This window comes from Genypterus blacodes, unplaced genomic scaffold (assembly GCF_046128005.1).
Source record: "Genypterus blacodes isolate CSIRO-AG114 ecotype Tasmania unplaced genomic scaffold, CSIRO-AGI_Gbla_v1 ptg000029l_1, whole genome shotgun sequence".
NCBI classification, from domain to species: Eukaryota; Metazoa; Chordata; class Actinopteri; order Ophidiiformes; family Ophidiidae; genus Genypterus; species Genypterus blacodes.
In genome coordinates, this window is record NW_027466842.1 from 7,391,765 (window position 1) to 7,535,943 (window position 144,179).

The 144,179-nt window shown below is 42.0% G+C and overlaps 5 protein-coding genes across 9 annotated transcripts; 2 read left to right on the forward strand and 3 right to left on the reverse strand.

Annotated features, from left to right (window-relative positions):
- The first annotated feature begins 13,207 nt into the window (after window positions 1–13,207).
- Window positions 13,208–57,538, forward strand: dnah9l (dynein, axonemal, heavy polypeptide 9 like). Of its 3 annotated transcripts, XM_076144605.1 has the most exons (89): window positions 13,208–13,371; window positions 13,631–13,730; window positions 14,155–14,366; window positions 14,441–14,674; window positions 14,846–15,013; window positions 15,417–15,533; window positions 15,733–15,870; window positions 16,115–16,239; window positions 16,922–17,117; window positions 17,577–17,681; window positions 17,894–18,085; window positions 18,431–18,631; window positions 18,739–19,074; window positions 19,167–19,244; window positions 19,316–19,371; window positions 19,551–19,671; window positions 25,975–26,144; window positions 26,236–26,458; window positions 26,544–26,660; window positions 26,892–26,978; window positions 27,266–27,424; window positions 27,562–27,645; window positions 27,782–27,940; window positions 28,171–28,293; window positions 28,535–28,657; window positions 28,824–29,048; window positions 29,285–29,503; window positions 29,738–29,905; window positions 30,352–30,477; window positions 30,557–30,664; window positions 30,788–30,919; window positions 31,015–31,175; window positions 31,249–31,405; window positions 31,530–31,675; window positions 31,789–31,905; window positions 31,996–32,134; window positions 33,167–33,259; window positions 33,378–33,572; window positions 33,847–33,924; window positions 34,097–34,229; window positions 34,431–34,558; window positions 34,852–35,000; window positions 35,124–35,274; window positions 35,683–35,814; window positions 35,950–36,123; window positions 36,252–36,456; window positions 36,592–36,757; window positions 36,866–36,968; window positions 37,384–37,521; window positions 37,705–37,806; window positions 37,989–38,150; window positions 38,267–38,350; window positions 38,715–38,824; window positions 38,952–39,114; window positions 39,277–39,400; window positions 39,876–40,018; window positions 40,166–40,327; window positions 40,604–40,663; window positions 40,756–40,929; window positions 41,265–41,411; window positions 41,519–41,632; window positions 41,771–41,914; window positions 42,215–42,397; window positions 42,552–42,557; window positions 42,749–42,850; window positions 43,027–43,161; window positions 43,333–43,506; window positions 43,727–43,859; window positions 43,940–44,042; window positions 45,136–45,258; window positions 45,379–45,583; window positions 45,754–45,918; window positions 46,011–46,151; window positions 46,322–46,492; window positions 46,567–46,689; window positions 46,837–47,030; window positions 48,441–48,589; window positions 48,702–48,829; window positions 49,009–49,146; window positions 49,332–49,421; window positions 49,541–49,732; window positions 49,841–49,960; window positions 50,073–50,132; window positions 52,174–52,356; window positions 52,507–52,689; window positions 55,853–55,968; window positions 56,125–56,237; window positions 56,335–56,475; window positions 56,929–57,538. In XM_076144605.1, exons 1-89 carry the CDS (start codon window positions 13,267–13,269, stop codon window positions 57,174–57,176), a joined length of 12,780 nt encoding a protein of 4,259 aa, XP_076000720.1. In that variant the 5' UTR covers window positions 13,208–13,266; the 3' UTR covers window positions 57,177–57,538. The 3 variants fall into 3 exon arrangements, with proteins under 3 accessions (XP_076000720.1, XP_076000722.1, XP_076000721.1); XM_076144607.1 differs by lacking the exons at window positions 13,208–13,371; window positions 13,631–13,730; window positions 14,155–14,366; ... (8 more) ...; window positions 18,431–18,631; window positions 42,552–42,557 and having other exon boundaries at window positions 18,759–19,074; window positions 38,267–38,357; window positions 38,722–38,824; XM_076144606.1 differs by lacking the exons at window positions 13,208–13,371; window positions 13,631–13,730; window positions 14,155–14,366; ... (8 more) ...; window positions 18,431–18,631; window positions 42,552–42,557 and having other exon boundaries at window positions 18,759–19,074.
- Window positions 57,539–58,512: 974 nt separating this feature from the next.
- map3k20b (mitogen-activated protein kinase kinase kinase 20b) lies at window positions 58,513–68,633 on the reverse strand. Its single transcript, XM_076144610.1, has 11 exons — window positions 68,286–68,633; window positions 67,000–67,087; window positions 65,746–65,847; window positions 64,913–64,978; window positions 64,739–64,767; window positions 64,499–64,636; window positions 64,245–64,331; window positions 61,967–62,041; window positions 61,760–61,866; window positions 60,038–60,218; window positions 58,513–59,937 (listed from the first exon to the last, which is right to left on the reverse strand). Exons 1-11 carry the CDS (start codon window positions 68,442–68,444, stop codon window positions 59,014–59,016), a joined length of 1,956 nt encoding a protein of 651 aa, XP_076000725.1. The 5' UTR covers window positions 68,445–68,633; the 3' UTR covers window positions 58,513–59,013.
- On the reverse strand, window positions 68,578–93,480 carry LOC142993983 (rap guanine nucleotide exchange factor 4-like). Of its 2 annotated transcripts, XM_076144608.1 has the most exons (31): window positions 93,413–93,480; window positions 87,839–87,981; window positions 86,444–86,532; window positions 85,440–85,586; window positions 81,875–81,947; window positions 81,322–81,377; window positions 80,278–80,384; window positions 80,014–80,135; window positions 79,390–79,573; window positions 78,964–79,048; window positions 78,514–78,574; window positions 76,911–76,987; window positions 76,074–76,220; window positions 75,696–75,790; window positions 75,446–75,531; window positions 75,274–75,352; window positions 75,006–75,156; window positions 74,822–74,910; window positions 74,708–74,735; window positions 74,533–74,608; window positions 74,199–74,345; window positions 73,902–73,999; window positions 73,433–73,558; window positions 72,741–72,919; window positions 72,213–72,303; window positions 72,058–72,108; window positions 71,860–71,947; window positions 71,681–71,745; window positions 71,494–71,548; window positions 69,165–69,279; window positions 68,578–68,666 (listed from the first exon to the last, which is right to left on the reverse strand). In XM_076144608.1, the coding sequence occupies exons 1-31, from the start codon at window positions 93,478–93,480 to the stop codon at window positions 68,636–68,638; spliced, it is 3,009 nt and encodes a 1,002-aa protein (XP_076000723.1). In that variant the 3' UTR covers window positions 68,578–68,635. The 2 variants fall into 2 exon arrangements, with proteins under 2 accessions (XP_076000723.1, XP_076000724.1); XM_076144609.1 differs by lacking the exons at window positions 68,578–68,666; window positions 69,165–69,279 and adding an exon at window positions 70,141–71,302.
- Window positions 93,481–97,082: 3,602 nt separating this feature from the next.
- Window positions 97,083–105,227, forward strand: LOC142994112 (uncharacterized). The gene is made up of 17 exons (XM_076144784.1): window positions 97,083–99,026; window positions 99,590–99,722; window positions 100,101–100,221; window positions 100,314–100,418; window positions 100,901–100,993; window positions 101,221–101,359; window positions 101,719–101,772; window positions 102,243–102,343; window positions 102,446–102,574; window positions 102,656–102,752; window positions 102,829–102,898; window positions 103,243–103,370; window positions 103,455–103,690; window positions 103,785–103,850; window positions 103,948–104,149; window positions 104,578–104,766; window positions 104,857–105,227. The coding sequence occupies exons 1-17, from the start codon at window positions 97,083–97,085 to the stop codon at window positions 105,088–105,090; spliced, it is 4,041 nt and encodes a 1,346-aa protein (XP_076000899.1). The 3' UTR covers window positions 105,091–105,227.
- Window positions 105,228–105,384: 157 nt separating this feature from the next.
- Window positions 105,385–118,110, reverse strand: LOC142994032 (integrin alpha-6-like). 2 transcript variants are annotated; one of them, XM_076144690.1, is made up of 26 exons: window positions 117,834–118,110; window positions 113,571–113,698; window positions 113,354–113,433; window positions 112,967–113,228; window positions 112,751–112,882; window positions 112,327–112,540; window positions 112,042–112,235; window positions 111,808–111,905; window positions 111,584–111,711; window positions 111,419–111,508; window positions 111,271–111,332; window positions 111,010–111,167; window positions 110,384–110,527; window positions 109,513–109,628; window positions 109,253–109,409; window positions 109,092–109,169; window positions 108,896–108,975; window positions 108,672–108,749; window positions 108,484–108,586; window positions 108,167–108,343; window positions 107,908–108,009; window positions 107,607–107,717; window positions 107,410–107,508; window positions 107,126–107,251; window positions 106,888–106,977; window positions 106,216–106,355 (listed from the first exon to the last, which is right to left on the reverse strand). In XM_076144690.1, exons 1-25 carry the CDS (start codon window positions 118,022–118,024, stop codon window positions 106,903–106,905), a joined length of 3,183 nt encoding a protein of 1,060 aa, XP_076000805.1. In that variant the 5' UTR covers window positions 118,025–118,110; the 3' UTR covers window positions 106,216–106,355; window positions 106,888–106,902. The 2 variants fall into 2 exon arrangements, with proteins under 2 accessions (XP_076000804.1, XP_076000805.1); XM_076144689.1 differs by lacking the exon at window positions 106,888–106,977 and having other exon boundaries at window positions 105,385–106,355.
- Window positions 118,111–144,179: the final 26,069 nt, after the last annotated feature.

The window sequence follows — 144,179 nt, forward strand, 5'->3', positions numbered from 1 at the left end:
GGTCGTACGCACAGAGAAGTGAGAGAGAATGGAAGCATGAGGAATGCTTAATTTATTGTTATCCTCCATCCTTTCCATCTAAATTCTCTCCATCCTTCCGGAGTGCAAACAGCTCTCCGTCAACACAAAATGGGATTTCGGCATTTCCCCCACTCACTTAAAAACAGATATACTGTTATTGCTTTGTCAATAGCAAGGTCCACATCTCTCTCTGTGACGCACACACGCCTCATTGGCTGTTTTATGGGGACACTCGGATCTCTTTCTGAGTTTCATAATGCTACTGCATCTGTGTTTTTCTCAGCTGTGTGCTTGGGGACATTACAGAAAAGAGAAAAATACAGCAGCTTTACACACACAAGGGAAAAAAATTAGACTGGTCTTTGTTTTTTCTGTCTTTCCAATTACAAATATTCTTCTCTCACACTCATTCTTCTTCTTGAGTTGGTGCTCATCCTTTTTTTTCTCTTCTCCACAGACACCATGCATATCAGAAAGCATTGTCAGCTTAGTGCATGAAGGAACCCTGCACTACGTGCGCTCAAGTGTTATTCTTCTCATTACAGACATAATGATGTGTCAACTGTTTGTGTTTTCACAGTGGCATTAGTCAAACCAGCACACACTTGACAAACACAAAGTATTACAATGCTAAAGAGCTTGGTAAAAATAGTTTGCAGCATATGGGTAACCTTTCAAAACCAAGACAGGACAGAGAGGAAGGCTCGAGATGGACAGAGAGAGAACAAATGTAACAAAATGGCAGTTGAGACGTGGAAGTAGGAGAAGGAAAGAGGATCACAAGGGGGAGACAGACCCAAAGCAAGACAGAGGGGTGATACTGTACTGTGAGGACAATAGAGAAAGTCACGAGAGAGAGAGAGAGAGAGAGAGAGAGAGAGAGAGAGAGAGAGAGAGAGAGAATGTGCTTGTGTGTTGTGTTCCTCCAGTAAATCAGGCCTGACGGAGTGACCTTTGATAGACCCAGACAGAAAAGGTTACATGAGCGCTGGTGAAAATGGTGGATCTGTCACTAGCTATAATTGATGTTGTTTGTGTGTGTGTGTGTGTGTGTGTGTGTGTGTGTGTGTGTTTGTGTGTGTGTGTGTCTGTGTGTGTGCGTGCGTGCGTGCGTGCGTGCGTGCGTGCGTGCGTGCGTGCGTGCGTGCGTGCGTGCGTGCGCGCGTGGGCGCGTGCGTGCCCGTGTGTGTGTGTAGATGTTTGCTTGTGTATCTGAGGTTGAACTTACAAAGAAGACTATCCATCTTTCACGAGCAGCATTAACAGGACTTAATATTTCAGGGCTGGTGTGAACAACTCCCTCTAAAAATGTTATGTCCCTTTCATAAACATGTAGTATATCATATATGATAATAATAATGTTCTGGGTGCAGCTGCACATTAGAGCCCATAGATCACTATTAATGTCAGCGTTTTACATGTGTGGTCTACTGTACTGCATAGCTTACCATATTCAAAGCTTTTCACTTTACATATAACTGTTACTGGCAAAACAATGTCAATTTAATCTCCATGTAGCTAAAAATATGGAATTTGAATTGAGCATATTGTATTCAAATGATGAGTATTTATGGGAATCAAAGTTTCAGGATCAATCAGTAAGAGGTGCTACAGAGACATATTTTTCACTGAGCTCTCAATTTATAGCTTCCAAACAAAATGTAAAGCAGATTTGTGTGATTTTAGGAAATTATATAAAAGAACATTACAAAGTTAGATAGTGTAGATTTAATTTGTTAAATCAAAAACCTCTCTGCCATGATAAAATACCCCACAGTTGGTCACTTGGGAAATTTCAGACGCCCAAGTGTGTAAGAGCATGAAGAACATTAATGGCATCATTCATTGTGCTGTCTTTTAATTAGCCCCATAAATCAGCAATGTTAAAGCTCAACTGTATTTTCTGGCATGTTATTTGTGCTTATAACTCTTCATAAACACATCAAAGAAACACAGCAAAGCTTACAATTGTTCTAGACAGCTTCACCATGATATTCTATGTGTTGAAAGATAAAGAATTCTTTCAACTGCTCCTGAATTGAGACACGGCTGAAGTCTTTATCCAAGGTATGAATACAAGAAAAGCAGATTAAAGCTGCTGGAAACATAGATGCATTTTGCCAGGTTGCTCAAATCTCAGTTAGACATAATCATACTCACAGCTATCAGCACCTCTAAAGCATTTGAGGTAAGTAAATCCTTTCGTTCAAGGGCATGGGATGGTAGGGCTGAACAGCTTACCTATTACTGCTGGCAACATTTATTTTCATCCAAAGCTACGCCAGTGGTCCATGCCCTTGGTACTCCCCTTTGCCCCCCACACCCCTATGGTGCCAAATTATGGTAAATTAAACTTACTGTATTTTACAAACCTCAGCGACCTATGCTATCTAATAAGCTGCTAATGGAGGAAACACAGGCATCTCATTAGGAGGTTGCTCAGAGGACATCTATACACACACACACACACACACACACACACACACACACACACACGCACACACACACACACACACATAACTTCCAGTAACTTTTCTCTGGCTCTGAGCCTGACATTAATGATGTTCCAGCTGGCTTTAACAACTATTTATTTATTGAGGGAATAATTTTGCAGCACAGGGAAGCTGAATTATTATGTATTACATGTAGACATAACATTGAGACAGGGAAGGAGAGGGGCAGAGAAGAGAAGAGAAGAGAAGAGAAGAGAAGAGAAGAGAAGAGAAGAGAAGAGAAGAGAAGAGAAGAGAAGAGAAGAGAAGAGCACCGACATTATTCAGTCATGCAAGTAAACAGAGGAGAAAAGGGCTTTTTAAATGGCGACCTGGCGACAATGTGCTGTGATTGACAACAGAAGGAGGGGGTTGATGGAAGGATTCTGTCAGCGACTGATAACAGCCGTCTGCCTCACTAATGAGAGAGAGCGAGAGAGAGGGAGATACAGACAGCTAAACATAATGCACCCTTGCATATATTTTCAATTAAAACTGTTGATTAAATAATTTCTACATGGCATTATGAATATGGCAAAAGGTATATTACAGGATCCACCATGTAAATTTCCATCAGCACAAACAATCCACTGGAGCCTGACACTGGTCCATGCCCCAGATGACAAACTGAGATGCAAAGACACACACACACACACACACACACACACACACACACACACACACACACACACACACACAAGAACACACAGAAACATTTATCGGAGTGAGTCTTGGGTAATGAACGGGAGTCAACAATGAATTATGGATCATATTCTAATGGTTGACTTACCCCTCTCATTACTGGCATGCTAATGTCATTGGGAAACAAATGATTATCAGCTTTATTAGAAAGGGGAAAAGATCACGAGAGTGCAGGATCCCTTGGGCAACCGCCAGCTGCATCACCAAGAAAGAAAGAAAGAAAGAAAGAAAGAAAGAAATAAAGAACGAACGAACGAACGAACGAACGAACGAACGAACGAATGAAAAAAATTGGAAAAGCTTCATTATCTTTAAATCGTTTAGTACAACATTATGTGAATAGCAGTATTATTCCAGTCACACGAGGAATAGACCTATACAAAAATCATTTAACACCAGTAGTTCTTCACCAATCAGCAGACATATAGCTCCAAAGTGATGTAATACATGGAGAGCGTGGGTACATACCCTCAGGCATTTATCAATGACTGGTCAAGGTGGAGACGTCTCCTACAATCCATCTCTCAGCTTATTGGCACCAAAAGACTTGCTTTTATGCTGTGCAAAGAGATTTATGATGGAGTAAAGGCGTGTGTAGGTGCTTGTGAATGAGCATGCATGCACACATGCATACATTAACAGCATATGCACGTCTTGCAGTCTGAAAGGGATCAGGCTGATGTGCTTATTGACACCTCATCTCCTTCACTTCTTCCCCTCCCCTTGTCCCTTCTTCCCCTCCCCTGTTCCATCTATCCCTCTATCCATCACATTCCTTTAAAAGCCTGTTAGGAAACCCAATACCTTTCATTAGCAAAAAAAGATTAGCTTTTTAGCAGGAAGGGTGTGTGTGTGCGAGCAGAAGACCAGTGGGTGGGAGGGATAAATAAAGATAATCAAAGACGCCTGTGCCAGACAGCCACTTAGCTTAACCTACAATGAGAACGTTTCGACACTGATACACTTACACACACGGTTACAAGACATTACACACTTCACAACACTGATGGCACACAAGGACAATTTAGAGTGATCTGAGCACTAAGCAAAAGATTCATTGTGAGGTAAAACTGCTTCACCTTAAGTACAAACAATTCTGGGTCATTGTTAATATTCTGTCATGTTAACAACAGCAACAATAACAATAGTAATAATGGTTTTATAAAAATAACAGAAAACAGATAACCCAAGTGCTTACAGTATTACAGGACCAGCATACACAAAGCATTTTCAAAATCAGACTCCAGAAACCGTAACTTTGATATGAAATCACAATAGGAAGAAAATAATAATGAAAACAAGGCAACTTTATCATTTTGTTTTCTAGATTTATCATCTTAAATATATTTTGAATATTGTTTTGAAGAAGAAACTGATTGAGACTAAACTGCTTACTGTACTGCAGTATAGGAAACAGGTCATGGTATTTTATATGGCCAACAGTCCCATTGAACTGAAGAGACAATCCAAATCAATACAACCTGTGTATATTTGGCTTTATAATATCCACGTCTGGTCTCTACAAGGATACATATGCATACAAGTTTCAAGTACTTCTAAGGCTCATTGTGTAACACAAGGTCTCTAAGGGCCAATAAAGTTCTCATTCATTTAGTCTATTCAAAACAGAGGATGAGGTACAAGGACACCAATGCTCACACATGCGCATACATGGACGTACATACACACACACATTCATTGGCGAATTCTGAGTCATCCTGAAGTACTTGACAGCAGTAAAAACAATACAAAAACATTTCCCCTGAGACAAGACAGTAGCCTTGTACATTTATCAGACAAACACACCTTGCACCACATGCACAAACACACACACACGATAAGTTATTTAACCCACTATTTCCCCTGAGAGTGGGTCTTTAACGGTAACAAAGCAACATCCAATCACTTATATGCTTTTTCCCTGGTGCGTCCTCTCTCCATACAGAACAATCTGGAGAACAAGATTGCAAACACACACAAGCAGACACAATCGCACAAAATCCCATACATGCACACAAACCCACATGCATGCACCTAATACCCATCAGCTTTGAGGACAGAGGAAAATCTATATTTCATTACAGAAGCTGACTTGTTTGCACACACGCTGAGTTTGTTTGTCATGAGGCCTAACCCCTGTGGCTCACCTAATCAGGCTGCTGTGTTTGTGAGTGTGTTTAATTTTGACTGTGCGTCTGTCTGGCTTTGAGAAACAGAGATAGAATATGACTGAGCGAGTGTGCACGCGCCTGTATATTGTTGCTGGGTGTAGACGAGTGAGGGGTGCTGGAGGGAGAAACGTGCAAACACACACTTGGGGCTAAATTAAAGTTATCGATCGACCGTGGCATGCTCTCACACAGAAATGAAAGATTAATCCTGATCAATGGCCAATGTTTTTGTTTGTGTGTTCTGCATCATCTTACTTTCCATCTTTCTAAACATCTGCATGAATATCTTCAGAATTCAAATGTCTCTAAATCAGGCTGTCCGTACTGTCCGTACAAGCAATGCTGAGAGATTCAGACACTCTCTACACTACAATAACAATAACCTCTGCTACAACGGACACCGCCACAGTTAACCAATATGCAACATTGAACTAATTGCTTTCCACAGCAACTTTTGTGAATGAATGGCACCAAAATGATGGATAATCAGACTCTGTGCCCTACAATTTTACTCATCAGTGAAACCTCACTATATCATTCACCCTCTGTCTACCTTCATTAGCATTAATTCATATGTGATGGCTGAGCACAGTAGACGGCAGTGTCCAATCTGACAAAGTAATGTAGTTGTAGAGAGGGGGGATGGTGCCACTGTTACTGTGTCAGTGTGTCTAATTTCCTGCTTTGTTCCCACACACATTTTAATGGAACCATAGAGAGGCTCAGTTCCTTTCATCTCATTTGGCTAAACCACTGAGCGTGAAAAATATATAGGGTACAGTATGGTATTACTCTTAATCTAACTACATGGTGGGGTGCTTCTAATAGGCTTTTTGTCTGTTCTGTTATAGATGTAAAAACAGAACTGCCCTGGAAAAAAAATTGATTCTCCTCTGCCCTTTTTCTATCATCTCCGTGCTCTTTAATCGATGGATCAGCCGTGACAAGCAGGTTCGTGTAATGTGTATTCCTTGAGAGTTTGCCCAGGTGCATGTGAGCCCTCCTTTATTGTTTTATGGCCTTAATATCACTGAGGTGAGCAGATGATGATAAATCAATAGAAACAATACTTTCAAAGACCAAGGGAACCCTCTGTATATGTGTCTGTGTGAACCTGTACAAACTTACTTCCACTTCTGTGTGAGTGCTAGTATCTGTGACTATCTGCAGAAATATGTGGATTTATACCAAATCAAGTTCAGCCATGGACAAGGCGCTCTAATCTCTCTGGGGCACAAGTGGGATATCATGAGCCACAAGAGGGTGAGAGGCACTTGCGTAAAACCATCAAGCACACATTTTCTAGAGCCAGATAGAAAAACAGCCCCATCTACAGGACCCCAATGCAACTAATCAACCAACACAAACCCTCACCATCGCCGCCCTGTAGGGAAGTGCTTTTGTATGTAACTTTAAATTCCAGTCCATCTTTTTGTCTCAGCAAAGCTTAATGTGTCTCCGGAGAGCATGCCCAGGTGAACTTGCTGTAAGAGGAAACTACCTGTGTCTGCTGTATCTTACCACAGCGCAGAACAATGCTGTCTTTTTTTAAAACAGAAAACTCTGTATCTGCAGAATTTGGAGGTGGCACTGTGAACAATATCCTGGATGTGGTAAGCATAAATGCAGCAATTCGGAACGTAGGTTGCTGGGGTCCCCTCAACTACAAAGTGAGCGCACACGCGCGCACACACACACACACACACACACACACACACACACACACACACACACAAGCACACGACTGGCTAAGATCCCTGGACTTTGTCAGAGTTGGCTATTTTTAAACAAATGGAATTAGAATACCTTTGTTGAACACACTTATTGTAAGTCGCTTTGGATAAAAGCGTCTGCTAAATGATCGTAATGTAATGTAATGTAATTTCCCTGTTGTTTATAGCATAATGTTGCAGTATGCAGTTGTGGACAGCAAATATGGTAAAACACAACGAGCGACATGCAACCTCAGGCAGTTTACAGGGTCGTCACATCAGAAATGAAGTCACTCTGGCTTTCCTTCTCTGTTTCTTTATCTCAAATGTACTTTCTGTCAACTGTATCACTCCAATCTGACCCACTTCAAATGTGTAGTCTGGCCTGTTCATCTGACGCCGTGTCTCTACATCCTTGGTGTTTTTCTCCTTCTGGAATGAGTCAGTAGAGGGGGCACTTGGGGCGGGCAACAGAGCAGGTTGCCTCTTTGTGGGGAAAACTGTCACCGCCAAGCTCTTCCTATCTCTCTCATAAGACCTCCCTTCTGTTCTGGAAAGGTCTTCCTCCACTGTCTGGACTGGTGATATTTGAGAAGCGGGTCTAATATGCACAGGAAATGTTTAGGGCGCATTGCCAATACCCAGGTGTGTGTGTGTGTGTGTGTGTGTGTGTGTGTGTGTGTGTGTGTGTGTGTGTGTGTGTGTGTGTGTGTGTGTGTGTGTGTGTGTGCGCGTGTGTGTGTGTGTGTGTGTGTGTGTGTGTGTGTGTGCGCAGAGGAGCTGGCAAACATGTAGACATATGAAACAGATGTGTGTGTCGGTCATTACTGTAATCGCTCCATTTACTTCATCCACCTTGGGAGGGACGGCTGGTCAACACCATCTGGACCCACACACATATGTGCATACTCGCACACACACACAAACACATACATGGCAATAATTTCATGGTTAGCAGCCAGCAACAGGAGGGAAGCTTTGAAATGATTTGTGTGCTTGTGTATGTGCGTGTTTCAGTGGTTGGGTGTACACGTGCCTGTGCATGTATGCATTTGTCATCGCTGTCACTGTCTCAATTTCTCTCTGTCCCAGGTGACATTTTTCTCTTTAATTTTCTCCCCCAGCTATTTTGTCCTCATCTTCTTGCACTTTTTCCCACCCATTTCTCCACTGAGTCATGAATCGACCATTATCCCCGGAGACGAGAAGCTAAAATGAAAAAGGCCATGGCAAGTATCCAAGTAAAGAGTTTCTGGAGATACCCACTGCCGGCAGAGATGATGGTCATTGCAGTTTGCGTGAATGTATGTGCGTTAACAGGAACAGGGAATGAAAGAGCGTGACTACAAGCTCATCTACATGCAATTTCACTGCGACTGAGGATAGGGAAAGGTGATGGGAAGGGAATCATAGGAGTGGAGCAGAGCTAGAGAAAGGATGAAGCTCCAGACTCAAAAGCAGCAGTGTGATCGTCAAGCAACATGTAGTCATGGCAACCACAAATGGAGAGAGCCAAGAGGACAGGTAGAGAAACAGGGGGGGAGAAATGAGGGAGATTCCTAAGGTTGAAACTGCATTGCCGTTATAGTATAATTCTATATATCAATTTGCGGAGACGGTTGAGGCTGCGTATCTTCTTTAATCAATCACACATGAGAGCTATATCACACGTCATAGTGAATACAAGCACTGGGCTACGATTCTGGTAAAACACTCAAGGTTAAGAACAAATTGTGTACTTCCGTTCTAATATTGAACAGTTACATAATATTAAATGATTGCCAAGAACACAAGGTTCACTTGCATACCAATACTATAATATAGTCATGAATTTAGTAAATTTTCTTCCACACCGTAAGGAGGAGGAGTGCTTTGCTGTGCTATATTGGGGCAGGATATTACATCTGCATAAAGGTGATATTTGTTGAGTCAGTTAGAAGAGCTGGGGGGATACATTCTTCAATTTGCTTTATACTCCTTATGTTTACATTACTCATCAAGGACTCTATTTAGAACTGAAGTGGGATAATGATATATCTCAATTGTATTGTTCTCCCTCGGCTTGCTTCCCTCCATTCTCTCTCATCTGTATTTCAAGAGCTTCCTAGACCTCCCTATTCTCCACCCCATACACCATCTCTCTTTACACTCTATCTCTTCATTGGCTCCCTTTCCTGCTCTTCTTGTCCCCCCATTGTCCTCATATCTGTTTTTCTGTCCCCTATTCCTCCCTACCCTCCATCCCTATGGAGCAGGTTTGACATTGGGCATGAGATCCCTGTGAGCTCTGTACAAACACACCAACCCAACATATACTGTATAAGTGCACACAATCTGAAATTGTATATATATATTGACATGGTTGTCTCTTTCTCTGTCTCACACAAACACATACTCACATTCATGCAAACAGAATCAGGCATGGAATTACAGATTCCAAAAAGGCCAAAGTCCTTTGGATGACTGCCATGGATTACTGGCTAGTATAGCTAATTATATGAACAATAGAAATCCTCACTGTTGATGAATATGATGAATGTCATATACATCCACAACTAAATGTATGTTCCATCAATTGTATCCAGTGCTGGTGGAACATTACATCAAACAGACCTGACCACCACAGAAACATACTGGTTTTATTAACAAGAACATAGGGACGGAATAACCAGAATATACATATACTTCATATAAGACCTTTATACATGCATTAGTTGGTTAGGTTTGGTGTTTTGAAGACTTTACATTGAACATCCATTTTGAGAAAGTCTGAGTAAAATATCTTTTAGAAGATATTGCTTAAATGTTATTATAGATCAGAGATATGACCATAATACACTCAAATGTAATGCTAAAGACGCTCTACCTTCACCGGTTAGCCTATTTTATGCAATGGCACAATTATATCCATATATTGAAGTTTAACTAGGATTGAGGATGATCTTTTAAAAGGGTAATCATTGCTGTGGTATTTTAAGAAACACAGTTAGAGAAAATGTCCCATTTCTGATGTTTTTACATAAATGGCATAACATTTGTAATGGGATGTCATGGCTAGGGTCACTTTGGATTACAGTTAGAGATGCTGTTTGAGCATTGTACTACACTGCCTCCATGTGGTCATGATACTTCCAGTGTTAGTCACTCTTTTAGGCCTTTCCAGACAGTGTTGCCATCTCTGTCTCTGTTCTTTTTTCTCTTTTGTTTTACATATGAAAAGATTAATAATGACACAAAGCAGTTATACTGCCTCAGTCATGCATACACACTTACAATAGGAAATTTAATTACCAACAGTGTGCAAAATTGACCAGCACTTCAATTTATCATAAAATATTAAATGCCATATTACTTATCACATTGGAGTTGTTATATCATTACCTGTCCTGAGGGTGTCACTGCAGGTTCGGTCTCATTTGGAGGCTCAGGTTACAGGATAGGGTTGCAGGGCATACAGATAACACAAATAACCACCTCCCAGGATAATGAAGCCAGCACATGCCTGGTTGTCACAGTGACAGGCGAAGCTGTCCCTCAAAAGGTGTATCATGTTTCCTGTTGACAGCGATCAGAGATGGAGTTGAGCGGAGAAAAGCAAAGTTGAGATGCTACAACATACTGCCTGAAGTAGCAGCTGAACACTGCGCACTGTGTGATTTTGCAAACTTTAATTCATATGCTGAGATCTTGAAAAGAACAGTTGTGGTGAGTTTCAATTGTAAAGTTTTATCTCTCCACAGTTTCTATGTTGTGTTTTCCTGTTTCTCCTGCCTTTCTTTCTCCCAGCACCACTCATATTGTCTCTCTCTCCATTCGAGACATGTCTGAGGCAACCAGCAGCAGTAACAGAGTGTCGAGTGGTGGAAGGGCTGGAGGAATGATTACAACTCAGGACCCCTCTCATAAAACTGGAAAGGTGTTGTCAGATGAGAGGGTGGATTACCTCCGGGAGCAGGCATTCTGTGTGCTGCGAGTAAAGACGGATAGGTGGAATCGCTTCATTGGGATGGAGGAGAACCAGAAGATTATACTGGATTTCTTGGACCACATCTATGCCAACAGCCTGCTGTTCTTTGCTGGACCTGGAGGGACACTGCATGTTGGGAATGCTCAGGTATGAGACACACACATGTTGGGATATTTGCTTTTATAAAATCGTATTGTTAGCCAAATATACTTTGTAGTAAATCACAGGTTCATTTTAAGTTGTGGCAAGAGATCATGACATGTATATAAATCCTCACAACATTGCCTGCATTATCACAAACAGATTACTTGAAATGGATCAATGTGGCATGCATGATGTGTTTCGCAACACACACATTCTCACTCATGGTGCCACCAGCTATTATAACATAACGTAACTAAGTGTGAATAATATTTACTACTACTACTAAATAATTACAGAAAACAATCACAGTAATAGTAAAACAGTGAACACACCACACCAAACACCGCCCCAAGGCATGCTGGGAAGTTCCCAACACGCTACAATATCAAACATAGAGGGTTAACAGTATAGAGACCATTTGTGGTTATCTAGGTAAAATGTGTTACATAGTTCTGATCTTGTGGGTTAATATGCTGTAAGGTAATGATATGCACACCACAAAAATGTAATAATAAAAGAGGACACCTGAGCACATCTCACACACAAAGAATCTCATCTCCTGAGCAAAACAAGAATTCTGGCACCCGTCTAGACTCCATCTAACATATCAATTTTTGAAATAAGTCACTACTTATTTCTCGTGCTTTCAATACTATTGAAAGCATTCCTGCTGTATTTGAATCTTTGAAGATATCCCCGCCATGGAAGACCAAGCTGCTTTGTGTGCTAAAGAAGGGTGTAAAGAGAATCTCTCGCCAAGGATTTAGAAATCAACTTTGGCTGGGAGAAGTGTCTGGATACCCCACAGAGCATCTACCTGTGCTCATCTCCGAGGTGGGCTTATATGTGTGTTTGGGGTGTCTGTGTGATGATGCATGTACTGTGCATGATATTTGGTTGTAGGGATTTTGATTTTGCATTTCTATGAAAGTCTGGAAGACTTATGGTGGAATAGATGAAGAGGATGATGTATAGTTGTGCTAAGTGCTTCCCTATGCTTAGGTACTGGTGAGTGTATTGTCTAATGGCCTCAACCGTGTGAAATGGCCATGGGTGGTGTCTGCAGACATCCACAGGAACATGGAAAAGCTAAGAAGCAGGGTGGTCACGCTGAGAGGCCAGGCTGAGGGACGAACATTGCTGCCCCTGCCACTTTGTGTGGAGAGGGCACAAGCTCAGCACCTTGCTCTCAGGTCAGTCAGTATGCCAATGTGTCTGCACATGTGTGTGATTATTTGGTGAATTGGGAGTAAAAGGAAAGTTTGCCTATAGCCTTAATGATAACTGCCTAAATTCAAATATAGCGATCAAAACAAAAATATTTACTTTGTATGCTATTCGTGTTGTATATTTGATACTTTTTCATTTATTATATTAGTAACATAAGCCACTAAATTTCACGGTTCTTAAAGCCAAACTTTAAGATCCCTGCAGCTCATTTAACAACTGTTGCTGCTGCTTCGATTTGGTACATTATATCTGCTGCACAGGAAAGGGTCATTCCATTAATACAATCACCAGATAAAAGTTTGTATGCTGACTCACCTAGACCGGATGGCTTTGTGATACAGGTAAATGGAACGCAACCATCATAAACGTCATTAATTACGGCTGTGGAGTGCTAAAGCTACCGCGACACAACAAAACTACCCCGAAATATTTTTATTAATGTTTGACGACTTTTATACGACTTACACACCGCAGAATATTTTGCCTAACGGGCACAACTAATGGGAGCACTCTTATAACGCCACAATCGCCGTTGATAAATTGCTAATGCACAACCTGCGATGCTAGAAAGCACGACATAAATTACTGATAAACCTACTAAAGTAATATTCTTGACCAATTTGTTGTTTGCCAACCTTCATCTCTTTTATTACATTGCATTTTGCCCATATTGATTGGCCCAGTGTCGTTGTTCTGCTGTAATCTTAGTAGTGTCAACATTCTCTGCCTCCTTCAGCCCCACTGACTGGCTACTAGACCGTGGCTTGTTATACTCCATCGAAACTCTAATAATTCAGTGGTCTGGGCAGATATGGAGTGTCCTGAAGATGGACCCTAAAGCAGCACTGCTCAGTGGTGACCATCCGGGCCCCACTGTGGAGCTCCAATTCTGGACCACTCAGAGGGAAAACCTTAAGGGCATCCAGTTACAAGTAAGATATTCATTCTGTGGGGTTTACTCAATTGAAACATAAATTGAAGCTGCAGATCCAGCAATGTATTCAGCTCATAAACTGGATTAAGACCTTTGGTTGTCATAGTGGACTTATTGAAAGAGGTGAATTATTGAAGGTCATCGGACCTGAACTGTGTTGCACAACAAGGCTTAATCCCCTCTGAAGAGGAACTTATCTTCACTCCCACATTGACACTTGTGACATATACATGTACCGTTTTGTTGTAATTTTTTAGATCCAGAGCCCCAAAGTGGAGCAGATCATGGAAATCCTGAGGAGAGTTGAAAGCAGTTACTTCTCATCCTTCAATGACATCTGCCACAAAGTCAATAAGGGTAGATTGCAGAGGCATTTCATTGAATGCTATTTTGCTTATTTCTATCATCTGTTCTGTTTGGGTGCTTTGTGCAAATGCCTTGGAGCTTTTGCCTTCAGTGTTGATGCCTACATTTTCTTTCAGTTCCATACTTCAAACATACATCATTCTTTCACGACATTGTCACCTTTCTCTTTTTCAAAGTTTGTTCCATGTATGAAGTCCACAATGCCTCCTTGTATTGGCCTGATTTTCACCTTTATACTCATATTTGGTTTTGCTTCTTTTTTGTGTTAGTGTCTTTTGGCCACTTCTGCTAGAAAATGTCAAATAAAGAATGCAATAAGTATCTTGCCTATTTGCATGCTTTAATTATGATTAAATGAAGCCATGATAATTATGATATCCATTTATCCTACAGTTTGTATTTTTGTTAATCATAGCATTGCTGGAAGCAGAGGGCATCGAGCTGTTTCTACGCCCTTTGAAGAAACTGATTACCAACTTGGAAGAGATGTGTTTCCCACACATAGACATTCTGCTCCCTTCTCTATTCCACACACTTTGTCTCATCTGGAGCCACTCCCAATACTATAGCACTCCACAGCGCATTGTTGTGCTCCTGCAGGAGTTCTGCAACCTGATCATTGAGAAGGTACAGTGATGTATCTGTGTGTTGCTGTGTGAGCACAACTGAGGGGAACATGACTAATGCATGTGTGTATCCAGGCCTTTGCCTATCTTATCCCTGAAGAGCTGTTTAAGATGGAGCTAGAGGATGGGATGGAAAGAGTCCAGATGACGATTTCAATTCTGCACACCTTCAAGCAACTGTTCCACACTCACCGTGACCAGGTTCACCACTACTATCGACCTGGCCAGACTCTAAAGCAGTGGGATTTCCCTGTTTCACTTGTGTTTCAGCGTGCAGACTGCATCATGGACCGGCTGTTCATGATTGAGGTGCTCGGGTTCACATGCATTGTAAAACGATTTCTCTATAGTTGATGGATGATGCATTATTGATGTATTGTGAATAGAAAAACAGCTTTCTGACATGGTCTTTATCGGCGTATTTATAATATTGCCATGCAATGACTGACCTTTCTGTGGCTTTCCACTTCTAATCTGTAGGAGCTGTTTGCAACAGCACTGGACTTTCTGAAGCTGGAGAAGGTGGAACTGGGGGGTTCTAGAGGGAAAATCCTCAGTGAGATGGTCTTAAGCATAAATGAGGAGTTCCATGACTGCTGGCGTCTCCTCAGAGAGAGCAAATATGACCCCCTGGACTATACTAAAGATGTGAGCCCCATGTGATTGTAGTCATTCTTTAAGTTGTCATAATGGAATGTGATTGGTATGACTCAAAATGCTGTGATTCATAGTCACATAAAAGCATTCATGGACACAAACTCATAATAGAAATTAATGATTATATGCAGTTTTCTACCCCGTTGTACATTAATTGATCAGTGTATTAGTAATAATTGTAATGGCTCAGGGTGTATAGTTACTACTTCTAGGCCCTTTACAGCTTGTTTACAACAGCAACCAGGATGACTAAATGGAGAGTCACAACTGGAACCTGTTTTATAATATACATTTAGCAAGAATTTGTTTCATTGTCTCATTGTTTCATCAGTGCCAATTTTGCTGTAATGATGACAATTAATTATTAATGTGTGCGGTGTCATCTTGTGTCCAGGATTTTGTGAGTCTCTACAAGCGTTTCATGGAGCACAATAGAGATTTTGATCAGAGATTGGGGACCGTTCTCAATCAAGCCTTCCAGCAGTCTAAAAACCTGAAGTCTGCCTTTAAGGTATGTCTGTGACAACTAGACCACTTTACTTACTAGCTCATTATTAATATATGCATGCCCATCCATGAACTGTGACTCACCATATGTCATCTGATAAAGTAAACGTGACACCCTTTAATCATGTTAGGTTCATTGGAAATCCTACCTATTTACTTTTCTGGAGTGAATATATCAAACTGTGGTGCTGTGTCCCATCTAGCTGTTGAAGATATTCGGCACCCTGCTTGAGAGACCCAGGATCCATCAGCTGTTCTCTCCTAACTACAGTGTGCTTTTGGCCATGTTCAGCCAAGACGTAGACCACTGTCGATTTATACTTGACCAACACAAAGAGAGGGTGAGAGAACCAATGGAGAAAATAATTGCTATCCTAAGTGTTATTCAGAAAGTCTACACTACTGCCAGTATAACCATAACTGGCAATTTTCTAATTGGCTTCAATTGATCTGTTACTAATATAAGAAGTGATGATTGGTTCTCTATTATAACACATTCAATATACAGTACACTAGTCATGTTGGGAATAGTATTGTGGTAATATGATTCAGCCACCAACCTAATTAAGACTTTTTTGTTTTCAGGTGTCTTCTGGTTGTGCGGTATTGGGGAAGAATTTGCCTACAGTGGCAGGCAACCTCAAGTGGTCACAAGAGCTCCGGAATCGTATCCTCAGCAATAGATTCAACCTCATCGAACTGGCCCAAATGTATGGACCGAAACCCACTCATTACACTCAAACAATGTCCAATCGACATCACTGAATGAGCATTAATGTACAGGAACTGACAGCTGTAATTGATTGATTGATATCAATATGATCACCAATAATCAATATATTGCTGTATTGCTGTTCTGCGAGCAGTGTGTGTATTATGCAGTATGCACAGTGGTGGCATTTTTACTGAGAACAATAAAGAGGAAATCACATTAGATAGCTGAAACTCAACATTTGGTGCTTGGTGTGCAAAAACGGAAGAAAGTCAATACAATACGAAGGTCTGAAAAGGATGACCAAAATACCTTAGCCTTACATGTACTCCATATGTGACGAGTCACATTAATATCACATTAATAAACTAGATAGTTCTTAGGCCTACCTATGTTGAACGCACTTATTGGAAGTCGCTTTGGATAAAAGCGTCTGCTAAATGACCGTAATGTAATGTAATGTAATGTAGATATTTAGCATTATGAAATTTACATCAGTGTCCACAGAGATGCAGTTTGTGATTGAGACATGCCTATGGCATACAGTACATGGTCAAGAAGACGAATGGGCATGGTAGCATTGATTAGGTGTATTTGGACGTGGAAGTGTGTTTGCTGCGAGTTAAAAGACACATGCTGTGTAGATGAGTGTTAAGTCTTCTTCCCTCTTTTCCTCCCAGGCCTCTGGGATATGCTGAGTCGGATGATGTCCTCCGGAAGTGTGAAGGTGTTCTGGAGGTTCTCCACCAGCATGATGAGGAGCTGATTTCAGAGTGGACGAAGGGTCTGGAGGAAATCTGTTATTCCCACCTCCAGGAACCACTGCTGACCCTGGATACTGACACAGGCCTGTTTCACCTCAACTTCAACACTGTTGTAAGGAGAAAAATTATGCATTTGCCAGAACTGATATGCATGTTTAATTTTTTTCTCAGCTAACAAAAACATAACATTATAATAATAATCTTAATGGAAAGTTAATAATGGAAGATTGATGAAGTAACACTCAAAAAAGTCTAAATGAGATAAATGTTTTAAAATGTTAACCCTAATAATTCAGATTTTCCTGAATGTTGGATGTTAGGAAAAACAAACTTTGTTTCCATTTCATTCATCCTGCATTTCATTGGCTTGTACCTGTACTTGCTCACTGACAATAAAGTTGAATCTAATCTAATCTAATCTAATCCATTTTTCCGTTTTCAAAACAGGTTCATTCTATTCAGGGTTACTGGGGAGTAATTGGGAGAGAGAGGCAGGATAGACCCTGGACAAGTCACCAGTGGCAGACACAATTGTTAATTAGACTTTGTCTGTTTCTCTCTCTGTCCCCAGTTGACATCAGTTCTAAGGGAGGTGAAGTATTTCAGTATGTTAAAGAACCAAAATATTCCGAAAGCAGCTCTCCATCTCTACTCCAAACAAGAGAGACTCCATGTGGTGGGTGATTTGGATTCTTCTAGTGTTACATTATGCATTATGTATTTATGTGGATGTTTTTTGAAGCTGTAAACAGTTTGGTGAACTTGAAAAGTTGCAGTGTCACCAGTGCTTTTCTATCACGTCCTACTCCTCTGCAAAATGTTTGTTGTGGTCCTTAGTCAGAATAGTTCTGTATGTATACAGCATTAACCTTGCAGTGTGTCCTGTAGTACACACAGACACTGAACTTGGTGACCCAATGGTACAACCAGCTTCACAGTACGATCTTAGCTGTAGAGCTGGGATTGGTTAAGGATGAGATGGATAGGACCAGACAGCAGCTAGATCCGGCCCTCCGAGAGCTGACCTGGGCTCAGGATGACCTGTGGGAATACATCCAGACTACAAAAGACCTGGTGAAGGTACTGAATGTTGTTAGCTGTACTTCTCTTGCCAGCAAACAAATAGTTGCAAGGTAAAGTTACACTTATGAACACTATTCTAGAGCACATTTGTACTCCTCTGCTATAAAAGCCCTGTCTCAGCTGCATTTTGTGCTGATATATAAAAAGCCTCTGCATATATTTCAGAGTTTATACAAAGGCATTTTTTTGGACATCCTGTGTGAAATAACACCTTGCTTTTGAAGCATGAAGCCAATTTTCCCGCATTTAGAGAAAATACTCCCTAAACAGAGCAACTGCAATACAAACAGAACAACCTGCACTATTACTGCTGTAATAATCCCTCTCTCTCACCATTATCAGGGCATTGCCGGTCGTGTCAAGAAAAGCAAGGAAAATGTGGAGTTCATCCAGGCTCTTATTGGGAAATTCAGCCACCGGGCCTTCATCACCAGAAAAAGCCCTGGTCATACTCTCCTCATCTTCTCTGACATTGATGAAAGTGTTGCCAAACAGCACACGCTCATCGCCAGTACTGGGGAGCAGACACACAAGCTTATACAGGTATAATATTCAGTATAGCTGTATCTATTAAGCATATAGGGTTTACTACTAAGTGTACCATATATGTGTGTTTTATTTAACTTAATTGCTCAATTTTCACTGTGTAGGAGAACCATTCACTGCTCGGTATGTCAGACCCAGACTGTAGTGAGTGGAAAGCTTACACAGACTATGTGGACAGGATGATTCTGGTGGGCTTGTCTGGTGCAGTACGCTGCTCCCTGCAATACTTCATACACAACACAGACCCAGCCCAGCGCATTGCACCACTGTTTGAGGTCCAGCTGGTGCTCAACGACAGTCAAATGACCTTCGATCCCTCACTGGACTTGAGCCAGAAGGGCAACTTTTATGATATTATGGATAAGATGGTGGCTGACATTACCAAAATGGCATTCTTCATTCCCAGAGTGGCGAAACATAAACAGCAAGAAAACTATCAGGTGGTACAGATTGTACGCTGCCTGCATATACACATATAGACAAAGAATTTGCCTGTAAATGCAGCCCATTTAACTTTTTCCTCCTCTTGTAGGCTGATATAAATGAAATGGGGGACTTGTCAGAGCTGTGTAATCTGATTCGGTCTCGGGCACGTGCAGCCATTTCTAAAGTGAGTGAGTTTACCATCCACACATGAAGGCTCATTTATGATGCTTATAGTTGGAATGATTGTGTTGACAGGTCAGGGAATACCAAGGATCATTTGCCAGCTACCGCTACCTCTGGACTGATGACAGGTCAGAAATGCACTCACTTCTCACTTTTCTTTTCTTTTACAAATCTGGGAATGATGACAGATCAGTCTGTCTGAGTTTTGTGCATAATTTCTTTCCTACCGCTTGTTAAATGATTAAAAGATACTGATGATGCAAAAGAGTTTGACATTCATTTTAAAGAAACCAACTAATATTCACAGGTCAGAATTTATGAGGCAATTCCTGCTCTATGGTCACGTGTTAAGTACAGAAGAAGCAGAGTTGTATGCTGACTATGAACTGAAAAAGAACCCACCCACTCTGGACCACTTCAAAGACCAGGTGTGTGTCATATTTACGATTCCTTAGCATTGGCGTATTGACAATAGATGAAACAGGAATGCTTCTTCCTCACTTTTAGTTTTACCCTTTCTCTAAATTAATACTATCACTAAGGGCCTGATTCATAGTTGATACTTCTGTAAATGATATAAAAGGATTCAATATCCTTGTTTTCCTAGATAGCTCTTGGCTGGGTCCAGAATCGTCTGTTGATCATCTATTGTTGTAGGCCTGTAAAGCGATTTAAAACATTATATTGACATTGACAATGTCTGATATGCACTTGGAAGCACTTTTTTTGCCTGAAATCCACGTCCACAGCTCCGTTCACAAATGAAAACAAAAGGGAAACTCTTGTAATACTTGACTGAGATGTCAAAACACACCTCACGTTTAATAAACACTAATTATTGAAAAGGAATAAATCAGGAGAAATATTAAAGTGGCATTCATTGGAACAGGTGCTCAATCAAGCCTTCACATTCTCACCAAATATACACACAGCACAGTGGCGGACCATGCATTTCATACCTAGGCCTTCAGAGATGTCCATTTTTATTGAAAAGTTTGTCTTGAAAATGGCGTTGTAATTATATCTGCGACCAAATCGAACTCTTCTCCTCCTTCGGCCATTGTGGGTTGAAAAGAAGAAGCTTGTCCTTGTAGAAATCTATCCAAATTAGCTTGTTCAAGTTCAGTTTGTTAGCTCTGCATGGCTCTGCCTCTCAATAGTGCGTATCCAATCAAAAGACGTCCATGTGCTGACGTTATCCTATGCCTGCTAGAAGGCCCATAGTAGCCAACTCGAACTCTTTTTGGTTAACGCCACAGATTCGTTTGCATTCACTTTAAGCTACAGGCACCCGCAAAGTTGATTCTGTAGGCCTAACGGCAGATTTCATGGACCCTGGCAACACATTAAGGCTGAAATATGATTGGATAAAAGCTCTTACATAAAGCCCAGCCACTTCCGATTCTCGTTCTGAGACGGAAGCAATGAAGTGAAGAGAATAGACTATGGGGAATAATTTAATACATAAAAATAAATCAAAATAAATGTATATTCTGATAATGTTTAGGTCAGCAGAGAAGGCCTTGCTGGCCCTGACGGCCCGCCACTGACACAGCATATACTGTATATCTTTGGTATGTGGCTCATTGTCTGTCTACTCAAATGTGGTCCTGTGTGATTGTTTGGAGGAGTAATTGCAAATTGATGGCAAAGGGCAATGCTGAAGCACTGTGCTGTGGTGCTTCAATGTGGGGTTTTGCTGTTGCTTAGTTCCCAAATGTGATTTGTGCAATTGACTGCACAATTATACTGTAAAAAATTAGGCCAGCAGCAGTCTGTTCTCCATTCTTCCCAATTAGGGCAAAATATGGAAAATGTGTTGTATATCATTACTCCGCATTCATATCAAATTTACAAAACGTCAGGCTGGTATTTGGTATGACTTTACACTCAAATATGGCACAACAGTTGGCAATCATTGCACTTTTCTGATCTTACAGGTTTTGTCAAGATTACAGGCGCTTGATTTTAAGTGGAGACAAAAATCTTATCCACAGAAAGCTCAATATCTGACGACCCTGGCAACAGAGGGTGGACTGGTTGAATTTAATCATCTGAATGTGCTACCCAGAAATAGAGTTAAGCACCTGCACATCTCAACCCTGAATATGCCATCACAAGAAACTAGTGCAAGGAGTAGGACTTATTAGCAGGCAACCACAAAAATAATTCAACAGTAGTTTTTATTATACAACTGTAAAACTCGGAAGTCCCGCCCTTGGTCCAACGACGGCAGCCAATGATAGCGGGGAAGGCCGATTGAATTTCCACTACGGCAACGTGAAATTGTTGTTATTGTAGTTTAATGTTCTCGTTTATCTGACTCCATAAGATAAAATATTTGTTTGCTAGTGATCTTTCCATAAACATGCCGGTGACTTCGTCCTCGTTACGTTGAGCACAAACGTGTTTAGGAAGCAATATTCGTCGTATTCTTGACTAACTCAGCGGTTCAACTAAGCGATTTCGATAAGCCATATGGTTTACTTAACTCTGCGGTTTTAATTCACATTACCGTGCACTCAGAGACATGGGTGCGTAACTGTCCTGAAAAACATTGTTAACATATTCTGACCAACAACCAGATATTTTCGCCCTTGTGGGTAAAGCAATCCCAAAAAGTCTCCACACAGTTTTGAAGACGCGGAAACACAGGCTTCTCGAAAATAACTGAAATCATAACACAAATGGTAATCCGAGTTAAATCGCGGTTTAACAATCATCTATTTATTGAACATTTGAAGGTTTGAAAGTCCGTAATTAAAGAAATATCACTAGTCATCAACACTTGAATTCCCATCACAAAGTATACCAGAATCCAAATGTACTTTTTGCCTACGTCACGAAGCAACGAGGAGTTAACGCAGCATTAAGACGTGGGTTGTCCCTTTACTGCGATTCCACCTTGAAATCTCTAACACATAGCTGCAGAACGCACAGCCTATGCGGTAACTCCAGTTAACGGAAAAAAACAAGAATTACCTGCTACTCTGCCTTAACTACAGATTGAGCAGGAGGTCAAAAATGTACTATTCTTTTGATGGGGATGTGTCCTGCTGTGTGTGAACAGATGTTTTCTGTCCTGAGTGCTCCTGTCTGCAAACATGTTACCCAACCACTATACCAGTGGTTCTCAAACTTTTTACATTGGGTACCACCTCAGAAAATATTTGGCTCTCCAAGTACCACCACTATGACCAATGTTAAAATACAGTAGCGTAGGCCGTATTTAGCTGCTATGCAAAATACACACGGGAAGCTAATTTATTCCTCATAAGAATATTACTTAGTTTGACCTTTGTCAGCCACATTGTTCAAATTGGTACTAGAACTCTCTCATATGAACAACTCTCCTATATGGGGCAAGGGGCAGTCTCTCTTACACCCACAGCATGTTCAAACACATGCACACACAAAACACACACACACACACACACACACACACACACACACACACACACACACACACACACACACACACAGCATGTGAGAACATAAATCAAAAACACAACCAACTGTATTTCAAACACACAGCATTTTGGCAACTATTTATAACTCTTATAAGCTTGACAGAACAGAAAGTCCTCGTAAGCTGCACCATCATGCTCATATCTGACATCAACAAGTCAATTGGCAAAGCTGCATCATCAGTAGTCTCGTCCAGTTCGAAGGAATAATAGCGACTATTTGTAATGCGTTCAATCAGTGTCGTCTTGACGTCATCTGCCATGGCTCCTATTCTCCGCGACTGTGTCATTTGAAAGTGCCACCAAATTTAACTGTTTGGCTATCTTCTTGCCACACATAATGTGTACCATCTCTTTTGCTAATGGTAAACACAGCTGCTCACCAATTGTGTGCGGCTTACCTGCTTTCGCTATGCGGAGGCTGGGCACGATAAGAAGCCTCCTGTGATTTAACGTACCACAGAACTGAATTGCGCATTTGGACTCTCTCAGTTCATCACGGTTGCGTACTAAAAACTCCACTGGTTCGTCTTTCAGCATTGTGTGTTTTGTTGAAAGATGCCATATGAGATGCGATGGTTTCATGGACTCATTGCTGAGATCATCACCACATACTCACACACTGTGGCTTTGGCTCGTCCTCCGTCCCGCTCCAGCTGAATCCCAGGTTGATATAATTCATCATAAGGTAATTTTTCCGTATTGTTTTTCGCTTTTTGTAGCCAGCTTCCGGTGCTGTGGACACTTCACACAACTTATGTTGCTGCTAAGGTTCGCACTCCGTTTACCATCGTTCAGGCTGTTTAAAATATCCTCCTCCTGATCGGCAGACTTTGTCCTTTTAGTTCCCCTCTGGAGCCACGACTGAAGTGGCTTTGGACCGCTCATACTTTTTTTCTCCACAGTTAAGTTTAGCCTGTAGTAGTCAGCTAATAGTTGACGTTTGCATGCAGGGCCACTATCGATAAGGGGTAGTAGTGTGCCTTGTGCAAACTTCTACTTTTTGTCGCATTTCAATTTTTTCATGGTTGATTTTTTTTTTCTTCCGTTGCATACCCCTGTCTACCACTGGTGGTACGCGTACCACAGTTTGAGATTTGTATTGCACTATACAATACAATCTGCATTTCTATAGTAATCATGGATCTAAAGAAAAGACCTCAGACAGGTCGTCACCAATTGATATCCCCCCACCTACAGTCAGGTATCTGTGTGTGTGTGTGTGTGTGTGAGTCTGAATGTCTTTGTGTCTGTCTATGTGTGTGTGTGTGTGTGTGTGTGTGTATGCATGCGTGCGTGTGTGAGAGCCCTTTGGTGGGTGAAGGGACGAAGTGTTAAAAGCCTTTGTCTTGAAGCTCGGGTAGTGGTGGTGAAGAGCCACCAGTCTTCTGGGGTTTGTGTATTAGGCTGAGACTGTTGGAGCCAGTATTCTGATTGTGAATGTAACCCTATGTTGACCATATAATTCTTATTACATTACATTACATTACGATCATTTGGCAGACGCTTTTATCCAAAGCGACTTACATTGCATTACCACCCTTCGCAGAGGGGGGAGCAATTGAGGGTTCGGTGCCTTGCTCAGGGGCACCTCGGCAGGGGCTCGAACCGGCGACCCTCCGGTTCCCAAGCGGAAGCACTACCCGCTGAGCCACTGCCTCCCGGGTGCCTCCCTTATAGTATTTATAATAGATAGATGTAGATTTTACATCTTACACAACAACAGATCATGAAAAGGCAACATAAAGAGACAAACCTTGGCCTCAGGGTAGCAAGGAAAGGCAATTGTATTTATAGAGCACGTTTCAGCAGCAAGGCAATTCAAAGTGCTCTACAATAAAATATTAAAAGCATCAGGGAAAAGAAAAGGACACTTAAATACAATTAAAAACTGTTTAGAAAAGAAAATTAAAACTAGTTTACCCCGTAGTTGTAACTGGTTAAGGCTGAAACGTCCCTTAGCCGGAAAATAGAGCTCCCACCATTCTTCAATTTGATCTACACTATGCCTTTAGTTTGTTCTCATGAAGATGCAAGTTTGTGATACATTTTCTTCTTCACCTTTTAGTTTTTGTTTATTTATTCCCATGACTCATAAGTTGTTTTGTGATACACCTTTAAGTCACGGTTCCTTAATATCTTTATCTATTTTTTTTTCTTTATTATGAATAAAATAGGGTGCCTTCTCTTTCAAAGGATTTCTATTTTATTTCTGTTTGAGTCAGATGGGTGACCTTTTCTTTCAAATTGTTTCCATTTAATCTCTGTTTTGAATAAGAATTGTGACCTTTTCTTTCAAAGGATTTCCATTTTATTTCTTAATTTGAATAAAACAGGTGACCTTCTCTTTCAAAGGATTTCTAATTTATTTCTGTTTGAATAAAATGGGTGACCTTTTCTTTCAAGGGATTCCCATTTTATCTCTGTTTAGAATAAGATGGGTGACCTTTTCCTTCAAAGGATTTCCATTTTATTTCTGTTTTTGAACAAAAATAGGATGCCTTCTCTTTCCAAGGATTTCTATTTTATTTCTACCTTTTTTTCTTTTGTTGAGTAAATCAATTGTCTCTCCCATGCTGAAGCCACCGGGTTCTAAGCTAAAACAGAATAAAGCAGGTAAAAATTACGTTTGAGTTACATTAAGTTACGGTGCAGTGAAAGATGATTGAGGGTAGGAAATGTCCAGAACTCAAAAACAAAGCAAACTAAAACTCAAGGCAGGCGGGGAAAAAAGTAATCCACATAGAAAACACAAGGACAGGAGCTCACATAATCAACAGAAAGAATAAAACACATACATGACATCAGAAGTAATCAACAATAACACTGTGAACTCAGAATAGGGACATGACCAAAGAAACCAGAAAGTAATACAAGGGATCACAAGAACACAGAGAAAGAGGTTGCAGGGAAAACGTCAGGTACTAGAACCAGAACAGGAAGCAAACAAGAACAATCATGCAGTGGACAAACAAACTGGCAAGAGGAATGTGAATGCCTAGATGTAGTGAGTGTGAAGTCAGCAGTTGAAGGGTGGGAAACAAGCTACACGAGGGAGGAGCCAACAGAAAAAAACAAGACATGAACAAACACACAGGATCATGACCTATGCAGAACTTTCCCCGATGATTTAAGCAACTTAAGCAATGTCACTAATGCATTAGATTAAGTCATCAGCTATGAATTGGCTGGTTCCAAATGTTTAACTCAACAAATTGAAAACGGTGTCCTCGTTGATGAACTACCATAATGTTTTCATTTCAGATCAACCTGTTTGAATCTCTTTATGTGCGAGTAAGCAAGATGGAGGACAAGAGGGTGTTTTATGGCTGGCTGCAGCTGGACATTAGTCCCTTCAAAAACACACTCATAAATGTCATCAAGAGATGGAGCTGGATGTTTAAGGAACACCTGCTCAACCATGTCAATCAGAGGTTAGACAGAAACCCATGCACACGAGAAAAACTCACACAATCAACTAAATAAAAGTTAACCACATATGGTCCTTCCCCTCTTCTCCCACAGTGTGATGGACTTATCCTCTTTTGTGGAGGACACAGCCTGTGGTCTTTCTAATAAGGTATCCGGCGGTGACTATGCAGGCCTGGTGGACATAATGGGACATCTCATGGCCATACGAGCCCGGCAGATCAGCAATGAACAGCATTTCAAGCCTCTGAAGTCCACAGCCAAGCTTCTTAAAACCTATGGGCAGCAACTCCCAGAGAGCGTCTACACTCAGCTGGAGGTATGTGTCATTGCACAAATATACTGTATATTTAATGAAGATATTTACATTAATCACCTTAATACATTATGACCACAAAACCCAGGAACTACCAGAGAAGTGGAACAATCTAAAGAAGGTTGCCTTCACTGTCAAACATGAAGTGGCACCACTACAAGCCAATGAAGTGTCAGTCATACGCAGAAAATTAGTCCGTTTTGAGGTGAGAATACATGTACATGCATGTGTGCATGAAGTTGAGGCTGTGTGTTAGTGGGGTAAGGTGTCACTGTAGGAGTCCCTAACAAAGAGCTCTGTGTGTGACATATGAACCGTATCACTTTCTCTCCTGCATTATGTATAACTAACACCACCCCCAGCATATACAGTTATAGATCTGGGGGTGCATCCACAGTGCTTATGTGAATCCATGATGTGTGTTTCCAACTTTCAGGTCAAGCAGCATGAATTCAGAGAACAGTTCCGTACAGAGACCATCTTTAAAATCAATGTAGAAGAGCCATATAAACTGATTGATAAGGTGAGGAGTGGAAAACAGAGCACTACAGTACCTGCTTCAAAGAAATTTAAAGCTCAGTACTGACTAAAAGGGAACAGAAATATTACATCATTACAAAGCCCTCTATCTGTATAAAAACAAATCTCCAAAATATTCTATAATTGTACACGCAATGTCATGTAAAATGTTTGCTTCAAAAAATCAAATAGTAAAAAAAAAAGAAAAAAAAGAGAATTGTCACATAGCATTATTGTATTGCATTTTATATGCTGTTAAAATACTTTAAGAGCATTTAAATTTGTCTCCAGTCTAATCGAACCGTTGCAGTTTTGGAGGAAGAAATGAAGACACTGCAGGACACCGCTAATTTATTTGAAGTCAGTTTTCCCGACTACAAGCAGCTGCGGCAATGTCGATCTGACATCATACTGGTCAAAGCAGTCTGGGACATGGTAATCTTTGTCAAGGTACACATGAATCTGCACCATTCAAACATTACTTGTTCTCATTTGGACACCTTAGCGACTGTATGTTAAAGCTCCATAGCAATACACACTTTCCTTTTCGCTTGCTTTCCTTATGGAGAAATTCTCCTCCATGACAGACCCGTATTGAGGATTGGACCAAGACTCAATGGAAAGAGATCAATGTTGAACAGATGGACATGGAACTCAGACGATTTGCCAAGGTTTTCACACACAACTGCTGTTCAAAAAAGCATTGATTATTTTATATTTTAGAAGCATTGTATTTTGTTTTACTCTAATTTAGAATAAATAGTATGCCCAGTCATAATGTTTGATTATGTCCGTTTAACCTTAAAGGAGATGAAGGTATTGGATAAGGACGTTCGGGTGTGGGATGTCTACATGGGTCTGGAGTCAATTGTGAAGAACCTGCTGACCTCTCTGAGAGCTGTAAATGAACTGCAAAACTCTGCTGTTAGGGAGAGACACTGGCAGCAGCTTATGAACACCACAAAGGTATGGGGCTTTTTCTGCTGTTTTGACAATACCTCATTTTATCAGATAAAATTGTTGTTAATGTATTTATGTTCTACAGTGTAAACTGTACTGGAAAGAAATCCTGCTATGCATCAGTCTAGTCTGGGTTTCTTGAGGTTATCCGGTCTATTCCTGCCCTGTGCTTTCAAGTGCTTTTGTGTGAAATATGATCACACTTCCAGTAATCATGTCTTCCTTTTGGACCTTAGGTAGAGTTTGTGATGGGTGATGGCACCACCTTGGGGGACCTGTTGGAACTGCAGCTTCACCGTGTGGAGGATGAGGTCAAAAACATTGTGGACAAAGCTGTCAAAGAAATGGCAATAGAGAAGGCAGGTATCATAGTCACATGAGGCAGTCTTGATAAATTGTAACTTATACAGCATTCCGCACAGTCCTGAGACACACTCACGTTTGGTTTTAAGTAAAGACATAGTAATATGAAACAAAAACATTTAAAAGCTTTATCATTCCTGTTGAGTTTTCAGCTTACCAGTCATTTGTGAAGCTATGTTACGTAAATACAAATGTCAGTTGTAAAATGTTTAAGGAGATATTTCCTATTTCTTTTAGGTTTTGGCTGAGATAACCAAGACATGGAGTGTAATGTCTTTATCCTATGAGATTCATTCCAGCACAGGAACTCCTCTGCTCAAAGCAGATGAGAATCTGATAGAAACACTGGAAGACAACCAAGTGAGTTGCCATGCAGGATGTAATTAATTGACGTCGTGCAATTGATACGTTGTATCCTAATGTTCCATAACTTAGTTTCTGTATGAATCGTCAGGTTTGCAGTGAGATTTCAGTTTCAGTCACTAGGATTTCTTTATGACTTTTCTTCATCCTTTATCCTCTTCAGGTGCAGCTGCAAAATATCTTGATGAGTAAGTATGTAGAGTACTTTCAATCAGAGGTGAGTGGATGGCAGAGGAAGCTGATGGTGGCGGATCTGGTCATCTCTATCTGGATGTCTGTCCAGAGGACCTGGGCTCACCTCAACAGCATTTTCATCAATAGCCATGACATCCGTTGTCAGCTGGCCAATGATGCAGAGCGTTTCCAGGGCATACACACTGACTTCCAGGTAATACGGAGACACTCTCAGAAAAGAAACAGTTGAGCTGTGTCTTTTAGAGTACTGCTAGTCCAGTGGTTTGTATCTTATAGGTATGGGCCAAAGAACAGTACATTGCACACTACACAGATTTTATTTGTTTAGTTTTTTACTTTTCACTAAAAGGTCTCAAGGGCTAGAAATGTTCCTGTATTATTCAATTTATCTTAATCCTTTCTCTTTTTCTACTCTCTCCTCCCACCCAGAACTTGATGACTAAGGTGGTGCAGAACAGTATTGTAGTCGATGTCACTAATGTGGAAGGCTTTCTGGAGAAGCTAGAAACCTTGCAGCAGAGACTGTCTGTGTGTGAGAAGGCCCTTGCTGAGTATCTGGAGACCAAGAGGCTCACATTCCCCAGATTCTACTTTGTCTCTGCCTCTGACCTGCTGGAGATTGTCTCCAAGGGAACACAACCCAAACAGGTGGCAGGAGCTGGGCAGAGTTTCAGATTATAATAATGTATTTCAAAAGAACACATAAATTGATGGTCAGCATATTTATATACTAGGGTTACACAAATATGCTTGTGTTGTAGAGTGAAGAGTGATGATAAAGATACATATTCTTCATGGTTTTCAACTCTGTTCAAGTGCCTTCAGTCTGTAAGAAAGAAAATCAGCAGGAACTGTGGTCAGTATGCTTTGTCTGTCTTACAGGTGACCAGACACATGCTAAAACTATTTGACAACATAGCAGATCTTCGTTTCAAGGACTCAGACAGAGTTGGAAGTGGGGAGGAGGATGTGGGGGCAGTTGCTATAGGGATGTACAGCAGAGAGGGAGAATATGTTCCATTTTCTGAGCCGTGTGTCTGTGAAGGACAGGTATGGAAAATACTGTATATTTGATGCAACCTGTGTGTGAATGTGCAATTATATTACTTGCCCTTGGAGCTTTTCACTCACCCTGTATCCATTGAGAATTTAAATATTTTAATTGTCTTTCTGTGACATGTAAATAACTTTTACCATAGACACAATATACTGTATGTTTGTGTTACCATTTTGTGACCTCTGTATCAAAAGGTAATTAGTGAAGCACATAAACGTTGAGAGTGAAAAAGGATTTTTGTTGTTGTGGGCTTCTTTCTGTATTTTTCAAATTTACCGTTTTAAAATATCAAACGTCAAAAGTTGCAAGAGTTCAGCCAGATAGACTGACTTGAAGCCCTGTATCTCAAAATAAGTCTTTTATGTTTTTCCTAAGTATGTGTCGTCAAATTCTTTTTTTATGAAATGTCCATTCTGTAATATTTTGTGTGTTTCTTCAGGCAGAGTGTTGGTTAAGTGCTTTGGAAACCACCATGCGCTGTACAGTTCAGAAGGAGATCCAAGAGGCCGTAGCTGCCTATGAAGACAAACCACGAGACCAGTGGTTCTTTGACTACCCTGCACAGGTGGAATTTGTATATGTACTTCTTTAACTTTGTAACACTTCAATTGACTTACAGAGTATCTGTGTCCTGTCATGCCAAGGTCGGTTTGACTGGTAGTCAGGTGTGGTGGGCCACAGATGTGGGAATTGCCTTTGAAAGGATGGAGGAAGGATTTGAGACTGCCCTCAAAGACTACAACAAAAAGCAGGTAAAGCCAATTCAACAAGTCAGTAATCACTCAACACAGTGATTTTGCTCTAATATGATGATGATGGTGGTGATGATGATGATGATGATGAGGATCAGGGTGTGATGAGTTCTTGTTTTGTAGATCACTCAGCTGAACTCGCTGATCCACATGTTGCTTGGGGATTTAACTCCTGGAGACAGACAGAAGATTATGACTGTTTGTACTATTGATGTCCATGCTCGAGATGTAGTTGCTAATCTCATAACTCAGAAGGTAATTAATGCGTAAGGCATAAATGTGTTAAGTGATCCATGGTTCAAGTATAAGACCCTTCTTTGCATCTTCTTTGCAATGCATGTGTTGCTTAGGTCACAACAGGTCAGGCATTTGCATGGCTATCCCAGTTACGACACCGGTGGGATGATGAAACCATACACTGTTACGTTAACATCTGCGACGCACAGTTCCAGTTTAGTTATGAATACCTGGGGAACACCAACAGATTGGTCATCACCCCACTCACTGATAGGTAAACCCTTTGCATCAACATAGTTTATGTTGGCTCTTCAGTGTTTTTGATATATCACTCCATCATCCACTAGGTGTTATATAACCCTTACCCAGTCCCTCCATCTGACTATGAGTGGGGCCCCCTCTGGCCCAGCTGGCACTGGCAAGACGGAGACTACCAAAGACTTGGGGCGCTCCCTAGGCATCATGGTTTATGTATTCAACTGCTCAGAACAGATGGATTACAAGGTATTAAGGACTGCACAGAATTTCACAGTGGTTTCATAAAATGATGCAGTTTACATTGTTTTACTGTTCATGTAATATGTCGTTCTCTCCAATTCTCACTCAATTCTCTCAACCACTGCTACAGTCCATTGGGAACATTTATAAGGGTCTGGCTCAGACAGGAGTGTGGGGATGCTTTGATGAGTTCAACAGGATTTCAGTCGAAGTTCTATCTGTGGTTGCTGTACAGGTCAAAACTATACAAGATGCCATACGCAATAAGAAACGGAGGTAGATATGGAAATAATTAGGTAGAATATTATAACTGTCCATATATCTATTCACCCATTAGTTTGCTTATCCCGTCATTGATTAATTTGACCTATTCACCTTGTTTTGTGTAGGTTCCATTTCCTGGGAGAGGACATAGAGCTGAGGCCAACTGTGGGAATCTTCATCACCTTGAATCCAGGATATGCAGGACGGGCAGAGCTCCCAGAAAATCTTAAGGCTCTATTCAGGTCCAATATATACATAGTGAGAAAGCGGAGATGTTAAGAGGGCACATCACTTCTGTCAGTATCAGTCTAACTAGCTTGCTAACTGTTTAGGCCCTGTGCCATGGTGATCCCAGACTTTGAGCTGATTTGTGAGATCATGTTGGTGGCAGAGGGGTTCATAGACGCTCGTTTGCTGGCACGCAAGTTCATCAGCCTCTACACTTTATGTAAGGAGCTGCTGTCTAAACAGGTAAATAGAATTAACTTATAACTATTTTTGAGCCCACAGAAGTTTCTTGTATACTGATTGTTGCCTTGTTTGTATTTGTATTAGTCTGTACTGGTTATTTTAATACAGTGGTTCGTCGTCGTCCCCCCCCCCACGTATCACAATATGTGATGGCTGATTGATCTGACTGGGGGGGAGACGATATAAAACAATACTTGACGGCTGATCGGCCTGACGGGGGGGTGACGATATAAAACAATACGGGGGGGAAACAAAGTATCGCCTCATACATTTACCTGAGGCGGTACTTATGCATATTGCTCCTCTTCCGATCCCGCGCCACGCCCCCCCTGCAATAGCTCTGCGCCCCCCCTAGGGGATTCTTCTCAAACATTTATGCTGGAATACATCATCTCCTTTATTCATTTTCGAAGTCTCGTATCTGTATAACAAAACTGGTAACACTAGCGTCTTATACAGCCTAGTCTTTGTCCTCTTTGCGGATGTTTTTTGAGCTCCATATCCTTCTAAGCCTAGTATACGCACCCCTTGCATAGCAAACATTGTTTCTTGGGTCTTTCATTCCACCGCCTTCTTTGCAGACCTTCGCTCCTAAGTGCGTAAATTCGTCCACATCCTCAATCTCCTGTCCATGGATTATGGTCTTCTCTTGCTGTCTTGCATTTATCCTCAATATCGTGGTCTTCTCCCAATTTATCTTGAGCCCTACACGCCTGGCCTCATCATCCGTCTCGAGTGGATCATCACCTTATTGTCTTGAGGCGGTTTGTGTGTCCCAATGACCTCTAGAGCTATGTTGGCTGGAGTTTTGAGCTCCTGGTAGGGTCACCCATGCCGAACAGGTCGAAAGATAGGGGCCAGACGAAGAGTGATCCCCTGGTCATCCAGATTGGGGGTTGGGCTGAGGGCCGATAACCCTCTCCTGTAAAAACATCTTATTACAGAAACCAGAAGGCAAAAGTAGTTAAATGTAAAATATTAAATGTCATGTTGCTTGATTGCATAACTAACTAAGTTCCCTCGCTTTGTTAGGATCATTATGATTGGGGGTTGCGGGCCATCAAATCAGTCCTGGTTGTTGCTGGGTCTCTCAAGAGAGAGGACGGGAGCAGACCTGAGGAACAAGTATACATCTTTTTGTTCCAGTTTTCACCTATAGTCAGAGTCAACAACATATTTACATTTTGTAACATTTGTCAAATTTATTTGTAAAATTGTCTTCATGAAATCTGCTTCTTCCTAGGTGCTGATGCGAGCATTGAGGGACTTCAACCTACCTAAGATAGTGACCAGTGATGTACCAATATTCCTTGGGCTGATCAGTGACCTGTTTCCCCAGCTGGATGTACCAAGGAAGAGAGACCCAGAGCTGGAAGCTGCTGTCCGTCAGTCAGTTAGTGAGCTGCGCCTGCAGCCTGAAGAGAACTTCATACTTAAGGTATTGTGGAAAGGGTTAGGTTAGGGTTTCTTATTTTTAATGCTGAATTAAAAATTCTTGAATTATGCATTCTTCATGTTGATCTATATATGTTTATATCTATACATAGTAGTTAAATATTTATGTTCATCTTGTCCAGCTTTGTCATCATGTTTCTAGCTGTATGTCTATGCTCTGTAAGTAAATTGTGAGAGCAACAGAAAACTGTAGTCAAATTCTATGTAAACATGCTCGCCAATAAAGCTGATCCTGATTCTGATTGATGGTTCTACAGGTGACACAGCTTGAGGAGCTGCTGGCTGTCAGACACTCTGTGTTTGTGGTGGGGGGACCAGGAACTGGGAAGAGCCAGGTGCAAAATACATTTACTGTTTCTACTGTATCAATGAAATCACATACAATAGTCTTTGCTCATGAATCACGGAGAATCGCAGGAATCATAACCATTGAGGGGATGAGTCAACAAAGAGATGAATTTCAGAAAAAGCACAATGCACACCATGACTTTGATGTTCATTCATCAGATCCTGAAGACCCTCCACAGAACCTATTTGAACATGATGATGAAACCAGTATGGAATGATATCAACCCTAAAGCTGTGACGACAGATGAATTGTTTGGATACCTGCACCCTGCTACCAGGGAATGGAAGGATGGTGAGGGCCTCTGTTTTTAAACTTGGAATTTGATAAACAGAAAATGCACGAAGTATCCTCCTGCTATTTTTGAAGAAATGAAAGCAAGGATTACTTAACCCTAGTTTATTCACAGGCCTCGAGACTTGTAATTAATTAGTTAGAATTGCCTTTAAGGCTCATATGAGGAAAGAATAAATGCTATGCTTTTGTGTAACTCAGGTCTTTTCTCGTCTACCATGAGAGAGCTGACCTTACTGGTCCATGATGGGCCAAAATGGATTGTTTTGGATGGAGATATTGACCCTATGTGGATTGAGTCACTCAACACGGTCATGGATGACAATAAGGTCAGTGTGCAACTATATTCTCTTCTCATCTTGTCCCATACTCCCTTTGTCCATCTTTTATGGGTTGTTATTGCTGCAGTGTCTCTCCATATTCATTTCCCAATTCTGTCTCTCGTTACCTCCACATCCTTTTCCTCCCTTTGGGCCATTGGCTACATTTTTAATTGGACTCTACACTCTATAGATGATCAACTCGTGTTACATTTTCGTGTTTTGTCACGTCCAATATTTTCCCAATGTATTTTTCAGCATTAACTAAAATCCCAATTTAATATAGTTTTTCTTCTGTTCAGGTACTGACTCTTGCCAGTAATGAGAGGGTCAGTTTGTCCTCCTCCATGCGTTTACTCTTTGAGATCTCTCACCTGAAGGCAGCTACTCCAGCTACTGTGTCTAGGGCAGGAATACTTTACGTCAACCCACAGGACCTTGGCTGGAGCTCGTAAGAAACACGAAAACATAAAAACAAACTAGGAGCGATTCAACCTTGTAAAGATGTGTTAAATCATGTATGTTCTTCTCTTTGTGTTTTTGGCTTGTGCTGCTCTCTTTGCTGTGCTCTCAGTTACGTGACAAGCTGGATTGACACTCGCCGAGCACAGTCAGAGCGAGCCAACCTTACCATTTTGTTAGATAAATATGTACCATACTGTCTGGAGCAAGTCCGCTGCAACCTGAAAACCATCACTCCTATACCAGAGAGCAGCATGGTGCAGGTAAGGATATTCCGTAGTTATTTTGATTTCATTTACAAATTTTAAATATGAACGTAAATGGAGGTAATGCCCTTATTATTATTTTTAATAATTTTCACAAAATAACATTTCTCAGTTTGACTATAATCTCTACTGATCTTCTCAAAATCTCTGCCTCTTTGATATCAATATCTCATTGATACATCTGCTTCCTTTACATTTCAATTGATCATTTTAAATGACCTTTTCCCCACACTGAAGTACTGCATTATAGAAAAAGATTATATACATATTTTTATTTTGAATAAATCATCCACTTTATTCGATAAGATATGAAATGAGTTTGTTATAAAGGAACCATTATAAGTTTTCTGTCGTATCTTATACATGGCGATACTATTACTATATTCTATTATTCTGTCCCATCAGACACTGTGTTCCTTGTTGGACTGTCTGTTGACAGAAGAGAACACTCCAGCTGACTCCCCCAGAGAACTTTATGAGATCTATTTTGTCTTTGCCTGTGTGTGGGCTTTTGGAGGGGCCCTCTTTCAAGATCATGTGAGTGTGTATATGCAGCCATGAAACGGGATGCTTCAGGTGCAACCTCCTTTCCTATTAGTATTCAACATTGCAGATAACTAGATAATTTGTTTTTATAAAACTATATTTCCATCTTGTGTTTTTTTGGACCAGTTGATTGATTACCGTGCAGAGTTCAGCCGCTGGTGGTCTAAAGAGATGAGAGCAGTGAAGTTTCCTTCACAGGGCACAGTCTTTGATTATTTCATAGACTCTGAGAGTAAAAAGTTTACTCCCTGGAGTGAAAGGATGATGCCATTTGAGCTGGAGCCTGATGTCCCATTGCAGGTGTTGTGACCGTTAAGCACTCAATCACCATTGTCACACACATACAGTACCAGACCTGATTGCATGTATTTGTATACAGTAGATACCGTATAACCATGTGGGTATATTTGTGATTGTGTGTGTTTCAGACTGTATTGGTTCACACCCCAGAGACCATCTGTTTGACCTACTTGGTAGACTTGCTGCTCCAGAGAGGCAAACCAATCATGTTGGTTGGTAATGCTGGAGTGGGCAAAACCATCCTAGTGTCTGACAAAGTCACCAAGCTGAGGGAGGACTACATGGTGGCCAAAGTCCCCTTCAACTACTATACCACGTCAGCCATGCTGCAACGTAAGATTCCTAGTGATCACATATTTGTTATGGTCCCATGACACAGTAGGAGTTTTCATTGTCATTTTTGTCGCAGTATTAAATGAAATCGCTAACTTTCAATATGTTTGTTATGCCTGATAATATATGACTTAGGAGTCCTGGAGAAACCCCTAGAGAAGAAAGCTGGTCGTAAATTTGGTCCCCCTACCACCAAGAAACTAATCTACTTCATAGATGACCTTAACATGCCTGAGGTGGACATGTATGGGACTGTCCAGCCTCACACACTCATACGTCAGCATCTCGACTACAGCCACTGGTAAAACGGAGACACTAGACATGCATCAACAGCCTGCATTTACATAAATGTCAAATTACTTAATACAATTACCACATAATCAGGTTGAATCAAAGTAATTCTTTTTAGGTATGACAGACAACGATTGGCATTAAAGGAAATCCATAATTGCCAATACATCACCTGTATGAACCCAACAGCAGGAAGCTTCTCTGTTAACCCCAGACTTCAGGTATAGACAACAATAGTGTTTTCCTCGTTTGCCATTTGAACTTACTGAGAATCAGTTTACACCGCAGTTAAAAATACAACAGTGTTGAGTCTAAGTTCAGGGCGGTCATTTTAAGCAATTAATTCATGTTCTCACAACCTCCAGCGTCCGTGGCTTCCTGCTGTTTCAATTTCAATCTACTTGTACCTCATATTGCCTATTTTACCTCAGGGTCTTCGAAAAATGTTAAACAACAACAACAATAATAATAAAACAACCTTCTTTCCTTCTCTCTATCTCTCTCCTTTCCCCCCTCTTTCTGTATAAAAAAAAATCCAAAATGTCCTATTACTGTATGCACACTGTCATGTTTGCTTCAGTAAAAAGAAAATATACCTAGGCAATTAATTCTTGAATCAAGTTGTCTCCATTCCAGAGGCACTTCTCTGTGTTTGCGGTCCATTTCCCCAGTGCTGGTGCATTAGCCACTATTTTCTCCAGCATTCTGTCAGCTCATTTCCTTCAGGGAGGATTCAGCTATGGAGTCTCTCGCTCTGTTGGAACTTTGATACAGGTACACCTACATTGGTTTAAACATTTAATTTGTCAATACCTCATTTCACTATTTTCATACATTGTAAAAGCATTTGTCTATCAATGTATCTGCTATTTGTTCCACCTATCCTTCATTCTTTTTCAATATTGATCCATTCTTTTTTGAATCTGTTCAATTATCACTGTCGTTCTGCTCATCCAGGCAGGTATTTGTCTGCATCAGAAAATCAGTCAAAACTTCCTCCCTACTGCCATACGCTTCCACTATATCTTCAACCTCAGGGACCTGTCCAACATCTTTCAGGTAACACACATCTGGTAATACACAAAACTGACCCAATCACTTAATTTAATGATGATTCATCGTTGAATCATCATTGAACAGTAATTTAGCTGTCAATGTGCAGAAGTGGATGATAATAAACCTGTTCTGTATTGTCAAATCTACATTAAGTAACAATTCACTCTGCATGTCTTGGTATAAAGGGCATCCTTTTTGCCCTGCCAGAGTGTATCCGTTACCCTGTGGACCTGATACACTTGTGGCTGCATGAGAGCTCCAGAGTCTACTCTGATAAGCTGATGGATGAGAAAGATGTGGAACACTTCAACAAAATCCTGTTTGACACTGGCAAGAGATATTTTGAGGTAACCAACAAGCACCCTCCTTGTGTAAGAAATATATAACATTAACAATATCAACCCACAAGTAAAGCACATTGATGTTGTTGCATTTATAGCTTTTTCTTACTTTTTGCCTCCAGGGAATAGATGAGTCTATTTTTATCCATCAGCCGTTAGTTTACTGTCACTTTGCTCTGGGAGTGGGAGAGCCTCGCTATCACCAGGTTAGACGTTAACCCTAACCCTCTGTCACCAGCTGTACACCTTCCTTCCAATATCCGTTTATGCCTCGTTATCTTTGTTGTCTTTGACTCCAATCAATTTCATACATGGACTCTATCTATCAGTATCTGAAATATCAAAATCCTGGGTGAAAACTGTTAATGCCATGTTTTATCTGTCAGGAAATTAATTGTTGGAGGATGAATGCAGAGAGAAATTAGAAAACAAATTTTTTGAACTGAAATGAATCAACATGAGCCCTGATAAGAACTAAATTTAAGGACATTATCTTTAAGTTATCATTGAACGGCATCGCTATTCCATCCTTACAATAGGAGAAGCAAATTATTTTTTTATTTTTGTCAGGCTTCAGACTGGGAGAAGCTGCAGAAGACTCTGGCTGAGGTTTTGGAGCATTATAATGAGCTGCATGCTGTCATGGATCTGGTTCTGTTTGAGGAAGCCATGCAGCATGTGTAAGACATACAAACACATGCATGAAAACGCAAATAAACACATAAAGTCTGTGAACACGTACACTGGCAGAAAGTTGAGTATGCGTGCAGTATTCGTCCTGGTATGTCCTGATATGTTGTTGTTCAGGTGTCGCATCAGCCGTATCCTGGAGGCTCCCTATGGCAATGCCCTGCTGGTGGGTGTTGGGGGCAGTGGGAAGCAGAGTCTGTGCAGGCTGGCTGCGTTTCTCAGCACGCTAGAAGTTTTCCAGATCACGCTGCGTAAAGGCTACGGTATCAATGACCTTAAGGTAGCCATGCACATACACACACACATGCACAATGTTGTGCCAGAATACCAATACTTCTGTATGTCACTTAAATTTGTTTTGCTATTATCCTCTTTATTATATTTATTATATATTATATAAATTATTCATATATTCTTTTTCCATTCACCCTCATTCCTCTAGAGTGATATAGCGGCATTATACATAAAGGTGGGAGTGAAGAACATAGGGACAGTGTTTCTTCATACAGATGCTCAGATTCCAGATGAACGTTTCCTGGTGCTCATCAATGACATGCTGGCCTCAGGTTTGGTTACACTTTCTGCTAGGATGCTAGCAGCTGCTTCATTGTCTTAATGAGCAAAGGATTTCAGTTTTAATGAGCCTGTGTTGTAAGTCCGTTTAAACAATTTCAAAAATTAGCATACTTTATACTTGAGAATATCAAAGATTTTTTTAAATGAGTGACCTTTAATTCACAACTTTAACTTAACTTTTCATTACCCACTGACTATATTTTTAAGTAAAATATAATAGGAATAAGATGGGTGGATGATGCTGATTTTAGTTCAAGGTCAGGTTCATCTGCATTCAGTCCCACTGGGAATGATTTTACTTAATATAACAATACAAAACAAATGTGTAACTGTAATATGTAACATTTTGAATAACAGCAAATACTGCTTTTGCTGAGCTAAGGAAAACTGAAGAAAATCAAAAAGATAAGCTCTGGAAAACGTACCTTACTGGGCACTACATATGCTTTCCTGTTCTTACTGTAGGTGATATTCCAGACCTGTTTACTGACGAGGAGGTGGATATGATTGTAGCCTCTATTCGTATGGAGCTGAGAGGTTTGGGACTCGTAGATACCAGAGACAACTGCTGGAGCTTCTTCATTGAGAGGATAAGACGACAACTCAAGGTCTGAATTCAGCAATCAAACATTACTCCTGGTTTATTTTAACGTATTTTCATTTCACACTGATACTAAAATATGTCCTAATTTTATCACCATCTCCACCAGTTCTTCACTCAACATTATCATTTATCTTCACAATCTGTCCTCCAGGTTGTCTTGTGTTTTTCCCCAGTTGGGTTCACCTTACGTACACGTGCACGGAAGTTTCCGGCTCTTGTGAATTGTACTGCCATAGACTGGTTCCATCCATGGCCTCAGCACGCTCTGCAGTCTGTTAGTTCTACCTTCATAGAGAAGATACCTGGACTGGAGGTACAACACAATCAGCATCCAACATTTACATTCACATTCACATTCACCTACACAACTATTACATTTTCACTAGCTCCTATGTGTACTACATTTGATTCATGTCCCACTGCTCATCTGAGGTATAATCAGGTAAAAGGAGATTAAAGTTAGAACCCAATTGATAGACATGTTAAAGCCATACTGTATATATGAATATGAATTAAATTAAACACAAAATATTTCTGTGGCACAATTTCTTTTTTTTCTTTTTTTAACTTGTATGTTAATGCTATGCAGCCAAATATCCGGGCATCTATCAGCAAGTTCATCTCCTATGCCCACGCCTGCGTCAATGAGGTGAGAGTTCCTGATAAGCGACTTGGATGATGCATCTCTTCCCGACTTCTTTTCCAACATCTTCCTATCTACCTTCTTTAACAACACTGTAGGTGAGTGTCAAGTACCAACAGAATGAGAAGCACTTTAACTACACAACCCCTAAGAGTTTCTTGGAGTTTATGAAGCTATATGGCAACCTGCTGGAAAAGAAGCGCACAGAGCTGACTGAGAAGATGGAGAGGTTCGAGAATGGCCTCCAGAAACTACAGAGTACTGCCTCACAGGTCAGACCATATACTGCTACACACATAAACAAGAAAACGATCAAACAGCTACACTGCTACATCACAGAGAAGAAGTTGCTTCGGTCACAGACGAAAAAGAAAACGCTCTTCCATTTAATACACTGTGATCAGAGCTTTTATTAATGTGGTGAGGACTATAAGCTTTGGTCAGTGAGCTGAGCATTCTAGCTACACCCCTGGGAATGATATATCACATTTAGTCACACCAAAATTTAATTACATCTGATTTGATCATATATCCCAGTGCACTCTTGGGCTCTGCCCTGTTTATCTTTGAATCTTCATCTTTTTGCGTTTTCATCACTATTTGTCAGGTGGAGGAGCTGAAGGCCAAGCTAGCATTACAAGAGGTGGAGCTATGGCAGCGAAACACAGACATAGAGGCTCTCATCGCTAAAATAGGACAACAGACAGACAAGCTCAACCAGGAGAGAGCTGTGGCTGATGCTGAGGAGCAAAGGGTAGGGGTGTGTGTGGGTCTCTGGGTGACATAAGACAAGTCAGTAAATCGGTCAGACTTGTTTCAAAGTATTGAAAATGCATGCATCCTCATTGATCCTTCTTTCAGGTGGCAGCAATCCAAGCTAAAGTGACCATACAGCAGAAAGTGACTGAGGAGGATTTGGTCAAGGCTGAACCTGCTCTACAGGCAGCCAATGCAGCCCTCAATACACTAAACAGGGTAACAGTGTATCACACAAGTTTTTGTTTTTAATAAATAATCATTAAGAATCCAAAGAAAAACACCCCTGTAAGATTGGCACCATCCCAGAACCATGTTGGTTTTGTGTTTATATGTATTATTGTGTGTCTACCACAGCTGAACCTGACTGAGCTAAGGACATTCCCCAACCCCCCAGCTATTGTCACCAATGTCTCAGCAGCTGTTATGGTACTGTTGGCTCCACAGGGCCGCATCCCCAAAGATCGCAGCTGGAAGGCATCCAAGGTGGTCATGAGCAAGGTGATAATTTATGATGTCCTGTGGTGATTGTTACATGTTTATTTGTGACGAGCACCAATTCAGAGAGGTCCGTTCCAAATACTTTTCTGAAGCTGCTCTAAACACGACACATTTACACAGCTTTTTCTTTTTTTAAGCCCAAATAAAGTTGTTAATGCTCATTGTTCATAACAACATTTTTCAGTAGTACATATTCAGTTTTTGATCTGAAGTACATCGAATGCACTGGGAATATACTGTATATGTATGTATCTTTGTGATGTAGAAGCCATTTAACACACATGACACACAAACCTCCAGGTGGACGACTTCCTGCAGGCTCTGGTTAACTTTGACAAAGAGCATGTCCCTGAAGCCACAGTGAAGTGTGTGAGAGACGAATACCTCAGTGACCCAGAGTTCAACCCAGAATTTGTTCGACAGAAGTCTTCTGCTGCTGCAGGGCTCTGTGCATGGGTCATCAATATTATACGCTTCCATGAGGTTTGCAGATTAAGATCATGTTACATACATTTATTTTGTGTAACCTAGCCACGTGAGTGTGTGTGTTTTTTTACATTATATAATTGTTTTCCTGTGGTTTGATAGATAATTTTTCTTTTCTCCAACACTTGCTGCAACGTGCTGCTCTGGATAGATGTTTGTAAGTATCGCATCTGTTGATGACATGTGTAGTACTTTTTATATGAATGAGAAGATGTACTTATCTGGTCATTCTTTATAAGATTTTAGTTTTCTCTCAAATGGTCTTATTTTCACTAGACTTGAAGTCTGAGGGCAAATAGACAAATTTGCTACTGTACTAGTTAAATTGTTGTTATGTTATGTCTCCAGGTATTCTGTGAGGTAGAGATGAAGAGAATGTGTCTCTCTCAAGCCAGTGCGGATCTCGCTGAGGCTGCTGAGAAACTAGAGGCCATCCGGAAGAAACTCTCTGTGAGTTTGTGACAACCTTTCCTTTTTTCCTGTTCCCTTGTCTATGCCAAACTGCAATAGGCTGCAAGTTGTAATGAATTTTATGATGGTGCATAAACTACTTTTTATCCATTTATATGCATTTGCATTAAAAGTAGTTTTCCCTTTCCAACATTTCTACAATTCAAATTCTTAAGGAGCTGGACAGTAGCCTGGAAACTCTCACAGCAGCATTTGAAAAAGCAACTTCTGAGAAGCTATGCTTTCAAGAAGAGGTCAACAACACCAACAAGACAATAGAACTAGCAAATAGGCTGGTGAAAGGGCTGGAGGTAGGTACAACAGCGACAAATAGAGATCTATTTTAATGTCGTCAAAGTACATTTCATATCGATGTATAATGTTGTATACTTTTTGTGCATTACCTACAGTATTTCGGAGAACAGATGGTACTCCCAGTAAGCTACCCACTATGTCTCATGTTTTGTGTGTATGTGTTCCAGAGTGAAAATGTGCGCTGGGCCCACTCAGTGGCTCAGTATCATGAACAGGAGGAAACGCTTTGTGGGGATGTTCTTCTGACAGGAGCCTTCATCTCTTATGCTGGCTCCTTCTCCAAGAAGTACAGGACAGAGCTTTTGGACAATCTCTGGATGCCATTCCTGCGTAACCAGAAGGTCACAGTTAATAAAGACTTAAGTAGTAGTCCAGATAGCAGTCGAGTCTGATGTTATACGTTAGCACTCTACCTCCTTCCATTCCTTCTCCACCTACTGCTATGTCCCTCCCTGGGTTGCCTGTCCTTACAGAAAGAAACTGAGAGGATATTTACATATAAACCTCTCTGCTCCCGTTTCTCATCTTATTACACACTTCTCCTCATTGTCCCACCCTCAGGTGCCCATTCCTATGACAGAGGGCTCAGACCCAGTGTCTATGCTGACCGATGATGCCACAGTGGCCCAGTGGAATAACGAAGGCTTGCCAGGAGACAAAATGTCCACTCAGAATGCAACTATTCTCATTAACTGTAAGTTGAGACTTTGGATGTACCATCATTACATTGTCATACTGTAAAGGTACATTTTTGTGCCGTGTGTTTCACTTCAGGTGAGCGCTGGCCTCTCCTCATTGACCCTCAGCTGCAGGGCATCAAGTGGATCAAGAGTCACTATGGCAGCAGCCTGAAAGTTGTAAATCTAGGTCAAAAAGGGTGAGTGCTTATTACTTTTACCCACTGTTAGGCAGTGATGTACAGTACTGCTTCTTGTCAGGCAGTCATTCTAATGGGTGCAGCTTTATTTTGTAGTGGTTGTTTAACAATCCCTGTTTATGAAGTGCAACTTTGACTGTAGACCACTATCACACTTTGCAGGACAATATTGTTATTCCATCTTAATCGTTCAGCTTCTTGTACAGGGGTGGGCAAACCTGTTTGCTTAGTGGCCACAATGATTTTTACATTTGACAGGCGGGCCAGGCCAGTGTGAACTTACATAAATTACCATTAAAAGCTATTGCAGTCATTCCCCAAATCACTGAATGCACTTTTTGCCCTTTCTTCCATTTATTTCTATATCATTTCTGTATTGGAAACGTGTTCAACATGCTGTTATTATTAGAGAGGAATACAGAGACGTTGTTAATGTCAACACCCTATTTATATACACCTAAGCCCGGGTTGGAAGCGCACCCAAAACAACAACAGGAGACTCACTGACACGCCAAAAATTACATTCAGCTCAGAGTTTTCCTCTTTTCACCTTGTCCTGGATGCGTTTAAGCAAGCCCGTATTTTTTCCTGATAAATCCAGTGATCCGTCCATACTTGCACCAATATTCGACGGTCCGCATTTAAAAGGGTCGTGGTTTGCCGTAATCGTAATGGTTTTTTATTGCCAAGTAGGTTTTCCCTTATAAGGAATTTGCTTTGGTGTATGGTGCAATTGAGATATTAAGAGAAAAATAAATAAATTGATTAAATAAAAATAAATTACAGTTATTTTACAGTACTATATAAAATAGAAATAAAGAGCTTATCAATTTAATCAATTTAATATGGAGAGTGGAGTATGTACAATATGATTATATGTATTTAAATATACATATATATAGAATCTGTTTACTAAATACTTAACCTTTGCACACAGTGAGAACTCACCCAACTCTTTATTTTAATGGATCATGTTTTCAATATTTAGTTGGATCACTTGAGGAAAAAACAAATGTTCTGCCTAACATCTTCTTTATCATCTGACAGTTGTATAAAAAAATATTGAATTTTATTTATATTTAATTTTCATCAGTTATGTGGATGTGATAGAACAGGCTGTAGTAGCAGGGGACACTGTCCTCATAGAGAACCTTGAGGAGACTATCGACCCTGTAATAGACCCTCTGCTGGGACGACACACCATCAAGAAGGGCAGGTAAAACAAACACATATGGGCATCTGTACATACATATAGACATACGTACGTATCTGTTTCTCTCCTTGCTCTTCTCTCTGACAGTGTCCTTGATTTTCCTTTTCCCCCGTGCTCTAACAGTTGCATAAAGGTTGGGGACAAGGAATGTTTCTTCCACCCCGGGTTCAGACTGATCCTTCACACCAAGCTGGCTAATCCTCACTACAAGCCCGAGATCCAAGCCCAGACCACACTCATCAACTTTACTGTGACCAGGGATGGCCTGGAGGACCAGCTCCTGGCCCAGGTGGTCAACCAGGAGAGACCCGACCTTGAGCATCTGAAGGTGAGGCCAGACTCTCTTATAACATAATCCTCAAGTGTGTAATGTTTATACAATTCATTAGTGATCTCCATGTTGCAGTCCATGCTATCCATGATGTCAGTGATTGGAAGGACATAAGGACAGAGCTTTTTATAATATTGTATTTTCTCGATTTTGCACATTTCCTATAGAGTGAACTAACCCTGCAACAGAACATGTTTAAAATTGAGCTAAAGCTTCTAGAAGATGAGCTGCTCACCAGGCTGTCTGCCGCAGACAGCAACTTCCTGGGTGACAACGTCCTGGTGGAAAAGCTGGAGACCACCAAGCACACTGCTGCTGAAATTGAGATGAAGGTGTTGAAGTTGAAACATCATAAGCATAGATGTGTTGTGTGCGCACCTGTAGGTTGTACACACATTTCACCCTTTTTATCCCTCACCATCAGGTCCTGGAAGGTAAAGTTACCGAAGTGAAGATAAATGAAGCTCGAGAACACTATCGTCCTGTTGCTGTCAGAGCTTCTCTGCTCTACTTTATCATGAACGACCTCAACAAAATCAACCCCATGTACCAGTTCAGCCTCAAGGTAACCAGAAGGGCAAATTAAGAATTCCTGTCAGCCAGAAGTGTCTCGCAGGCTTCGAGATGACATATTCCACTTGCAAGATCAGAAGCACTTCCATACACTATGTAAAGACAAGAGACAGCATATAATAAAGGGACAGGACCCCGGTTCACCTCTCCTCTCATTTGCAGGCATTCAATGGGGTGTTCCACAAGGCAGTCGAAATGGCAGAAGCCTGTAAAGATGTGAAAAGCAGAGTGAACACGCTTATAGACCGTGTTACCTACTCCACCTTCAACTACATCAGCAGGGGACTGTTTGAGAGAGACAAGCTCACCTTTACTGCACAGCTAGCCTTCCAAGTATGTGTGTCTGCATGTGTGAGTGAGCGTGTATGCGTGTAGCTTGTCCCTAACTGTGTGCTCACTCTCTTCAGTTGCTGCTGATGAGTAAGGAGATTGTTGTGCGAGAGCTAGATGTCCTGCTGCGTTTTAACATCGACCACAGCTATGTCAGCCCCGTAGAGTTTCTCTCCAATTCAGCATGGAGTGCCATCAAGGTACCTGTACGCACACATGCACACACACAGATCATGTTTTTTCATCATCATGATCATGACTACTAAATTAGTTCAAAGGATTTCTGCTGACTCGGGGTGATAAATGATTCAGTAAATCAATACCTGATGTCCTTTGTTTTGCCCCAGGTGATGAGCTTCACTGATGAGTTCCGTAGTCTGGACCGGGACATTGAAGGCTCCCCTAAGCGCTGGAAAAAGATGGTAGAATCAGAGTGTCCCGAGAAGGAGAAGTTTCCTCAAGAGTGGAAAGGAAAAAGCTCCCTGCAGAAACTCATCATGATGAGAGCCCTGAGACCTGACCGCATGACCTACGCTCTGAGGTTATTCCTGATTTTTTAAATCATGTAATTATCTTTGTATTCTGTCTGTCATTCCTCATAATGTATTGACAGTTAACTGGCAAAATGTCGCCCCTTCATGTCATCTAAAACAGTGATTCTTAACCAAAAAACTTTCCGTTTTGCATAGTCTTTAATTGTCTTCAATTGATAACCTGTTCAATTGAAGACATCAGAGATATTACTGTTATCCATGAGACGCTCAGTTACAATACAGCCTCCCACCAGTTGGTGAAGGTAATGCGTCTGTCAGTTGTTTAACAAGCTCACTCAGCCAGCTGCTAGGCTGCGGCAAAGGTTATGGAGAAGTATTTAAAACGAAAGAATGAAAACGAAAGTGGTGCCAAACACCCCCAAAAGGCAAACATTTTGCTCAAGTACAATCCTCACTTCATTAAATATGAGTTTGCAAACGGAGGTAACGAGGCAGAGCCAAGAGCCCAGTGTGTGGAGTGTGGACTAACACTATTCAACGAAGCACTGAAGCACTGAAGCCTTCAAAATAAAAGTGGCACCGAGAAACCAAACATCCAACGCTTGTTGGAAAGCTGGTGGAATTTTTCAAGAGAAAAGAAAATGGGCTACAGATGCAGAAAAGGTCTATCGTGTCACTCACTGGCACCTCTACATGTGCTTTGAAAGCCAGCTACCTCGTAGCCAGACTTGTGGTACAGAGTAAGACACCATTCACCATAGCGGAGGAGTTGGTTCTGCCTGCTGCTGTGGCTATGTGCCGTGAGATGATCGGAGAGGCTGCTGCTGACTGTTGTGACTGTTGTTATTGTTCATTTGTCATAGATATGAAGAGCAACTTCTGGTTCTGAAGCAAATGTATATTTTCATGTGCACTTTATTTACATTTTATTTATTTACATATTTATTTAATTTGAAACTTTTATAATTTTTAATGTATTTATAAATTTTTATTAATTTATCTGCTACATCAGTGGACACATTTATCTGTATTGCTGTAGTAAAATCTAATTATTAGTTATTTTTGTGTTAAGAGGCCTGACTTGAGCCTTTAAATTTGTTCTTCCATGTTGTTACGTGAAAACAACATGGTCACCTGGCCGGCATCTTGCTGTAGGTGCAGGTTTACATACTGTACATACATATGATAAATAAATGTCTTTGTGATTTGCTTGGGCTACTGCAGATCTTTTTCTTGTTAAATATAAGTGGATTTGATTTAGTTATTGACTACAAATCAGACCAAGAGTGAGGCGAACTAATACAGTGTTAATATTTGAATGGGCCCCGGGCCACTTTGTACTTGAAAAGTTGGGCCCAGAGGTTACAAAGTTTTTGATGAATACTAGCTGCATGGTTTTGAGTAATGCAGTTTAATTTCCCTGTATTCATTTGCAAATCTCTTCTGTTCCTTCACAGGAACTTTGTGGAGGAGAAGCTCGGGGTGAAGTACACTGAGGGCCGGAAGATAGAGTTTGCCAAGTCCTTCAGAGAAAGTGGTCCAGCCTCCCCTGTGTTCTTCATCCTCTCCCCTGGGGTAGACCCACTTAAAGATGTAGAATCACTGGGTAATTGCAGAATGTAGCAATTTAGCGTGTACATGAGGTTATTTTCCACAAGACATGTTGTATTTTCTACAATAGAAAATAAATAGAATAATTGTTGTCTGTTGATAACCAGGACGAAAGCTGGGTTTTACAATCGACCTTGGGAAGCTTCACAACGTGTCGTTGGGCCAGGGCCAGGAAGCTGTGGCTGAGGTGGCCATGGAAAAGGCTGCCAAGGAGGGTCACTGGGTTATATTGCAGGTCTGGATGCATGAATAACTATTTACTGCATGAACATATAGACACTATATATTTTTTATCATCAAGGTCAGTCCCTGAATATTTTAAATGAATAAAAGATAGAATAATTTAAAGTCACATTTATTGGCCGCTTTTTTACACACCACGTCGGTTTGTTTATATATTCATTGCACTCATAGAACATCCACCTGGTTGCTCGCTGGCTGGGGTCTCTTGAGAAGCTCCTGGAACGCTGCTGTGAAGGCAGTCACCGTGACTACCGCGTGTTTATGAGCGCAGAGCCAGCCCCAGTACCCCAGGAACACATCATCCCGCAGGTAAAGATGTAGATATAACAAACAAAAAGTAAGTCTGAAAAGGTATCTTTAAAAGTTGGTTATTGTAATGCCCCAAGATAAATAAAATATACGTTTCCAAAGGTACAGATGGTGGCATTATCTGCATAACATACAAACTAATACATCCAAAAAGAAATTAGCTTTTTACTTCATGTTTTACTAAGGGCATTCTGGAAAATGCTATCAAGATCACCAACGAGCCTCCCACAGGCATGCACGCTAATCTCCATGCAGCTCTGGATAATTTTGATCAGGTGAGTATCTACTTTGTGCTCTGGCATTGGTACTAGTTAAGACTACTAGAACAACTGTAATTGTAATTCTGATTGTTTTGATTAGTTTTACATGTTTATCATCATCCTTTCCTGTCTAGGACATTCTGGACCAGTGCAGTCGTGAACAGGAGTTTAAGACCATTCTGTTCTCTCTTTGTTACTTCCATGCCTGTGTGGCAGAGAGGAGGAAATTTGGTCCTCAAGGTTGGAACAGGAAGTATCCATTCAACACCGGTGACCTCACTATATCAGTTAATGTACTCTACAACTATCTGGAGGCTAATTCACAGGTGAGGCACCTGGTTATTGTCACCATAAGAGAGTCAGGTGCACAGCATGACATGTATGGTGATACCTGATTGCATTTTGTAGTATTGGTAATAATTATGTATTTGAAGGTGCCTTGGGAGGACCTAAGGTATCTTTTTGGGGAAATCATGTATGGAGGACATATCACCGATGACTGGGACAGAAGGCTCTGCAGAACGTACCTTGAAGAATACATGCAGCCTAACCAGGTGTGTATGTGTGCATCACGAAGAGACGAAAGCCATTATGTTCGAATTAGAATTTTGTTACATTCTCAGCCATGTGATGCCAATTCTTCTATCCGTCGTTTTATTTGTCCAGTTTGACAGGAAACTCTCACTGGCTCCAGGATTTGTGGTCCCCTCTAACCTGGACTACCAGGTAGATGAAAAAGAGATGTTTAAGTGAACCTTTATTTTAAACGTAGGAACAAGTTTATGCTTCATGGTTGAGTCACTCTAACACAGGGGTGTGCAAACTACGGCCCGTGGGCCACATACAGCACTTTTAATGCGGCCTGTCAAATATTGGTACAAATATGGACAGATCACTGAGTTTAAAAAGAAAAAATACCAGCCTGCTTAAACAGATCCAGGATAAGGTGAAAAGAGGAAAACTCTGGATGTAATTTCCTACATTGCATAATCCATGAGGAAGCCCTGTGCAAGTGGGTATTGCAGCTTGATCATGTAGTTAAGCCAGTTGTAAAGCTTGTCACACCCTTAATTGTTGGCCAGGGAGAGACAGGGAGGAGTTCAGTTGTGAGAGGGAAAGTCAGTGAGTCTCTTGTTGTTATGAGTGCGCTTTCAACCAGGGCTTAGGTGTATAAATCGTGAATAAACGTGCCATTCTGTTGACATTTATAACGTCTCTGTATACCTCTCTAATAATAACAGCATGTTAAACACATTTTCAATACAGAAATGATATAAAGATAAAAGGAAGAAAGGGCAAAAAGTGCATTCAGTGATTTGGGGAATGACTGCAATAGCTTTTAATGGTAATTTATGTAAGTTCACACTGGCCCGGCCCGTCAAATTTAAAAATCATTGTGGCCCCTGAGCAAAAAGGTTTGCCCATCCCTGCTGTAACAGTTACCTCATTAGAACTGGAGCTTAATGTAAAGCACCCTTCAGCAAGCGTTCCCAAACTTTTCTATGACAAGGCCTCCTATATGCAAGACATGTTATTAAATGCAGCGACAATAGCTTACTACAACAAAATTAAACATGTTTTTTTATTAATGGGAACAACAATAAAAAAGCAACATTATAACAAACTATCTGAGAATATAACATTTATAATTTGGATCTCTCATCCACGACATTGTGTGTGTGTGTGTGTGTGTGTGTGTGTGTGTGTGTGTGTGTGTGTGTGTGTGTGTGTGTGTGTGTGTGTGTGTGTGTGAAAAAGAAAGAGAGACTAAACAAGGGGGGAGAGAAAGAGGGAGAGAGAGAAACATTGTGTCAGTGAAAAAACAAGAGAGCACATTAGGGAGTGGTGGGCCTGATGGCTGCTTTGTTCAGTCTGGGCTTTATGTATGTTCTTCACATTCAGACTTGCTCTGTGTATTATTTGCAGTTCTTTCAGAGTTGAAAAGCCAGACTCACACAAGTTAGTGGTCGAAAAGGGAGGAGGAATTTCAGAGCCCCATCAGCTTACCCAATTAAGCTCCTCCTCAATCTGTTTAGCCACAAGCGCTTCAAGGTGAAGCATACAGTGTGTGAAAACAGCAGTCGGGCTTTCTGCCTGATGAGAGTGGTCACTCCACTGGTCTTCCCGATCATCGCAGCGACCACATCTGAACACACGCCCACACAACAAGACCAGTCAAGTACATTTGCCCCAATGTGTTTGTCCAAACCTTGAAATATATCCCTCCCTGTGGCTCTTCCTTCAAGCGCTTTGCAGAATTGAATGTGCTCGACAAAGTTCTTGGGTAAATTAATCAAATGTACACAAGCAACTTGACAGCATTGGATACGTCCGTACTCTCATCCAGCTGCAGTGCAAAAAAAATCGCTAGCTCTCATCTGCTCTAAAAGTTGAGTAGACACATTCTCAGCCATGCGTACTAACTGTGTTATCGGAGAGTCATACAGTATCAATTTTCTTGGCAGCATCCTCACCAAGCAATTCTCTCACAATGTCCTTGGTTGCTGGCAGTATTAAATCCTCCTCAATGGTATGCGGCTTCTTGACTTCTTGACGCGATATGAAGCTAAAAACAAAGCCCTCAATGCTTTCTCAGGGACAGAGGCTTGCTGTACAAAAGTTGCCTTGACTACCTGCTCAAATGTTCCTTCAGTCTGACTTTTCGGTATCTGTGGGTGTTGTTGGTTCAGGTGTCATTGCAGTTTTGACGGTTTTAGGGACTCGTTTTTTTTTTTAATTTCAGCCCTTACTGTCGCCTTATTTTTAGGGCTATCATTACTTCATAGATGAGATGCTGCCTCATGAGAGCCCTGTGCATTATGGGTTGCATCCCAATGCGGAAATTGAGTTCTTGACAGTGACATCTGATAACCTGTTCCACACTCTGCTGGAGCTGCAGTCCCCTGATGCAGTGATGGGGGAGGGCGTCTCTCAGACCCTGGAGGAGAAGGTAACTACATCATGTTCAGTGCTTTATATAGTGTTTTCTGAACAGGATCATCAAGACGGTTTAGCTAAATTAATTATAGACAGGAAAATGCATACCAGGATGTGAATGTTTCAATTCTTGCATCTTCTCTCTGACTCCACCAACCTTTAGGTGAAAACAATTTTAGACGAAGTGCTGGAGAAGCTACCAGAAGAGTACAACATGTCTGACATCACCTCCAAAACAGCTGAACGGTCTCCATACATCCTGGTGTGCTTTCAGGAGTGCGAGCGCATGAACATCTTAATCTCTGAGATCCGACGCTCACTCAAAGAGCTTGACCTGGGACTTAAGGTGTGTTTATATCTCTGTATGATCAGTGGAACCTCCAAAATGGTAAAAATCTATTACAATTCCTTGGTGCAGTGGTTCCCAATGTGGGGGGCGAGCCCCCTAGGCGAGGCGCAGAGGGCGCGACAAGAGAGAAAATCTGTTGAAAGCAGAAATGCTGTTTTACAGTTACACACTGTGCTATAGATGGTTAAACAGTATCACACGGTTAGACTTTTAGTAATTCCACTGTAAAAGTGATTTGTGACCTTTTTATTTACTTTGTTTAGATCCAACTTTATTGTCATTGAGCAAAGTACAGGTACAAGCCAATGAAATGCAGTTAGCATCCAAACAGAAGTGCAAAATGTACTAATATATTTACACGATAACCATATATACACAGGTAATAAATTAATAAATAGAGAGTAAAAAAGGGCAAAATGTCTTTGTGCAAAACGGAAAGTGAACTGAAATTAAATGGAATGATCAGTGCAAATACAAAAAGTTGTGCAAATGGCAGTGGAGTGCAAAATGATGCTAGTGGGGGGATGGAGTAGAGTTGGGGGATGGAGTAGAGTTCAGCAGTTGCACCGCCTCGTAGAAGAAACTCTTTCTGAGCCTGCTGGTGCGAGAGCGGAGGCATCTGTAACGCCTGCCGGATCGGAGGAGGATGAAAAGTTAATTATTAGGGTGGAAGGAGTCTTTTATAATGTTCTTGGTTTTACCCAGACTACGGTAGATCTGCTCTATGCTGTCCAACTGTGTACAGGTGATCCTTTGGGTGGTTTTCACCACCTGCTTTTCGGTCTGATGCGGAGCAGTTGCCATACCATACTATGATACAGTTTGTGACAATGCTACAGCGGTAGAAGTTCACAAGGATCCTAGGACAAATGTGAGCTTTCTTTAGGCTCCGAAGAAAGTAGAGGTGCTGTTGCGCCTTTTTAACCAGGGTGGAGGAGTTTATGGACCAGGTGAGATCATCGGAGATGTGGATGCCAAGGAACTTGAAGCTGGGCACACGCTCCACTGCAGCTCCGTTGATGGAGATGGGGGTGTGTGCATGGCTCCCAGCCCGCCTGAAGTCCACAATGATCTCCTTAGTGTTCTTGGTGTTGAGTGCCAGGTTGTTGTCAGCACACCACGTGGTCAGGTGCTGTACTTCATCCCTGTAGGCCGTCTCATCGTCGCCTCTGATCAGGCCTATCACTGTGGTGTCGTCTGCGAACTTAATCATGGAATTGGAACCATAGATAGGAGCGTAGTCATTGGTGAATAGGGAGAAAAAGGAGAGGGCTCAGCATGCAGCCTTGTGGCACGCAGGTTTTAAGGGTGATAGTGGAGGAGGAGAGGTTATCTATCTTAACAGACTGGGGTCTGTTAGTTAGAAAGTCCAGAGTCCAGTTACAGAGAGATGTGTTGATACCAAGCTGGCTGAGCTTGGAGATCAACTTGGAGGGGATCATAGTATTGAATGCTGAGCTGAAGTCAATGAACAGCATTCTGGCGTAACAGTTCGGGGTGTCCCGGTGTGTCAATGTGGAGTGAAGTGCCGTGGAGATGGCGTCCTCAGTTGACCTGTTGTGGCGGTAGGCAAACTGGTGAGAGTCCAAAGTAGCAGGTAGGCAGTGTTTTAAGTGTGAGAGGACCAGCCTCTCGAAGCACTTGGTGATGATGGGGGTGAGGGCAACAGGACGGAGGTCATTAAGGGCCGTAGCGGTGGAGTGCTTCTGCACTGGCACAATAGTGGCGGTCTTGAACGTAGTGGGAACAACTGCTCGGGCCAGGGACAGGTTGAAAAGGGAGGGTGGTGGAGCCGGTAGGGGGCACAGAGTTGGGTGGTTTGTAGCTGGTGAGTGTCTGTATGCCTCAATCAACCCTCAGTTTGTAGCCATGTTTGGCCTGTGAGATTGGCCTGTGATATTTCGCTTCTGAGGTTGGCCCTAGCTGGCTTTGAGCAGAAGGCGAACCTCTCTGTTCATCCAGGGCTTCCGGTTGGGGAAAGTTTTTATTGTTTTGAGTGATGTCACTCTGTCCACACACCTGTTGATATGATCCAGGACAGAGTTTGTGAGAATGTCAATGGTGATCAGAGAGTCTGTGGTGGCCTGAGCGGAGAACACATTACAATCTGTTTGTTGGAATTGCTGCTGGAGAATGGAGTCAGCCCCCTCTGACCAGATCTTGGTGGTCCTTGTTGTGGGTTTAACCTGTTTAAAGATGGGGGAGTACTTGGGGAGCAGGAACAAAGAGAGGTGATCAGAGTGACCTAGGTGGGGGAAGGGTGTGACTTTGTATGCCTCAGCCACACTTGTGTAAACAAAAGAGATAAGATAAGATAAGATGACAGTTTATTATCCCGAGGGAAATTACTGTGCAACAGTTACAGTACAGCATGAAAAACTAGAACCAGAAATCACCCAAACTAGTGCAATAAAGAAACGTGCAAGAATGCAAGTAGATAATAAGTACATAATAAGTACACACAATAGGGGTACAAAGTACATACTGTACAATGGGGGGAACAGTACATGACAGTATAAGTACATAAGGAGGACAAGGTTACAAAGTGCAAATGTGCATCTGACTGTGAGGTATGAGTAATTACAATCTATACAACTACAGCATACAGGTGTGTATATATGACATAAAGCAACAAACGTGGTCCAAAGTTCTTTGTCCCCTTGTGGTGCAGGAGACGTTCTGGTGAAACTTTGGAAGAACAGTCTGTAGAGTGCAGTGGTTAAAGTCCCCAGCGACAATGTTGTTTTGTTAAATAATAAGTTGCAGTTTTATGAATTGCAATGTTTAAAATAAATTCCAGTAGAGTTTGGAAGCTAAATGTGTGTGTGTGTGTGTGTGTGTGTGTATGTGTGTGTGTCTGTCTGTGTGTTTGCACGCACGTTGGGAGCTTAATTGAAAGGTCCATTTAACAGCCTTCTAAAATATTAGCTCTACTTTGGTAGTTTATGTATTAAGACTTAGTCAGTTTGAGAGTAACTGTAATGAAGTTGTAATGTCATTTCTGTCTACATTTAATCACAGATTGCACATTAACCTACATTTCCCAGGAATCCCATTGCTTTTGTACCATCAGACTTTGCAAAAATAAATAAATATATATATTATGTCTCAAATTTATTTGGTGTTCTCAGGGATTTTACTATTTCTCTCTGTATCACAGGGTGAGCTGGCGATCTCCTCTGAGATGGAGCAGCTGCAGACAGCCTTGTTTTTTGACAATGTCCCTGATACCTGGACAAAACTGGCCTACCCCTCCACCTACGGCCTGGCTATTTGGTCAGTCGGAATTGCTTTATAGAAATTAAACAGGATACGGTTTGAGATAATGTTGTTGTGTAGTGTGTGCAAAATAATGGATTTTTTTTTTATGTTTTGCATATGGTGCAATAATGCAATCTGTATGCAATTCATTCCTGTCTTTGTGTGTTTCAGGTATAATGATGTGTTGCTGCGTTGTAGAGAGCTGGACAGCTGGACACAGGATCTGTCTCTCCCTTGTGTTGTCTGGCTGTCTGGACTTTTCAACCCACAGTCTTTCCTTACTGGTAACCGACACAAGATTATGGGGCTATAATTCTCTCATTCTTTTCAGCCCTCTACCTCTGTCAGTCCTTTACCTCTGCTCTCGTCCATGCTCTTTAGCTGTGATGCAGTCTCTAGCACGCAAGAATGGGTGGCCCCTGGATAAGGTGAACCTTACGGTGGATGTAACCAAGAAGTTTAAGGAAGAGTTCAACCAGCCTGCCAGGGAGGGTGCACACGTTTATGGACTTTATATGGAAGGTAGATAGTCAAACTACAAACTCTCTCTTCCTCTCTTGTGTCGGGCAACGCAAAGGGCTCAGAGTTCTGCACAATAATTTCTGTTTGATGACCGATTATGCTTAACCCTAACCAGAAGGGAACCGGCATTTCCCTCTGTGTAGGTCATACATGCTTAATTTGGGCGGCAGTGGCTCAGTCCATAGGGACTCAGTCAGTTCAAGTCCTTTGTGGAGTCCTTGGTGGACTCTGAACCGGAGTGTAGCCGGTTCGAGTCACCAGGCACCCCAACCTGCTCCATGGCGCTGGCTGTCGGCTGCCTGCAGTGCCCCCTCCGGTGCATGTGTGTGTAGGAGGGGGGCGCAATGTTGGATGTGTGTGTGGATTGCATGTGTCTAAAAAAGGTAATTTCTCAATCCTGAGATCTTAAAAAAAAACTCCTTTTCACCATGGCCCCCACCTGTGCTTCCTAAGGTGCTAGGTGGGACATTCAGTCCGGGGTGATCAGTGAGGCCCGCTTGAAGGAGTTGACCCCAGCCATGCCTGTAATCTCGGTCCGAGCTGTACCCAATGACCGACAAGACACCAGGAACATCTACGAGTGTCCGCTCTACAAGACCAAGATCAGAGGACCGACATATGTGTGGACTTTCAGCCTCAAAACCAAAGAGAGGTCAGCCAAGTGGGTCATGGCAGGAGTGGCGCTGCTGCTCAGTGTGTAATGGAGTAAGGCAATGGTTCTCAAACTTTTTACATCAAGTACCACCTCAGAAAATATTTGGCTCTGCTAGTACCACCACTATGGCCAATGTTAAAATACAGTAGTGTAGGCCTACCCTATTCAGCTGCTATGCAAAATGCACACAGGGAGCAAATGTATTCCTCATAAGAATATTATTTATTTTGACCTTTGGCAGTCATAGCCACGTTGTACAAATTGGTACTAGAACTAACACACCCCCCCCCAACACACACACACACATTAATGACAATTGCATTTCATTCATACACACAAACACACACACAGCATGTGAGAACATTAATAACTGCATTTCAGTCAAAAACACAAATAGCAGAGAATTATAACAACTGCATTGCAGTGAAAAACACAAACAACTGTTTGCAAACAAATTGTGTGCTGCTTACCGGCTTTCGCTATGCAGAGGCTGGCATGATACCAAGCCTCCTGTGCTTTAACCACAGGTGTACCACAGCACTGAGTCGTGCATTTGGACTGCCTAAGTTCATCACGTTTACGTACAAAAAAATCCACTGGTTTGTCTTTCAGCACTGTGTGTTTGGTTGTAGATGCCATTTGAGATGCAATGGTTTCATGGATTCATTGCTGAGACCATCACCACATACCACACACTGCGGCTTTGGCTCTTCCTCTGTCCCGCTCCAGCTGAATCTAAGGATGATGTAACTCGATTTATATTTCCGTAATGTTTTGAGCTTTTTGCAGCCAGATACCGGTGCTGTCGACACTTCCCTCCCACTACTGATGTACCTGCTAACGTTAGCACTCAGTTCACAGTGGTCCAGGCTGCTTGAACTATACTCCTCCTGATCCGCAGATTTCATCCTTTTAGTTCCCCTCTGCAGCCATAGTGTATTTGGACCGCTCATACTCATGCTGTTTTACTATCTCTGCCATCACAGTTAAGTTTAGCCTGTAGCTAACAGCTAATAGTTGCCGTTTGCACGCAGCGCATCGGTAAGGTTAGTAGTGTGGCGAGTGCAAACATTTTTGAAAGGCTACACTTATTTTAAGTCGCATTTCAATTATCTCCTGGTTCAGATATTTTTATTTGATTCCTCTGTGTACCACTACAGGGAGCCCGGCGTACCAGTTTGAGAACCACTGGAGTAAGGGGTTGGAATTAACTTTAATTTCTTGATCTAAATATCAACTTGTGTGTAGATAGAAGCACCCGGTAGCCCTGTTAGTTTTTCAACTTTGCAAAATAGGTGGAGCTACTTCATGTCACTGTGCAGTGGTGTTCTGCCTTTTGTACACCATTCCCGCTACAGAACTGTATAACACATCACAAGAACTGAACGCGTTTCTTTTTTATTGAAAAATGATAAAATATACAGAACTAAATGCCAAAAATTCACACACTAGATCACGGTTAGAGTTGATCAAGTCAATTGGTTTGAACAAATCAAATCTAAACTACAGGACACTCTACAAGCAGGAAAAAAAGGATATCGCTGCCTCAGCGGTAAAGTGCGTTATTTTTAACACTTGTACCTCTCATGTTATACTGCAGTTTTAAATAGCACATTAAAGTACACAGGTGAAGTCATTCTGACAACTTAGTAAGACAAACTCTTTGTCATTTTGCTCCTTACTACTTCACAGTACACATTGGGTGTAGTATTCACTGCTTCAATAAAAAAAATGTATATTTTAACAAAAAGGTGTAAACCCAGCTCTTTGTAACTGAGGACTCTAATGCACATAGCTCAAATATGTGCTGAGAAGGCAAAATCTCTTAATTTTGGCTTCTGTGTGTGTGCATGTGTTTGTGTATTTACACGTAAGTGTGTTTTTTAGTCACTATCATCAGACCAGCCCAACTCCATCATGTCCATGGCTGTAGTAGCCATGTTGATTTTAGTTCCATGCCGCACACTGCAGCTCTTCAAAGAGTTCTGATTGGATGAAGCGTGCATGCTTACCTGCACCCCAGATTGACCCACAACTCCCTGCTCCCCTCTAATTTTCTGGCTGATGGCCTCACTTACGACTCCCCTATCACTCCTCCGACCTCTGACCCCAAGCTCACTTCTGACCCCATGACCGACAACTTTCATTACGGCCAGGTCACCCATGTTCATTTCACCCAGTCCCTCATCCTCCCCCATGCCATCCAAATCTAAGGACAGCATATCTCCAAACCCCCCCAAACTCCCTTTGAGACCTTTAAACATAGTCGGGAGCCTCCCTCCCTCCATCCCTCTCTCTTCTAACCTGTCTCCCAGCCTCTCCATTTCCCATCCTACCTCCTTTTCCCTTTCTCCTTCTGCCTCTCCAAACCCCCCTGAGAACCCGCGCAATATGGTGGTCACCCTGCTCCTCTGCATGCCTCCCCTCTCCTTGTCCCCCTCCTCCCAGGTCCTCTCCTCCCTCTCCACCACACCCCCTGGGAAGCTCCTGAGCGTAACCTGCACCCTCCCTCCCTCCAAGCTTCCACCTTCGTCTCTCTCCCTCCATCCTTTCTCTTCCAAGGTTCCATCCTCTTCCTCGTCTTCCTCTCCGAAACCTCCCTGGAACCCTCGGAGCATGGCTTGCAGTCTCCCACTGTCGAGCGAACCCATCCCCCTGTCCAACATTCCACTGGTCCCCCTCTCCGTTTCTCCATTGCTGAGGGTGCGGAGGAGGCTGCTGACCCCAGCACTGCTGACTCCTGCACTGTTGGACTCCTGGGAGTGTGAGCGGAAGAAGGAGCCAGAGGAACCGATGGATGTGAAGAACTGATAAGGTCAGAAAGAGAAATCAAATGATTATCAAAAATGTCTCAAACTGTACATCTTTCTCTGCCAATGTTATCCATTCATTTACATTTCTGCTTACAGGTGAGATGTTGGAGCGCTCCATGAGCAGGGAGGTTGAACTGGGAGTCATGTTGGACCTCTCCATCAGCCTCTCCTCCCACAGCTTGAGCCTCCTCTCTCTCTCCTCCAGCTCTTTCTCCTTAGAGTAGAGCTCCCTCTCCAGCTTCCGCAGACGATCTAGAGTCGCCTCAATCTCACACCTATGGTATGTACACACACACACGTGTCATTTATTACACAGTGTAGATGATGAGCTTGTTTTTACTGGACTTTTATAACCTACTTTACTGTGACCTGAAACAAGTTCAGTAAACTATCAATTCTAAGGCTGTTGTCTCACTGTTACTTAGTTGTCTCATGAATGACACTTTACCAACATGTACACTGTGTTACAAATTTTTATCCAGTCCAATAGCTCTTCAAAAACAAACAAAAAATTATTTTGTTGACGATCACAGGTGTTTCTTTAACTTGGTGATTAGAGTGAACAGAATTGGTGGCAGTATTTGATATATTTCTCTTTGTGCAGTATGTAAACAGTAAGTGTAAAAAAAACACAATATACTGTAAATGTATATAAACAGCAAAAAATCTAAAAAAAAAATTACTCATGACATGATTGGACGGTTGTTTAGACTGGTAAACTTGTGTCATTTTGGTGGACAGGGCTTTGACTAACTTTCAGTCCGATCATAGGTCTGCAACTGCAACACATGAATTACGACTTCAATTAATCGCCTGACACCAAAGTTGCAACTATGAAACACTGGCAACATTACAAGATAACACAGTTGACACATTTTTAAATGAGTGTTCTAGTTTAACATAACAGACTGTTATGTCATGTCGCCTCAGGTTGCAGTCACTGCGAGCAGCAATGATTATTTACAAAGTTATCAAAGTGTCATTGTAAAATAATTGGTTTTTCGTTTTTACATTCCAGTACCAGCAGAGGTCACTGTGGGTCATGCTAAGTGCCAATGAGCAGGCACTGTCACACATCAACCCTTACAGCACCCAACTATATATATAATGCAGATCCATACCTCCTCCTGTCTTTCCTGTCCTCTCCTTACCTCCCTGTTCATTCACCCTTCCACTCTAGTTCCCCCCCTCCTCTTCTTCTTCTCCTTCCCTTGCCCAGGTTTTTCCACTAGTACCCCAAACCTCACTCAGAATTGATTGCCTCGCTGTACTCATGTCAAACATGCATAGAATCTCACACCTTCTCTCCCGTGCTTCCTCCTCCCGTTCTCTGTCTGACTGTGTCATGTCACCCTCTTGTTTCCTGCTGTCCTTGTCGTTTCTCTCTTACTCAGTGTTTTAGATTTCACATGCACTCAGTACATTTCTGTTCCTCCCTAAATGTCTCCTCTTCTTCAACCCATACTTGATTTCTCTTCTACCTCTCCCTTACCCCCCACACACACCCCACTGTGTTTCTTCCCCTAGAGTTGGGGAGGAGTGGAGGAATCTCTTCCATGGACACTTTCCAGGGAGCTTATTATAGATTGAAGTAGAGTGCAAGGTCACACATTCAGCTACTCTCTTGAGTCTTGAGGGTCCTTAGAACTGTGTATGTACTTTGTGTATTTTTGTGCATGATACATCAGTGTGTACGGTATACATTTACAAAATGACTGAAGAGGGCTTATGTACCCTTGCACAATCACAGTGTAGGTATACCCAGTGCCTTTTTACAGATGGGGACACAAGTCTGTGTGTGTGTGCGTTAAGGTACCTCCACTGGTCCTTGTTATGCAGGAAGGAGTTACACTGGTCTGGTAGCCTGCTGTCATTGGCCATGGTCTCGAGGGTCACCAGCACCTGCTTGAACTGTGGACGCTCCTGTGGACACATAGACAAGGTAAAACCACCACCGGACACAAACATACACAAGTCCCCAGAACTTAAGCCTAATCACAGTATCCCTCATTCATCAGCATACCTTGGGTTCTGCTTGCCAGCATTTCCTCATCAGCTCTGCAAAACTTGCTGGACAGCTGGTGGGAATGGTCAGCCTCTAGATCCCACACACACATTTTTGCAAGGAAAAAAAAGAAGGTCTGATTGAAGCAAGATGCTTTTCAACCCATTAAAACTCTTAGAGTAATACAGTTTGTTTTCCAAAGTGCATTTCTTGTCAAAAAAACACTTATTTCAAAAAGCACATTGGGGGTCTGGTATACAGTGCTGCTTGAAAGTATGTGAACCCCTTGAGCAGTTTAGATTTTGCTGTTGTTTTATCAGGATTTTCTTATTTTATCATCACCAGTTCTTATGAAATGTCAGGTTTATGTTTATCAATTGCATGTACTTGTTTAGAGGGAATTGTGTAAGTAGCCCAAAAACTCCATGAAACATGGGATTAGTATATGTGCAAAAGTAAGTGGAACCCCGGCTGCATTGGTAACGTCCAGTATGTAATAGATTCAGGTGAAACACATTTGGGTGCTAAATCAATCAATTAAGCAGACCAATCAAATGAGACATCCCTGGGAAAGGGTTTGGGCAGCACTGAATAAAAGAGAGAGGAAACCAACCAAGCCACTATAGTGCCAAGGCAAACCCACACTAATCAACAATGCCGAGAGGAAAGGAGATATCTGAGGACATCAGGAAGAAGGTCGTGACATCCCATCAGTCTGGGGAAAGCTATAAGACCACCTCCAAAAGATTCCAGCTCTATAAATCCACTGTAAGACAAATCATTTATGGGGGGCATTCAACATGACCGCAACTCTGCCTAGAAGTGGACACCCATCAAAACTATCATCAAGAAGCACCAGAATAATGATAAATCAGGTAAAGGCCAACCCACACATCACCTCGAGAGAGTTGCAGACCTCTCTGGCAGCATCTGGGGTAAATGTACATGCATCAGACAAAAATTGGATAGACATGACATTCATGGGAGGGTTGGACTATGCAGACTGGGTTATGCAACACGACAATGACTGAAAGCAATCAGCAAAACGACCAAGGAGTGGCTTAAGAGAAAGAGGATTCATACTCTGGACTGGCCCAGTCAAAGTCCGGACCTCAATACAATAGAAGTGTTGTAGATGCGCAATGTCATGTAAAATGTTTGCTTCATTAAAACAAATAGTACAAAAAAATGTTGCGGATAGACCTGAAGCAGACAGTACATGCCAAATGTCCCTCCAACCTCTCTCAACTGGCTGAATTCTGCAAGGAGGAGTGGGCAAAAATCCCCAAAAGCAAATGCCAGAGACTGGTTAGTAGTTACAGGAGAAGTTTGGTGGAAGTAATGTAGCATAAGGAGGTGCCACAAGCTACTTATCAAAAGGGTTCATACTGTCAAATGTGCAGTGCAGTGAGATAAAACAATTTTGTTAAATAAATAGTGAAACTTTATCTTTTTTTGTGTGTCCATTATATAGGTCTGCTTTACAAATTGAGATTTGAAGGTTATTTTAAGTATTTCTTTTCTTTTTTACAAAATCGGTGACCATGTGTGGAGGGTTCACAAACTTTCAAGCAGCACTGTATACCATGTAGCCTGCGGCAACCCTATTCAACTAAAGCATGCCACAATGCTATTCCATAAACTTGGCATCAGCAGTGGTCTGAATGAGTCCAGGCAGTTCCATAGTAAAGTGCAGTAAATGGAAACAGTTTTCTCTGGGGATTAATCTCAAAATACCACAGACTCTGAACACAGAGGGCGAGACAGGGGGTCAGGAAGAGCAGTATGGCAATGAAGGGGAAAATAAGAGCGAGACTGGGAAAGGGAGCGAGACGGGGAGACAGAGCGCGAGAGACAGGGTTATTTAGGGAGAGAATTTGGAGACGAGCCAACAGCTACGCAGGAATCATGTTCTCTGGGTTGCCTGTTGGCCACTGTGTGTGTGTGTGTGTGTGTGTTTTTGATTTAAAGATGTCAATAACTGGAACACATACACCATATAACCATCATCTCCCACCTCTAATAAACCACTTGCATTAACCCTGTTATCGCTGCAATATCTCTCTCCCTCTCTTTCAAAGGCCTGTAGCCAGGAGTCTGGCTGAGCTCCACTGCTGTGTATCCAGGCCTTACAAGAGCAGAGCGCTGACATCAGGCCTAAAAATACCCAGCCTCAGCCTCGCCACCTCACAGTGGAAACCATGAGAGCATTGTTCCTCCAGCATTCACAAACTATGCTGGGTGTACATGCTTACATGTTTGTGTGCGTTTAGAAAGGTGTGCTCGTGTTTCCTACCTCCTGTTTTTCTACCACCAGCCATGCAACTTGCAGCCCTTCGAAGCCTTTGAACGGAACCTCCCGAGTCAGCATCTCCCATAACACCTGGCCACAAGCACAGACAGTGTTGGTTAATTCAGAAAGGGGTGAAGCAGTGATGTTAACATTAAATTAAATCAATGTGCTTTGTTTTATAGGTCGTTCTTGAATAGCTTCTTAATGGGAGACACCCCATTGTTCGCTTACATCCTAACAGGGCACCGCCTACTCACCACACCATAGGAGTAGGCATCACAGGTCTCAGACACAGGCAGGCTTTGGATGACTTCAGGAGCCATCCAGGGAAAGGTGCCCACCACTGTCATGTGTGTGGTATGAGATAGAAACTTAGACGCCCCAAAGTCACAAATCTGGAATCCCCGCAAAGAGACAGAACAGAGACGTAATCACAAACATGAGGTGTGTCGGATCTTAGTACAAAAAGCTATAAAGCTTTAAATCACATTACCAACCTTTAGCACTTTGTCTGCCGTCATCACCACTGTGAATGAAACAGAGATATCAGTCTAAATTCAGCTGCAGTTTCATCGGGCTATAAGATGTCAATGAATAGTTAAAGACAACTAGTGCTTTTTTTAGATGTGCGTGTGTGTGCATTTTTCACTGTGGCTCAGATCATTCATTACCATTTCGTGACTTGAGGTCTCTGTGAATGACTTTGACTGGAGCTTCTGCGTGCAAGTAATGCATTCCTGTTAGAAAATGGAAGAGTTAATAACTGCCAAAACAATTCTGTTTATTCCTTAACTGTTTTGTTGATTACATTTTTTTTTTTACTTAAGCAAACATTTTATATCACAGTGCACAAACAGTGAAATTCCATTTTGGAGAAATTTTTTTTATACAGAAAGAAGGGGAAAAGGGGAGAGTATTATTAGCATTATTGCTGTTGTTTAACTTTTTTCGAAGACCCTGAGGTAAAAAAGGCAATATGAGGTACAAGTAGATTGAAATTGAAACAGCAGGAAGCCACGGCCGCTGGAGGTTGTGAGAACATGGCACAGTATTTAGTATTCCTTAATTGTTTTGGTAGAATTTCTTTAAGTTGATGTTCAGTTAAATCAGTGGTTCCCAAAGTGGGGGGCGCAGAGCTACTGCAGAGGGGGCAGGGCGCGGGATCGGAAGAGGAGCGTTATGAATAAGTACCGCCTAAGGAAATGAATGAGGCGATACTTCTTGTGTCGCTCACCCTCACCCCCTGTTCACCCACCGATCAGCCGTCCCATATTGTTTTATATCATATCTCCACCCCGTCAGACTGATCAGCAGGCCCGTATTATTTTATATGTTGTTTTAGATTGTGCTTATCTGCATTTGGGTGCATGTATGTGGTTACAACAGTGCAAACGTTATTACTGTACCTCACAATAGCTCTATCTTGTTACAAAGCGCCAGGTCTGTCGCCATGTTAATTTTGGATATTGATACTTAGAAATCCCTCTGAACTCTTAAGGTGTACCTTTGGCAATCTGTATGGCCCATGTCATGATCTGCTCCATGTCCATCTCCTCACTCTGCTCACTGGACAGGTACTCGTACAGAGACCCACCACCAGCATATTCTGTAGGAGGTAGCACACACACAAACTAAGATACAATGGTAAAGAGAGCAAAAAAAGGGAGAAAACGTGTACCCAGCAGTTTGCTGACACAAGATGTGTGTGATTTTAGGGTTAGGCTGTTTGGCCACATTTTATCCATATCCTATAGAATATTTAAGTTATTTAAACCTATCATGACTTCAGCCCTTTTGATCTTATTTGGACTTTTGCTGTGCAGTCGTAGCTTCCTTTAGTATATCACAATGTCTAAAGTGATTTGTTTTTCAGCACAAGGATGATAAACAGCAATTGTATATAAGGCAAGTTTGTATCACACACTCATTTCCAGATTAATGTGAACCTGAAGGTATTATACAAAAAAAGCCTTCTTGGGAATCCCTCCTATGCCTGCAAAGTTTTTGCTTAAAAGAAGAATAGCCGTGGAGTTGTACTAATTGTTGTTGTGATCTAATGTGTTTATAAAATGGGGCAATTAAGATATAAAGGCGAATTACAACATTTATTATAAACCAGAAGATGACGGAGAAACTTAAGTGGCCGAAGTTGATAGTTGCACATTTCCACCATGTTACTGTGTTTGTTTGTCTCCTGAACCAGTTTGTATGTATGCATATTGTACTATTTATTGTCAAGTAAATTCTGAACTTGGTCAATTCTGGACTCACTGCAGTAAAATTGGTTGCCAGGCATAACTTGCGTTTCGTTGCTGCTTTATCTCAACCTTTTTACTATATCCAAGAAAACATCCACATCAACACACACACACAGGTCTCAGTTACAGATGTCCTGCCAGGAAACACAGCAAGGGCCTGTGCTCAGAGTATACACCGATATTACACAACACACATACTACACTCTGGTTAGCAATAACAGCGTTGGCCAACATGTTTAATCGGTAATCCTCGACCCAAATACCTTGTAGTAATGTAAACACATGTGCACACACTTCTGTGAGTTGACATTCTGACCCTACCTCAAACCTTGCCCCACTTCACCCTTATCCAATTGTGTCTGCTAAACCCAAAGATAGCCACATGTGAAGGATGCTAAACTTAAAGCTACCCACCATAACAGTTTCATAAATGTTAAATTTGTCGCAACTCCTGAAAGGATACATTCATCTCACAAATACACACATATATCGGGTCTGACCTGTGACAATGCCATAGTTTGGAGATTCCAGAACAGCTCCATAAAACTGAATGATGTTCTTGTGACTCAGGACACTGAGAATCTCAGCCTGGACAGAGAGACGAGGACGGAGAGAGAAAGAAACAGACAAACAACGTCATTAGCAGAATATTTTACCACACAGGCTATAATGCAAATCATTCCTGATGTATTGTAAACATAAACGCTGGAACTTTTGATTTGTTTTTAAATTTAAATTAGGCCCTAACATTTGCAGGAACAAACTGTCTGCACATACTTTCTGAGGTATTTTGTGAAGTCCAAGCTTTCTCGTTCCTACTGGAGGTCGCGTCTGCAAAGATCTTCCACACCATTGTGACAAACATGTCATCAATCTGAACTGACATACAGGTCATACCCTCAGAATATGTAGCTGTTGCCAAGCAACATAACTATCCATTTTACGAGGCGACACAAAAATCTCAATGCAAGGCAACAATGCAACATTATCCCATTTGTTTCCATTATTTTAGACATCTGATGTATGGGCCATCAAAACATATGCACACATCTGAACAGAAATAACGTGTTGTACCAGCTCCATTTCACATTAAACAGGGATCAACAACACACATCTATGTCACACTACTCTGATGACATCACTGTAGTTCTCTCATAACTCCATAATCTATTTATATTCCCACATACAAAGTACAGTACATATAAATGTATGCATGTCTGTAAATTCAAATGTATTTCAGTTAATTACGTTTGTACGTGCATACAATGTTCACTTTTGCTGCCATAACAATAACAATGGCTTATCACCCAAAGGTCACCCTAACTTGTAACAGTTTCCTGACACTGGGTCAAGAACCTTTATCACTCCAGTATTAATAACACGGCAGGAAATCACCACCGGGGTCCAAGCACCCAGCCTGACTACAAGCACACAAACCCACTGTGACCACACACCTCGCCCTGACATACAATAGGAGGAACATTGGAGAGCTGGCATAAATAACTTCCATCCACAAAAAAGAGGGAGGAGGGGGATAAGGAGAGGTATGTTTAAGATAAACATGTTCAACGGCAGACAACAGCAGTGGAGGAGGAGAAGGAGGGAAACAACCACTAACTCACAGTAGAATTAAGAGAAATTAGTGGAAATTGTGACACATGTTGACATTCTGTTCAGTAACTTCCCACTGTATGATCCTAACTGATGAATTACTTCGATCCTAACATCTTGTGTATTTGGACTTCTTTGTGCATGTGTGTGTGTTTGTGTGTGTGTGCGCTCTTACCTCTTTGTCTATCTTTAAAAGCTTTTTCACAGCCACTTCCTTGTCCTGGGATATCCAGAGAGCTCTGTAGACGCTCCCAAAACTGCCTCCTCCACAGTTCTCATAGAAGAGCAGATCCTCATGCTTTATCTGCACAAACGACGAGCCCATGGACGACATGGCATACTGACTCACGCAAACATACACACGCACGCACCCGCACTAACACACACAAGCAAGCACCCTCGATCACAGCTGCCCCAGAAACACACACAAGCGCACACCTTCAGAGATCACCAGAGTGTGAGAGAAGGATAAGAAATAAGCGAGGCCGCGTAGCTCCTCCACAGGGTTACAGTGGATGTTGTGAGTCAGCAGAACAGAAGAACAATCCAGAAAGTGCTGGAAAGAGAGAGAGAGAGAACTTTAGTCGCTGTGAGTCAGTTGAAGGTGAAGCCTGGCGTCACTACTCGAAAAGGAATTACATTGCCTGATAGTGGTGATCCAGTGTAACTACAGCACACACACACACACACACACACACACACACACACACACACACACACACACACACACACACACACACACACACAGCGTGGAGATGAAGGGGATAAGCTTGTGAGAGTCTGAGTGTGTGTAAGTTATGATCCGTAGTCAGTGTGTGCAGTCGGCCTGTAGCAAACACACTGTTCAAATATGGTCATTGGCATTCAGGGCATTCCATCTTCCTGGACCACGATAACTGTTGCTATATAAAGCACTCCATATAACACACACACACACACAGAGGCAGAGAGAGAGATGCAGCTCAAGCCTTCTGGTAAATCAGTTAGCAACAAGGGTGATACTGAAGTCCCTCTCTTACACACTCTGTGACTGCAAACACACATACATACTCACCAACGAAGCCAGAAAGGGAAACTGCACTGAGTGACTACAAGAGACAGGAATGACCCAGTGACATCATCAAGCAGGATAGGCGATGCTGACATCGCTGTGCAGGGACAGGTGGGATCTGCCATGGGATGTCAAGACACTTCTCAGTTAACCCTCACAGATTCAAATGACACAGCTACACTGAATAACTAAAACATGACTCAAAGTCTAAAGCCAACTAGTTTGCCCATAGTGTTACACAGCACATCACACTGATTTATCAATCATCAACATCCGTTTGATATGCTCCACTAAGGGGATTTCAGGTCGACTTCATAAGGGCATTACAGAATAGGCTGAGCAAACACAAAGTGTAAAGGTCCATCTTCTGATGAGCATGAATTGACTGCGAAGGGAAAGGTCAGCAGGGACTTCAAAAATGTCCAAACTGGAAGAGTTTTTTTCCTCTGGTACAGTGAGTATTTACAGCATGGCAAGCCCAGAGGGAAAATTACTACTCTTACTCAGCTGAGTGAATTCTGCCACTTCCCTCTCCCCCGATACATCATGATTTGGCAGCAACACTAGATAAAAACACCTGAGGTTGGTCAAACACAAACAGTTAACCTTTCCCATCAACCTTGTCAAGAGTAGAGCAGCGCTGATCACTGCTCTTCCTCTCGGTTCCATTTCCAGGCGAGACACACTCACGACTCCACTAAAGGCTTTACAGAGCTCTATACACCAATTGTGGTACCTTATATTCTTGGGTAAAAGGGGATAATCAACCAACATATACACAGGAGAGCAAAAGCAAATAGTAATTTGTAACCAATTTTGACTATCAAACTACTTCAGGAACTGTGAGTGAAACTGAGTTAGATGATGAATTACACAAGTTAGATGTGTTGCAAAGTTGTGATGACCTCTGACCCCCACTGTAGGGGCAAAAATACAGGTTGAAGAACATCATGAAAGCATCGGCGTTATATTAGCTGTTTTTATTTACAGGCAGACTACACATACAATACAGATACAAACCAGCCTTGTGGCAGTTCTCAACACACACCAACTACCACACCAAAAGCTCCTGAGATCAAAGGAAAATAAATGACACTTTTTCAGGATACACTCAAAATCTATACCCACATATACGAAAGAATTACACAGACGCAACACATCTGGTAGAATACAAGATATGCCTGCAAAGTCAAAGTTACCTGCAGACCGACTCTCTAGGATCGATGCTTCCACACCAAATCTGGTTATACAACTGACCAACAAGTCCTCCTACTGGGTAACGTCTTCATCTAGAATGACTCGCAAAAGTCAACTCTCCCAAGGCAAAAGTAATTATTAAAGTGACAAATCTGAACACCGTTTGTGATACAGTTAGGAATTTTAACCGACTAATTGTGTTTTCCTTACATCTTAACAAACACATTTTAGAAGTGTCTGACTGGTTAAGTGACACCGATATTCACCTAAAGCACATCAAATCCTATAGACTTGGATATACTCCTAAATAGATTATGAAGTGAATAAGTAACTTTTAGATTTCATACACATTTATTAGTATATTCAACTGGCAAAGAAACTGGATTTCATTTGTCTGGGCTGTGTGACACTGAGGACAGTATGGTTAGTTTACAGGCAGGTACAGTGACGTGTTGTAAAACTAGGTTTCAATCAGGGTGGCACAGAGTTACAGGACACTCAGATAGAAGTCCGCTGTATAGAACACCAAGCCCACGAAGTTCAGTCATGCACAATATCGAGTCAAGTTCTATACATTACAGTTCTATCAAACAGGTCCTCATTCTGAGACACAGCAATGACAGAGCAGCTGGGCAGGTTTCTGTCCAGGAAAAGGAGGTTTTGAATGGCACAATATAAGTTCTTCATCCACAGTCCATATTAAACATTGACTGTTGTGATTTGCTACTAAATGTCCACTTGGGTTGTTTTTCCAGGTATTGTGTTCTTTTTGCCAATGCTAATGTGAAGGCGACTGTGGTTGGCTGGCGGCTCAATTTATGTCCGCCTAGGCTCCAGCCTATAGGAGAGCTGAGTTAGAGCCCTCTGGTTGTCAACAACACAGAGCTTCCTGACATAACTCCGTACTTCCGCTTGATTCTTATTGGGTTGACAAATGTCAGGATCTGGAGAAGAGAAGGAGGGGAGGGCAGAGGACAGGAGAAGAGAAGAGAAGAGAAGGACAGAGGACAGGAAAGGAAAGGAAAGGAAAAGAAAGGAAAGCCAAGGAAAGGAAAGGAAAAGAGTAAGAGGACAGTAAACATGATAGATTCTCAGCCTGTAGATAAATTAGTGCTGATAGATAAAGCAGACTTACTGAACGGTTGGCTTCTGCAGTGTCTCACTTGCCGAATCGTGTTCGCTATAATCCGCTGATAAGACGTAAATAAACACAGTATTACAAGACATTTCAGAGGAGGGCAGCATGCCTCTGCTATGGTCAATGTGACATCCATCACCAAATCACCAAAAACAACTCTCAGCTTCTGTGCATAGAAACTTACCATTTTCTCAAAATTGACCATGCTATCAATGAACGTCTTGTTGCCCTCATGTGTGAATGTCATATCTGTGAACAAATTATTGGTACTTGAGAGATCACAGCCATTATTTCCCTAAAATTGATTCCCATGCGATGTAGTGACTGAAATGTAGCTGATGTATTATGTGCTTTTGAACATACCTTTGAGAAGGAGCGGCATGAAGGGGATTATTGGCGGCTCCAGTTTGGTAACTGTGAGTCGATATGCTCTGTGGTTTCTGGATGGATCCTGATACCAAACATACAGTATCACCAAAATTAAAGGTTGCTTACCTCAACAAATGATTACACACTTAATTACTCTAATAGTGGTTTGCCAGCCTTGAAAATGCAACTCACCATCATGCTCTCAAACTCAGCATAAAACTTCTTAAACTTGGTGGGAAGCTTCTGTCCAGATAAAGATGGCAAACAGGAATGTATAACAATGCAGGCTGACTCAGGAACTAGAAATGGTGTAAAAGTGGATGATAATGTTTTGAGTTGAGGTTTACCTCCCAGGTCTGACTCAGTCTGCTGACAGCAGGGTTGCTCATCCCCATTATAATAGCAAAGAATGAATTTAGGTTCTTAAACTCCCGGCAGCTTTGCACAAATACAAACACACAAGAAAAAAAATCATATTAGTGAGTGTAAACAGCTGCATTCAGAGGAAGCTACTGTGAAATGGCAGCTACTCACTTAGATTAGATTAGTTAAGATTAGATTCAACTTTATTGTCATTGCCTGTCACAAGTACAAGCAGCATTTATGCTTGTACTTGACAATACCTACAGTACTTAATTAAGTACTGTAGTACTGTAGGTATTGTAACTACACTACATGCTCCAGAGAAAAGTTGCCAACTAATTTGAAGCTAATTTGAACTACTCTGTTTAAAGTCAGAAACTCTGGACAGTATACAAAAACAATTATAGTATGATTTCAAACAGAGACTTCTATGTAAAACAGTAAAAAAAACAAGCAAGATTTGTTACAATTCATTGTATCCGATGACAAGTGTGATACATTCCATGACTCACTGTGCAGCGATCTTGATGAACTTTTTGAGAAGCTGGACTCTCTTGCTGAGCTGCCCACAGAGGCAGACCTCAGTCACCACCCACATCTGGACCTGGTTGAACCTCCTCAGGAACAAGTCCAGGTTAGCCGTGGTCCTCCTGAAGCTCTGCCGGCCAAACGTGTGGTAAAGCAGCTCGTGCTGAGGAGGCAAGGTCAGACACTGTGTGAGTACAATTCATTCGACAAGACCAAAGGTTGTTACATTAACGTCCAATAATACAAAAGTGATACACTGAGTAAGAACAATAGCTATTCTATCGTTATATTCATTTAACAGGCCATTTATCCTATCCACAGCATGAACATGTACAATGACTACAACAGTGATCTATGTATTACACTGAGATTTGTTTTTGTACATTTTGACCCTAGGGTGGTGCTAGAGTTAACTCAGTGTTGAGTGCACAAAATAGAAACGGGCACTAATGTCATTATTTGGTCTGATAGTGTCACCAAACGAAAAGTTAGATTTGAAAGACAAATGTACCAAGTGTGATGAACACAAAGACAAGATTATCACATTTAGTGGACACTTATGGGCTTAAATTACTGACTGTTCAGATGAACTTGCATCACAGTGTTACACACCAAACCTTTGACTGAGCACTAGTTTGTTTTCACTGTGCACATCTGTGTGTGAATGTGTGTGTACCTCATGTACACAACTGAAAAGCTCCCAGTCAAACATGGTCATTTGGTAGGCCAGGTCCTTAGAACTCATCAGCTCAAAAGTAGACATGGATCCTGCTGAGGGGCCTTCCTGGTCTGGAAGAGGATTCTGATACACACATGCACAAATAACATTGGGGCAAATATGGGAACCATAACGTTATATTTACTACATTACATTATTCAAACCTCCATGGGAATACTGTTTCTGATGTTAGTCCAACTGAATTAATTTCACGCACACACGCGCACACGCACACGCACACACACACACACACACACACACACACACACACACACACACACACACAGTCAGGAGTGAACATGTGGTTTCAGGCAAAGCAATGGGTCAGAAATGCATTTCAATATTCATAGATAATGGTGCTTTATTGGTCATTATTTTCCCATCGAGTCATTGCTCAGAAGCCATCTGTCTCTCTGGACTCTCTCACCAGGTTGCCGAGTTGCTCCCGAGGACACGCAAACAAGCGTCCGTTGATGCCCAGAGTAGAAAACACCGACACGTCATTGGGCTTCAGGATTTGTTTCTCTGTAATAGGAATGGACGAGGCTGAATATGATACGGCACGTCCCAACTATGTTTACTTCCACAGTACCATTTCCTGTTCCTGCCCTAGAGTCATACTCATGTGTTCATTTTCAATAAGCTTTTTTCCACCGGTTGTATTTACTCATAAAAGGGCATTGACCGGCATGCAAAGAGAACTTTGAGTGGAATCTGTTCTTACCCCCTGCTGAGCTGAGGAGCACCAGCAGGAGCTCGTCACTGGTGCCAAGTTTGTCAGCCACAGCATTGATCACTTCTCTTCCTGTTGCAGCGACAGCAACCCGGATGGTGGTGTAGGTGTGATCGCTGCAGTACACTTTCAACAGGACTGCACACACACGCACGTTCAGAAAACCATTATGTAATGATATACAGCAAAGGTTTCATATACAGCTAAGTGTTAATGTCCACTGAGGCAACACATTTTCCAAGCAAAGAAAACAACACTAAAACCAATATTACAACATTACACACCCACCAAACCCACCCACACACACACACGCGCGCGTGCTTACTGTCATCTTGATTCCTAATGGGCTGCTTCTTCTGCAGCCTCTCCTCTCCGTTGCTGAACTGTCGTATTAGTGTCTTCTGCAGAATAGATACGTTGTGTATATATGTTGTGTCAGTGTCCATGTCACCAGCTAACATGTCAAATGTACTAAAGCCTCGTCTGCAGCCTGATCTTACCTTTCTTGTGGCTTTGCCTTCCTCTGAACTGAAAATTGTACAAAATGTACAACACAATTAATAAACAGTATTGGTGTTGGTGCATAAAGTGTATCCATAGTGAAAGGACAATACTGTAATTTGACGACTTTCTCCAGGTCAGGAGCGAAATCTTTGAGAACTCGGAGGATCCGTGAATCGTTTGATACGCTCCCATAAAGCTCCTACAGACAGAGGAAAAGGAGGTACAGTCGAACGAAGCGCATTTACTGTCTCCTGTGTGTCCTGCGTGTTTGTGTTAGTGTGTGACTGGTTGTACCTCCAGGAAAGAGATGGCAGCGGGCTCTTCCTGCAGTAGATAACCGTGTGCATTCGCCCAGCGCAGGGTCATACTGAGGGCCCTCCTCTTGATGTTCACAGCGTATTCCAGCCTCTCCTGCTCAGAGCCGGGCGGAGTTGCGGCAAGATAGGTACACGCTCGGTTAAAGATAAATACAAAGGTAAAGTCTTACACCGCAAATATCTCCAGAATGAAAAAGTGCAATATGACTTCTATAATTCAATGCGAAAAGCGGCAGAAAGGATATTGTGCCATGAGCAGAGGGCACAGCTGGCTGTTGGGCATGAACACACAGTGCATGAGTACAAAGTCGTCCACTGTCGGATCTGCCAAACAGGAATGAAAAGCGTCAAAGCAGAAACTCAAAATAAATGTATACCACTTATCCATTGCCCATTTCACTTCTTTGCTTAATTGACCTGGTTCGCTCTGATGTATGTCCATCCTCATCGTCTCCAGGAGGTGCTCAAGGATCTTCTCTGGTGTTCCTGAAATCACAGTGTACCTACAAAAGGATGTTGAGTTGCAAAAAACAAACAAAAATTAAAGCTTTCCTTAAAATCAATATTAAATATTTTCATACTAAATAGAAAATATAGATAAACATCCTTTAAAATGTAACGTAATAAGAATAAGTCATTGTCCTCAATCCAAGATACACACACTTACTTGATAGTTCCCAGGGTGGAGGCTCGGGGGCTCTTTTCTAACACCAGCACAGCTTGTTCGTGCTCTTTCAGACGCACTGTATTGGCTTCAACATCCTATAATTCAGCACAATGCATATACACAATCTAGACTACTCTGTGTCCAACAAAACATTAAACATGTGGTACAACTTTGCCGCCAGCAGGGGGAAGCAAACATCACATAAATATCTGCATAAAGCTTCACACGCTTTCCTCTGCATTGAATTGACACTGTCCAGCAAATCAGACAGCATGTAATTTGTAGCTTGTACTTTAAAAGTAATAATTAAGAAATCAATGTGAAATGAGACTTAAGTCCAACTGAAATCCAAGAACAAAGCAAAAGTCTGTTTCCTACCCTGAGTATCCTGTTGAAGTCTTCCTTGTCTACACGAAGGAAGTGGCAGTTGTCCTCTCTCAGAACAATGGAAGCAGCACGAGGAGAATCTGTCACCAGGGCCAACTTCCCAAAGTCATCGCCCTCGTGGAGAGTGCACACCACTCCCTGAGAGTGAGAGTGAGAGAGAGAGAGAGAGAGAGAGAAATATAAGAAATATAAAGCCAACACTTTCAATTTCGAAGATATTATTAAGCTCAAAGGTAATAAGCTTAAAAAATAAAAATAAACCAATCCAAATAGATCCATTAAGAGCTTATCTATTGATTTCATGGAGATGTCATTTAAACAAATGGAAAATGGCTTCAAAAACAAGTCTTGTTGCGTTTCTATTTCTGTTCAGTGCAGTTTGCTCCTCATCCTAAGCACAGAGGAGCAGGAGCTCTAATGGCAATGACAAGTGTGATGAATCATACAGTGTGTACACATGGACTTTGAATACAAACACAAGCACAGATATTTGTCTGTGTATGTGTAGTGATCATCAAGTTGTGTGTGAATGTGAGAGTATACGATCCCTTCAAGACATTTACTCATAGTGATGAGTCATGATGAACTGTGCAGGTTTGCACAGCTACTACTGGTGTTTCCCAGGCCCAGAGGGGACGTTGGCCAGTCTGCTCCACATAGACACAACCCAGATGACAGACAGCTGAGCTCATTAAATACACACAGGATATCATCAAATGAAGCAGAAAACCAATCCAGGTGTCGAAGAAATGAAAACTAACATGTAGGTAGATGCATTCCTGCATTCAAGCTCTTTCAGGAGCACAAACTTACACACAGAACACACACCTTGCCATAGATGACCACATTGACAGAGCCCTTCTGGATGATGTACCACGATGTGCCCTCCTCTCCTTGGTTGAACACTGGACGATAAGAGGACACATGCACACATATGCACACAATTATACAAATCCCAATTCCAATGAAGTTGGGACGTTGTGTAAAACGTAAATAAAAACAGAATACAATGATTTGCAAATCCTTTTCAACCTATATTCAATTGGATATACTACAAAGACAATATAATTAATGTTCAAACTGATAAACTGTATTGTTTTTTTGCAAATATTCACTCTTTTTGAATTTGATGCCTGCAACACGTTCCAAAAAAGCTGGGGCAGGGGCAACAAAAAACACCTGTTTGGAACATTCCACAGGTGAACAGGTTAATTGGAACAGCGAGTGTCATGATTGGGTATAAAAGGAGTGTCACCGAAAGGCTTAGTCGTTCACAAGCAAGGAGGGGGCAAGGTTCACCACTTTGTGAACAACTGCGTGAGCACATAGTCCAACAGTTTAAGAACAAAGTTTCTCAATGTACAATTGCAAGGAATTTAGGGATTTCATCATCTACAGTCCATAATATCATCAAAAGATTCAGAGAATCTGGAGAAATCTCTGCACGTAAGCAGCAAGAATACCAACGAATACCAACATTGAATGCTCGTGACCTGCGATCCCTCAGGCCGCACTGCATGAAAAACCGACATCATTCTGAAAAGGATATTACCACGTGGGCTCAAGAACACTTCAGAAAAACATTGTCAGTTAACACAGTTCGTCTTCTGACGGTAACACATTTCAAATTGATTTTGGAAATCCTGGACGTCGTGTCTTCCGGGCCAAAGAGGAAAAGGACCATCCGGATTGTTATCAGCGCAAAGCTCAAAAGCCAGCATCTGTGATGTGTGTTAGTGCCCATGGCATGGGTAACTTGCACATCTGTGAAGGCACCATTAATGCTGAAACGTACATACAAGTTTTGGAGCAACATATGCTGCCATCCAAGCAATGTCTTTTTTAGGGACGTCCCTGCTTATTTGAGCAAGAAAATGCCAAGCAACATTCTGCACGTGTTATAACAGCGCGGCTTCGTAGAAAAGAGTGTGGGTACTAGACTGGCCCGCCTGCAGTTCAGACCTGTCTCCCATTGAAAATGTGTGGCGCATTATGAAGCGCAAAATATGACAACGGAGACCCCGGACTGTTGAGCAACTGAAGTTGTACATCAAGCAAAAATGGGAAATATTTCACCTACAGAGCTTCAACAATTAGTGTCCTCAGTTCCCAAACGCTTATTGAGTGTTGTTAAAAGGAAAGGTGATGTAACACAGTGGTAAACATGCCCCTGTCCCAGCTTTTTGGGAAAGTGTTGCAGGAATCAAATTCAAAATGAGTTTATCAGTTTGAACATTAAATATCTTGTCTTTGATGTGTATTTAATTGAATATAGGTTGAACAGGATTTGCAAAAATCATTGTATTCTGTTCTTATTTACGTTATACACATCTTCCCAACTTCATTGGAATTGGGGTTTGTACAAACTATCACCATCAAACACTATGTAAATGCAGAAGCAGTAAGTGTTTAGAACAAAGTGAACACCTACACACTGTTCCAGCTTTCGCGTGCGACTCGAAGATCACAACGCTTGCCAGTTCCCTCTTCACCTACAAGTGAAAATACACGTCTTCTGAAATTATAGAGGACTTAGTGACAGAAACACATATATCAGGGATTTGAGGATTACGTAAAAAGAAGATGTGGCCACCCACATGGACTTTTGCTTTGATGTAATTAATAAGCAAGGGTTAATAAAATCATTATGATTATAAACCACTTATTAGGACCTTTGAGAATGAGAATCACTGAGAATAATTACACGTGATTCCATGTAATACTGATTCCTGGAGGGAAAGTCTCTTTTGATCACATGGATGGAACACAAAGATCAGCACGAGGACAGATCCACAATGGTAAGAAGACTACTGCAATGATGTCTCCCTCTAATAGAAACACGTCCTGTCCCTTTAACAGAGCTGTGGAGCCTCTGACTCACAGTGTTAGAGAGGTGAGCTAAGGCCTTGATGTGAAGTAGCTCATCATAGATGATCTCAAGGTCGTCCCCTGTCCTCTGACCAGGCCTAGAGACACACACAGATTAATGAGAAGCCCGTGGATGTGCCATTACATTACATTTTTAATGCAATTTCGTATCATGCTGGAGTGAAATTAGCCATGACATATTATCCTTTTGCAAAAAAAAACAAGACTAAATCTATCTATGTAAAGCAGCAAGAAGGGAAAATAACATGTTCTCACAGCACATTGCTACAGGCTGAGCATGAATTACCCCAGAGTTCACTAATAATGCAAACATTTTTAATACAATAATGTTTCAAGTATGTTAAATATTAAGTGTCTTGTTTAGTTTTCCGAAGCAGACAGTTGTGTAGTTAAAACATTATTGGTGACCGATACTGACGATTTCCTGAGGATCATGCGCAGCAGAGCGTCAGGGCCAGTCTGAGCCAGGAAGAGGATCGTCTCGGGCAACTCCTCTTCACTCTCCCTCTTCTCCTCCTCGCTAGGCAATGGTGTATCCTCCTCTTCGTCATCGAGAAACCGGTAGAACAAATATTTGTCCTGGAAGCCCAGCTCCTGGTCGACTGAAGGGCAGGAACACATGCACGACTCAGAGAAGCACAAGATCCTGATTCAGGCATAAAGCAGCACTAGACTGAGGCAGAGTAACTGCATAAGGGTGTCAAAAGTATTAAAAAAGTATTGTTACTGAAATTAAAAAAAGACAAATATTCATTTACACAGTATCAGTTCTACATTTACTGTTGACAAAAGATTGTACTATTTTATTTGTACTATTTGCATTTAGAGGCTTCTGGACTCGTCAATAAGAACTATTGATATACTAGAATATATTGATATAATAGAACTAAGAAGGTCTATTGTATCTATAGCAACAAGGCTTTATGGAGCAGCAGCAGTCTGCAATGACGAGTATGCATAGCCGGTCAGCTTAAAATATATAAATCTTCTCTCTCAAAACTCGGCAGCATGAGGAAAGATGAAAAACAGACGTGTTGGTTACCGTGGTTGAGTACCCCTTCTTCCAACAGTGACTGCCACATCCCAACAGCATGGGAGCGTGTGTGGACACAGGCACTCTGCTGCACTAGCCAGTCCACCAGCTCTGTGCCGACACAGCACTGTCTGAGAGACACACACACAGAGAGAGCGAGAGAGAGAAAGAGAGGGGGGGGAGAAAAAACATGATGTCACAATATGACAAGCCGAGAAATTCAAACAGTACCTACAGTGTATGTGCATGCTAGTCAACACACACTGCTCACACCTGTATGTCTTGAGATGGTATTTCCTGTCGCGTATCATGTGTGGAGCTCTGGACAGAATGACATTGCGGAGGACCTTCCCCGCTCTCTGCAGCTTCTCTGAGGGGACCTAAACACACACAGAAAAACAGTCGTGTGGCATGACAAACTGGTCTGAGAGTAGTTTGGAATGATGAGAAGATGTAGAACTCCAGAATCAGAATCCACCCCCTTCAAGGCCACAAAAAGTTGGATTCTGTTCTACATTAGCCAATCTTTTCTTAACACTGACATATCAGTTTTGCATCTACATGTCTTTCATACTAATGTTACTGTTCAACTGTAGAAAATAATGAGTTGTAGTTGCTTGTTCCAAACAAACCCAACACTAACATGTTTCAGATAGTGCTGAATGATGAAAAAACAACTGACCATACAATACTGTATTTCAAATCAGACATGTTTGTCACGGCAACATCATACTTTTCGCCTACATGGCAATACCTGGCGAATAGAAAGTCATACCTGCATCTACAAAGACAAATTATGTCCCAAACAGGTAGGACATAGAAACAATGATGTGATAATACACGATTATCACACACACACACACACACACACACACACACACACACACACACACACACACGCACACAATTAAACACAACAAAGGAAGGCATGCTAATTGACCAGATGGGATCTTTCTTCTGAGTGCATGCATTACTAGCATTAGCATCAATACAGAAGCCCACAGCTGTGAGTCATCGCTCGTCAACAAACAGCTCCAATGTCCACTCCAGCATTCTGCCTCATTCACAAACATGCAAGTATGCGGTAGTGCATAATTTCAATCACAAGGTGGTATGATTTCAAAGGTTCCGTCTATATCGTTCAAAACATTTTTATCCAGATTTTTTACTTTAACATATCAATGAATCTTTGATCAGATGTTTACTGAACCCTAACGTAATAAGCAGGATTCATAAAACACTTCATAAAACAAGTTCTATGATCAAAAACCACTTGAGACTTTTTGGTCCCAAATGTGAGCTGGACCAAGTGTTTACCTTGTTATGAGTCTTGTTGACAGAGTCTGAGTATATGCCGTCTTTGTCTGCGAGTCCTGTGGAGGGAAACGATCATCAGGCGGGTGTTGTGGAAAAATAACTATCCATGTATGAAGCATTTTATGTGTTTGATGTGTTTAACTAAGCATCCCAAAGATTCAAACTCTGTGATATATAAAATATGAGATGCGTCTGGGTCGCCTTCACCTTTTGTAATGTTAGGCTTCCATTTGTGCATGCTGTCGCATTCTCTGGCCTTGGGGCCATCCAATCTCCACTTGTTTATCTTGCCCGTATAAAAAGCCATATCTGTATTGGATCGTCGTCTTTTCTTTCTAGACCAGAACTGACCCACTGCAGTGTAAAGGAATAAACTGATGTGTCTGTTTATTTCTGAGTCTTCTCAATTGTCTTACAACTAAGAACGGAAATTTCCACCACAACAGGTTTCAAGTTTTTACCTCATAATCAAACTTTTAATGTACAAAAACATGAGAATAACCATTTTACTTCTCAAATCTGCTTTCATTTTGGTGTGTGTGTGTACACTCACTGTCATTGTTGGATCCACTCTCCATCGCTCCATACGGAGGGGCCAGAAGTGCAGCCATGCTCTGACGAAACTTCTATAAAGACAAAACACACACACACGCACACCCCAAAAGCAATCAACTGCTGAAACATATTGATTTCATACCCCTCTGCACAAAACAAAACAAAAAAACACACACACACACACACACAGCCATACTCACCTGAGTATTACACTCAGCTGCCTAAAGCTGGGGGGAGAGAAACTCCAGAGAGCTGCTGCCCTCCGCTTCCTCACAACTCACACACACACACACGCCACCGGATAGTATCCTGATCAAAACAAGCTGCTCTCTAACACTTCCTTTCACTCACTCACACACACACAAACACGCACGCACGCACACATACACGCACCCTAGTCTCTTTCTCCTTCCTCTCTCTCTCCCTCTGTGATCCAGCCAAAAACCTAACCACTTTCTCTAACAGGTTACCACGGTGATCAGTCTCAGGAAAGGAAGGGGGGGGGGGGGGGGGGGGGGGGGGAGAAGAGAGAGAGAGAGAGAGAGAGAGAGAGCACCAACAGATCAGCCATATAAAGGAGTAGTGATTGTGGGGCTGGAGATGGAGTGGGAAGAAAGGAAGTGTGTGTGTGTGTGGGGGGTGGGGGCAGAGAAAGAGGAAACGAAAGAGACAGTGCCAGCTCACCACAGTGCAGGGCCAAGCAGCTTTGACACTCAGATGCATTTGATATAATGATTTATATGACGTATTTACACACATTTGTCAAAAACTAGCAAATTCTTATTTACACAGGCTCTGTCACTTTCACTTGCTACAATTACGAGCAGCCCCCTTTCATCCTTCCATCAAACAGGTGACTGTCTTCACAGTGTAGCTTTCTAGTTCTCAACACACGCTTACACACACACAAATTAGTCTGCGAGTACACACACACAAACATGAAAGACAAAGATCCTTTTACTGGGAGATGAATGCGATTCAAAGCAGAGCGACCCTCGGGCTATGTTTTCTGCTTTGCGTCTACTCTCCTACAACAGACAGGACAGAGTGAGTTTGAGTGCATTTAGCTGACAGACACACACTGCAAGTTGCACGATAATAACCAACTACTCCTTATACTCCGTTGCTTTAATAGAAAATATCACATTTAAGTAAAATTGGTTTCTTTCCATTTAATGATGCTGAAGAGGTCATCATGGCAAGATATTCTACACAGAGGGGTCACAAATGGATAAATAGCCGAGCAAAACCATTACGTGAACACACATCAAAGGTTGAATGATTGCATACTACAGGGGAACTGAGTGGATGTTGATGCATTGTGACTAAGAGCAGCTGTAAAGCCTCTTAATAATCCTCAGCACTGCTTCATGGTGGAGGGCAAAAGACCCGAGATCATGTTTCACTCTGGTTAGGTAAAAGCCCGGCTCCAAAGTCACCCTGACTGCTTCTGGAGTCAGTTGTGCGCTTAAGTGTCCTTTCACTGCAGGATCTGGATTCAAGGTCCTGGGTTGGAGTGCTGAAGTGTCCTTGAGCAGTAAAACCAAATCCCTCCCAGGCCCAGTAATGCTGTATTGCAACTGATCCTGACCTCTGACCTTCAATAACAAATATCTTATTCAAATATGTGATACTATACAAGTTTAGAATCACAATGAAGATTAGACCATTTGGACAAAAGCTACAATCACCAAGGAGTCTAGAAGTTCTGTATGTAAATATACCTGTTCAGATACAATGAAGTACTGTATGTGAGCTTACATGAGTCCATATTACATCACGGATTCAATATTGTGCTGACTATAGCTTACCCTGTGTAATATTAGCAGAATACAATTATTTATTATGGTGTAAGTAAAAAAGTAAAAATACTTCAATACAGTACTTAAGTCAGTTTCGGGAGTGATGAGTATTATCATATTCATTCAATTGCTCATTAAAAATTGTTTATGTGTAAAATATGATAGAGAGAAGCCTCCCGTCACAGACGGAGAAATTCTAAGAGAAGAGGGCTCAGTGACGGGCTCCAACTGGGGTTATGTATAACTGACAAGATAGGATAAGATGATCCTTTGTTCGTCCCGCAGCTGAGAGTTTACATGTTGCAGCAGCGGCAAGGTGGATAGTGCAAAGCAATTATGATGGGATAAGACCCTGGCAAAGTAAAAAGTCTGTCAAGGGTACAGCTGTACGAAGCACGGAGGGTTTTCAGGGTCAATAAGTAAATTAATGACTAAAAGCATTACATATTGCACATCGGGGATATTCCACGGTGTGACCATTAGACCGGGTTTACTGGGAGAGGTAACCTCGCCATAGTCATCAGATACTTCCCCACCCAGGCCCTCAACTTCGCCTTCAAGGACAAGTACAAAAAGATCTTCCTGGAGGTGTGGACTTGCCTGTACACTAACCAAAAACTAACCGACACAAAGGAGGAGACACACACAAACATTGAACAGTATATTTTGTATGAAAATCCAAGGTTCAGGGCTCATGTGTGTAAGCGTAGATAGCTAACTGGTTGCAGTCTGTGGACCACTGAAGACCAATCATGAGACCAATACTTTGTCAATACTCTCTAACACAACTTTAACCTCAAATGCTTAATAAACAGATATGTGTGACCTCTCTCAACTTGAAGTCCTTCTTGCCGGCCTGATGAAGATTCAGAACTTGACAGGAGAGATTTTACTGGAATAGTACTTATATTATAAGTATATTATATTGAAAATAAAATATTAATATTTTTAATCTAGTACTTTTCACACCTCAACATTACCACTCAAACATGTCTGCAAAATCTCTGCACTGATTTGTTTTATTCCACCACCTCACTGCACAAATAACCCATGCACACCACTGGGGTCATTCGGTTCATCGTCCATTTTAAGATAAGATAAGATAAGATAAAAGTTTATAATTCCGAGGGAAGTTACTGTGCAACAGTTACAGTACAGTGCAGAATAGAACTGGAACGAGAATCACCTAAACTAGGGCAATAAGAAAAAGCGTGAAAGAATGCATGCAGATAACAAGTACACACAATAAGGGGTACAAAGTACATATTATAGGGGAACAGTACATGACAGTACAAGTACATAAGGAGGACAAGGGTACAAAGTGCAAAAATGCAAAAATGTGCATCTGACTGGGAGGAAGAGTAATTTATATAACTACAGCATACACATGTGTATATATGATATACTGCTATATGTGATATAAATGCTGCACACTGAGCCTCAACAGGCTACAAGAAAAAAAGAGCGCACAATGGCAAACTGCATGCATACACATTGCGTCTCTCTTCCAGCGGAGTGGAAGAAAGACAGTGTCATCTACACAGTCAAAGGGGTAAACAACAGTACTGTTATGGCAGGCAGCCCCCTTGTGGTTGGAGGGAGACTTACAACAAAAGGTTTCCTAACAGAGAAACTTTTCCTTTAGTTACCAGGAGAAAAATGTTGGTTTGGGTGAGAAAGCAAAACAGAACTCACACATGCAAACATTCCAGCTAGGCAAGTCGTGCTATTTGTACAACCCTCTCCCTCTCTCTTTCTCACCTCCCACAGGGTCTTGAACTCCCTCTGTTCGATGCGCAGCAGCTCGCTGGTCTCTCTGCTGACGATGGTGGCGTGCCGCGGTGTGTTGTCCAGGATGGACTCGCCAAACGCTGTCCCAATCCCAAGTGTACAGATAGTGACTGCATCCTGCATGCAAACACAACGGATTAACCAGAGTACACAGACTCATTACCCATTTACCAAGCCAAAATGAGGACCAGTTTTTTTTTATTAAGAGCAAACCACTATCTTGTGATAATATAAATCCGCATCACAGCATTCATCCAATTTGCATTGCAAACATAGCACTCACCAACTCATTTATGGTAATTGCTGCCAATTAATTAAAATATGGCAGACTGCTAAACAGACACTCTTGTTGAGAAAATACCTTTAGGTGGGGATATAATTGGACAGGCCTGAGGTGAGTGAGGACAAACACACATGCTCCACTCAGAGAATAACACATACATTCTGCATAAACCTTTTCCATGTACAAATTGACATTTCAAACCTAGCCACAAAAACTAGGCCAGTAATGATACTTCAGGCCCTCATAAATGAAAAGGGCCTTTCACAATCAAGAAGCTTCTTTTCTACGCTTTTCACTAGGAACAAATCCTCTCTTCCTCTCTTCTCCTCCTCACTGTATACATATCACCCTATTTCCACATTTGCCCATAATGGGCGGCAGTGTAGCAGAAGCACAATTCTCAGTGAGCCCGTTTGCTTTGTGGTGGCAGCTTCGTGCTGGCGTATGTTAGCATGGGGACATGAGCTAATGTACTAGAACAATGTTAGCATTCACGAGAGCTGTGCCAGGCTAGTGACCGAACACAGCAAGCGATTACAAAAGGGCACGGAATGTCGGCGGCGGGAGTGCTGGGGCACATGTTTTGACTGAAAATGTTCATATAAAAACGATTGTTTGATTTCTGCAATTCATCCAACGGTATAATGGGTTTGTGGCTCCAGACTGGCCGCTTAACATCATCTGATCTTACCTGGTGATTGGCCGTTTCTGACACTTTGACATCTAGAGAGCCAGACAGTACGGCATACCAGCTGGTGCCTATGTCTCCCTGTCGAAACACTGTAACAACATGTAAAAACACATCCAAATCTGTGTAGAGGCCCGTTTGAATCAGCAGGGGAACAACAGATCAATGTATTTAAGGCTCATTTTCTACATTATGCATTAGTTTGCCCCATTGTTTCAACGTAAAAATGTTAAATACATTATAATGTGCCTGTTTACAGAGCACTGTATGTCAGAAGCATAAGTTGATGGGTTCTGTTGTTTGAAAATGAAAAGAATTTCATTAATGTGTGTTGCAATGATGATCCCAAATAAAACATAACATAATAAATAACATAAAATCGCAGTACTATTTATAAATCAAAGCAGTCTTAAAACACATTTCAGCCAGTGGTTTGACATCAATAGCATACACAGGCAGCATCACTACAGCAACAGCCTTTGAAGGTGAGTTGTTTTTTTAAAATGACGAGCTGCGTGGATCTTCTGTGTATAAGTCACACAAAGTAATAATCAAACCAAATATACAGAGCACACATAATATGTTGCTGAGAGCTCCATGGGGGTGGGAACTCTTGTGATATAATTCATCTTTAATTGGACATTATACATTTAAGCACTGAATGGAGGAGTGAGTAGTATAATCGGGTGTGTTTTGGTGCAGACAGACAATTGTATGAAAAAGGAGCACAATGACTAGCAAGATAAATAAAAGGTGTGATGAAGATGGTTGTATGTGCTCTGTGAATTTTACACAAAGCTGATTAAATTTCTCACTCAAAGCTTTTGTACAGACAAACAAAGGGCCATTCAGATGTAAGAAGGCAACTATAACACTTTAAAATATTCCAATAGAGTTTTGCCTCTTGGTTTATGGAATTGTTTTATTTAATACAAGCTTTCTGATGTGAAGAGCGGACAGAGAGTGGGTCAGTTTTCTCATATGTACATTTAGGGAGTACAGTGTTTGTTTGGTTGTTTCAAGTTGTTCTCCACAATAAGGGGTTGGAGATGTGTTTGTCTGTGGAGCTGGTGGCAGCTGCTCAAGAGATGCACACCGTCAGCAGAATATTGATAACTTGCAGTGATGTTGTGGCTCCACATTACTGGGATGACTGCAGAGAATACGCACATAAGCCATTTGCACCATCAGACTAGCAGTCTGCACTTAGAAGGAGCTTTTATGTGGAGTGCAACAGCTGACTGAGGTTTAGTGTGGAGAGCCAGAGGAGAGTCTGAGTCCGACCACGGGATAGGATGTAATGGGATGTAATAACAGCCATCTCATTGTATAGTCCATCTGCACCAGCATGTTTGTGTATGTGCTTGTGCATGTGCGTGTGCGTGTGTCTGTACATACACGTGATGCCTTTCTCCAGACATTCGTAGAAGGCACAAGCACAAATCTGCAATAAGAGCGAAGGGGGGAATCTTTGGAACGCTTTGACCTCTCGCAGTCTTGTCAAAATGATGTCCACGTCCTCTCCGGAGCGCTCCGAGGGTCTGTGGGGGAGAGACCCATGTAAGATATACCTTCAGATCCATGTGGTTCGAAACAATCACATACATAATGTGAATGGTTCACAGTTTCCCTCATTGAAACATGATTCTGGACACTGGAGGATAGGAAATCAATCGCACAATGATGTCATGAAACGTGCAGAATCAATGGTGTAGTCAAGTTGTAGGGTCGCTGTATTGTTTGTTATCTATGTTACATGTGGGCGTGCAGGTCTCACTGTGCTGTTTGGTGTCGTAGCAATAAACGCTGAGAGCTGCAGGGGTTACTTCCCTCAGCTCAGACCCCCCACAGGGTGTGGATGTAAGATTTCATTTGTACTGCTGCTATGGCTAACATGCTTAAACTAGAGTGTGCACACGCTCGCACACACGGGCGCAGTGATGCTCATTTATCCTTAGGCATGCGCACAAACTCAAGTTTGACCGAGAGCTTAAACCTTCTGTTCCACAATGTGGTGAAACATCACAAGAGCCAAAACTGCACTCCACTAAGCATTCTATTGAACTCCAGCCATCTTCCTCCATTCCATTCGAAAGCTCTGCCCGTTTTCTCCTAACAACGTGATATGCTAAGATATGATACGATTAGATCGAAGAGGAACAACATGCTCTCTCCTCCATTATGCATACACTTGCATTAGTCATGTCAAACCACTCACACGCAACACTTGCATCTTTATCGCTTTATTTCTGCTTTATGGCATACAGGCTGTGATGGCCCTGTTGCCCTGGCCCAGCACACATGCTGTATGTGCATATCGTGACGTGAACACACTTTTGCATTGCCGAGTAAGAGCAGGGCGACACTCGGAGATAAACACAGACACTGCAGCGCACAGCAGAACTTCTGGCCCCAACACATCTGCAGTGGTCTCAGGGCTATTGCACGGGGGTCCTTTTCCTCTCTCTCTTCATCAGTGACGCATTCTCCCAACACCCACGCAATGCCTATTCGTAGGTTGGGTCAATGGTTTAGGCATGCAGGCGCCCACACACTCCAATTAGAAGAGACAGGGAGGTTAACTAAGCTGTGCTGAACAGGTAAAACAGTATCAGCCTTCGCCCATGCAACTATTGTTAAGCTGCAAAGACACCAGGTATGTCAGGTATAACCAGCTGGTTCCTGACTCTTTATCTCCCTCTCTTTGTTCTATCCCTGCTCTGTCAGTGCCTGTCTAAAGGAATCTGGCTCCCCCATTGAAGAGAGACAGATGCGACCACAGAGCTGTTCAACTTATCAGTTTTCCCCCTTCATTTCTCAAACCTCAGCTTTCCTCCCGCAGCAGCGCTGTTAAGGTCAGCAAAGGACTCAGTTTTCACACAAATTATGGCTAAATTGCGCACACAGGACCGCGCGCATACAATTTACAAGTAGCACCAGACGCTGAGCGGAAACAGTGATACACCAGAAGGTTCTTGCAGATTGTTCCAAGAAACCTCCATCTGAAAATATCCCCTGTTGCAGACAAATGAATTATAGGTTGATTTGTAGCAGCCACACATATTGTCAAACAGATTCAACACAAACAGATTCCCCAAGTTGGCAGCTTAAACTGTTACAATATCACAAAGACTCTTGAATGGTATGTATGCAGTTCTGTCAGCACCTATCTGAATAGCTGCAAGCAACACTGAATATGAATTAGTGAAAACATTCATGTGGAATTAATTCCACACACATTATGGTCTGCACTTAAATATCGCTTTTCGGCAAGGATCTTCACACTGATCTCATGTTCACACACTGAAGGGAGGGGCATCCTGCACATCAGGATCCGTTATGGGGTTCAAGTGTCTCGCTCAACACACACCCTAGGAGCAGGAACCTTCCAATCTCTAGATCAGGGGTGTCAAACTAAGGCCCGCGGGCCAAATCTGGCCCGCAGTGTAATTATCTTTGGCCCGCGAGATCATGTCAAATGTCTGCTAGAGCTGGCCCGCCGGTATCGAATGGTCTGACGTGACACTTGGGTGCCTCTCACCACCCTTAAATGTGCCTGGAGTTGAGTGGCATTCATCATCCAGTTCCGCAGGGCACTGTTCATAATGAAGCGGTCATCAGTGTGGGATGTGGAGAAAGGACGTCCACTTCTATGCCTTTCTGTGACTCTTACAGTCTCTCTGTATCTCTGTTGCAACCTGCTGATGACACTCTGTGACACTCTAAGCTCAGTGGCCACTTCTGTCTGAGAACATCCTGTTTGAAGCCTCGCAATGGCGAGGTACTGTTGATCAGTTGTTAGGTGTCGTCTTGGTCTCATGATGTCAAAATGTGAACAGCATGATGAGGAGGACTGTTTAAATACCAATACTGATTGAACCAGGACATTTATTGGTTGATTCATGGATCAAACACTGTTGTGAATTTTACTGTTAAGCTCCTTGTTAGAGAACAGCAAGTTGTGCAAAAAGTACTGAAACATTGAGCAGTTGGACATGTGCATTCAAAAGTTTAGAGAAGGTCACATTAAGTTCACCTGTAAAGGTTTTAGTGCATTTTAGGTTCATCCTGAAATTTCACCCGAAAGCTGAATATCCCTAACTTTTTGTGAGTAGTGTATACATTATTATCCCTGACACATAATCCAAACATTAACCGACATACTGCAAACGGAAGAGAATATGTTTGACATCAAGTGTTTCTTTAGCGACTGCTTCACATTTCAAAAGGCAGGTGTTCTTTACATGTTGAAAGGACCGTCAGTAACGTGAACAACACTTACAAAGCAAATCTGGTCTTATCTCACATAGTTCACACTGAACAAAGAAATAAATGTCTTTGGAAAGATCTAGTAGAGACAGCCCTGTCTTAACCTTTTTCTCCCTCCCCCCTGCATCTCACTCTCCACTCCCCGCCATAAACTGATGTAGTAGACCAGGGGTATAAAACTCAGGCCCGCGCCCGCAGTGTAATTATATGTAGCCCGTGAGATAATATCAAATGTCTATTAGAGCTAGCCCGCCGGTATATAGCGCATGCACCACTAATACATTACATTACGAGCATTTCGCAGACGCTTTTATCCAAAGCGACTTACATTACATTACCACCCTTTGCAGACGGGGGAGCAATTGAGGGTTCGGTGCCTTGCTCAGGGGCACCTCGGCAGGGACTCGAACCGGCGACCCTCCGGTTCCCAAGTGGAAGCTCTACCCACTGAGCTACTGAGCTCCTGTCATGTAAAACTACACATCCCAGAATGTTCTGTGAGTGCGTTCTGTGTGACATCATGAGCCATCTCGATGTGCTCAACCTGCAGCTTCAGGGGCAGGGCCGTGTCATCACAGACATGTACGCTGCGGTGAGGGCTTTTCAAACCCAGTTATGTCTGTGGGATACTCGGATGCTGAAAGGAAACTTGGGCCATTTCCCATGCTGCCAAACCATGAAAGAGCATATCTCCGTGTTGCCAAGTGCACAGTTTGCTGAATAACTCTACGTACTCAGAGCCGGCGATTTGTCGACTTTGAAGCCCAGAAATGTAAGTTTGGATTGCTTAGTAATCAGTTTGCAGTTGACGTGGAACCCGCACTAACCAACCTCCAAATGGAGCTGATTGAACTCCAGTGACGCTCAAAGTATGACTCTGTTCCCTCGTTTCATCCCCGACACAATTCCCCAACTCTGTCCCCAAGCTGCTCAATTGCTCTCTATGTTCGGCAGCACATTTCTATGTGCATCAGTCAATAAGAGTGTAGCAAATTGAGCCTTTCTTTATGCACGTTTGTCTTACTACTCCAAGGCATGGACTGTGAGTAGTTGAATAGTTGGATTTTCATTGAAGGAAATTATCATTTTATTTTGGTTGTTTTGTTGTTCTGTGAAAAAAAGGTTCCCATTGAACATTTATTTGAAAGGTTACAGATCGAGAGAGGCATAAAAGTATTTTCTTTTATTTATTCAAATAAAAATAAGAAACAAATGCCACTGATGTATCTCTTATTTGAAAATCAATTTCTCATGTGTTTAAAATGAGATAAGATAAGATAAGATAATCCTTTATTCGTCCCACAACAGGGAAATTCACTTGTTACAGCAGCAAAGTGGATAGTGCAAAGCAATAAAGGGCATTAAGATAAAATAATAGCCTATTTATAATATTAAGCTGTGCTTGTTCTAGACTCAATGTTTAAGCTTAACTTAAGTATGTTCCATATGAAAAAGTTGATCATCATATATCTGGAGAGAAGGGAAAACATGCACTATTGTAGTCAATTTTTCAAGAAATGTACAGCTGCATATCGATTGAATGAGAGACGCATAGCTCATAGGTAGTGAGTGCTCTACTAAAAGATCATCTTACGTCCGATGTTATGAACCTACCAAGTGCATTCTTGCCTTTTACTCCTATATTCTATGCTGCTGTGACAGAATAATTTCCCAGTTTGGGATCAATAAAGTATATCCGTCCATCCATCTATCTATCTTATTGACACTCAACTAATGCATTTACGATACAGTAACACATGCCATTGTATTTCGTGGGCAATTCAATTTCAAACACCAAAGTGGACGATGGCTGACAACGTTTTTGCACCGCCCAAACCCCTCAAGTTGTACTCAACAACTTCTAGTAATGACATCAAAATGTCAATATCAAAATGTATTTGATAGTTTCAGTTTCAAGTTTAAAGGTTGCCTATGTTAACATGTGGATGTGTGATTGAAAGATGTTTTGGGTGTATGACTTTACAATTTAGGTGCATGCTGCCTGCCAATGTATGTAAACTGCCCTTTCATCTTGTTTATTTATTTAAGCCCAGGGCCAGCCATCTCCACTGGGTGTTCCAGCTCTACATGAGTGCACCAATGTCACCCAGTCCCGTTTCTAAAAATACAAATTGTGGAAATGTGGGATAGAGTGAATAAAACATCATATCTGAGCCATATTTTTGGTCTGACAAGGCAAATCCTAGCCTCACATGCAGCTGCGTGGCAAGAAATTATCCTGCAACAGAGAAGCCAATGCTGCTGTCCTGCCCCCAGACACTTATTTCATGGAATCGCTAAAAAACATGTCGAGATGCGCCTGTTCCAGTGTGTGTGTGGCCGAATAGGACATGTGCGTTTATCAGGGAATCTCCCCAAGAGCCGTAAGAAGCAGACTGGAGCGTCCCTGTGAACCTCGACGCCACCAACGCCTTTCTGACCGGTGAGACACCGAAAGGGGTCTTTTTCTAAGGAATGCATTGTTACGAACGGCGGCCTGGTGTGTGGGTGTGGGTGTGCAGCGTGTATCATCTGTTCGAAATGTTAAACGCGGCGTATTGTAAAGAGAATCAGGCGTGTCGTTGCACACACACGCGGCAATAGCCGGTTCCCGATTATTCACGTTGACGCGAATGAATGAAGCGGGATGGAGAAAACGCTAGCATGGCCGTGGGGTGTGTGTCCGTGTGTGTATCAACGCACCTTTTGTCCAGGCAGCAGATCCATTCCGCCGATGGGGACGAATTGGGGGACGTCTGCACCGCGACCATCTTCCCCGGGCTCGTGTGTGCGCCGCTGCCAAGGTGCTACGGGGAGGCGGCGTCCGGGATATCGGTGGTCGTTAGTGAACGTGCGCTCCGGTTGCGCCCCCTCCCCTCTCCTCTCCTCTCCTCTCCGCCTCCAGCTGGATCCCAGAGCCACAGCATGCGTGGGCCTCCGTCGCGGCATGCAGATGATTTGTGTCAGTGCGCCTTTAATGGCGATGAGAGGGCAACCGGAAGCTTCCATGCTTTTAGGTCTGTCAAAAAGTACTTTCATAGTAGTTTTATTATAACATATGACACCAGTGAAAAACGATTATAGCAGCGAATGTCTGTAATATCTGTACAATGTTTCACAATATTTCTTTACCAAATAAATATTTTGGACAGTCAGCTGTCAGAGCTTCCTAATGGTCCACTCTGTGTTTTTGGTCTTAAATATTCCTTAAACTGAAATTGGGCTGTTATAAACCATAAGAAATTCTGACTAGCTATCAAACCAATCCAGGATATTTTATACTTAAGGCCAACAATAGTTCTGAAATCTTTACAAGGCCATATTGATATGTTTGCCTTGTGTACTTGCATAATGGTCTTGGCAAGAGAAAAATGGAGAGCAGGGATACAGCACTGACCACGAAAAACTTCTGATCTATATAAGGGGGCGTGAAAGAAAAAGTTTGGGAACCACTGCTTTAAACCATAAAGGTTTGTTCTATGCAAATGTGTAAATAGAGGAAGAAAGCAGGAGAGGGTCATTTACTTTGCATTTGATGTTGTGCAATCTGCTCTGATGGGACAGAGAGAAATCAGCTGGCACAGGGGTGGGCAATCTTTTTGGCTCAGGGGCCACAATGATTTTTTAAATTTGACAGATGGGTTGGGCCAGTGTGAACTTGCATAAATTACCTGTAAAAGCTATTGCATAAATTTCTTCCTTTTATTTTTATATCATTTCTGTTCAAAATGCTGTTTTAGAGAGGATTACGGCGACGTTGTTAACGTCAACACAATGGCAAGTTTATTCCCTATTTATACACCTGAGCCCAGGTTGGGAGCGTAGAAGAGACTCACCAACTTTCCCTTTCACAACTGAACAACAATTAGGGGTGCGACCCCCCCCCCCCCCCTGCGTGCGTGCATGTCCGGGATGCTACAGTACAAAAAGAGAAAAGTATGTTACTAACTTGATACACAGGCAACAATGCACAGAACTGACATCAGCTGTCAGGAAGTCTCAGAAATCTCATTCTAAGAAAGCATCCATCCCGTCTACATAACTGGATACACTAAAGAGTTAATCAAAGCAGGATTTAAGTGAGGTTGCAAGCCCATCATAAACACATAAAAAAAAATATATATATTGATGGTGTGTAGGCAGGACTGACATCATACCAACGTTTGGAAAGAAAAATCTCCCTGTCGGAACACACACGTCTGTACAAGGCCTGACCTGCTCCGCGTGGGAGAAACGGGAGTCGGGAATTATGTCGGCACACACTGATCTCCATATTTCTCATCTTTTTAGATCTTGTTTTTTCTTCTTTCTTTTCTTTTTCCATGATAAATGTCACTGCTGATTTAAGAAAAGGTTTTAGTCATAATTCTGCTGCCCCTATCCAGTCTATACAATTCACATTACAGACATTCCCGCCACAACATTTTCCACTGCCCTTCAAAGTTAGATTTCTCATTCATTACTCACTTACTTGCAGCATCAACCTCACTAAACTCACTTTTCACGCACATCCCTCCCTCATTCTCCACCTCTACTTCGTAACACTTTCCATCTCTCCCCTCCCTCTCTCCATTAGCCTCATTCTGTGGAGGGCTTTTGTGATTGGACAGTATTTATATCATCTAGGTCCCGGTGCCACCTGGGACAATGGTCTCCAGTCAGAACCAGGTCACAGCACGCAGAACCATTCTTCTGCTCGGCACGGACCAGACGAATCCAGTAGAGTCCAGTCCAGTCCATCTGCTGCACAGCAGGCAGAGGTACTGCACCATCACAAACACACAGGAAGCCCCACACACACACACGCACACGCACACGCACACACAAGCAGGTGCTGCATCACTGCTCTCCTTCGCCTCACACTCGCAGGTAGATCTTGGAGCATCATGCACGTACGTAAATATTCACACAGATCTTACCTCTGAGTGCACAAGAGTCTCCGCCGGACGGATATCTGTTCATGGCAGATGACAACACTGGACCTGATGGTGAAAGAAGGTAAAGGTAGGGATGATTATACATAACTTATATCAGGATCTAGCCATAGAGTGCATGTTAAGATGCAAACCTGTAATATGGTGCCAGGGATTTAAACACTCGAATTGAGGAAACAATGGAGATACAGATTGTATGTTTCATAACAACATAGTAACCCTGACACTACAAATGGTCACAGCATGGCCAGAAGTCAGCACTTTTCAACAAGTGACACAACGTTGACCCATACAATATGGCACACAAGTGTTAACCTGGCCCACCAAAACAGTTAGCACTCACCGCACTGGAGTAGTTTACACAGGATTACTGCAGGATAATCCATTTACTGTGTTTAGCGACATGAGTCTCCATCTGTCTGTAATTAACACAGCAAAAGAGCCGTGGACACAAGCTCTCTGCAAATAAACAGGGATAGTACGGTGAGAGGAAACTAACAAGTCCTGAAATATTACATAAATATGTCACCTTAAAACTCCAATTTCACTTTATATTGCCTGTAGTTTACCGCCGCCGTGTTCGTCATGAACTCTGAACCAGGTGGAAGAGATTGTTGCATTCAAATATGTTCGTAAATTCCCATTTCGATGTAAAGTAAACGTAGTCACAAATTACAATGGCCACGCTTGTTTTATTTTAGAAACTTAGCAGCACTGAGCTATCGACGCACTGTAGGCTCATAATGAAAATATCACGGCAAATATCATGCTGGGGTTTACTTAATCTAAGTTCTACAGCAACGCCACATAATAGTGATTATTGATTAAAATATCTATTTTCGCAGCACTGGCTTGTTCAGCGCTCCATTTGCTTATTGCCATATTTCCGACTGCACCTGAAAGCAGCTAATGTCGACGGGAGGTAATTAGCTGGATACCTGGGTCAGGTAGCAAATGCCACTTGGAAACACAACTCAGCCACGTTTGGTAGCTTTGACGGAGGTGCAAATTGTGAGTATTTAATATGTGTAGGATTTTTAATCGTCATTGTTCCAAATAAGCTGTGAGGATAACACACAGGTAATGTTACGATTACGTTTTTCCCACATGAACGGTTGTCACGTTTGCGTCACAGTGTCATTTCATCTGAATTCACGTTTCATACTTTTTAACTTATTCAACTCCTCCTCCAGGAGACCTTTTTGTCGTGATTGTGACTGAATAGACGACATAAGCCGGAAGACGATGACGTTTACAAACCAAGAGCAGTGACCTCATTCAACACCAGCTCTATGTACTTAAGCATATTCTTTGCCTTATTACGAGCATTCCGCTCTACCAGGAAATCCTCAAACACAAAGCCTTGATACGTCTCTGCACTCAACACTTCCACGGGTGCTTTGTGTATTTTTTTCATTCCGGAGAAGCTCGATTTTCAGATGATGCGGACAGACACCAAAGGCCGAAGTGCCTCCCCTCACAGAATAACCTACAAGTCAGATTTCCAAGCTCTCAAATGCTCATTTGATACTAGTACCTCTCAGCAACCAGGGACCGAAGCTGCTATGCTGCCAACTAATCTGTCTGATCCCGTAATGTCCCACAACAGCAGCAGCAGCAGCATAGGAGGCAGAGGGAGGCTCCACAGCAACAGAGGGACCAAAATAAGAGACAACATTTTCCTCCAGATGGATTGCCAACATCTAAAACAAGACACAAGTCCACTCTTGAGTGCTGGATCCATTCCCCAGCTTTCTCCTCAGCCTTCACCTTCACCCACACCCAGATATGCGCTCGCCAGCTCCTCATCTGTTCTGAGTACCGTAACCAGCATTTCAACTCCAGAATCCTCAATTGTAGCTCAACCATCCAGATCGGAGGAGATTGGCAGAGACATTGACAGAGCTGCTATGGCACAGAAGTTCTCTGTGACCCGGAAGTTGTTTGAAACTAAGTTGATGGATGTTGGTGAAGGGCAAGGTTTAAAAAACCTCACGGGATGGGGAAGCAAAGGGTTGGCCGACGGGAAAGGAGAGGAGATCAACCATCAGGAAAAAGAGGAGGGAGCAGGTGGAAAAGGAAAGCACGGTGAGAAGGAAGACCTGGGTCTGGACCAGGTCAAATCCATAAATGCACCCATAGTAAATATTTCCTCTCCAGATGCAAAGCCCCCTGCACATGACTCACCGATGAGTCGATTCCATCATTCAAGCCACCAGCCTCCACCACCTGTGGCAACAACTGAGCGCCTTGCACATTCTACATCAGATGGTCCTGAACAAGAGCCCAACACCCAAATGACCTCCCTTGTACCGCTCATTTCCCAATCGCTCTTCCACCTTAATGAGCAGGTACGTGATGCCGACTCCCAGTGCAAGAAAGCAACAGAAGAAGAGACGGCAGGAAGTGAAAGTCTTGATCCCTGCTTGACCTCTGAGGAGCCAGTGCGTGCTGTATTGGTGGACTTGATGAACGATTCATCAGAGAGCGATGAGCACGAAGAAGAAGGGGGAAGGAAGAATAACACAAATCTGATTAAGGATGACTGGAGACTTCATATGGACATTGTCAAACAAGAGATTATGCAGGCTTTGGTTGATGATGTTTTTGAAGACCCCTGTATGGAAACATCACCAGGATATGAATTGATTGTTGGCCCTTCCATGGCCGGGCTCAAAGGACAGCCAACATCAGAAAGTGATATTACCTCAGACGAACAGGAGAAGTTATCTACCCGCATGTCATTCAAAGCTGAGTTTAACAATGACAAGGAAGTAATGCGAGACAAGTACCGGCAAGTGAATGGACATTGGGAGGATGAAAAGGAGGAGCAGACGGAAGTGGAGACAAAGTTCAGTGCAGAGGGTGAGAAGTCAATAAAAGGGAGGATGGAGGACAAGGCTGGAAAGGAAGAGGAGGACGTCGACAAGGAAGTTGAGCTGTTGCGTGAGGGGAGAGCAGAGGATGGGAGGGCTGGTGAGGCAGAAAGCAGGCAGAACGAAGGGAGTAAACAAGGTGGGGACCTAAAACGACACGAGAATGAAGCAGATGCAACCCCCGAGTATCCAGAGGAGCATCCCAAGGAAGAGTGCAGACCAGAGGAGGGCAAGTGGAAAGATGAAGGGGGACAAGGGGACCATGCAGGGTCTGCGGGTGGGATTGAGAACAAAGCTTTTGTGTTCGACCAGGAACGGGATTTGGAGTCCAACCCGGAGATTTCCGAATCACCAAGACAGGATTCGGAAAGCTCGACAGATTATGGAAATGATCTCTCAGTGGAGTTTGAGGAAATTGACGGAATTCGGGAATTGGTCGATGAGGATGAAGGAGATGCAGAAGATCCTGGAAAGAGAAAAGTGAAGTTCTCCACTGCGCCAATAAAGGTAAAGAAATGACTCACTGCACAGCACAGGGTGATCAGGATGAGTGTGTTAATGCCAAGCAGCTCTACATGCAGAACCAAACTCATGTGGCTGCCAGTTTCAGCTGGTGTTTGACAGAAGTGGTAGCCCAAAGCCATGTTTTGTATCCACGAGGGGAGGAGGAAAGGCAAGATCACACACGTTTCTCTCAGTACACAGAGCCACGTCGATGTAACGGCATATGAACACATTCCAGTGGGTGCCCTTAGTATTAATCTTGCTCTGCACATTTACAACTCTTGAAAGCGTCTCTGGAAGCTAATCACTGACAAGGACAGATTTCTTCAAATCCTCCCATAAATTCTGCACACTTGGATCAAGTGTGTCTGACAAACACACGCTGGAAAATATGCCAATACAAACGTTATGTAGTGTCAATAGCAGCATATGTCTTGCAGTTGGCGCCGCTCACTGATTCTCACACATCCGCCGTGCTTAAAATTGATTTTCTTTTTTCACGTCGGCGTCACTGTAAGTCACCAAACACATTGATTTTTGAAACATGATTGACATCTGTTTCTTAGGTCTACAGCACCTATTCCAACATGGTGTACGACCGGCACAATGAGGATATCGACCCCGTGTCCGCTTCGGCTGAGTATGAGCTTGAGAAAAGAGTGGAGAGAATGGACGTCTTCACCGTGGAGATAGAGAAAGGTTTGCATCGTCTTCCTTGTTGATTTTCTGTCCCTCAGTTGCTTGTTGTCATATTGTCATATAGTGTCTTGTGTGCGTATCTAGCGGGACTGTGCCGCCTAAGTTAAGACTTCACAGCTGTTTCTTTCCCTCTGTTTCACCATGTATGAACAACATTCCCACAATCAATCCTCTAACTTTACAGTGAAAGTTATTACTTTACACACACACACTTGTATTTGTTTCATCTTATCAGTGTAACAGGTCCTCCAAGTTTGAGCCATTAACTCAGTGGCACGTGAGGAGTTGATGGGTCTGTTATACTACAAAGGTTCTGCAAATACAAGTATGTGTGTAAAATTCCAAACTAAGGTCACTTCCTTGATGTTGAATGTGCAGGAGATGAGGGTCTGGGCATCAGTATCATAGGTATGGGGGTCGGAGCTGACCAGGGATTGGAGAGGTTGGGAATCTTTGTCAAGACAATAACAGAAGGAGGAGCCACGGAAAAGGACGGCAGGTAATCTCTGACCTTTACTTGTTTGTTGGAGAGGAAACGTTGCTCCAATGACATAGCTTCCCTTTGGTCTACATGTGCTTGTGTGTTTTAAGGATTCACGTTAATGACCAGATAGTGGATGTGGATCGGGTGAGTTTGGTTGGAGTCTCCCAGCTGTTTGCAGCCACAGTCCTCAAGAATACTTCAGGCCTTGTCAAGTAAGTGAACCGCGGTTAACGGCTGTAGTGAGGGACATCGGACTCACTTTTACTGCTCAGCTATATCTTCGGCTATATCACTGCTATTTTAGACAGACATTTTCATATCTATTTAATGCACCCTATCCAGCACGTTTTCTATCCTGCCTTTAAATGAATTGCTTGCACCTTGTATTTCAAGTTTTCAGGTGTACTCTCAGGTACTTGGGATACCAGGTGCTAGCAATTCATTTAAAGGCAGGATAGAATACTTAGCCAAGCCCATCTCCAGCTGGGTTCACTGATTAGCTCCTCCTCTCCGTGTGTTTTCTGATCATTGGAATCAGCTGGTGCGTTGCTCTGGGTTGGAAAACAAACCCTACAGCCACTCAGCCCTCGGTGACATACATGTTTAGGACCTATATTATGTGTTTGAAGTGTTTGCTTCTATTTAGTATTGATGTTATTGTTGCTCTCAGCTCTGATCAGTGGCTCTCTTTCAGGTTTTTGATTGGTCGAGAGAAGGGGGGCGTGGAGAGCGAGGTCGCTCGCCTTATCAATGAAAGTCTGGAAATGGACAAAGCATCTACTGAGGTGTGTTAACGAAAAGAAGAGGGAGGATGTAATCCATATAAGCAGTCCATACAGTTTGTGTCACGTGTGTGTGTGTGTGTGTGTGTGTGTGTGTGTGTGTGTGTGTGTGTGTGTGTGTGTGTGTGTGTGTGTGTGTGTGTGTGTGTGTGTGTGTGTGTGTGTGTGTGTGTGTGTGTGTGTGTGTGTGTGTGTGTGTGTGTGTGTGTGTGTGTGTGTGTGTGTGTCAGAGAGGGAGCGTAGGTGGAGACGAGGACAATGATGTCAGCGTGTCAGAGAGCGGCTCATTGGATGAGGAAGAAGATGAGGAGGGGGATGTGTCTTTACTCGCCAGTCTGGACAACAACCAGCTCTGCCTCAAATACCAGCAGGTTCTTGACATCACTCAACTGAGACCACTTAAGAGCTTTAACTTATAACCCAGTGGTTCCCAAGGTGGGGGGCGCGCAGAGCTACTGCAGGGGGGCGCAGCGCGGGATCGGAAGAGTAGTGATATGAATAAGTACCGCTTCAGGTAGATGAATGAGACGATACTTCTTCGTCTCGCTGCAGGAGAATGAGCGTCCAGAGCGCGCGCCCTTCCCCCCCCCAGACTGATCAGCCATCCCTTATTGTGTTTTTTTTATATATATATATATATATAACCTTTTTGATCATACCTGATTAATAAATAGCTCAAGTTTCACTCATACAGCTTGTCGCATCTCTTGTTCCCCTCCTCTCCTCATAGCTTCGATCAAAACTAAGAAACAAAACAGCCCATCTTCACCAAGTGGGTAAAAAGGTAGGTCACTCAGCTTAGGTTGACACACACACACACACACACACTACACACACACACACACACACACACACACACACACACACACACACACACACACACACACACACGTACAAACAAATAACGCTTCGACTTCTTCATACACAAGTTTTTCTCGCACATTTGGAACAGTTTGACCCATTTAACAGTGTATGAGATGGCTTGATGTTTGAGTTATTAGGACATGGGCAGTGTTCCAACACTTATTCACATCAGCCCTGATTCCCTCCCCCCCTTGAAGTAATCACCACTATGACATAATTGGGTTGGCGAAAGCCTTCCGGTAGCAGATCTGTCTCTTCTTTTAGCCGACTGCTTGATATTTAATTTGTGGAAGAAGTATTCAGTCATGCCAAGTAGCTATTGTTTTTTCCAATTCAAGAATGTTTCTTTGACTTTTATACATGCATACTCTGATCGCTCTTGTCTCCCAGTTGAAGGCATGTGAGGAGCAGCAGGTCTGTTGGAAGAGCCAGAGGGCTGAGTTGGAACAAAGAGCAGAGGATGGAGAAGAGAAAGCAGACAAACTAGAAAAGTATGATACTTAGTAGTGCTGTGTATCAGTGCTGTCTGTCATAGAAGTACTTTGACTGTTATTTATATGCAATTTCCGCTCTACAAATCTCCTTCTTATCAGGTACTGGCAAGAGGCCCAGACCCTGTGCAGAGTGGTGAGCCAGCGATTGGCTGATGCCCAGAGCCAATCAGAAAGCCTGGAGGTTAAATACAGCAAGGCCAAGAGACTGGTCAGGGAGTACCACAGCAGGTATTTACCCACTCCAGATAACTGTCTGACAGTGTGGAATACCCCCTCCTAACCACAAATATGTCCTCTGCATATGTACAGAGAGGAGGAGAGGGAGAGGAGAGAAAAGGCTCTGAAAAGGGAAATGGAGGAGAGAGACAGAAAACACCGGGAGATTGTGGAAAGACTGCAAATCCAGGTGAGGATCTCTGCATGGACTTACCTCACTGAAGCTGCATGTCTCTGTGCTCACTGTTCCATGCTGCTCACCACAGATTGCACAGCTGGAGAGAAAAGAGCCAGAAGCGGAAAGAAGGAATCTCTCTCTGGACACTCAAGTCACAGGTAGGCAGTCAATATGTTTATGAAGTGTCATTTGATAAAGAAAAGTAAAAAAAAAAAAAAGTTACACAATTATCTAGAATCAGGTTTTCAAACTGAAAGTACTCAAAATCAGAAATCTAATTTCCTTGCAAAGGTGCTGTGATTGAAATCCTTCATCAGCTTGTATTTGAGAAGACATTGGTAGAATGAACAGCTGAAGAGTTTCATAGCAGAGGACATGTTGTGCATTCGGGGCCAGAGGAGCACCAAGCTCCATCTGCTGTTTCTAAGATATAAGGGCAGTCGGAAAATTCTTTGAGTTAGAAGTTCTTGATAAGAAAGCCCTGTCTGTTTCTCATCTCCAGACTGGCACATCCCATTACCTGATGCAGGACGTCTAGACTCCAGCGCCCATATTGCCCGAGCTCAGCTGGCCCAGAAAACCAAGCGTCCACCCTCACGGGACAAACTTAGAGAAAGCTTCAGAAGACAGGTCAGAAGAAAACCTCATAAGTGAATAAGCAGATTTATTCTACACTGCTTTGTTTTTTTACACACATGCCTTCTGCTGCAATAGGAAGGTGAAGTCCAGAAAGCCCAGGTCAGCCAGGTGCTGTCCGCTCACACAGGGGGAGGCACCATGCAGAGGAGCAGTAGAAGTGACCTGTCCAGTCCTTCCTCTTTCTCAGCATTCAGTTCTCAACTCACATCCACGTCCGTCATCATCACTCCAATCCACAACATTGATGTCACTCCCTCATCTTGCAAATCTTCAGCATCCAGAAAATCCAAAAAGAAATTCCCAGACTTCAGGTGCAGTCTCTTGTTGTCTAGGATTTGGTTGATGATATTGATGTTGTTGCAGAATTGTGTTCTGTAAGACGGTAATCATTGCTTTATATTCCAGCGGCCTTCGGAAATCTCTTGGCAGAAGGAGAAGCGAAAAAAATGGCAGAAGGTCCACGAGCAGCAGGTGTGAAAATGTGACAGAAAGAGAAAATATAAGCCAGCAATGAACATTTAATTCCCCGATCTGACTTCACGTACGCGTGTTCAACGTTCTCCTCCAGGGGGTCGTGCAGTGACCTGGCGGACGAGCCCATCGGGGTTTCTCCAACAGGCTCGGTCACCTCCATGCCTACCTGCTTGCCGTTTCCGTGGTTCGGCGAGCGGGTACGGGAGAAGGAAGAGGAGGCGGAGAGAAGCAGGGAGAGGCTCCGGTCCGTGTCCAGCAGCAGTCTGCCGTACCTGACCACTACAGGAAGGGACGAGGTGAGAGAAAATGCCCAAGTGCTTAGACAGCGCGCTCCCCTCCCAGCTACTTTCTGTCCCTTCCTGACATAGATCCCAGGATTAGAAAATACTTTACACAACACTAAAAAATCATAGATACGCATGAAACAGATTTGAGGTCTGCAGGCAGCCTAGGTTTGTTTGTGTTGGTTCCAGAGTATTGGCTCTCCAGTGGGCAGCTCCAGCATGGTGGGTCATGTCTCTGGACACTCCCTCTCTGGACACTCGCACAATTTCACCTTTTCCTCCACAGAGGTGAGTCTGTCCTTCCCTCTCCTTCCTCTTCTCCTTACTCCTTGCTCCTCCATAGAGTGCCTGAGCCTAGACTGTTAGATTTTCCCCCCTTTGTACTCATTTTTATATATTTCCTCTTTCTGCTTTTCGCTCCAAATCTCACGGGATGTCAGACCTTGGACGACGACCCCATTACTGCTCATAACAACAACCACTGGCAAAATCGACCAGTCATGGAGTGGACCAACCAGCAAGTGTGCCTGTGGTTGATTGGCATGAACATGGACCAATACGCAGCTGAGTTTAGTGCTAGAAGTGTGGATGGGGCACAGCTTCTCAACATGGACAGTGAGAAACTGAAGGTAAGACACTTCCAACACATCTATGATAGGTATGAAACCGTATCCATCATTCCTCTTCCCCTTGACACGTTCTCTTCTCACCGGTTTCAGGCCCTCGGAGTGTGCAGCCAGAGTGACCGTTCTGCTCTGAAAAGGAGGCTGAAGGAGATAAAGAAGAGAGAGGAGAAAGACAAGAGACTGCAAGAGCAAAGGGAGAAAGGAAAGAGCGCAGTTTTGGAGCAGGACAGCGAAGGAAGAGACAAAGCAAGGATGATAATGGAGGATAAGTCTGGAAAAGAGGCCAGTCGCAGTGGCAGAACTGTGAGAACTGAGTCTCTCTTTTAAAGGAAGCTCAGACGAACACCTCAGGCCAACATCGGTTGGTTCCCTGATTTTGTCGTCACCAGCATGAGGGTATTCATGCAGGCCAATACACACAAATGTGTGTTTTAACATTATCTTAAATTATCTTTAAACTCTTAACAAAGCAACCATTTTAATATTAAATCATGTGCTAATCCAAGCACACAAATATTTGCTGTAAATGCTTTTTTATGTATTAATAAATAACGCTTTGAACCTAATGATGTTGCATTAAAAATCTTTCTACTTAACTGTCAAAAAAAGATGATGTGGATGTGACAGCAAAACCAAAATTTATTCAAGAAACACTCCTCTCTCCACTTCGCCTCTCCCCTATTTGACAGCCAGTGAATATCGACAGTTGCAGATGAGTTACACTTCCTCCACAATGAACAAAAAGAACAACAGTTAAGGCAGAGGTAAATTGTTACTAATAAAATTGAGCAAAGACACATTTTAGATGTATTCTATTTATGTATTGCATGACTCTTTGGTAGAGGTGGGACAAACTGCAGGAACACAAGTTACTCAGGTTACTGAAGTTTCAAGTCAAATGAGTCACAATTCCAGACGGTCTAATATCAGATCACTCGTGTCAAAGTCAATTTACTGTCATATTGGACATTGTAGGTTGTTAAGTACTCTGAACATGACTTGGTTCCACCTCTGCCCTCTAGCCTGAGGAGCAGGTAACAAAGTTCTCCTGACAAAGAATAAATACAAACGATTCAGCAAAATCTTTTCTTTTAAATGTACAAAAACCTAGAATCCCCCCACCCCACCCCTAAAGCAACACTGTGATTGTAATGTAAAAAGGTTCCAAAGCTGTGACAGACAGTAGTTGTGTAGGACCATCACCCATACTGCAACTCTCCCTCCAGTGACTGATAGACTCCGTCAAGATCGAAAGCAGAATATTTGATCGAGTGTGAAGTCCTACAAAATAGAAAAATTTCTGTGTATTTTGGTATTTACAGTCCACATTGCAGAGACGGGGCAGGGAGCGGTCAGGGGGAAAAAACAGTGAAATCAGGAGTTCAATAGTAAATGACAATGTCTTTGAAATCAAAATTCAAAGGCTATTAAGAATAATGTTCATTATCATGCCAGCTTGTCATCCAGGCCTTCTTTTCCAGCGTTTCCCAGTTGCCATTCCCAGAGTTTATATCTCTTTCCTCTCTTTTGATCTGTGCAGCATTGTAACTGGGAACATTGTCTTCATATTTGGCCCGCTTGAAAAAGCCACACTGCAGAGACAGACGAGAGAAACAAAGATTAAAATGTAGCTGAAGACATCTGAGAACATTCTGTTTGAAGACATTCAGAGACAGCAAAGGTGGCTGATGAAGCATTTAATGCCGTCTCAACTTAAAAGCTATCTGTGTTCCTCCACACATAAAGAAAACGTATGTCCCAGATGTTTGTTTTTCGTGTAGAGAGCCAGTGACTGTTTTGCAACAGCGACGAAAAGAAGTGAGAACAAGAGAGAAAACCAAAGAGATGCAAAAGAGCCCCGTGGTTTTGTTTCCGCCCAGCATGAAACAGCAGCATCACCTTCCTGGCCATGTGTAAACTGTAGTCATCCACACATGATCAGGTGTGAAAAAGACTCAAGCACAAACTCTTTGCAAATATAATGTCAGCTTTTAAATCTGCATTCAGCATCACATCAGCAGAATGTCACAGTTGCCTGCTACCTGGCTAATGTCAGAAAGCAGTGCCAGAGGGGAGCAAGAGAAAAAGTGTCACTTTTACACTCCTCAGGCCACATCATTTTACCCGCTCTCTTCTTTTTTATGCACTTGATGTCAGTCTCTCTTTGTCTGATGGGTGATTGTCCTCTTTTTCCTTTTTCCCAAAGACTCCACACTGAGGAGAGGCAAATTGTTAGACAATGTGTGTGAGCCTACAGTTTCAAGTGCTGGCTTTAACTGTTGGGATTAAAACTTGAAGTCTAACAGGGCAGGGGCGTCACAGTTGGGGACAGGATGAGGTCCCATGTACTTCAATCCCTTACCTTCCAGAGGAGGAAAACCAGCAGGGCCAACAACAGCAGCCCAAGAAGGATGGACACAACGATGATCCACCATGGTGTTGCTCCATGCTGGGCCTCCCGCCTCTCTGGGAACACAGTCAGCCTCACCTGGGGAAGAAAATTTTATATGTAATTATATCAAGCAACAGCTCAGGTTTTTTATGTATATGCATTACACTGAGATCTATATGAAGACCGACAAACTGCATGTTGTGCGTGAAATAATGACAACCCCATACAGGACTGTCACACACGTGTCTTATTACCTCTGTCTCTGCATTGTGCAGCACCATATTGTCACTTGCTCCATCAACCCGCAGGGAGGCCATTACTGGGATGTCTATATAATTCAGCTTTGAGAACCCCTATTTGATAAAACAAAAATCAGATGAAATAAACATTATTCAAGGTGATAGTTTAAAGTGTACATGATCATTTCTTATAATAAACAGTGTTCCATTACCTCTAGGAAGGTGCTGTTCCAGAGGCGAGCATGAAGCATAATCATTGCATTACTGTCCATGCCAAACAGGGGGCAGATCAACTCCACACATTTTGCCCCTTTGTTACATGACTGTGAACAGAGAGGAGTTTGCAGTCACCACTGGTTTCTCATAGTGGTTGTAAATTCAAATAAAACACTATAATGGATTTGAAGGAATGCTGGACATTATAACTTGCAGTGTGCCTTGGTCAAAAGACGAATTAAATGAATATTCACAGAGCAGATAACAACAGACTATAATTCAGCACTACGGTGTTACCAGAGTTTCAGTTTTCCTCTTGTCAGTTAAAAGTGCAATCGAGCCCTCGTCATGATCCTTGTTGTTTTCTATTGCTCGTCTCGTCCTGGATTTAGCTGGTTCCTACAGACAGAGCAGGACAAATACAGTTAACTATTACATTCAATTGGATTTCAAAAATAAATCAATAATTACAGCAACAAAGTGGGGGAACAAAAGTCATAATGACAGCTGGCACAGGGACTTAACCCTAACATACTCTGTCCATGCCTGCACTGACCTCTTTGAGCGTGCGAGGGTTGATCTCTCTTTCAGGGGTGCACCTTATCTGATCCACGCCTGTAGAGCTGATCTTCATCAGGTAGAGCAGCCACTTACCGTCCGATGTCTCCTTCGGCCAATTGATGACAAGGGAGGCATTGCCTAGGCCTGCCAAACGTGTTCCCAGGTTGATAACCTGCAGATCAAGACACAACCTATGTTCAGTTGCAACCATGGCTGAACTATTGTGTAAAAACTCACTACATGTTCAAGGTATAACAAACGCAATAAGCGACTGTAGCTTCTGGAACTATGGATCAGTCTGGATGCACTCACTCTGAACTGGAATTTGATGGGATTGCCCATATCACTTTCAGTCTTCATGGCACTTTCACCTTTGACAGCTCCTGAAAAGTAGGCCTGAGAAGGCAGGGCCTGCCTGGAAAGATGGAGATAAACTGTCAACAGTGTGTTAACATGTATGCAGACTTAAATATTTGTATGTGTGTTTGCATGTGTCTTACCCTGATACAGACAGTTGCAGCATGACTATCACCTTTGCTTTTGCTTTTACATGCTCTATTTTCTGCTGGTCACTTGTCCTGTTAGAACAAAGGTTACACAAAGGTTACTAACAATGTCACCCACTACATCTCTGAAGTTTAATTCACTGGAAAATGTCAAAAAGGAATAAAATCGTAAAACTGTATCATGTCGTCATTGTTGCAAGATTGAAAGCTTTACTTACGTTTCCAACTGTAGATTAATCTCCACTTCTTTAGTGGTTAGAGCGATGCCTGCTGTGTCGAGAAGTATGTAGAAGGTCGTCTACATGCACATACACAAACATAACACATACACAACAAACATGCATAATGTATCAATATTAATATTAACACATATGGGGCATACCCACAAATCACACAGAAGGTAGGCAGTGTTACCTGAGAGTCACGTTTGAAGGGATTTCCCAGCTCACAGTCAGCTCTAGATCCATCCTTATTGGCTACACAGACTACCTCCTGAAATCAATAAGTTTCAGTTAAAACGAAAACCGTGTACGTGTGACAACAAACGAGAGAGAACGACAGAGAGAGAGACATACATTAGGTGGGGCATCGAAGGCAGAGTATGTGAGGGACGGCGGGAAGGTGGCAATCACAGAGGCTTCGTGTGCATCATCTCCATTCAGGTTGGTCACCGTGATCTCCAGCGCGATGTCCGTCTGGTCGGCAAGCGAGACCACCGGCAACCCATTGTCCCTGCCGAAACATTTAGGTCATGACCCGGTGTGCTCACCTTGCTGTGCAGATCCATTTAAGACAAATAATCACATAGTGCCAATACAGCTTCTGTGTCTCTTACATGGTCAAAGGCGTGAAGACATCTTGGTCAGTTGTCCTGTGGCCATAGCGATATGTTACGAGCAAATTGCTCCGACATATATTGTCGAGGCCACAACCCTGCTTCACGAATTGCACCTGCCATTGAAAAAATGATAAATTAAACAATACTAACAGAATAAATCTCTCTATTAACTCTTCTGAACTGATAGTATGTAATTGCGCAGATTTTGGTCGTTTGTGTACTTTCAGTTCCAGAGGTTTTTACTTCTCTGGATGCTCAAGGAGTTTGTTGCAATTGAGCTTTTATCTTTGATTTGATTTTCCTTGATAAGACCAAACGACAATCAACTGTGAAAGATTGTGTCATTAACTTGATTTCAGAGCATCACCTTGTCCTGTAACTATTTCCAGATTTCCAGAAAATTCCCCAAAACAAGCAAGCATGTATTGAAACCCATTAATTTTTACTTGTGTAAAGAAAATCAGACTTTCTGGACTAAATAACAGAAAAAATAACCATGATGAGGAATAACAGCACCATTTTTATGTGAACATTTCAAACATTTTTGCTGAACTTACTCAAATTTCAGGATGTGGATGTAACCTTGTGGCACAATTATTATAAGCAAATGTAATTTTAAGGGATTAAATGCTTGTAAAAAATCCATTAAATCTAATCTGGCCATAACAATGCGACCGTAAATTCTGATGTGATGTATGGGCCAGATGCCATCCATATTTGAACCACATTCGTCTTTACAGTCTTACAAACCCTGCCAAACCTGGGCAAATATGCCTCCTTGATGCCACATCTGGGCCGGATCAGTGTGATGTGCCTGTGTAGATACACATATCACTTCAGTCCATTCATACAGTTTGATGGGCTTTACCTGAAATCCAGCTTTCGGCGGATCTTTGGCATCCAGGACAGGAGCTAGAGCAGCATTGGTGTCCTGTCTGCGTTTACGTTTAGCACCCTGGATTTCCACAGACACATCGATGGGGATTCCATGCAGCTTGTCTCGGATATTGTCCTGTAGAATAACACTGTAACATTGTAATAACATTGTACTGCACATACTGTAAATCATAATGTATATACTGTAAAATCATTCTTTGCACTACTGTATATACTCTACTATAAATACCCCTCTGTGGCATTTATTTAATAATTGTAATACACTATTTAATTAACACTTATGCACTTCTGGTTATCTGCATTCAGTTGCTTGTACCTGTCAGAATCCTAATCAGAAGAGCTTTATTGCCAAGTAGGTTTCCACTTACAAGGAATTTGTTTAGTAGTTGGTGCAATCAACATAATAAGAGCAAAAAACAATAGATTTACAAAAGAGTAAATCTAAAATAAAAATATTCACCATTATTTACAGAAAATGTAACTGTGACATGCAATGACAATAAAGTTTAATCTAATCTAAAATGTATCATTTGTATCTTATTGTGCAACAATACCCACGTCACCTTTTTTGGAGGGAATGGAGAAAGGATTCACTACCTGTATGACAATCTCACGCGTGATGCACTTCTTCTTCTCCTGGCCGTCAATGACGACGATCCCTTTGGACTCGTGGTTATGAGAAGAGCCGGTGCGCTGGGTGAAAGCCGCTCTGGGAAGGAGATTTTCAGCATCTGCCTCCAAAGTGTACGCCACGGCTGAAAGGGACACGGGCCGCAATGTAACAGAGAGACAACGAGAAAATGGATGATAGGAATAATGAGAAATGGATTAAGATTGTTCATAAATAGGTTGACTTACTCAGTTTGGGAGCATAGTTCGTAGGCATGGCTTTGTAAGAGAAACATGCCTCAACGTTCAAGCTGGGGACACAATGTAGGACAATATTAGCATTTGCACCAATAAATCATACATCAGTGAGATACAGTAGGTATTGTGATGTGTTCACCAGAAGTTGTTGCCACAATTCTTCTGTGTGAGGTCGATCTGCTTTGGCATGAACTTGATATCCTTTATGATTTTGATAACTGGACGGGCTCTAGGAGAACAGAACTCAATCAGCACTTTGATAAACCTTAGCTGCAAAGTCATATTAACTTATTGACTCGCACACCTGTAGACAAAGACAGAGTCAGAGAGGGATCCAACAGCCAGATCAGGGTAGGTGTTCCTATCCAGGTCCATGTTTCCTGCCAAGGAGTAGCCAAAGAGTTTCACACCTAGAGGTTCCCCTGACAGAATCTAAAGGAAGAGGAACACACACTTACTGTATGTATCTTGGTGAAAAAGAGCAATAATTTGGACACTGGAAGCAGTTCATTATTATCAGTTTAGTACCTGTGCATCTTTTTTGGAGTTCAGTCCTTTGTCTGATCCATGGTAAATGTAGACATTTCCTGCACCATTACTATCATAAGGAGCTCCAACTGCAACATCTGGCAGGATAAAGAACAGTGCTGATAAACATTCTCACAAATATGTACGCACACAATAACACATCACAGGTGCATCCCCAAAAATGTACATTTATGTAGCGCACTGTGTATCCACAAACACACACTCCGGCCTCACCGTCGTAACCATCCTGATTAATATCTCCTAAATTCTCCACAGACAGGCCAAACATGGAGTTCTGTGGTCCGTCAATCCTTATTGGTGTGATATCATCCCATTTTCCAGCCTTATTGATGTAAACATAGATGGCTCCTCCGATGACGCCCTCCTTCTCAAAGTACTGGGGGGCTCCCACCACTATGTCCTGCCAGCTAACACACCACAGATGGCAATGATGAGGAGCACACTGGTCAAATGAAGACATAAAGTTCTCATCTGTGTACCAATTGAGCATCAACCCACCCATCGTTATTCAGGTCCAGCACAGCCAGGTCATAGCCGAACGACGAAGCCAGCCCCTCGCCTTCTAGCGTAAACTCCTTTATCAGGATGCTGCTCGTGTCTCCGCCTTTTTTTAACAGCACGACCTCTCCGCTGTGGTGCGCTCTGGGTGCTCCTGCCACCACCGTCAGCTGGCCTTTCTTGGTCAGGCTCTTACCTGAGTCCAGAGAAAAACCTTGGAGGGTGAAGAGAATGAAAAAGAGGGAAGCACGTTTACACAGACGAACAGCGGTTGTGGGCGTACAACAGGCAACGCGCAACAAGTCGGAGCGCTGATCATGACATCCCCGCCTTTATTTTCTCTTCCTTAAAATTGGGCTAAATGTAGTGAAGTTGTGAGAATAAAGAGAAGTAAAGTGCAGGCACAGAGCGAGCTGTGTTTTACCCAGGTAGCTGTTGGGGGGGGCAGGGACCAGGTCAGGGTTCTTGCTGTTTTCATCACCTACTTCAAATGGGCCGTCGTCATAGATATCCATCTCTAACAGAGTGTCATTTTTCTGCTCCAACCGTACCACACCTGGAGGCAGAGAGAAGAATTTAAAGGTCTGTACTTGCTATAACGCCGTGCTTCTACCTGTCACACACACACTACCCTATCTACCTTTCCAGTTGTACGCTCCGGGGGCCCCAAAGATGATGTAGTGGTAGTCTTTGTCGAATGTGGCGGAGAGGCCCTGCTGGCAGGAGCCAAACATCTCATGTCCCCTTGGCCGGCTCTCGCAAAAGTGCCAGCTGCCTCCGTCTTCGCTTGACCTGGGGTCGATGGTTAGATCCTGGCTCAGCACATAGCAGCGACCTATGATGTCGCGGGATTCGATGGGTGTGTTTACGTTAGTCCGCCGTTGGTAGCGATGAGCACAGGTCTAACAGAGAAATGACAGCACACAGACAGACACTGATAAAGTTGAATAGAAATGGCCGCTTCATCAACTGCGATCAATCGAAGTGTTTTTGGTGGATTCAGGGTCAAACACACACACACACTTACCACAATCTTGCCTCCTGGCCCCTGACTGTTTACTGTCACTCCCATCCACTGATTCTCTTTGCTCTCCTTCTTTGGATCCTCTACACAGATAAAGGGAGAGAGACAGGAGGTAAAGAAATACAAAGATGCCAGTGTGACTATCAGAGTGTGTAAAATGTCCCAAAGCAATAAAGAAAACACACGAGAGAGACACACGGGACTAGACAATGTAGCTCACCTTCATTATCAAAGTCGAGTCTTTCGCAGCCAGTAGTTGAGGAGCTGATGTCACAGCTATAGAGCCCCCCGGTCACTTTAGCTTTCTGACCACTCAGGGCTTTGGCTCTTGGAGAACCGACCAGAAGTCTGAAACACACACACATGCGCAACAGGGTTAAGTCTTCGTCTTCATTATCCACACACAGTCTAAAACCGATTTGGTGAAACTGATCTCATGCAGGGTTTAAAATTGAAAGAACTTTGGCATTTCCTCTTTTTTCCATTAGATTATTATCACACATTCCAGTCCCCTGTGTCACACAACAGACATATTCACACATATACACACACACATATACACACACTCACACTCTGCAACACTCAACCAAACTGATGTTCCATGTCCTCTCCAGTCAAAGACCCCTTTCAAATGCCTGCTGTGCTTGATTGAACCACGCTCTCTTTCTCTGTCTCTCTCTTTCACACACACACACACACACATACATACATACACACATACAGTGACTGCCTTTGTGAACCAAGGACAAGGGCAAATACCACACCCAAGTCTCGGCGATGGCCATGCAGTTCCCTGGATTTCCTGCAGTATGTAAATCAAGACAACACAAGGATGTTGTCCTTTAAATTGATGCTTTGTGTAGATTTACGCAGGGAGAACACACACACACTAGCTAACAACCGCCTCTCTGTCAGCCTCAATCTCAGCTTCTCTGCGTATGTCCCAGGGACTCTCTCTGGCTCGCTTTGTCCGATCTAGTGAGATCTGGAGTTAATGTTGCGCAGCAGTCTTCATCTTTATGGCACCAGATGAGATTAAGCGAAGCCATTTTTAACTCAAATACAAACCTTTCTCAGATATCTACATCACCCAAATGGAGGCAAAGCAAACCTAATGTGATCAACTTGTTTGCAGTGTTGGCTTCAACAGTCAACCACATGTGGGAAAACATTTCAGGGAGGATAAAGGGAATTATTGTGAATCCTTTGTTATGTTCACAAATACACATTCATCTACTCTTTCGTTGCTACAGTGCCACCGTGCACATTGAGTGAAAACATAGTATCTAAGGTTCTGTCCCTTTAAGGCTCCTGACCTGCCTAATTTGCAGTATAACAGTAGTTTTAAACTGCATGTAACTATACTGAAGGCCGAACACACACTCATATGTCATGGTGTGTAGGTAGGTAAATTCAATTGTGTTACGATATTGACATAAAATGCTCGGAAGTAAAATGCTTCTAAAACTAAGCTTTTATTTATTTATTTATTTATTTATTTTGTTGCACTAGCATAGGTGATTTCTCGTTCTCGTTTCATTCTGCACTGTACTGTAACTGTTGCACAGTAATTTCCCTCAGGATAATAAACTGTTATCTTATCTTATGGCTGGTTCTGGACCTATGCATTAAGCCTACTCAAGCTTATCTTATATAGCGCTATAAAATGAGAAGATATAACAAGAAGCACAACATGTCCCCTTTAAATGTGTTTCCAGCTGCAAATTTTAACTTTAATAGAAGGAAATGCTTAAGGCCATTTCATCTAATTATGTATGCATGTATGAATGGTTTAAGAAATATGGCAGAATAAAACAACGTATAAAACTGTGTACGTAGTTGCACATCCCATCGTCTTCCCCTGTTAACCATTATTTGATAGCGAAACAGTGAGAGTGTGATGGAACTTCCCTCTAACATTCACCACACCTATTCCATGCATCATTCTTCATTCGTCATCCCGGCCCCTGACTTGACATGCCCTGCTCGTTCTGGTATCTGCCTCTACATGCAGAGAACACATATTTGCACACCATGCAATTGCGAGAGTACGTGTGTGCATGAGTCAGCACTTTCAAGGGTCTACCTCAGGTGATCAGCTTTGCCCCTGTTATCCTCTCGGGCACAGGAAGGAAGGAGAATGGAAGGAAGGAGCTCTGCCAAGACACAGCAGACTCCCAGTGGGAAATTGGGTCAGTGGGTCTGGGGGCTTAGCTGCTTAGCAGCTAAATCAACATGGATACAGTATTTACTCCAGGCTGTTTCCTTTGGGTTAGGTAACACATTTTATTGATCATAATTAATAACAGCCACATAGGATCATCTGGAGTATAATCTAAAAAAGACTCATATATATATTTATTTATAGTTTTTGCAGCACATTACTAATAAAGAGTGAAGTGCTGACATGTCAGTGTGATAGACGCACTGTGATGAGGCTGACCACTAAACCAATGACAGTGACTGACCTGTTTATCTAATCATCCACCAGCAGCAGAGGAAGAACCCAACACACAGGCTTAGTCTACAGGAAGGACCAAGACAAATACAGAGATGTTTGGCTGAATGTGTGTGTCAGGAGAGGGTGCAACCCCAACACACACGTACACACAGGCAGTCACACAGGCAGTCAGTAGCACTCGGACACACTCTCCCACCGCAGAACAAACTCCATAGCAGTCAGTACACCATTAGTGAACCATCCCATGATGAGAAGTGTGATGGTCTTTTACAGCAGCGAGCTGGCTGCCTGCAAGGGCACAGCCTGTTGCTTGGCAACAAGCCAGTGGCGCCCAATCAACTAGAGGCGTTCATCTCCAAATGGGTTGCTGTTTCAGAGGCTTTCGAGAACAACTGCTGTGATGTGTTATCAAAGTTCTCTCTCCCTCTGTCTGCCAGCTGGTGTGTGTTTCACAGTCAGAGTCCTGACTGGGTGAATAATGGGCTGTTTGGTGCCCAGATGTAACCCTGATTTATGTTCTTCTCCACATTCTTTCTTCTGTGGCCTTTCTTCTCCTCTCTCTTCCTGCTTTGATGTTGGATAACCTTGGCTCACCTGAGGGGAAGAGAGGGGATAAAGGAATTCTAAATCTCACTGTTGGGAGGGGATGGAAGGGTGTGTGTGTGTGCCGGGGGGAGGTGAGTCTTAAAAACACACAACTGGTATTCTCGCTTCAGAGTCCATCTTTTCTCTTTCAGTGTGTCTCTCTGTGCTTTATTCACGGTACATCCGTCACTGTAATACTATTGATGAGTTTGTTTTCTTCAGTGACATTTTATTTCCCATATGTGGCGTATTTACTTGCACCCACACATTTCTCACAGTAAATCCTGCATCTCCAAGCTCTTAAACTTCCTAAATTCTCTGTGTGGCTCCTCCTCCTTTTCTCTCCACTCACGTTCAGCTCTTTTCCCTCTTGACTGTTGTCAAACATACAGCTCTATTTGGCAATTATGACCGACCATGGAATGTTTCACACATGCATGCAGACAACTATGTGCACACACACATGCCTCACACAGGTTGCTCCCGCCATGTAGTCTCCTGCAGGTACATGTAACACAACGGCATGAAAGACTTTGGAAGACAGAAGTCTGAATCAAATTGGCAGGCATGCCAGGTGAATGATTGTGACTCATGGTGCACATCCAGGGGAGGCTGATAACAAGCAGGCACACACTATCTATCTGCCACGCCTCGGGTTAAGAATGTATCACTGACACTCATCAAATGACTGACAGAAAACCAACACCTCAAGGGTACAGCCACAGCCTGCATCTGCATCAATAAGAAACACAAAGAGACACAGTGTGCACTCAGCCATACATACTCCTACGAAACTCCACAACACAATCAAACCATCCACACATTCCACTTCTGTAACAGAGTGTGAACAGTATCACTGCAAAACAAACATGGCGTCCTGCTCCAACATGTTCCCCCACACACACACTCAAACTCGTATAACTCGCACAGGCTCCAAATTGCTCAAGATTAGGTCTTTCTGTATTGAATAATGGCAAGACTACATGTAATAACCCAGCAGGTACTGAAATTAGAGAATACACCAACATTAACATTATCATCACTGTGATCTCTTGAATCGGTGCCCATAAACATGCCAGCAGTGACTTCAGGAGAAATTTTGCTCCTAAATGCCAAATAGCTGTCTCACCTAAAACACTCAAAAAAGGAGAACGAGGACGCGCAATAGTGTGCGTGTGCGTGTGTGTGTGTGCGTGCGTGTGCGTGTGTGTGCTCCTCCAATATAAACTCACAAATAATTAACCTCGAAGGCAAAACTTAAAGGACAAAGATTAACAGGAGTACGAACTACAGTCGACAACTCAGAACAGGTGTACACGTTTCATTTAGCGACCTTAATCACCACTTACCGAATATTCACCTTAAACTATTCCAATGGAACCTTTAAACTTTACAAGTAGTTACTTAAATCCAGCTCCCTATAAAAAGTAAACTTACATTCTCTTATCCACCGGATTAAGTTGCCAGTGCATGGCGAGAGAGAAGCCAAACAGGCTGTCTGGCTCTCCGCTCTTTCGCAGGACATTGTCCGTGTCCAGGTTGAAAGCCGAGAATCGCCCGAGTCCCACGAGAAAGACGAGCCACAGTCCACAGAGGCTCCGAGTCCACATATCCTCCATGACGGACATACTCACGCCTTCGACTGACAAGAGTAATGACGCTGCCTGCAGGAGCCCAGGAGATTGGGAGTGTGAGTGTGTGTGAATGTTTGATCACACTTGCACCTACTTAAATTTACCCCTCCCACTGACGTGCGCGCGCACACACACACACACACACACACACACACACACACACACACACACACACACACACACACGCACACACACACACATCTTCCACAAGTCTATGGTCAATCATCCCCAAGGCTGTGTTAAAATTGTGGCTGTATTGGTGTTTAAAAAAAGTAAATGATAGATCTCTAAATATACATAATGTATAATGTAACAGAATAAAGGCTTTAGTTTAAAAACCAATGGCTCAGAGTGGGGGAGAGAGAGAGAGAGAGAGAGAGAGAGAGAGAGAGAGAGGGAGAGAGAGAGAGAGAGAGAGAGAGAGAATCCTGCCAGAAGTCCTTTAATATGTCCTGCTTGCATTGACTCTTCACTCCAGAAACAAAGGGGAAGAACATAACAGGAGATAAGACAAAGACTCCAATTAAGATGCGTACAAATAGTATCAACGAAATATGAAATTAAGTGTTTATACCCAATACATTAGCAAGCCTAACCCTAAAACCATAGTCTGAACCTAGAGATTAGTCACATTTTAAATTCTCAATCCCTTGAGTGTATCTGGCTCTGACATTATATCATTATGAGTCCTGGCCATGTCCTGGCCCATGTCCTCTGTAATGGCACATTGGATGAGTCACACAGACAGGACGGGGCACAAGCCCTCGATCACAAACGCGCTCCCTAACTACCAGGGCCTCCAAGGCATTCCTTGAGACGCTGACCCAAAGCTTGTCCTCCAAAACACAGCGTTCCTGACAGACAACGCCGGCTTTGTCCTAACAGAAAGGGCGAGTGCAGACAGAAAGGGAGAGAAACATGCAGCCCACATACAGTATAAAAGACACAAATAGTGGCAGAAGTACGGGGATACAGATGAGGGAAAGGGGATCGGTGTGATTTACATACCTGTTTTGGAACTGTAAACTCTTTTAAAGTAGAGTAATCCCTGAATCACGTGATGGAAGACTGTAACTCATCCTGTCTATTGTTGCCCTTATTATTTTGCTGTGCAGTTCATGCTGGTGTTTAGTTTTTAGTTTTTCTCTTCTCCTCTCTTCTTCTCTTCACCACAGCCTATGATGAAATTTTGTAGTAACCTACATTGCTGTTTGACATCATCCTGTCTAAAACTGTATTTACCCTATGAGATCATCCCATCAACATCATTGATGCTATCCTGGACTATGCATCCACACTAATGTGCCATGTTCTCACAACCTCCAGTGGCCGTGGCTTCCTGCTGTTTCAATTTCAATCTACTTGTACTTCATATCGCCTATTTTACCTCAAGGTCTACAAAAAAAGTTAAACAACAATAATAATATCAATACAACCCTAGAACCCTCTTTTTTTCTCTCTCTCTCTCATTTTCCCCCTCTTTCTGGATAAAAAATTATCTCCAAAATGTCTAAAACTGTATGCGCACTGTCATGTCAAATGTTTGCTTCAATAAAAAAAAATAAAAAAAAGTGCTGGACGGCACCAGCGGTTTTCTATGATTCTGTGGGCAGAAACGGGGAATCAGCCTGTTCACTGATGAGGAGCAGCGGCGTGTACAGTGAGGTGAGTGTGTGTTCAATCGTCTACGGCCTTTGCTCGGTGAGTGTGCATGGGAAAGAGACAGATAACTTACTGACAACATGCCAAGAGACGCAAGACCCGATAAATTAACAGATATATGACACTTCCTCTGCCTGACATCCATCCTCTCTTTCCCTCTCTCTCTCTCTCTCTCTCTCTCTCTCTCTCTCTCTCTCTCTCTCTCTCTCTGCTGTTTGTCTTTGCAGGATTCCCTTGGTGGCTACAATTGAGTTTCATAACTAACAAAAATTAATTCTGATAGTGCTTGTTTGTTAATCTTATCTCTTGCCCCAGTGGCGACTACACACACCACAGTATGTCAGCACCTCAGCGTCTCCCTCTTCTGTTCCTCCCTATTTGTTCTTCTCCTCCGCTGTCCCTCAGGGCAAATAAAGGTCACAGCTCTTGCCTACACACAAACACAGTGAAAAGATCAATCTGTTGACATTCAGTCTGTATGAGGACTCAGAACATACAAACATACAGTGTGTTCTGCTAAGAAGTACATTAGACAACTGCTGCTCTAAAAATGAGGGGATGTTCAATTCTAATGAAAAATGTATTACTGACATGAGTAGTAATAAATATTCTGGTCATAACACAAATAATTGCAATACATCTGCTGTGTTCATTAATAGCAGAGGAATAATTATTACCAGGGAGGGGAATACGAAGGAATGAGAGTCACAGCAATATTCTCTACAGTCATACACACACTCGCAGACACACACACACACACAGTGCCTAGACTTGCCCGAGCCACAACCCTGTGTTTGTTCTTAAAGCTGCGTCCTCAGGAACAGTAAATGAGTTGAAACACATTCTCACCTTAGGGTGTGGCATGGCCGACTCAGTGTGTTCTAGTTTGTGATGCTGTAGAAATATGTAGCCTTGGGATACTAACAAACACTAAAAGATACGCACGCACAAACCTTCATGATGATATCAACCTCCTATTCCAAGATATTTCACAACATTTAAGCATTAATTCAGTTTTTCCCAAGCCCAATTGATTATCTAAGCGGGATTGATTTTCTAAGCCTGTAAAAGTTATGACAGCAGCTTCATCTTAAGTAATTTAAGGCCCATTCTCCATTCTGATTCAGAGCAGAGAAATGGATGACACAGTTGACATCTGCAAACCATAAATGTAGAGCGATCCTCTACATTCATGGTTTTCAGTAGGGCTTAACCGCAAAGTAATGAGTGCTGATGCAGCTCTATAGGGTTTGACGATATATAGTGTATAGTCACTCCAAACAGGAAAGTATGTCATCCCAGTCTGCTGATTTCAAAGAATATACCCTTGCGTCTTTGTGGACCCACAGCTGAAATAACGTTACGTTAGACAAAATATTCACGATGACAAAACCTTAAACTCTCTTTTAATGACTTGAGTCCAGAAGAGCCTGAACAGAATAAGAATAAGCATGTTCGTGTGGAGACATGCCAAAATACACTGTGTGACAGAAGCCAAGCAAAGCTATCAGTTAGCAATCAAGTGACATTGGGGGGGACAAATGTCTTATTAACATTACCCATAGGGGTATCTGTTATTCATTGTATGGATCCTATTTTTCATAGGAGCCATGCTCTCATGGTTAAAACATACAGTCACAAACATACACACACACACACACACACACAGCTGTAACAAATCCTTCACCCTTTCTAAAGAGTGTATTGATAGTCAATAAGGACCAATTGATGTCATCTCTTGTCCACCAGTGCTGTAACACCTTGGGGACAACTGCAACCACTTTTTGTCCGTGTACCTTCTAAATGAGGGCTGGCAGAGTAAGTGTGTGTGTGTGTGTGTGTGTCTGTTCCCTTCTCTTTTGGCAGATTCAGGTCGCCAATGATACTTTGGATGGAACTTCTGTATCGATTCATTACTTTGTCTGTAATGCCATCATGGCACGAATAAAATGCATTTTGAAAATGTAAGTGGCTGCTTCATAGAATGCACACAAACACAAACACCAATACACACTCGCACCAGTGGATCCCAGTGGACTATAAGCTAGAAGCTGGCAGCTCAACAAAACAGTTTTACCCACAATGCCTTGCTCTGGCAGATAGATAGCCCTATACTTCACCGGGTAGAACTCATTGTTAATTCAGACACACATCCGACGTGTGAGGATTGTTTAAGAAATTCCTGCACTTTTCCACCACAGAGAGAAGTTCCTCCCCTTTGCAGTACTATATGGATTCACGCGCACACACACATACACACACACACACACACACACACACACACCCACACAAAACAACATCTTTAAAAGATCTGCAGTGTGTAAGAAGTAGCAGAGTCAAAGCAGAGTCCATGTTTGGATGTCCATGTCATATGGAATGTTCTTAAAATATTTGTTTATGCTGAGAAATAAAGAAATGTCACACCCCTAGAGAGGTCCAAATTCCACGTACACAAACACAAAGCATTATAACACTGTGCCCCTGAGCTGCATAACCGGTTCTCCCTGGCCAGAGCCCAGAGAGCTGGGGCGTTGTGCAGGGCAGTGGGCTCCTGTGTGTATTTCAGTGTCTGTGTGTGTTTCTCAAAAGACAACAGAGACAGATTCACCATTTATCTGGGACCTTTCCAGATGCCTTAGGCAATGCATACCATCTACACACCCTCACACAAAACACCAAACCCTCATTTCTTATTTTGGCAGTCTGCGCTCAGTACTTAGACTCGGGAATGGTGTCAAAAGGACAAACAGAGACAGAGAGGTCGGAATTCTATAATCCAGGCTACACAGGGATGTCTTTGCGCTGCAGAACTCTCCTGAAATGTATTTCCAGTGTGTTCAAAGAAAATCTGCATTCTGCCAGTGAAAGAGTCAAAATACACACACACATCTGCAAACTGACATGTGGCACGCATATACTTTCTGCACCCAGATTTAACCGCATATGCTGCAAATGTGTGTAGCTTCTTGGAATCTCTGTCATTCTCAGTGTAATTTTTGGATTTAATTGTTGTTAAAATGAAGGTTTCTGTGGACACACACTCAATAATTCTTAGACAACACAAGACATAAAGAGACACTATGGCAGAAATAGAGAAAACATTAATTAGAAATCAAATTAAGGCAAATAAACTAAGCACAGACAACAACTACAGCAACAAGGCTGGACTAAATCATTCTTTTCAATAGTAGATCCCGGAATATACACATCTATAGAAAAACAGCTATTTCACAATGTAAAGAGATATTTTAAATTCCTAGGTCCCAATTTACCGGTATATTTTGATGGGTTCTTCCCTGAATATTGCAACCCCCTTTCCCCAATTTTGATCTTAATCTGTTCAGAAGTTTTACAACTATGAACAATCAAATCATCAAACACAACAGCCTTAACACACTTTTAGACAAATACTATCCTATAAGGTGTCTACCAGTTGTGTTCAGAGTGTGCATCCTGTCTTAACTGAATTAGAAATGGGGCAGTGTAAAATGCAGTGTTTGACCCCCATTTGGGCCATTTACTGGCATCTTCTCTGCTCTGCTCTCCAACAGCATTGCTGTGTAAAGTGTATTACATGTACATTACATTCACCCATTCATACACAAGGTTTGATAGTACGAAGCTAATTCATCTCAGAGATTTTTCTCATTCAAAGGTTTTTTTGCTCATCATGACAAATAACATAGCCTGTAGCTACTTGCAGCAAGTGTTCAAGTCCAAGCAAGAAACTCAGCAGCTGTTTTGTGTGTGTGTGTGTGTGTGTGTGTGTGTGTGTGTGTGTGTGTGTGTGTGTGTGTGTGTGTGTGTGTCTGTGTGTCTGTGTGTGTCTGTGTGTCTGTGTGTCTGTGTGTGCTTGTGAATGACAGATCCATCTCAACAGGTCTGGAGATGATTTGTAAACTTGTTAATGGTATGAATCCACAGGTAACCAAGGAAACCAAAGATTCCTGCAGTCCTCTTCAGTGAAATCTCTCAGCTATGTGTGATATATCGCAAGCAGTTTCTCTCTCACTCACACACAAACACACACACACGCACAAAAAAACAGTATGTATGCACACCCATATGGTGAGAATGTGGTAGAAAACATTCATCAATTTAAAGTGGCTACAGAACAGTTTGTCATAGTAGCAGTCAAATATGTTGACATATGTGCATTCATACTGTTTTTATTGCACATGAAGGGCCATGTGAGGAATGCAGATTGCAGATAGGAAAATCACATGTAACCATATCGTCAGGATTTGTGTGTCTGCAGCAATTCGACAAAACTGTTGTAGGATCCAAACCATATATAGTATGTTTCACATTCATGCTGAGCAGAGAAGTAGCAGCAAAATAACATATTGCATTTTTATAGGTAATATATTATGTCATGTTGAAATACTGAAGAGGAGTCAAAGGAAAACAGAAGAGGGAGAGACGAAATAACAGGAATGAGTCTCAACATGCAAAAGGAGAAAATCTGCGACCACAATCCGACACCTCGCCTTACCACTCCCTGCTCCTCCCTGAATCCTCCCCGCTCACCCACCTCGACTCCCCCTCGCTGCCTGCTTCTGATCTTTGGTGTTTGCACTTTTTCCCCTTTGTCCAGAGAAAGATTGTCTTTATTTACAGATTAGCATGCACGTCAGTTTTCATGCAAACCAAGCATGTCAGTGAGGGACCATTAAGTATTGTTTACATGACTGGTGAGAGAGAGAGAGAGAGAGAGAGAGAGAGAAAGAGACAAGAGAGAGAAAGAGCGAGACCACACCCTGTGCTTCTGAAAGTTGTATTGCTTCAAACAGTCCCAATGCCCACAGCTGCAATAAATCAGAAGTGTGCAACTTTGAAAGTGTTTCTTTGCTGCTTTATCGTCATATCATATGAATCATGTCCGTGTTGGTATGACCACACCCAAGATTATCCGACCCACCTTTATTTGTAATCCTTCCTGCCGCACCTACAAACTGACATTGGCATGGGCACAACACTCGCATGCACGCACGCGTGCGCACGCACGCACGCGCGCACGCACGCACGCGGGGGACATTCTTTGAGCAAAGTGCAAAGGAAGCACTCTTAAGCTTCGGCCCATGAGTGAACCAATTGGACGGAAAGCTTCAATGCTTCAAAAAGCTTCTTCTCGCCATCACTACTGATCAGCAGCTACAGGAAACATTTATGCAAGATTTGATGTTAAAGCAATAACCTTCCAAAGGATCCTGTTGAAGCATCTACTTGGTATAAAATGCAAGGTTGAGATACTTTTACCAGCCTGGACTGTAATTGTCATTAATGCAGATATTAAACAAATTCCAAGATATGGGCTTTTGAGGTTTTCTCTAGTATAACAAAAAAATGACCGCGGGGTAAACGTTTTCAGGCGTTTTGTCAAAATTCTCAGATTTGCCCCAGATTCACATAAATTGGTGCCAGGGCAGAATGAAGGCTGTGTCTGAAATATTTACTTTCCTGCAACTTCCTTGTCCAAGATATGGGCTCTTAAGGTTTTTCCTAGTTTTACAAAACATTGACAGTATTTTTCAAGTTTTGTAAAACGATGACCCCGGGGTCAACGTTTTCAGGATTATGGCAGTATTCTTGGATTTGCCCCAAATTCGCATCAATTGATGCCAGGGCAATGTTAGCTTTGTAGCTCCTTCCTTGTCCAAGAGCGTCGGTCAATGTTTTTCAAAAATGTTCAATATTCCCCAATTTGCCCGAAATTCACACAAATTGATGACATTTCTGCCTAGATGCTGCGTCTGAAATTTTAGCTCTCTATCTCCTTCCTTGTCACAGAAATGGGTTTTTCAAGTTTTCTCCAGTTTCAAAAATCGATGAAAATTTTCAACGTTTTTCGAAAATTTTCAATATTCCCCAATGAGCCCCAAATTCACAGAAATTGATGCCATTTCTGCCTGGATGCTGTGTCTGAAATTTTAGCTCTCTATCTCCTTCCTTGTCACAGATATGGGCTTTTCAAGTGTTCTCCAGTTTCAAAAATCGATGACCCGTGGGTCAACGTTTTCCGAAAATTTTCAATATTCCCCAATTCGCCCCAAAATTACACAAATTGATGCCATTTCTGCTTGGATGCTGGGTCTGAAATTTTAGCTCTCTATCTCCTTCCTTGTCACAGATATGGGCTTTTCAAGTTTTCTCCAGTTTCAAAAATCGATGACCAGCAGGTCAACCTTTTTCAGAAAATTTTTCGATATTCCCCAATTCGCCCCAAATTTACACAAAAAGATGGCATTTCTGCCTGGATGCTGCGTCTGAAATTTTAGCTCTCTATCTCCTTCCTTGTCACAGATATGGGCTTATCAAGTGTTCTCTAGATTAAAGAATCGATGACCCGCGGGGTCAACGTTTTTCCAAAATTTTCAATATTACCCAATTTGCCCCAAATTTACAAACATTGATGGCATTTCTGCCTGGATGCTGCGTCTGAAATGCTGCGTCTGAAATTTTAGACGGGTCAACGTTTTCGGATATTTTCAATATTCCCCAATTTGCTCCAACTTTACACACATTGATGGCATTTCTGCCTGGATGCTGCGGCTGTAATTTTAGCTCTCTATCTCCTTCTTTCTGACAGATATGGGCTTTTCAAGTTTTCTCCAGTTTCAAAAATCGATGACCCTCAGGTCAACATTTTTAGAAAATTTTCGATATTCCCCAATTGGCCACAAATTCATGGCATTTCTGCCTGTATGCTGCGTCTGAAATTTTAGCTCTGTATCTCCTTCCTTGTCACAGATATGGGCTTTTCAAGTCTTCTCCAGTTTCAAAAATCTGGGGCAAATTGGGGAATATTGAACGTTTTTCGAAAATTTTCAATATTCCCCAATTTGCCCCAAATTTACAAACATTTATGGCATTTCTGCCTGGATGCTGAGTCTGAAATGCTGCGTCTGAAATTTTAGACGGGTCAACGTTTTTGGATATTTTCAATATTCCCCAATTTGCCCCAAATTTACACACATTGATGGCATTTCTGCCTGGATGCTGCACCTGTAATTTTAGCTCTCTATCTCCTTCCTTGTCACAGATATGGGCTTTTCAAGTGTTCTCCAGTTTCAAAAATCGATGACCCGTGGGTCAACGTTTTCCGAAAATTTTCAATATTCCCCAATTCGCCCCAAAATTACACAAATTGATGCCATTTCTGCTTGGATGCTGGGTCTGAAATTTTAGCTCTCTATCTCCTTCCTTGTCACAGATATGGGCTTTTCAAGTTTTCTCCAGTTTCAAAAATCGATGACCAGCAGGTCAACCTTTTTCAGAAAATTTTTCGATATTCCCCAATTCGCCCCAAATTTACACAAAAAGATGGCATTTCTGCCTGGATGCTGCGTCTGAAATTTTAGCTCTCTATCTCCTTCCTTGTCACAGATATGGGCTTATCAAGTGTTCTCTAGATTAAAGAATCGATGACCCGCGGGGTCAACGTTTTTCCAAAATTTTCAATATTACCCAATTTGCCCCAAATTTACAAACATTGATGGCATTTCTGCCTGGATGCTGCGTCTGAAATGCTGCGTCTGAAATTTTAGACGGGTCAACGTTTTCGGATATTTTCAATATTCCCCAATTTGCTCCAACTTTACACACATTGATGGCATTTCTGCCTGGATGCTGCGGCTGTAATTTTAGCTCTCTATCTCCTTCACTGTCACAGATATGGGCTTTTTATGTTTTCTCCAGTTTCAAAAATCGATGACCCGCGGGTCAACAGTTTTAGTAAATTTTCAATATTCCCCAATTTGCCCCAAATTTACACACATTGATGGCATTTCTGCCTGGATGCTGCGTCTGAAATTTTAGCTCTCTATCTCCTTCTTTCTGACAGATATGGGCTTTTCAAGTTTTCTCCAGTTTCAAAAATCGATGACCCTCAGGTCAACATTTTTAGAAAATTTTCGATATTCCCCAATTGGCCACAAATTCATGGCATTTCTGCCTGTATGCTGCGTCTGAAATTTTAGCTCTGTATCTCCTTCCTTGTCACAGATATGGGCTTTTCAAGTCTTCTCCAGTTTCAAAAATCTGGGGCAAATTGGGGAATATTGAACGTTTTTCGAAAATTTTCAATATTCCCCAATTTGCCCCAAATTTACAAACATTTATGGCATTTCTGCCTGGATGCTGAGTCTGAAATGCTGCGTCTGAAATTTTAGACGGGTCAACGTTTTTGGATATTTTCAATATTCCCCAATTTGACCCAAATTTACACAGATTGATGGCATTTCTGCCTGGATGCTGCACCTGTAATTTTAGCTCTCTATCTCCTTCCTTGTCACAGATATGGGCTTTTCAAGTTTTCTCCAGTTTCAAAAATCGATGACCCTCAGGTCAACATTTTTAGAAAATTTTCAATATTCCCCAATTGGCCCCAAATTCATGGCATTTCTGCCTGTATGCTGCGTCTGAAATTTTAGCTCTCTATCTCCTTCCTTGTCACAGATATGAGCTTTTCAAGTTTTCTCCAGTTTCAAAAATCGATGACCCTCAGGTCAACATTTTTTGGAAAAATTTCAATATTCCCCAATTTGCTCCAAATTTACACAAATTTATAGCATTTCTGCCTGGATGCTGCGTCTGAAATTTTAGCTCTTTATCTCCTTCCTTGTCACATAAATGGGCTTTTCAAGTTTTCTCCAGTTAAAAAAATCGATGAACGATTTTTGGAAAATTTTCAATATTACCCAATTTGCCCCAAATTCACACAAATTGATGCCATTCCTGCCTGGATGCTGCGTCTGAAAGTGTAGCTCTCCATCTCCTTCCTTGTCACAGATATGGGCTTTCCAAGTTTTGCCCAGTTTCAAAAATCGATGACCCGCGGGTCAACAGTTTTAGTAAATTTTCAATATTCCCCAATTTGCCCCAAATTTACACACATTGATGGCATTTCTGCCTGGATGCTGCGTCTGAAATTTTAGCTCTCTATCTCCTTCTTTCTGACAGATATGGGCTTTTCAAGTCTTCTCCAGTTTCAAAAATCGATGACCCTCAGGTCAACATTTTTAGAAAATTTTCAATATTCCCCAATTGGCCCTAAATTCATGGCATTTCTGCCTGTATGCTGCGTCTGAAATTTTAGCTCTGTATCTCCTTCCTTGTCACAGATATGGGCTTTTCAAGTCTTCTCCAGTTTCAAAAATCTGGGGCAAATTTGGGAATATTGAACGTTTTTCGAAAATTTTCAATATTCCCCAATTTGCCCCAAATTTACAAACATTTATGGCATTTCTGCCTGGATGCTGCGTCTGAAATGCTGCGTCTGAAATTTTAGACGGGTCAACGTTTTTGGATATTTTCAATATTCCCCAATTTGCCCCAAATTTACACACATTGATGGCATTTCTGCCTGGATGCTGCGTCTGTAATTTTAGCTCTCTATCTCCTTCCTTGTCACAGATATGGGCTTTTCAAGTTTTCTCCAGTTTCAAAAAAAGATGACCCTCAGGTCAACATTTTTAGAAAATTTTCAATATTCCCCAATTGGCCCCAAATTCATGGCATTTCTGCCTGTATGCTGCGTGTGAAATTTTAGCTCTCTATCTCCTTCCTTGTCACAGATATGAGCTTTTCAAGTTTTCTCCAGTTTCAAAAATCGATGACCCTCAGGTCAACATTTTTTGGAAAAATTTCAATATTCCCCAATTTGCTCCAAATTTACACAAATTGATAGCATTTCTGCCTGGATGCTGCGTCTGAAATTTTAGCTCTTTATCTCCTTCCTTGTCACAGATATGGGCTTTTCAAGTTTTCTCCAGTTAAAAAAATCGATGAACGATTTTTGGAAAATTTTCAATATTACCCAATTTGCCCCAAATTCACACAAATTGATGCCATTCCTGCCTGGATGCTGCGTCTGAAATTTTAGCTCTCCATCTCCTTCCTTGTCACAGATATGGGCTTTTCAAGTTTTCTCCGGTTTTAAAAAACGATGACAATTTTTGGAAAATGTTCAATATTCCCCAATTTGCCCCAAATTCACACAAATTGATGACATTTCTGCCTAGATGCTGCGTCTGAAATTTAAGCTCTCTATCTCCTTCCTTGTCACAGAAATGGGTTTTTCAAGTTTTCTCCAGTTTCAAAAATCGATGAAAATTTTCAACGTTTTTCGAAAATTTTCAATATTCCCCAATGAGCCCCAAATTCACACAAATTGATGCCATTTCTGCCTGGAAGCTGTGTCTGAAATTTTAGATTTCTATCTCCTTCCTTGTCACAGATATGGGCTTTTCAAGTGTTCTCCAGTTTCAAAAATCAATGACCCACGGGGCAACGTTTTTCGAAAATTTTTGATATTCCCCAAATTCACACAAATTGATGGCATTTCTGCCTGGATGCTGCGTCTGATATTTTAGCTCTGTATCTCCTTCCTTGTCACAGATATGGGCTTTTCAAGTTTTCTAAGGTTTCAAAAATCTGGGGCAAATTGGGGAATATTGAAAGTTTTTCGAAAATTTTCAATATTCCCCAATTTGCCCCAAATTTACACACATTGATGGCTTTCTGCCTGGATGCTGCGTCTGAAATTTTAGCTCTCTATCTCCTTCTTCTGACAGATATGGGCTTTTCAAGTTTTCTCCAGTTTCAAAAATCGATGACCCGCGGGTTAACATTTTTAGAAAATTTTCAATATTCCCCAATTTGCCCCAAATTTACACACATTGATGGCATTTCTGCCTGGATGCTGCGTCTGAAATTTTAGCTCTCTATCTCCTTCCATGGCACAGATATGGGCTTTTCAAGTTTTCTCTAGTTTCATAAATCGATAACCCGTGGGTCAACGTTTTTCGAAAATTTTTGATATTACCCAAATTCACACAAATTGATGGCATTTCTGCCTGGATGCTGCGTCTGAAATTTTAGCTCTGTATCTCCTTCCTTGTCACAGATATGGGCGTTTCAAGTCTTCTCCAGTTTCAAAAATCTGGGGCAAATTGGGGAATATTGAACGTTTTTCGAAAATTTTCAATATTCCCCAATTTGCCCCAAATTTACAAACATTGATGGCATTTCTGCCTGGATGCTGCGTCTGAAATGCTGCGTCTGAAATTTTAGACGGGTCAACGTTTTCGGATATTTTCAATATTCCCCAATTTGCTCCAACTTTACACACATTGATGGCATTTCTGCCTGGATGCTGCGCCTGTAATTTTAGCTCTCTATCTCCTTCTTTGTGACAGATATGGGCTTTTCAAGTTTTCTCCAGTTTCAAAAATCGATGACCCGCGGGTCAACATTTTTAGAAAATTTTCAATATTCCCCAATTTGACCCAAATTTACGCACATTGATGGCATTTCTGCCTGGATGCTGCGTCTGAAATTTTAGCTCTCTATCTCCTTCCATGGCACAGATATGGGCTTTTCAAGTTTTCTCTAGTTTCAAAAATCGATAACCCGTGGGTCAACATTTTTTGAAAATTTCCAATATTCCCCAATTTGCCCCAAATTTACAAACATTGATGGCATTTCTGCCTGGATGCTGCGTGTGAAATGCTGCGTCTGAAATTTTAGACGGGTCAACGTTTTCTAGGATATTTTCAATATTCCCCAATTTGCCCCAAATTTACACACATTGATGGCATTTCTGCCTGGATGCTGCGCCTGTAATTTTAGCTCTCTATCTCCTTCCTTGTCACAGATATGGGCTTTTCAAGTTTTCTCCAGTTTGTAAAATCGATGACCCGCGGGTCAACATTTTTAGAAAATTTTCAATATTCCCCAATTTGCCCCAAATTTACACACATTGATGGCATTTCTGCCTGGATGCTGCGTCTGAAATTTTAGCTCTCTATCTCCTTCCATGGCACAGATATGGGCTTTTCAAGTTTTCTCTAGTTTCAAAAATCGATAACCCGTGTGTCGACGTTTTTCGAAAATTTTCGATATTCCCCAAATTCACAGAAATTGATGGCATTTCTGCCTGGATGCTGCATCTGATATTTTAGCTCTCTATCTCCTTCTTTGTGACAGATATGGGCTTTTCAAGTTATCTCCAGTTTCAAAAATCGATGACCCGCGGGTCAACATTTTTAGAAAATTTTCAATATTCCCCAATTTGACCCAAATTTACGCACATTGATGGCATTTCTGCCTGGATGCTGCGTCTGAAATTTTAGCTCTCTATCTCCTTCCATGGCACAGATATGGGCTTTTCAAGTTTTCTCTAGTTTCAAAAATCGATAACCCGTGGGTCAACATTTTTTGAAAATTTCCAATATTCCCCAATTTGCCCCAAATTTACAAACATTGATGGCATTTCTGCCTGGATGCTGCGTGTGAAATGCTGCGTCTGAAATTTTAGACGGGTCAACGTTTTCTAGGATATTTTCAATATTCCCCAATTTGCCCCAAATTTACACACATTGATGGCATTTCTGCCTGGATGCTGCGCCTGTAATTTTAGCTCTCTATCTCCTTCCTTGTCACAGATATGGGCTTTTCAAGTTTTCTCCAGTTTCAAAAATCGATGACCCTCAGGTCAACATTTTTTGGAAAATTTTCAATATTCCCCAATTTGCTCCAAATTTACACAAATTGATAGCATTTCTGCCTGGATGCTGCGTCTGAAATTTTAGCTCTTTATCTCCTTCCTTGTCACAGATATAGGCTTTTCAAGTTTTCTCCAGTTTCAAAAATTGATGAACGATTTTTGGAAAATTTTCAATATTCCCCAATTTGCCCCAAATTCACACAAATCGATGCCATTCCAGCCTGGATGCTGCGTCTGAAATTTTAGCTCTCTATTTCCTTCCTTGTCACAGATATGGGCTTTTTATTTTTTCTCCAGTTTCAAAAATCGATGACCCGCGGGCCAACAGTTTGAGTAAATTTTCAATATTCCCCAATTTGCCCCAAATTTACACACATTGATGGCATTTCTGCCTGGATGCTGCGTCTGAAATTTTAGCTCTCTATCTCCTTCTTTCTGACAGATATGGGCTTTTCAAGTTTTCTCCAGTTTGTAAAATCGATGACCCGCGGGTCAACATTTTTAGAAAATTTCCAATATTCCCCAATTTGCCCCAAATTTACAAACATTGATGGCATTTCTGCCTGGATGCTGCGTGTGAAATGCTGCGTCTGAAATTTTAGACGGGTCAACGTTTTCTAGGATATTTTCAATATTCCCCAATTTGCCCCAAATTTACACACATTGATGGCATTTCTGCCTGGATGCTGCGCCTGTAATTTTAGCTCTCTATCTCCTTCCTTGTCACAGATATGGGCTTTTCAAGTTTTCTCCAGTTTCAAAAATCGATGACCCTCAGGTCAACATTTTTTGGAAAATTTTCAATATTCCCCAATTTGCTCCAAATTTACACAAATTGATAGCATTTCTGCCTGGATGCTGCGTCTGAAATTTTAGCTCTTTATCTCCTTCCTTGTCACAGATATAGGCTTTTCAAGTTTTCTCCAGTTTCAAAAATTGATGAACGATTTTTGGAAAATTTTCAATATTCCCCAATTTGCCCCAAATTCACACAAATCGATGCCATTCCAGCCTGGATGCTGCGTCTGAAATTTTAGCTCTCTATTTCCTTCCTTGTCACAGATATGGGCTTTTTATTTTTTCTCCAGTTTCAAAAATCGATGACCCGCGGGCCAACAGTTTGAGTAAATTTTCAATATTCCCCAATTTGCCCCAAATTTACACACATTGATGGCATTTCTGCCTGGATGCTGCGTCTGAAATTTTAGCTCTCTATCTCCTTCTTTCTGACAGATATGGGCTTTTCAAGTTTTCTCCAGTTTGTAAAATCGATGACCCGCGGGTCAACATTTTTAGAAAATTTTCAATATTCCCCAATTTGCCCCAAATTTACACACATTGATGGCATTTCTGCCTGGATGCTGCGTCTGAAATTTTAGCTCTCTATCTCCTTCCATGGCACAGATATGGGCTTTTCAAGTTTTCTCTAGTTTCAAAAATCGATAACCCGTGTGTCGACGTTTTTCGAAAATTTTCGATATTCCCCAAATTCACAGAAATTGATGGCATTTCTGCCTGGATGCTGAATCTGATATTTTAGCTCTCTATCTCCTTCTTTGTGACAGATATGGGCTTTTCAAGTTTTCTCCAGTTTCAAAAATCGATGACCCGCGGGTCAACATTTTCAGAAAATTTTCAATATTCCCCAATTTGACCCAAATATACGCACATTGATGGCATTTCTGCCTGGATGCTGCGTCTGAAATTTTAGCTCTCTATCTCCTTCCATGGCACAGATATGGGCTTTTCAAGTTTTCTCTAGTTTCAAAAATCGATAACCCGTGGGTCAACATTTTTTGAAAATTTCCAATATTCCCCAATTTGCCCCAAATTTACAAACATTGATGGCATTTCTGCCTGGATGCTGCGTGTGATATGCTGCGTCTGAAATTTTAGACGGGTCAACGTTTTCTAGGATATTTTCAATATTCCCCAATTTGCCCCAAATTTACACACATTGATGGCATTTCTGCCTGGATGCTGCGTCTGAAATTTTAGCTCTTTATCTCCTTCCTTGTCACAGATATAGGCTTTTCAAGTTTTCTCCAGTTACAAAAATCGATGAACGATTTTTGGAAAATTTTCAATATTCCCCAATTTGCCCCAAATTCACACAAATCGATGCTATTCCAGCCTGGATGCTGCGTCTGAAATTTTAGCTCTCTATCTCCTTCCTTGTCACAGATATGGGCTTTTTATTTTTTCTCCAGTTTCAAAAATCGATGACCCGTGGGCCAACAGTTTGAGTAAATTTTCAATATTCCCCAATTTGCCCCAAATTTACACACATTGATGGCATTTCTGCCTGGATGCTGCGTCTGAAATTTTAGCTCTCTATCTCCTTCTTTCTGACAGATATGGGCTTTTCAAGTTTTCTCCAGTTTGTAAAATCGATGACCCGCGGGTCAACATTTTTAGAAAATTTTCAATATTCCCCAATTTGCCCCAAATTTACACACATTGATGGCATTTCTGCCTGGATGCTGCGTCTGAAATTTTAGCTCTCTATCTCCTTCCATGGCACAGATATGGGCTTTTCAAGTTTTCTCTAGTTTCAAAAATCGATAACCCGTGTGTCGACGTTTTTCGAAAATTTTCGATATTCCCCAAATTCACACAAATTGATGGCATTTCTGCCTGGATGCTGCATCTGATATTTTAGCTCTGTATCTCCTTCCTTGTCACAGATATGGGCTTTTCAAGTGTTCTAAGGTTTCAAAAATCTGGGGCAAATTGGGGAATATTGAACGTTTTTCGAAACTTTTCAATATTCCCCAATTTGCCCCAAATTTACACACATTGATGGCATTTCTGCCTGGATGCTGCGTCTGAAATTTTAGCTCTCTATCTCCTTCTTTCTGACAGATATGGGCTTTTCAAGTTCATCCAGTTTCAAAAATCGATGACCCGCGGGTCAACATTTTGAGAAAATTTTCAATATTCCCCAATTTGCCCCAAATTTACACACATTGATGGCATTTCTGCCTGGATGCTGCGTCTGAAATTGTAGCTCTCTATCTCCTTCCTTGTCACAGATATGGGCTTTTCAAGTTCATCCAGTTTCAAAAATTGATGACCCGCGGGTCAATGTTTTTCCCAAAATTTAAATATTCCCCAATTTGCCCCAAATTTACACAAATTGATGGCATTTCTGCCTGGATGCTGCGTCTGAAATTGTAGCTCTCTATCTTCTTCCTTGTCACAGATATGGGCTTTTCAAGTTTTCTCCACTTTCAAAAATTGATGACCGGTGGGTCAACATTTTGCCAAGATTTTCAATATTCCCCAATTTGCCCCAAATTTACACACATTGATGACATTTCTGCCTGGATGCTGCGTCTGAAATTTTAGCTCTCTATCTCCTTCCTTGTCACAGATATGGGCTTTTCAAGTTTTCTCCAGTTTCAAAAATCGATGACCCGCGGGTCAACGTTTTTCGAAAATTTTCAATATTCCCCAATTTGCCCCAGATTTACACACATTGATGGCATTTCTGCCTGGATGCTGCGTCTGAAATTTTAGCTCTCTTTCTCCTTCCTTGTCACAGATATGGGCTTTTAGAATTTTCTCCACTTTCAGAAATCGATGACCCGGGTCAACATTTTAGGAAAATTTTAAATATTCCCCAATTTGCCCCAAATTTACACAAATTGATGGCATTTCTGCCTAGATGCTGCGTCTGAAATTTTAGCTCTCTATCTCCTTCCTTGTCACAGATATGGGCTTTTCAAGTTCATCCAGTTTCAAAAATCGATGACCCGCGGGTCAATGTTTTTCCCAAAATTTAAATATTCCCCAATTTGCCCCAAATTTACACAAATTGATGGCATTTCTGCCTGGATGCTGCGTCTGAAATTGTAGCTCTCTATCTTCTTCCTTGTCACAGATATGGGCTTTTCAAGTTTTCTCCACTTTTAAAAATCGTTGACCCCCGTGTCAACATTTCTAGAAAATTTTCAATATTCCCCAATTTGCCCAAAATTTACACACATTGATGGCATTTCTGCCTGGATGCTGCGTCTGAAATTTTGGCTCTCTATCACCTTCCTTGTCACAGATATGGGCTATTCAAGTTTTCTCCACTTTCAAAAATTGATGACCGGTGGGTCAACATTTTGCCAAAATTTTCAATATTTCCCAATTGGCCCCAAATTTACACACATTGATGGCATTTCTGCCTGGATGCTGCGTCTGAAATTTTAGCTCTCTACCTCCTTCCTTGTCACAGATATGGGCTTTTCAAGTTTTCTCCAGTTTCAAAAATCGATGACCCGCGGGTCAACATTTTTAGAAAATTTTCAATATTCCCCAATTTGCCCCAAATTTACACAATTTGATGGCATTTCTGCCTAGATGCTGCGTCTGAAATTTTAGCTCTCTATCTCCTTCTTTGTCACAGATATGGGCTTTTCAAGTTTATCTAGTTTCAAAAATCGATGACCCGCGGGTCAACATTTTTAGAAAATTTTCAATATTCCCCAACTTGCCCCAAATTTACATACATTGATTGCATTTCTGCCTGGATGCTGCGCCTGAAATTTAAGCTCTCTATCTCCTTCCTTGTCCAAAATATGGGCTTTTCAAGTTTTCTCTAGTTACAAAAATCGATGAACGATTTTTGGAAAATTTTCAATATTCCCCAATTTGACCCAAATTTACGCACATTGATGGCATTTCTGCCTGGATGCTGCGTCTGAAATTTTAGCTCTCTATCTCCTTCCATGGCACAGATATGGGCTTTTCAAGTTTTCTCTAGTTTCAAAAATCGATAACCCGTGGGTCAAAATTTTTTGAAAATTTCCAATATTCCCCAATTTGCCCCAAATTTACAAACATTGATGGCATTTCTGCCTGGATGCTGCGTGTGAAATGCTGCGTCTGAAATTTTAGACGGGTCAACGTTTTCTAGGATATTTTCAATATTCCCCAATTTGCCCCAAATTTACACACATTGATGGCATTTCTGCCTGGATGCTGCGCCTGTAATTTTAGCTCTCTATCTCCTTCCTTGTCACAGATATGGGCTTTTCAAGTTTTCTCCAGTTTCAAAAATTGATGACCCTCAGGTCAACATTTTTTGGAAAATTTTCAATATTCCCCAATTTGCTCCAAATTTACACAAATTGATAGCATTTCTGCCTGGATGCTGCGTCTGAAATTTTAGCTCTCTATCTCCTTCCTTGTCACAGATATGGGCTTTTCAAGTTTTCTCCACTTTCAAAAAGTGATGACCGGTGGGTCAACATTTTGCGAACATTTTCAATATTCCCCAATTTGCCCCAAATTTACACAATTTGATGGCATTTCTGCCTGGATGCTGCGCCTGAAATTTTAGCTCTCTATCTCCTTCCTTGTCACAGATATGGGCTTTTCAAGTTCATCCAGTTTCAAAAATTTATGACCCGCGGGTCAATGTTTTTCCCAAAATTTAAATATTCCCCAATTTGCCCCAAATTTACACAAATTGATGGCATTTCTGCCTGGATGCTGCGTCTGAAATTGTAGCTCTCTATCTTCTTCCTTGTCACAGATATGGGCTTTTCAAGTTTTCTCCACTTTCAAAAATTGATGACCGGTGGGTCAACATTTTGCCAAGATTTTCAATATTCCCCAATTTGCCCCAAATTTACACACATTGATGGCATTTCTGCCTGGATGCTGCGTCTGAAATTTTAGCTCTCTATCTCCTTCCTTGTCACAGATATGGGCTTTTCAAGTTTTCTCCAGTTTCAAAATTTGATGACCCGCGGGTCAACGTTTTTCGAAAATTTTCAATATTCCCCAATTTGCCCCAGATTTACACACATTGATGGCATTTCTGCCTGGATGCTGCGTCTGAAATTTTAGCTCTCTTTCTCCTTCCTTGTCACAGATATGGGCTTTTAGAATTTTCTCCACTTTCAGAAATCGATGACCCGGGTCAACATTTTAGGAAAATTTTAAATATTCCCCAATTTGCCCCAAATTTACACAAATTGATGGCATTTCTGCCTAGATGCTGCGTCTGAAATTTTAGCTCTCTATCTCCTTCCTTGTCACAGATATGGGCTTTTCAAGTTCATCCAGTTTCAAAAATCGATGACCCGCGGGTCAATGTTTTTCCCAAAATTTAAATATTCCCCAATTTGCCCCAAATTTACACAAATTGATGGCATTTCTGCCTGGATGCTGCGTCTGAAATTGTAGCTCTCTATCTTCTTCCTTGTCACAGATATGGGCTTTTCAAGTTTTCTCCACTTTTAAAAATCGTTGACCCCCGTGTCAACATTTCTAGAAAATTTTCAATATTCCCCAATTTGCCCCAAATTTACACACATTGATGGCATTTCTGCCTGGATGCTGCGTCTGAAATTTTGGCTCTCTATCACCTTCCTTGTCACAGATATGGGCTTTTCAAGTTTTCTCCACTTTCAAAAATCGTTGACCCCCGTGTCAACATTTTGCCAAAATTTTCAATATTCCCCAATTTGCCCCAAATTTACACAATTTGATGGCATTTCTGCCTGGATGCTGCGCCTGAAATTTTAGCTCTCTATCTCCTTCCTTGTCACAGATATGGGCTTTTCAAGTTCATCCAGTTTCAAAAATTGATGACCCGCGGGTCAATGTTTTTCCCAAAATTTAAATATTCCCCAATTTGCCCCAAATTTACACAAATTGATGGCATTTCTGCCTGGATGCTGCGTCTGAAATTGTAGCTCTCTATCTTCTTCCTTGTCACAGATATGGGCTTTTCAAGTTTTCTCCACTTTCAAAAATTGATGACCGGTGGGTCAACATTTTGCCAAGATTTTCAATATTCCCCAATTTGCCCCAAATTTACACACATTGATGGCATTTCTGCCTGGATGCTGCGTCTGAAATTTTAGCTCTCTATCTCCTTCCTTGTCACAGATATGGGCTTTTCAAGTTTTCTCCAGTTTCAAAATTTGATGACCCGCGGGTCAACGTTTTTCGAAAATTTTCAATATTCCCCAATTTGCCCCAGATTTACACACATTGATGGCATTTCTGCCTGGATGCTGCGTCTGAAATTTTAGCTCTCTTTCTCCTTCCTTGTCACAGATATGGGCTTTTAGAATTTTCTCCACTTTCAGAAATCGATGACCCGGGTCAACATTTTAGGAAAATTTTAAATATTCCCCAATTTGCCCCAAATTTACACAAATTGATGGCATTTCTGCCTAGATGCTGCGTCTGAAATTTTAGCTCTCTATCTCCTTCCTTGTCACAGATATGGGCTTTTCAAGTTCATCCAGTTTCAAAAATCGATGACCCGCGGGTCAATGTTTTTCCCAAAATTTAAATATTCCCCAATTTGCCCCAAATTTACACAAATTGATGGCATTTCTGCCTGGATGCTGCGTCTGAAATTGTAGCTCTCTATCTTCTTCCTTGTCACAGATATGGGCTTTTCAAGTTTTCTCCACTTTTAAAAATCGTTGACCCCCGTGTGAACATTTCTAGAAAATTTTCAATATTCCCCAATTTGCCCAAAATTTACACACATTGATGGCATTTCTGCCTGGATGCTGCGTCTGAAATTTTGGCTATCTATCACCTTCCTTGTCACAGATATGGGCTTTTCAAGTTTTCTCCACTTTCAAAAATTGATGACCGGTGGGTCAACATTTTGCCAAAATTTTCAATATTTCCCAATTGGCCCCAAATTTACACACATTGATGGCATTTCTGCCTGGATGCTGCGTCTGAAATTTTAGCTCTCTACCTCCTTCCTTGTCACAGATATGGGCTTTTCAAGTTTTCTCCAGTTTCAAAAATCGATGACCCGCGGGTCAACACTTTTCGAAAATTTTCAATATTCCCCAATTTGCCCCAAATTTACACAATTTGATGGCATTTCTGCCTGGATGCTGCGTCTGAAATTGTAGCTCTCTATCTTCTTCCTTGTCACAGATATGGGCTTTTCAAGTTTTCTCCACTTTCAAAAATTGATGACCGGTGGGTCAACATTTTGCCAAGATTTTCAATATTCCCCAATTTGCCCCAAATTTACACACATTGATGGCATTTCTGCCTGGATGCTGCGTCTGAAATTTTAGCTCTCTATCTCCTTCCTTGTCACAGATATGGGCTTTTCAAGTTTTCTCCAGTTTCAAAATTTGATGACCCGCGGGTCAACGTTTTTCGAAAATTTTCAATATTCCCCAATTTGCCCCAGATTTACACACATTGATGGCATTTCTGCCTGGATGCTGCGTCTGAAATTTTAGCTCTCTTTCTTCTTCCTTGTCACAGATATGGGCTTTTAGAATTTTCTCCACTTTCAGAAATCGATGACCCGGGTCAACATTTTAGGAAAATTTTAAATATTCCCCAATTTGCCCCAAATTTACACAAATTGATGGCATTTCTGCCTAGATGCTGCGTCTGAAATTTTAGCTCTCTATCTCCTTCCTTGTCACAGATATGGGCTTTTCAAGTTCATCCAGTTTCAAAAATCGATGACCCGCGGGTCAATGTTTTTCCCAAAATTTAAATATTCCCCAATTTGCCCCAAATTTACACAAATTGATGGCATTTCTGCCTGGATGCTGCGTCTGAAATTGTAGCTCTCTATCTTCTTCCTTGTCACAGATATGGGCTTTTCAAGTTTTCTCCACTTTTAAAAATCGTTGACCCCCGTGTCAACATTTCTAGAAAATTTTCAATATTCCCCAATTTGCCCCAAATTTACACACATTGATGGCATTTCTGCCTGGATGCTGCGTCTGAAATTTTGGCTCTCTATCACCTTCCTTGTCACAGATATGGGCTTTTCAAGTTTTCTCCACTTTCAAAAATCGTTGACCCCCGTGTCAACATTTTGCCAAAATTTTCAATATTCCCCAATTTGCCCCAAATTTACACAATTTGATGGCATTTCTGCCTGGATGCTGCGCCTGAAATTTTAGCTCTCTATCTCCTTCCTTGTCACAGATATGGGCTTTTCAAGTTCATCCAGTTTCAAAAATTGATGACCCGCGGGTCAATGTTTTTCCCAAAATTTAAATATTCCCCAATTTGCCCCAAATTTACACAAATTGATGGCATTTCTGCCTGGATGCTGCGTCTGAAATTGTAGCTCTCTATCTTCTTCCTTGTCACAGATATGGGCTTTTCAAGTTTTCTCCACTTTCAAAAATTGATGACCGGTGGGTCAACATTTTGCCAAGATTTTCAATATTCCCCAATTTGCCCCAAATTTACACACATTGATGGCATTTCTGCCTGGATGCTGCGTCTGAAATTTTAGCTCTCTATCTCCTTCCTTGTCACAGATATGGGCTTTTCAAGTTTTCTCCAGTTTCAAAATTTGATGACCCGCGGGTCAACGTTTTTCGAAAATTTTCAATATTCCCCAATTTGCCCCAGATTTACACACATTGATGGCATTTCTGCCTGGATGCTGCGTCTGAAATTTTAGCTCTCTTTCTCCTTCCTTGTCACAGATATGGGCTTTTAGAATTTTCTCCACTTTCAGAAATCGATGACCCGGGTCAACATTTTAGGAAAATTTTAAATATTCCCCAATTTGCCCCAAATTTACACAAATTGATGGCATTTCTGCCTAGATGCTGCGTCTGAAATTTTAGCTCTCTATCTCCTTCCTTGTCACAGATATGGGCTTTTCAAGTTCATCCAGTTTCAAAAATCGATGACCCGCGGGTCAATGTTTTTCCCAAAATTTAAATATTCCCCAATTTGCCCCAAATTTACACAAATTGATGGCATTTCTGCCTGGATGCTGCGTCTGAAATTGTAGCTCTCTATCTTCTTCCTTGTCACAGATATGGGCTTTTCAAGTTTTCTCCACTTTTAAAAATCGTTGACCCCCGTGTCAACATTTCTAGAAAATTTTCAATATTCCCCAATTTGCCCCAAATTTACACACATTGATGGCATTTCTGCCTGGATGCTGCGTCTGAAATTTTGGCTCTCTATCACCTTCCTTGTCACAGATATGGGCTTTTCAAGTTTTCTCCACTTTCAAAAATTGATGACCGGTGGGTCAACATTTTGCCAAAATTTTCAATATTTCCCAATTGGCCCCAAATTTACACACATTGATGGCATTTCTGCCTGGATGCTGCGTCTGAAATTTTAGCTCTCTACCTCCTTCCTTGTCACAGATATGGGCTTTTCAAGTTTTCTCCAGTTTCAAAAATCGATGACCCGCGGGTCAACACTTTTCGAAAATTTTCAATATTCCCCAATTTGCCCCAAATTTACACAATTTGATGGCATTTCTGCCTAGATGCTGCGTCTGAAATTTTAGCTCTCTATCTCCTTCTTTGTCACAGATATGGGCTTTTCAAGTTTATCTAGTTTCAAAAATCGATGACCCGCGGGTCAACATTTTTAGAAAATTTTCAATATTCCCCAATTTGCCCCAAATTTACACAATTTGATGGCATTTCTGCCTAGATGCTGCATCTGAAATTTTAGCTCTCTATCTCCTTCTTTGTCACAGATATGGGCTTTTCAAGTTATCTCCAGTTTCAAAAATTGATGACCCGCGGGTCAATGTTTTTCCCAAAATTTAAATATTCCCCAATTTGCCCCAAATTTACACAAATTGATGGCATTTCTGCCTGGATGCTGCGTCTGAAATTGTAGCTCTCTATCTTCTTCCTTGTCACAGATATGGGCTTTTCAAGTTTTCTCCACTTTCAAAAATTGATGACCGGTGGGTCAACATTTTGCCAAGATTTTCAATATTCCCCAATTTGCCCCAAATTTACACACATTGATGGCATTTCTGCCTGGATGCTGCGTCTGAAATTTTAGCTCTCTATCTCCTTCCTTGTCACAGATATGGGCTTTTCAAGTTTTCTCCAGTTTCAAAAATCGATGACCCGCGGGTCAACGTTTTTCGAAAATTTTCAATATTCCCCAATTTGCCCCAGATTTACACACATTGATGGCATTTCTGCCTGGATGCTGCGTCTGAAATTTTAGCTCTCTTTCTCCTTCCTTGTCACAGATATGGGCTTTTAGAATTTTCTCCACTTTCAGAAATCGATGACCCGGGTCAACATTTTAGGAAAATTTTAAATATTCCCCAATTTGCCCCAAATTTACACAAATTGATGGCATTTCTGCCTAGATGCTGCGTCTGAAATTTTAGCTCTCTTTCTCCTTCCTTGTCACAGATATGGGCTTTTAGAATTTTCTCCACTTTCAGAAATCGATGACCCGGGTCAACATTTTAGGAAAATTTTAAATATTCCCCAATTTGCCCCAAATTTACACAAATTGATGGCATTTCTGCCTAGATGCTGCGTCTGAAATTTTAGCTCTCTATCTCCTTCCTTGTCACAGATATGGGCTTTTCAAGTTCATCCAGTTTCAAAAATCGATGACCCGCGGGTCAATGTTTTTCCCAAAATTTAAATATTCCCCAATTTGCCCCAAATTTACACAAATTGATGGCATTTCTGCCTGGATGCTGCGTCTGAAATTGTAGCTCTCTATCTTCTTCCTTGTCACAGATATGGGCTTTTCAAGTTTTCTCCACTTTTAAAAATCGTTGACCCCCGTGTCAACATTTCTAGAAAATTTTCAATATTCCCCAATTTGCCCCAAATTTACACACATTGATGGCATTTCTGCCTGGATGCTGCGTCTGAAATTTTGGCTCTCTATCACCTTCCTTGTCACAGATATGGGCTTTTCAAGTTTTCTCCACTTTCAAAAATTGATGACCGGTGGGTCAACATTTTGCCAAATTTTTCAATATTTCCCAATTGGCCCCAAATTTACACACATTGATGGCATTTCTGCCTGGATGCTGCGTCTGAAATTTTAGCTCTCTATCTCCTTCCTTGTCACAGATATGGGCTTTTCAAGTTTTCTCCAGTTTCAAAAATCGATGACCCGCGGGTCAACGTTTTTCGAAAATTTTCAATATTCCCCAATTTGCCCCAGATTTACACACATTGATGGCATTTCTGCCTGGATGCTGCGTCTGAAATT

Coding starts and splice junctions, on each gene's coding strand:
- dnah9l (XM_076144605.1), top strand. CDS start 13,267: ATGGACCCTAAAGCAGCACTGCTCAGTGGTGACCATCCGGGCCCCACT. Junction 28,658..28,823: donor AAACACTGGAAGACAACCAA/GTGAGTTGCCAT, acceptor TATCCTCTTCAG/GTGCAGCTGCAAAATATCTT. Junction 32,135..33,166: donor AGGAGCTGCTGTCTAAACAG/GTAAATAGAATT, acceptor TCGCTTTGTTAG/GATCATTATGATTGGGGGTT.
- map3k20b (XM_076144610.1), bottom strand. CDS start 68,444: ATGTCGTCCATGGGCTCGTCGTTTGTGCAGATAAAGCATGAGGATCTG. Junction 64,637..64,738: donor CGGCAGACAAAGTGCTAAAG/GTTGGTAATGTG, acceptor CGGGGATTCCAG/ATTTGTGACTTTGGGGCGTC. Junction 61,867..61,966: donor GCTGGCAAGCAGAACCCAAG/GTATGCTGATGA, acceptor ATGTGTCCACAG/GAGCGTCCACAGTTCAAGCA.
- LOC142993983 (XM_076144608.1), bottom strand. CDS start 93,480: ATGGTCGCGGTGCAGACGTCCCCCAATTCGTCCCCATCGGCGGAATGG. Junction 76,221..76,910: donor ATGTGGTCATCTATGGCAAG/GTGTGTGTTCTG, acceptor TCTCACTCTCAG/GGAGTGGTGTGCACTCTCCA. Junction 71,549..71,680: donor TGGTCAATTTTGAGAAAATG/GTAAGTTTCTAT, acceptor ACGTCTTATCAG/CGGATTATAGCGAACACGAT.
- LOC142994112 (XM_076144784.1), top strand. CDS start 97,083: ATGATGCGGACAGACACCAAAGGCCGAAGTGCCTCCCCTCACAGAATA. Junction 100,994..101,220: donor GACAAAGCATCTACTGAGGT/GTGTTAACGAAA, acceptor TGTGTGTCAGAG/AGGGAGCGTAGGTGGAGACG. Junction 103,851..103,947: donor AGAAGGTCCACGAGCAGCAG/GTGTGAAAATGT, acceptor GTTCTCCTCCAG/GGGGTCGTGCAGTGACCTGG.
- LOC142994032 (XM_076144689.1), bottom strand. CDS start 118,024: ATGTCCGTCATGGAGGATATGTGGACTCGGAGCCTCTGTGGACTGTGG. Junction 113,699..117,833: donor AATCCGGTGGATAAGAGAAT/GTAAGTTTACTT, acceptor TGTGTGTTTCAG/ACTTCTGGTCGGTTCTCCAA. Junction 106,356..107,125: donor TGGTTTTCCTCCTCTGGAAG/GTAAGGGATTGA, acceptor CTGTCTCTGCAG/TGTGGCTTTTTCAAGCGGGC.